At 32.7% G+C, this 113,810-nt stretch overlaps 5 protein-coding genes across 14 annotated transcripts; 4 read left to right on the top strand and 1 right to left on the bottom strand.

Moving 5' to 3' along the window:
* The first annotated feature begins 4,100 nt into the window (after positions 1-4,100).
* Positions 4,101-10,590, top strand: LOC148621908 (cilia- and flagella-associated protein 161-like). Its single transcript, XM_088576758.1, has 7 exons — positions 4,101-4,273; positions 5,153-5,242; positions 6,281-6,522; positions 6,843-6,924; positions 7,196-7,354; positions 7,809-7,882; positions 8,613-10,590. The coding sequence occupies exons 1-7, from the start codon at positions 4,205-4,207 to the stop codon at positions 8,776-8,778; spliced, it is 882 nt and encodes a 293-aa protein (XP_088432884.1). The 5' UTR covers positions 4,101-4,204; the 3' UTR covers positions 8,779-10,590.
* A 10,303-nt stretch (positions 10,591-20,893) lies between these two features.
* On the top strand, positions 20,894-72,395 carry LOC148621907 (C-myc promoter-binding protein-like). Of its 4 annotated transcripts, none has more exons than XM_088576751.1 (38): positions 20,894-20,982; positions 26,196-26,308; positions 34,360-34,657; positions 35,324-35,513; positions 35,876-35,932; positions 36,545-36,614; positions 36,890-37,059; positions 37,534-37,778; positions 37,982-38,048; positions 38,885-38,940; positions 40,393-40,537; positions 41,625-41,718; positions 42,512-42,593; positions 43,260-43,302; positions 43,647-43,787; positions 44,276-44,417; positions 45,294-45,439; positions 46,167-46,222; positions 49,199-49,261; positions 49,652-49,793; positions 50,349-50,389; positions 50,571-50,715; positions 51,264-51,392; positions 51,826-52,114; positions 52,401-52,577; positions 54,218-54,358; positions 54,753-55,943; positions 56,628-56,696; positions 58,204-58,435; positions 59,614-59,665; positions 60,383-60,578; positions 61,617-61,845; positions 62,217-62,367; positions 63,060-63,143; positions 64,212-64,320; positions 66,329-66,386; positions 66,796-66,965; positions 70,847-72,395. In XM_088576751.1, the coding sequence occupies exons 3-38, from the start codon at positions 34,362-34,364 to the stop codon at positions 70,981-70,983; spliced, it is 5,805 nt and encodes a 1,934-aa protein (XP_088432877.1). In that variant the 5' UTR covers positions 20,894-20,982; positions 26,196-26,308; positions 34,360-34,361; the 3' UTR covers positions 70,984-72,395. The 4 variants fall into 4 exon arrangements, with proteins under 4 accessions (XP_088432877.1, XP_088432874.1, XP_088432876.1 ...); XM_088576748.1 differs by having other exon boundaries at positions 60,383-60,710; XM_088576749.1 differs by having other exon boundaries at positions 20,970-21,162; positions 60,383-60,710.
* Positions 72,396-73,183: 788 nt separating this feature from the next.
* Positions 73,184-97,912, bottom strand: LOC148621906 (cytosolic carboxypeptidase 1-like). Of its 5 annotated transcripts, none has more exons than XM_088576753.1 (26): positions 97,824-97,912; positions 96,419-96,512; positions 94,994-95,127; positions 94,007-94,074; positions 93,205-93,271; positions 91,506-91,652; positions 90,955-91,086; positions 90,504-90,635; positions 89,951-90,097; positions 89,088-89,306; positions 88,414-88,631; positions 86,410-87,068; positions 86,074-86,094; positions 85,522-85,668; positions 84,864-84,951; positions 84,453-84,609; positions 83,723-83,955; positions 83,002-83,155; positions 82,399-82,470; positions 81,532-81,640; positions 81,053-81,182; positions 79,632-79,769; positions 79,331-79,510; positions 78,566-78,723; positions 78,259-78,282; positions 73,184-76,216 (listed from the first exon to the last, which is right to left on the bottom strand). In XM_088576753.1, the coding sequence occupies exons 2-26, from the start codon at positions 96,433-96,435 to the stop codon at positions 76,036-76,038; spliced, it is 3,732 nt and encodes a 1,243-aa protein (XP_088432879.1). In that variant the 5' UTR covers positions 96,436-96,512; positions 97,824-97,912; the 3' UTR covers positions 73,184-76,035. The 5 variants fall into 5 exon arrangements, with proteins under 5 accessions (XP_088432879.1, XP_088432878.1, XP_088432882.1 ...); XM_088576752.1 differs by lacking the exon at positions 97,824-97,912 and adding an exon at positions 97,791-97,811; XM_088576756.1 differs by lacking the exons at positions 78,259-78,282; positions 97,824-97,912 and adding an exon at positions 97,791-97,811.
* A 2,732-nt stretch (positions 97,913-100,644) lies between these two features.
* Positions 100,645-110,557, top strand: LOC148621904 (hillarin-like). Of its 3 annotated transcripts, none has more exons than XM_088576744.1 (9): positions 100,645-100,886; positions 105,071-105,190; positions 105,506-105,753; positions 106,080-106,243; positions 106,872-107,809; positions 108,145-108,310; positions 108,457-108,731; positions 109,521-109,706; positions 110,018-110,557. In XM_088576744.1, the coding sequence occupies exons 1-9, from the start codon at positions 100,812-100,814 to the stop codon at positions 110,093-110,095; spliced, it is 2,250 nt and encodes a 749-aa protein (XP_088432870.1). In that variant the 5' UTR covers positions 100,645-100,811; the 3' UTR covers positions 110,096-110,557. The 3 variants fall into 3 exon arrangements, with proteins under 3 accessions (XP_088432870.1, XP_088432872.1, XP_088432871.1); XM_088576745.1 differs by lacking the exon at positions 100,645-100,886 and adding an exon at positions 104,598-104,712; XM_088576746.1 differs by lacking the exon at positions 105,506-105,753 and having other exon boundaries at positions 100,857-100,886.
* LOC148621905 (uncharacterized) lies at positions 102,193-104,760 on the top strand. The gene is made up of 3 exons (XM_088576747.1): positions 102,193-102,423; positions 103,142-103,222; positions 103,999-104,760. Exons 1-3 carry the CDS (start codon positions 102,264-102,266, stop codon positions 104,547-104,549), a joined length of 792 nt encoding a protein of 263 aa, XP_088432873.1. The 5' UTR covers positions 102,193-102,263; the 3' UTR covers positions 104,550-104,760.
* Positions 110,558-113,810: the final 3,253 nt, after the last annotated feature.

Below are 113,810 nucleotides of genomic sequence, written 5' to 3'. Positions count from 1 at the left end.
ATCTATGGCAACACCGCCTGCACTGAGTCCAGCGCCCTAGACCACTCGGCCAGCTAGGCTATATAAAAATATAGCTTTCGCTGGCCGGGTGATTCCTCCTCGTAGGATTAATCTAGGGCTGTAACTTAGTACACGATATATGGTAGTACGGGACAGCTCATATAGGTGTTATTATGTAGGATAGAGGATCAAATTAATGATGCATGTCACAACAAATCAATATTTTACAACTTCTCAGAATGTGACGACTCTATTCACTACACTGCTCCATCGGATCAAATTGATACAAGGAAGATAACGTAAACTTATAGAAGGGTCTGAAAAATTCCCAACGATGTTAGAACTGTCTCTACCCTACATAATAACACCTAGATGAACTGTCCCGTACTACCATACACCGTGTACTAAGTTACAGCCCTAGATTAATCCTACAATGCGGAATCACCCGGCCAGCGAAAACTATATTTTTATATAGCCTAGCTGTCCGAGTGGTCTAGGGCGCTGGACTTAGTGCAGACGGTGTTGCCATAGATGTCACAGCGGTACGAGTTCGAGTCCCGCAGAGGGAACGACAACAATTTGCTTCGCAAATTTGACATTTCTAACATCTTAGGAATTTTTCAGACCCTTCTATAAGTTTACGTTATCTTCCCTGTATCAATTTGATCTGATGGAGCAGTATAGTAAATGGAGTCGTCACGGTCTGAGACGTTGTATATATATATATATATATATATATATATATATACACATAATACAAAGACATCATGTATTTCATATGAACCGACACTATAATTTCATGTAGAAAAAAATACTCTTCGAAATAAGATTTTTTAAAAGACGTTTCTGACATTTTCAGATTTTTTTCCATTGACTGGTGCCAGACACTGTTGGCGAACGTTTATAATATCCTGTACGAGATCTTGGAGTAAACAAGTTATCAACATTGTGTCTAATTCTTCTAGAACTAATGTTATGTACATATTTGAATGTTTTCATATATGTAGGTGTTAAAAAATTGCGAAGTTCTTAAAAAGAAACTAAAAAAAAAAATACAAAAAAAATTCTCTGAATACAAAATAGTCAGGTATCGGCATTCATCTAAGTACAGAAAATAAGTTTTGTGATGGAGTCATTATATTTCTAACATTAAATATAATGCGAGCAGCCGTCTTCTGTAAATTAAAAATTGCTTCGATATTACATTTATTTTTTGCACTACACCATACACTACAACAGTAGTTAAAATGTGGAAAAAATAATATTGTTATAAACTGTAAGTAAAACTTCATTTGATATGAATGGTCTAAGTCTTCTTAGTTCACACATTGTCTTATTTAGATGTGTCTTCAAAGTTAAACAATCATCTATGGTAACACCCAATAATTTGGCTGAGGTAACATTTTTCTAATACATCACTGATTCTAATACAAATATTATTACCTTTTGCTAATTTTTGGCTTGTTCCTTTAAGCATACAGTGAGTTTTGTTTCAATTTATTTCTACTCATCCAGTTTATAGAATTAAGTGAATCTTCTGTTAATTTATCTTTAACAATTTGTACAGATTTGTCACATACATCAGTAGAGGTGTCTTCTGTATACATAGTTGGATGACAATATTTAAGACGTGGTGGATAAGCATTTACAAAAAGTATTAAAAAAAAACAAAGGCCCAAGTATAGAACCTTGGGGTACACCAACAGACACTTTATTGGGGTTAGATAATTCCCCTTTCCAACCAACACACTGTCCTCCGTTACTTAAATAAGATTTAAACCAATCAGAAGTATTTTCACATATTCCAAAATGACATTAATAATCCCGGATTTGATCTTCACATTTCTCTTTTGAAAAGAGCTTGTAATACACGACACTGTTGTACATCTTACCTTTATTTCGATATAGTAGAAGGCTTGAAACTAAGATCTACCCTGGTCACAGCACAATGGAGGCAAATAGGGCAAATGCTTCGTTTTTAATATGACAAGTTTGCCGTAGGTGATAAAATAACTTCATGGCGGAATTATAAGACAAATTGAATATACATGCATAACAGAGCCGGATCCAGACACTTTGAAAAGGGGTGCAAGCCCAGGTTCCTCAGAAAAAGGGGGTGCTAGGGCATTATTTGCCATTTTTTGTCAACTTTACACATGAAAATGACAAATTTTCAAATAAGGGGGTGCCAACCCCCTGTACCCACTCTGGATCCGCCACTACATAAGCTTAACTTTCAATAGAACCCTCATATTTACTTATTACCAAAAAGCAGAATACTGCTTCCCACTACTTAAACTTCACTGTAATCTACAATGTATAATGAACATTTTCCCCGCTCTTTTAGAAAAAAAAACGAAAACCAGAAGAGTTTCGAGTGTACAGGTTGATACGACCCGGCAGATGTCTAACCCTAAAAAATAATTTGGACAACTCTGGTTTTTGATTGCGATTAAATGTTTACACAAGATAAGGATTTGACATGAATCGCAGTCCTTTTTGGTCAATACTTCCCAAAATAATTCTCCCCTGGGATATGACCCCTTATAGCATCAACGATATTCTTACATTTTTTTAACGTTATTGCCCGGACATCAAATGACTACGGAGGACAGTGATTTTTTCTTGCTGTCGTATAAATTTATCAGTAAATACACATTGCCGATTCAGTACCATATTGATATCAAGAACATTCTCAGACTTTTTAACAGAGGACCGAATACTAAGAGTACTTAGTAATAAAAAGAAGACGAAACTGACGAAACTGAATATGTTTTCCTACTTCGTTTTGGGAACATAAGATTTTGCAATTTGTCTGTAGTGATAAATGAAGTCCGCTTTGACTCATGTACTTTCGAATACCCGATCCATGTATCATTTAAATCACCCGTAAAATACGATGGGTCAGTATGTCAAAAATAAGTTGGTGGTCACCTTGAGACATTTTGCAATGTATTCCTAGGGCCAGAGAGGTCTGCCCGGCGCTTGTTTTATTCCATAAACTTAGTTTTTCTTTAAAAAAAAAATCAAGTCTTTGCGATCTTTTCCCTATTTTTTTACAATTTTTTTCAGCTATTTTTATGAGTATTTTTCATTTTCCAACGGCGCACAATTGAATTTCGCCGGGGCGAGGCGAAAATTTTTTTAGGCTAAATTTTTAAAATATTCTTCAAGAGTGGGTGCAATGTAGATATCTTTTTGTGATCAAATTAGCGAGAAATTAAAGTTTCAACCTAATACCACCTAAATCTACCCCGACAACCCATGCTTTCAAATTTTAGGGGGGGGCGCACGCCCGCCACGCCCCGCCTGAATCCGCCCCTACACAACTTTAAATGGTGACCGGATCCTCGCTTTTTGTACCTGGTTTGGTTTGATTTAGATCAGGCGATTCTGATAACACATATGGACACGGTTTAAACACTGTAATCTAGGCAGTTGTTATAGCGATTGTAAATATACTATCCTCGGAGTCCGTTGTTTACTATATTATCCCCTTCCCCAATAGAGTACTATAAGTAAAGATAATTAGAGACCAGAAATTTTCTTTAGGATTATTTGGCATGGTATCACAAGTTGTGTAGCGCTACAGGGCCATTTGACAGTTCTGGCGTGACAGTCACCTTTAGGAATTAGTCGTGTATTAAAAGTGTAACATTAGAAAACAACAACTGTATCTGTCTTAACACATATATTAAGGCAGTAAATACAACAATTAACATATTAACAATCAGCCCAGTTCCTCTGGATATCGCCTTAACCATTCTCATCTTTTACAAACACCAGCTTAATCATATTTTCCTATCCATGCCAAGTAATTCGAAGCATTCCTTAGTATCTCATATATAGGAAATGACACATCACCGACACCCTATAGGTTAATTGCAGTGTCAATGGAAATTCTGACTAGATTATGCAATCCAATCGCTAATATTGCTGGAGTTGGTAAGTTTTTAAAACGCGTCCTGCTCCTGTAGATGTGTGTGGAATTCGAGCAGTTTTAGAAATTCTCAGTACTCGTTATTCCGGAATTGGCGATTTCTCCACTGTTTGTTTCGGTATTTATGCATCTTTTCAAGCGTTATCAGAACCATGATTCGATTCTGTCCGCTAACTTCCGTAAGTGGAAATCGGTTGTCAAGGTAAACATTGGGGTTCACTGTATCCGTCTATTCTACAATATACAGTGCCGTCAGAACCAGCGATGAGTGTGAGAACATATAATCCATCAGTTCGCGTTGGAAACTGGAATGAAGACATACAATTAGAGGAGGTACGATGAATTAAACTAGAACTTGGCATAAAATGTATCAAGTTGGAATGAATATGAAAAATATAATGTGACATACTGTATGTCATATATGCAAGGCAACCATTGAACTATTGATGTATTGTATATATAATGTAAACAATTTTCATCAGCTGACTGAGTGGACAACAAAATATGTTGTGACACACACAGAAAAAAAACACATTTATTTTGTGCCTACATGTAATGCATTTTAAAGAGCATGCATGTTACAACAATCCTTTAATTCATGATTTTTGCGGGGAAAAATATTTGAACCAGGGGTAAAGATTAGGATATACCAGCTGGTAGTCCAGACCTTTAATATTTTCTAAAACTAAATTTTACCGAAAAGTTTGGTAGCCCGGCTCAAAATCTAGTAGCCATGGGCTACCGGGTGACAGCTTATTTTTATCCTTGTGAAAATCTAATTTACTGTCTGAAGATAATTTATTGTTGTCGGTTGTAGTTCTAGAACATAAAATATCACATTTCATGTAAATAGACATTTAATTCACATTTTCATTAGCTGCGAAACGTAGCTCTAACTATTTTTTTTTATTTTCTTAATGTTAGATTGCAAAATCAAAAAAAAAGATCAAGAGCTACGATTTTGCAGCTATGTTTTCATCAGATATTTTCGAAATTGTCAAAATCATTTAAAAGGTTCTGACAATTGAAAATCCAATGAAAAGATGACTTATAAACAAGAATGCCATATTTTGTTTCACTGGCTAGTATCAATCTTCATAAAAGTACTATGATGGAAACTATGCAGTGTCTGTTACAACCATAGGAATAACCTGTAACATTAATTATAGTCTGCCATTGACTGACCCTTTTCAAATATTCATTTATTGACAGGATACACTGAAAGATTTTTTGGAAAAGAGAGAAAAAGGTGAACTTCTTTACCAAAAGAGGAGCTCCTTACAACAGACCTTATTCAACAAAGTAGGTTAATTTAATTGATGTACTTTTTTCCAGAATAAGGTAATCAAATATATAAGATCTACGTACATTCATATTTGATGTTGAATGAAAGTTTTTAGGTTTAAAAAATCCAAAACACTTTGCAAAGCCCTTTTTCTGAATTATTTTATATGTTAGTCTATAAAACAGGAGGCTTAGAGTTTTAATACCTGTATGCCAGTGATTGAATTTTAGGGGAAATATTTACTAAATGCAAGTTCAATTTTGCTAATAGAAATTATCTCACCTTGCTAAAATTCCTTGTGGAATTCTGTATGTATGTTCGGTACAGAAATAAGCCAAGAAACTTAGATTTAGCAATTGTTAATTTTCAGTACTTGCTAAATTAAGCAAGTGTAAAAAATTCTTAAATTCAATCCTAGTATGCATAGACCTTTGTTTTAATTATATGGATACATTGGTTTTTTTTTTAAAGTAAAATAAAATAGGCAAACAAACAAATGAAAAAGTTTTATAACTGAAAAAAATATATTTTATCAGTGATCACACCGTGTCTGTACACAATTATCACACAAAAATGATATATTTCCATTTACTGGCATGTATTGTGAACTAACCCCAAAACTCTGTTTGTTACACTCCTGATTGTGCAAGTTTAACTTATAGTTAGTTTTGTATTACATGTATACCCCCACTCAATTATCATCCTTGTCTGTCTACCCATCATTTTGTCTGTCTGAATTTCGTCAAAACTCCCAATAGATTTCAAATTTGGTCATGTGCCTTCCGATGTCAAATTCCTGTTTTGTGGATTTTTCTATTTTTCACTGCATTGAATTAAAGAGAAAAATTTTTCACAAATATCTTGGCACCAACTTGACAGATTAATTTCAATTGTGATAATTTTTTTTTTTTTTTTTTGGGGGGGGGGGAGGAGGGGGTGTACATCCTTGCATTGAACACAAAGTTTTAAAATAGAAGCTTTATATAGTAAATGGTATGTCACTTATTATTTTTATTATTAAAACACTCTATTGTGTTTGAAATTACATTTTACAGCTTGAGCTCAGTATATCAAGGGATGGATTTGTGCATTTTGGTGACAAAGTCAATCTACGATGTCCTGGTGCTAAAGATAAAACCAAATATTTTGGACATTTAGAACCTAGAGTAGATTCACAGCTAGCTGTATCACCAGCAATACAAAAAATTCTTGAGGCTAAGAAATTAGAGGGAAATTGTAGTAGTGCAGGAACAAAGGAACTTGGTGCAAACCTTAGAAATACATTTGTTATCACAAGGTGATTTTTATGATAATTGGTTGCAAGCACACTTTTTACCACTGCTTTATCAAATTATTATAATACAATTGCTAATAGATACAAAGAAACTATTAAGTACAGGAATGATTCTATGAGATGCATCAATTCATTTAACATAACCATATTATTGAAAAAAAAAGAAAAAAGAGATAAATTTCCCTGATACATTCTCATTTAAATACACAAATTGTATTTGCATATGAATAATTGATATTTTTATTTTGGAGGAAAAAAATTTAGACCTTGTAATGCAGCTTTTTTTCAAATTATTAGCTACATGAGTAAATGCTTTCTTACAGTGTTGATGGTACACCAAGTGGACAGCCACTACGTTATGGTCAAAAGTTTTACCTTTGTACCCTAGATAATGAAGGAGGAAATGTAAGTTCTTCGACTCTATAAGCATATCAACTACATGTACTTTCTAATTTTCTTTTGTCTTTCAGTTCCATAGTTGGTATATAATGGTGTTGCTTTTAACTACTATAAGATAAAAAAAGACCAATTATGACAACTTAATCTTAACACAAAATAGAGCAAAATATTGATCATTTCTAATGTTTTTCTATTTTATTACTGAAATTTCATTTATCTGAACATGTGAATGTTTGATGCATTTTAAGAAGTCCATTTCTGTCTTTTATAAATTTAGCTGTACTTGTCAAGTGACAGGGCTACCATTAGCAAATGTGCACCTAGATCTCGACACCAGGAAGTTCAATTTGTTTCTAAACCATCATTCCTCACAGAATGGCAGATCTTACACTTTAACCCACAGCTCAGATTAGAATATGAAGGAATTGCAGTACCTGTAAGTTTACATCAGCTTTAAAAGAAAAAAAAAAATTTTTGTACCTTTTTGAAACCAAGTAGGAGAAAAAAATACCTTTTAAATCTGTCCAGTCTTAATGAAATGATTTTTTATAAAGCGTAATGAGATGTGCATGTTTCCAGTTAGTACTGAACAGATTTTGGCAGAGAATATTGGATATTGTGAGTGCATGGTCGTTTGTTTGTAGTTATACATATTTTTTCAACTGGTATAAAGGTTTGATTTTTATTTGCAAAATTACTGTAAAAGTATTAATTTTCATGGTGTACTAATTTTTTAAATTTTCGCGATGGACAGAAAAGTGCGAAAAAATAGAAGAAATTGATTTTTAACAACAATGTTATAACTATATTTGTCAAAGAAAAATAAAGCCAACTCATTATTACAATGATGCAGATTTAACAGTGTCATATTAATACAACTTTCTTTTCAGGCTAATTCTAAGATTATTTTTAACCATAAGTATACAAACCACAATTTGTCAGTGGAAGAAGAATTTTGCACCAGGTATGTGGACATATTTCATATCCTTACTTGTTCGTCTCTTCATCTAAGTTTTCAATGAATCCCTTTTCTTCCTCCAAATTTTTTTTCAAATTTAACCCAATTTTGTAATTCATCAAATGCAACCCAAGGCCCAATTTTTTTGTAATTTGATCCACTGGATAACTTGTATACTGGTAAATTGTGTAGGACTGACCCTATAGATGACATTTATCTAGTGGATCTTTCAAACAACCAGACCAAGCAGTTTAATTATTTTTTTCAGATAAACATATACAATTAGATATGAAGGGTAAAGATAAGCTATTCCTTCCTTTGCTCCAACTTTTTTTTCAAATTTATGCCAATTAAGTGATCCATCAAATGCAAGCCAAGGCCCAGTTATTAAAAATTTTACCCCCTGGGTAACTAGTATACTGGTATATTGTGTTAGACTAACCCAATAGATGACACATGTCTTTCAAAAAATCAGATCAAGCAGTTTAATTTTTCCAGGTACACATATTCAATTAGAAATGAAGGGTAATGATAAGCTATCCCTTCTTTAGTAGAATGCAATTTACATTTAAAAATAAGATGATACATGTAATAACATCAGGTTTCTAAAAAGTTACACTTCAAATTCATGTTCTTTATTTCCTATGTTCCCAAGTACGAGAACTATACATTGTTCTGCTTTTCATTAAACTTGCATTGAACATTTTTATTTATAGAGAAATTCAATCTTTTCCAGAACACCTTTTGGTACACGAGAGTATGAGATTTCCTGCAACACTTATCTTGATTCTCATCGTGCTGAAAAGGAAGTAAACCACTGGGTGATTTTAATGGGAGTTCCTGGTGATGAAGTCTATCCAGTGATCAATAGTGATGCAACACAATCCTCAACTTCATCATAGTCATATGCAGTTAGTAATGACTTACGGAAAGTATTCTCTGACTGCATATAACTGATTGATAAGTACTGTTAGAGAAAAAAATAATATTTGTCATCTTTGTGATGAAGAACAACATACCAATTATATATTTGTCCTTTACAATCCAGTTCATGTTGGACATTTTGAGTATGACATAATAATCTTATTTATACATTGTATTTACTTTCGTGATGCACAAGAAAATATTTAACTTTAAATTAATTCTACGCGTGGCCACCATTCAGATATTTTGCTTTTTAAACATAAAATCAAAGTGGTGACTTTTTATTACTTGATACTTTAATTGATTAGTGTGTTATCTAGCAAAATTACTAAGTGAAACAGGGTAGGATCCAGACACTTTGAAATGGAGGGATGCCAGCTGGGGTTCTTCAGAAAAAGGGGTGCTTTGACATTGTTTGCTATTTTTTGTCAATTTTACACATGAAAATGACAAATTTCCAATACATAGTGTGGTGACCCCACTGAATCCCCCACTGGAAAAAAATACCATAAATTATGGCACTTAGAATAAACTTAAGCTCTTATATGTATGGTAAGGACTGAATATCACAATGTTAAATTGAAAGTGCTGCTATTTACTTTATATAATTAGGAATGATATTTAATTACATTTCGTGTCAATTTCCAGGCACATTGTGTCTGATTCATTGTTGATGTAAAATTTTTGTGTAATTCTTTCTGTACAGTAAACATGTTATCTATATTTTTATGCCAAGATTTTTTTTTAAAATACTTTTTTTTTCTTTTTGACAATGTATATCTATTAATTTCATATTTAGAAATGTCATGCTTCATGAAACTGTCATAGCACTAGGAATTATGAAGTGACAGATATCATTTGAAATTTGCACTTGATTCCAAACATTACATGATACTTTTTTCCTGTTTAAGAAGTATTTATTTTCTTTGAAACTATAGGTTTTAAACAGTTAAGTTGTTCTAATTGAGGTTTTACAAACCATGAAATCCAGAATTTTAAATACAAGTACATGCTTGAACAGTGTTCTCCAGTATTTAAATTGTGATATGTCAATTATGCACATGTACCTATTGAGTATTAGAACATTTTAAGCATTTTAATTGAGCAGAATTGCAATTAAGCTTTATATAGTTAAATATTGCATATGGATATTAGAGCAGCATTAAATTTTGATACTTGTAGATTTTACTGGTAATCAAAACAGTCTTATGTAACCAAAGTATAATATATACATATATATAGTTTAAATATTAGAAGATTTGTACATTATTACTGGACAAGCCAACAGTGTATAAAGAGGTAGAGACTAATCAAAACTGTGCTGCTTAGTGCCTAAATTGTGTATAGAAATATTTTATTGATGTAGTTGTTCAAGCAGTTATTTTATACTGATGAAAGAATCCATAATGTTTTTATTCTAAAAATGTTACTTTTTTTTTTCGTTTCCTCTCCCACAGCACTGAAACAGTCTGCTGTTATTTTTCGAAAGTTTGCTGTTATGAATATTTCAACCAACCCAAAACATGTACTTGAAATTTGTTTAGTTGTATGATGCTACAAGTTGCATATTTCTGGACAGATCTATCTTTTACTTTTCTTTGGACTGACAAATCAGTTTCCTTATATTTTGAAGAGTTCGTGGTGACTATATAACTGTTTTTTTTTAGATGATGGTCATTATGTGTTTTCATTGAATTTGTTCATAACATTGAATAAATAAAACTCCTGCCTTTGTATTAGATGTATAAATTACTTGTTTTATATGAATTATTAAAGTGTTTTTAAGTGAAGGCTTTTCTTTGTTTACAATGTTTGACACCTGAAATTGAAAACAGATTTCTCTCTCAACATTTTTTTCTTAAAGACATGATTTCAGTGTCCATATAGGAACCATGCAGGATGAAATTAATGAGTTGAAAGATCATATTACTAAAGGGAGATCACTCTGATTTTTCTAACACATCCTATTATATCTTTTACTAGAAGGCTTCCTATAAGTGACTTACTTCAAACTTTACATGACTCTTACAAAGAATGATACTTTTAAATCACTTGGCTTCTTAGTTCAACAACAGCAGTCCTGAGTCGTCCACAAGTGTCCCTGAAAGTGGGATTACGCAAATCAGCGAGCCATTGGTGGGTTAAGTTCACTTTCTTATTCTAAAGACTGACATAGTGAAACATAATTCATTCCCTATAATACCGAAGAAATTATATCAAGACCTGACTGATACAAAATCCAGAACTTTCCAGTGCAAGGGCGTACAAAATTTATACCTCAGACCAAGTAATAATATTAAGTCCCTAATCTCAGGTCATTTACTCAAGTTTTTTTCTAATTATTCTCTATATGTGCAGGACCACAAGGATAGATGCGCCAGCCTCAAGTCCGCCTTTGAATGCATAAAAATGATACATTGAAGAATCAAGACTTTCTGTTTTTCCTAGATTTGTTTGACCTCTTGTCCATGAGTAGCAGTATTAGACTGCTTTATTATATATTTTTATTTAATTTTTAATCGCTGCAACACCAAGGTACGAATTCAGAAATTTATTAAAGGTTTGCGATCTATAAATCTATAAAAGGGTGGTCTTTAGGATACCGTTTCTGGCCCAATTTTAGCATTAGGTTACAAAATTTTCAAACAATACGGGATATAAATCATTGGACCCGCCACTGTTTTAAACCTGTGCAAGAAATCATGCATGTTAAGAGGGCCTGCTACTCTATTTAATCTCCCATGCATATGCATACCTTTACGCATACTTACAGTAAGAACGCAACAAAAGCACCAGGGTTTAACCTAAATTCAACATAAAAAATACTTTCAGAGGTCATCAAAACGTCTTCAACAAGTGTAAACACACATTTAAGTAAGCTCTGAAAGGCCCGATAACAAAGGTAATAAACAGTCAAAATCAGTGCAATGACACAAACGAAATAACAAATATGTAAACAATTATTTTATGATTATTCAAAGACCTTTGCTAAAACTGTAACTTACTATATCTCTTCGTTTCTTCCGCTGAATAAGAGCACCAAATGACTACGTACAAGATGATTACTAGCACCTCAAAGATAGACCATAACTAGGTAATGTGAATTACGTTACACTAAACCATTCCTTCCATTTCTATTTATACAACAAATGGACTGCTATATAAGGGGTGTAATTATTTATTCACAGGCCTACTATAAACCAATATCTATGGATAAGGTGCATAACCAACATCTGAAATTTCCCATGCATATGAAAACTCCCCTCACACAATTTCTGTTGAAAAAAATCTCAATTAATCTAAATAGGATTTGTTTAGTTACGATTTTGATGTAGTATTAAGACCATCAAACCTAGTTAATGGTTTGAAGTACCTATATAAAAATATAATTAATGAATAGTCGTTGTTTGTACCAACCAAACAAGAAAAGGCAGCATAATTTGTCCGAAACAATTAACGTCATTCACATGTACTATGAGGAGTCCTTGTTTCTCGAATACGAATTGTTGAATATATGAACCCAAGGACTTTCATAATACGAAATAGTAAGAAAACCACAATCTATGATAAATATAGTTATCTTATTTTCATACTGCCCGGAAAACACCAAGGTGAAAGTAAAGATAAATTCTGAATATTTCCGAATGATAAGCAATAGAAATGAATAATAAATACATTTATGAACAAAATACTATCTTTTGAATTCAAAATAATTAAAAAGTGTATATACTTGTATATTCATTTTACATTTGCTAAAACATGAGTTTAAATTATATTGGTTACGTCATCCACAATATCCAACTAATTTACGAAAAAGAAGTATATTCATTGTGTATATGCATTGTTTGCTTTCAAAAAGGGTTTTTATATACAGAAAAAAAGACACTAAAAATCAATACTGGTCCAATTTATGGATAATTTGCAAAATTTGACCGGATGATAATAATAACGTCGGTCACACCGCATAATATAGTTATTCACTAAAAATAATTTTGCGTAAATTAGAAAATTCGTAAAAATGGATATTTAATGAAAAGTATTATCCTTCTACTTTTCAAATAAATCCAAATTTCTCCATCCAAACTAACACCCACGTAGCAATGAATTTGACAATTCAAACATCGAGCGAAAATGTGGCATTTTACCTTAATTTTGCATAAAACAGGGAACATACAACGATTTTTCATGAATGGGGAACTGGAAATAACCATGCATGATTATAATGCACAATTGCTGTCATATATATGAATTAGACATGTGGTAACCAAGCGCGTAGCTGCCGTTAGGCAAAAAAGCTTTTGCCTGCACTTAATTTTGCCATTTTTTTTAATTTTTTTTTTGGAGATAAAATACACCCAAGAGAGGCATACATGATGCTCTAAAACGCTATCTACGCGGAGCTGCCGTAATTTTGCCTACACTACAATTTGACCTCAGCTACGCGCCTGATAACGTAGTTCACATGGCTTAATTTACTTTCAAGCTTTGATCGTCTATTTTATTCATACAGATTAACAATTTCTTCCTTGTGAAACCTTTCATCTTCTGTTTTTCTCAACCTGGGTCTTGAATAATGCGGTTTAACGTTCGAACTTGTCATTAGTTTGACGGCTAGTTTCAGTTCCGGCTGAATTAGTACAGGGTCACGCAATTCACATAGAATTGGTTTACAATGATAAAAATGCATATTTTTGTCATTTTCCTTTATTTATTAACTTAGCACTTTCTGACTCCCGAGGTCATTTCAATAAAAAGGAAAAACGTATCGACAATTGGATGATTTGGTCAATTTCCTCTCTAAATCATCATCCTTTTCTCGGCATTAGTCGTTTGGACATGGCTTTTTTTGCAATACCACTGTCATATGAAATACCATAATTTTAAAACCATTTTAGCGAATCCTTCAATTCTTTTTGCATTTAAAAATACGGCTAATAAATTATATGAAACAGAAAACAATGCTAGGCTAAAAAACCTATAGCTCAAAGAAAAGTAAAGTCTTTGGACTTTAATTTTGAAAACTGACTTTGGCTGTAAATTCCACGGTAACAGAACGATGACACTTCTACAAAATCAACTAAAAATGACCAACATTTGACTATGGACAGGCGCTTGTCGGCGGTGGGGTCATCCCATTCACTGTAAGGTCAAAAATGGAAGTAAAATAACAAACTAACACACCATAAAATTCACTCAATAATACATTCAATTACCTCAACTGTCGTTAATAGAATGGTAATTCCATAAAAACTTCCAGCATTAACAGGGGCGTAGCTGCCTATACGCAAATACGCTGTTTGTTTGTTTGTTGGGGTTTAACGTCCGAGCAGCAATATTTCAGCTATATTCAGACAATGAACATGAAATGGATGATAAAATGAACATGAAATGAAGAAAAAAAAAAGGATGGGTCACAAGGATAATAGGGTCGACAAATTTTGATTGCCACTAGAACAAGGGGGATGGGTAAGGTCGGGCAATTTAGCCTCCTGTGGCGGAGCGCAAAGGTTCCTACTCCTATCGAATACCACAGCAGGGTTCTTTAACGTGCGAGGAACGTGGCATCTTTCCCAACACGGTGCACCACTATGGTTTGTGGTCAGGTTTTCCGTATTATAGCCTGACAACCCCAGCATGTAACATGCCAGGGGTACCCCATTCCACCACCTGGGGCACACATCCCAGTTGCTCTGTGGGCAGAGCGCCTAGCCCCCGGCTAGGTTTCTGAGCACTATTTAGTCGCCTTTTACGACAAGCTTAGCGCTGCTGCAGGCCTATTCTTTTAACACCCGGACCTGCACGAGGCCGCAAATACGCAGTTGCGTACTTTCGGAAAAAGTAACAAAAATAAAGACACACATTTTAAAGATGAAATAAAGGTTTTATGCAATGACTCACTGGGGGCCTTGAACGACCCCCCATGACCCCTCGCCGTAATCTTGCGTACAAATAAAACGGGCCTAGCTACGCCCCTGATTAAAAATAATCGGTCACTACAATTCCAGTGGACTGGATTTGGAGTAGTATTACGTCAAGCATTAAATACTTCTTTGTCAAAGAATCGGCCAAAATGTGTATAAGGTGTGGAACACGAAAAACTCACGCAGAGATTTTATGGGATTATCCAAGTCTTTATACCGCATAACCTGCAGAAAACTAGTCCATCAAAGTGTTTATGAAGTGTACCTCCTTAAGATAAAGACAGGTCAAATTTACTTGGAATGCGCTATGGAAAAATAGCGGGAAATTTTCCAGCACTTTTTTCCCTATATGAGCAGTAAAAAATATCTATGTCATAGATAATTCAGGGTAAAATTTAAATAGCATTTTTGTTTATTTTCTACATGTAATGAATATATTGTAGGTAAAAAAAAACAAATTGAGAAAAATGTGCCTCCCATCGCCTGATTCTTACACAGAATGGTACTTAAATATGCAACATTTGATAGTCAGGGAGTGTATGCTACATAAAGTCCCTGATGTAGTGCAATACTAAATCAAAGACTGAAGTCTTCAAGTCTCTAATCGTCAAATATTCACTGTCACTGATTTTGGCTTACTTTCAAAATCCGGCCCCGTGCAGGTCCGGGTGTTAAAAGAATAGGTCTGCAGCAGCGCTAAGCTTGTCGTAAAAGGCAACTAAATAGTGCTCAGAACCCTAGCCGGGGGCTAGGGCGCTCTGCCCACAGAGCAACTGGGATGTGTGCCCCAGGTGGTGGAATGGGGTACCCCTGGCGTGTTACATGCTAGGGTTGTCAGGCTATAATACTGAAAACCTGACCGCAAACCATAGTGGTGCACCGTGTTGGGAAAGATGCCACGTTCCTCGCACGTTAAAGAACCCTACTGTGGTATTCTCCCGGAGTAGGAACCATAGGGCTCCGCCACAGGAGGCTAAATTGCCCGACCCTACCCACCTCTCCCTATTCCCAGTGGCAATCAAAATTTGTCGACCCCATTGTCCTTGTGTCCCATCCCTTTTTCATCTCATGTTCATTTTATCATCAATTTCATGTTCATCGTCTGAATATAGCTGAAATATTGCTGCTCGGACGTTAAACCCCAACAAACAAACAAACTTTCAACATCCGAAATGGTATGAATGCGATATGCTCTATAATCGGGTGACTTCCGCTAAAATCTTGGTTCCCTTAATATGACTATGCACTCTTTCGTATCCGTGATAACCCGAATGTTTTCAATCATCCGGAACAAGATTAAACAATTGACAATTGCTATATATATAATTATTATATATAAATTGTAACGAAGCCTGTGTTTGAGTCGGAAACAAACAAACAAACAAACAAAACACGCATAGACATGTGTATGATATTTTTTAAAAAAAAAGAGGTACGTTATAGCAATCTTTGGGTCGCTTATGATATGGACCAGGTAACTAGACCAAGAACCAGACTGAGCAACCAGCAATGAATATTCATAAATATCTTGGCGTGCTAATGCACAGGGGCGTAGCTGCCTATACGCAAATACGCAGTTGCGTACTTTCAAAAAAAGTAACAAAAATAAAAACACACATTTTAAAGATGAAATAAAGGTTTTATGCAATGACTCACTGGGGGCCTTGAGCGACCCCATGACCCCCCCCCCCAAAGACACCTCGCCGTAATTTTGCGTACAAATAAAACAGGCCTAGCTACGCCCCTGAATGTATATGACCTATATAGTCTTGTAACGAGCCCCAGTGCCTGAATCGGAAACTGGGAAATGTTCAAGGCAAACCGATCATTTCAAGTAAGCTTCCCGTCATCGTACAAGCAAGAAACACGCATAGAACACACGTGTATGATACTTAAGTGGTACATTTTTATCTTGTATGAAGCTAGAACTCTGGCACTTTGGCGGTGAACACGACAAGGATCTGCAGCATTATGTGGCGTATAACTACATATTTATGTAAATCATATGCGAATATAAAGTACTGAAATAACGAGTGCAAGAAGTCGCTAACAATATTAAAAAAGACTAGTTTTTACGTCGAAATGTCGTTAAATAAGTGTTAAAAACAAGGCTCAAAGAAAAGACAACAAATTGAAAATCGTCTCCTTTACGAATGAATCTAGTTGATCGCATTAATTGTATGAAGGAATATACTTTATAGACTATATTTTCATTAAAAAAAGAAAAAACAGACCCCCCCCCAAAAAAATGGGTGGGCAACACAAGTACTATCATATTTTTGTACCTAAGTTTAATTGCGGGGAAAGAACTTAGTGCTTTTTGCACTAAAAAGTTTTTGCAACAGAAATAAATTTATTGTCTTATCACTTGAAGCGATACTTATTTTATACTGACCTTTTCTAGGCTCATAAGAATTTTTTTATCGAGTATGTCGAAATTCTTTTATTTGTATGTAATCTCATGAGATATAATTTAGCTGGTATGCCTTCACTTTGTACGAGACTGAAGCACTCATATGCGAATTCATACGGGTCAATCAGAATTACTCGGCCATTTCCGCTACAGTTTTTCTTTTGTGTAACTAGAAAGACTGAGGAGCTCCGATTGATACAGGGTGGACCCCCACCAAAATTAGTGAAGTCTTTATTTTTTAACAACTGCTCCCACTTCAAAAATGCCTTGCCTTGCTAGGCTCACCCAAAATCTTGGAATTCATCCCATGCAGACAATGGCCTGACCCGTTAATTTCAATCTGATTAAAGCCCCTCCGATTTTTATTTGTTATGCTCTATGAAAAAAAAAACGCGTCTAATTTAGATTAGACTGGCGTTGATTTTAACTACATATACTACGTTTATGTTCCACTTAATTAAATAATTGAATGTAATATTTATAAAAAAGAAATGATCTGCAAGCCGATATCAGCCCTGGTTCGTCGACAGCCGTAACGTCATCGCTTCAGAAAATGTTTTGATATTGCAAGAAATAATTTGTGTACACATGAAAAATAACATTCAAATATGACATGAAATAATAACCTAATAAAAGTTAATATTATACTAATATAACATAATTGAGGGCCCTCCCCATAATACTCATATATATATATGAGTAAAAGTACATTTGCTAAGCGTTCATATGTCCTTTTCAAATCTGCAAATGGCTATACACACACACACACGCACACATGTATATATATATATATATATATATATATATATATATATATATATATGAACGCTTAGCAAATGTACTTTTACACACTTATAAGTAAATATCACATAATTAAGTAGCATATGAATATGCCACCGACATATCAATAAATAAGTACGATTCAGGCGTTAGTTAACATAATATAGCAAGAATAGATATGGCGTATATACCAAAGAGACGACAACCCCACTGGAATGAAAATTTCAGGTCAAGGCCACTCTTTGAACGTCGAGGGAACCCTCATACCACATGGCAGCTAGTTACAGCTGGCCTCAAAACATCATCATACACAGGTACAGAGAAATAGTTTGCCCTATATACTCAGGTAAAATAAAAAAAATAAAATAATGGTGAAAACGAAACAAGACATACAGAGGCCAGAAATTCCCGACTTGGGACAGGCGCAAAAATGCGGCGGGGTTAAAGTTTTGGTGTGATCACAACCATCCTCGTTTAAAATCTGGCCACTGTAGAAAATTTTTACACAATTAAACACAAAAAAGGTCTGAGTCCATTTTAGTATAAAGTTTACCATTATCGATAGGAATACTAACATCAAGAAACGGACATTCCTTATTATCATATTTGCTTTATCCCACAACAGTTCTACAGGATATCTTTATTATAAATATTGAAGTCGTTGTTTAGAGCCAAAATATCATCAAAATATTTGAAGCTGTTATTACATTTTTCTATCAAATGTTGTTTGGAAGAGTCTTTATTTATTTTATAGCCATAAATTGGGATTCTTAACAGTACAAAAAGAGGTTCGCAGTAAGTGGTTCACTATTGGTCCCCATGGGAATTCCGATAACTACGCCAAAGCGTACGAAAATGTTGTCGAACAGGAATTCGAGTGCTGTAAGGTTATCAAAAGAAGTCCAATGAACATAGGTTTATGTTTTCGTTACTGAAAATGATCTAAAAGAATTCGAACAAATATATTCAAATCCCGATTTATTGATAAGATATGTGATTTTTTTTGTTTTATGAGATTAGTTTGAAGTGTAGTGTATAAGTTTAAAAAATCAAAACTTTGAGTAGATTTGAAAGATCCCACTTGGGCGTGTAATTTATCAAGCACTTCAAGCGAGCTTTTAATGTTTTAACACTCCAAAAATAGTTAATTACACGATTTTCATAAGCTTTTTTACAAAAAAAATTATAAGATTTTTTTTTGTATTTAGCGCACTAGTAAGTAAAATAGAAAGTCTTGTTATAGAGCAATGGCTTGAAGAGGAAATAAATCTAAATTTATGAGGTGATTTGTGAAGTGTGGGAAGCCAGTGCATATTAGGAACTTCCATGCTACTAGGCTCAGCTTGTAAAGGGGTAGCGACGAGTTTGTGTTTTTTCCCAATTTCACTTCCTGAAAATTTAGTCAGTTGGAATGTTCATGAATTCGTAACTTCTATTTGCAGAATTTCAATGTGAAATTTACGACGAAAAACAATAATATCATTTTCAGCTTTATCAATAGGAACAAAAACAAATTCCTTGCTGAGTTCTTTCAATTTGTGTGTTTTATTTTTTTTTCTTTTCTTTTTTCTTTTTTTTTTTTTTTTTTAGGAAAATACGGTTTTGATGTTGTTTATTAGGAGTTAAGTGCTCCTCGAACCTCGAAATGTTTTATTCGAATGTTCAACTATTTTCATAACTGTTTTGAGTAAAGAATCTAATGCTATAAACATTTTTACAGTAGTTTCCGTAAACTGTGTTTAATGTTGTTTTAGATTCAGCTGAAACCTGCCTAGTGGTGTGAGGGTTTCCTCGCTTCATTGTAGCCCCATGGATCGCTTTGGGCTGACATTTTTCATGGCGGTGGGGATGTCTTTTTGGTGGGGTTATGTTGCTATAAATTATAACTACTGAAGTTTTATGGTCGTCATCATGATCTCGTGGATCGTTACGGTGTATCCATCTGAAAAATGATTTGTTCAACGCGTCATAGTTTTCCTTTCCTCTTCCGTCTACCCTGGACTTGACTTTTTATGAGCAACTCGGCAGGTGTCTTTAGAAAAGCAGATGACACTTACCCTACAAGGCTGTGTACCTGGTCCATGCTCCCAGTTTTTAAAGGAATCCGAGTTGCTCATTTACTTTTGGTACTTTGTTTGTATTAGTTAGGTTATTTTATGTTCTTTGTTGTGTTTGTCTGTTTTTCCATGTCTGGTCTTTGTCTTTGGATTACATTCTTTTGATTTCCACTATAATCTTTGTTCCCTTTTGACATATTCACCATATCCATTCTCTTTATAATTTGAAAAAAAAAGCGCTCGCCCTTTACTTCTACATCTACAATCTTCTGGCCAACTTCAACACACTTTTTTCTGCGCATGCTATTTAGAAGATTTCCATACTAAATTAACCTAGTAGCAATAAGAGTGAGTTTAAAACTATGTACATCTCCTTTTTAATGACTGTAATTAAATGTTAGTTGAAATAGCTATTTTAAATGACTCCAATGAATCACTTATAACAATATTTAGTGGTATATTGCTCCATAATTTGATGGTTCTTGGAAGGTTGTTGTCTGACTTGTAACCCACATTGAGGAATTTGGAAGGATAATGAGTGCATGGTTCGAGACTGTCTGAGAGGTGGAAATTACCGGTCTGTTTTATTTCTTATATTATATCTACAGTCTACGCATGGAAGATATTTTACTATTTTTGAACACTTTCTATGCAGAATGTTAAAATTATCATGTTTTTATATCCCACGTTCACGCGTGAAATTGTAACCTGAATTGAAGTGCGTACTGTAGAATTTGGTTTTCTTGTGTAATAAGGGAGACAATTCTTAATCCTGCTTGAATAATGTAGTGATGCGTTTCAAATAAAGTAGTGCTTAATTAATTAGCATTTGAGTTATGTACATTTGATAAAGTTATGATAAATCAAATCTTCCATGTGATGAGAAATAGATCTTTTTTTTTAAAGTTATAGTTTTACTTAATTATCTCAAACAAAGATTCAGTAGTATCGCGTAGGAATATTAAAATCAAAATGGTGGCTCTGTGTTGATTTTTGGCAGCCAGAAGTCTAGTGAGTCAACATCACCTGCTGCAAGTTCATGTGTCTCTTTTCATGCATTTGAATTTTTGCCATACAATGACAATATTCCGATTCTTTAAACTGCACATATTTCTAAATGGCCATAACACGTCGAATGAAAATACATTTAGCAAGTCATGGATGTTGAGGATGCTGAACCTCAAACATGTTGTAAGCGTAGGCAAATATTACCTTGCGTGTATAACATCAGGGTTTTATTTTAAGCATACTCCTCCTACTGAAATCTTAAGGAAGATTCAAATTGGTAACCCATAGTTTCCTTATAACCAAGGTGTCAGCAAAACCAATGTCTGACTTAAACGTGGGTAGGGAATAATATGTGTACCCATACCATACATGTGATATAGTCATGCCATCAAAACTGGAAATTTGTCATTTTTCAGCTGGAGATTTTTAATTGGTGTTTTTTCGCGGCGTAACAAGTCAAATATGTGTGAAACATAGTTATGGAAAAACCTGGCATTAAGTCTTTTTCCATATTATATTTGAACAGTTGGAATGACCCTTTTGATGGAGTAACACTTGAACATTTCAATGACTTTATTTATTAATGACAACATTTACGAAACAAGAACAGCATGAACATAAGTAACTTTCAATTTAAAAGTTTCATCATTACTATATTGCTACTATTAATTAAATAATTTTCATTTAAAAATTGTCACTATAATTCTTACTATTGCATAAATATGCATCAAAATGATTTCATTTCAAATTGTCACTACTAGCTGGGCAAGACTTTAACTTTGACTTCCATGCAGCATTGAATTTGGAATTAGTACTAACTACTTTGCTTTCTTGGCTGGAGGTGCAGAAGATGAAATATTACGTTTCAGCATTTTGACGGTTGATGGGAGTGCTCCTAATTGAAAAATTCACATAGTTCCTCCATTGACTTGGATAAAAAATAAGCCATACTTTGAATCAATTTCATTTTCAGTAGATGCATGGTCAATGTTTCCATGACCATCAAAAGATCAAATGTCCCGTATTAATGTTTACACAATGAGTCCCAATCGTCAGTAATAAAATCGTTTAACCATTTAAGGGTGTGCCACTAAAACTTGGGATAATTGTCAATTAACTCCTTTTGTTATATAATCATCACACCTTTTAAATTACGTCTTGTAGATAACCAATCTTAATTACTATTTATGACCCTAATTAACATGTTCACCTGTCTACCCGAGATCAACTGGAAATGTCGTTATTCGATCCTCTTAGGTTTTTTCCTTCAGCAAATAAAAAAATGGCGTCCAAAATTTGTTTACAGTATTATTTTCGGAAAGCAGTAGTTTTTTTTGTTTCAACGGTAGAACGATAGGAAGGTTCCAATTCCGGTAGAATTGAACTACCGCCGCTAGGTTCACATGTATGCCATAGCATCTTTTCCCATTACCTAAATAGTGTTTTGCTAAAATATTCATTAATATGGATTGGGAATTGCCTTGAAGAAAGATCCACAGTTACAGTTAATCTGAAATTGCCAGAGTTAAAAATAATAGCCTGCCAGCCCGAGACTGGCTAATTTTATCCGAAATCTATATAGCCATACAGTAAATGTATTCAAAAGTTGTATTCAGGACTGGCTAGAATTTGAGTGAGTTTCCTACCCTGAAATTGCACTAGTTCAGGTCCATTCCAAAGGCTTGGTAATGGAAAATTTCTGACCAAACTACAACTAATGTGATGTCTTTCATTTAGTATTGTCAACTCTCCTTTCAGCTTTGGCAACATCCCTTCAGCACCTGTGTATGCGAGTTCTTATCACAACTCATACATTATGCCAGAGCTTGCCGTATTGTAACTGCACCAACTTTTTGTATCGCCCTAGACTTCTTACAATTAGGCTTCTGGAACAGGGTTATGTAGCTACAAGATTGAAGTCATCAGAAGTTTTATGGTCATGATCATGAAGTCGTGAATCATTACAGTGTAACCATCTGCACCATGAAAACTGATTTGTTTTACATGTCATATTTTTCCTTTCCTCTTATCTACCCCTGGGGTAGGTAGTATAAAACATCCAGCTGATGCATGCATCATTTTCACAACCAACTAAATATGAGATGGTTTTTGAAGGCTTAGAACTGCCTATCTATTTTATGAAATTTTGCATACAAACTACACTTGAAATTAGGGCATTTAAATGCAAAGATACAAATGTATAAGAACATTAAATTTTAGGAAACTTGAATTGAAATTACATTGTTTTTACTCCTGAATATGTTCAGTTAGTATGCATGTGTAAGTGTTACTAAATTATTAAATCCTCTAAATACATCAACATCTGTATGTTCAAGTAATTTTTAGCTCACCTGGTGGAAGGCCATTTGAGCTATTGCCATCAATTTGCATCTGTCGTCGTTCACAATTTTTCAAAAGTCTTCTCCTCTGACACTACTTGACCAATTGGAACCAAACATCTATCTCCAAAACTGTTAGGTTTAGCTAAATTCTGACATAAGTTTAACTTAAAGTGTTCAGCATGATGAGATCTATTTATGGTCAAATTTTTGTTTTAATCTGTGAAGCCATATTGGAGTTATTGCCCTTTTTCCACACTTTTTTGCCATTTTAAATGCTATTTTCATTAAAAATCTTCCCTGATACAACCACACCAATTAGAAGCAACTTTGGTATGAATGTTTCTTGGGGTATCATGCATAGAACTGACGTGGGGATTTATGATCTGTGGAAAAAATATGGCTGCCGTTACTAAAAATAGAACATAGGGGTCAGACCAAGGGTCAGAAAATGGTAAAAAATGTCAGTCATTGACCGACAAATTTTGTAAATGACTGACGACCATTTTCCAATATCGGACATAAAAAATTGTCAACCCTTATAAATTACAGTCTGTGGTTTTTATTAGTGTATAAACATCCTATCTACCTGTCTCCTAATTGTTTATTGAAAATTAATTGACAGGTGTGTGTCAATTTTAGCCGATGTGCAACCACCTGTGATTTACCTGTAACTGATTATTTGACTGCATAATTAAATTAACGGTACATGTGTAGCCCCATTGCATACATGAATTAATTGAAGTAACTCAGAGAGTTTTCATACATTTATTAGTTGATTAATTACGGAAAAAGATTGGCAAGTCCATCATTTCCCCGCCAATCTTTCAGAGGTAACGAAAGCACGTGAAACTGAAACTACGGATCAGACGTAGTTTGTAATTTTTAATTCATGGATTGAATCGTTTTAACACAGAAGTCAACAGACCATTTAAATCAATATACAAAATGTGTTCGTGATTTTCTTTTATAAATTATAATCAACATTTTTTTTTCATCACTCAGAAGTTTTTGGCTGTTTGCCTGTGTGATGAAAAAGTCTGAGAGATATAATGTTTTGTTTACATGTTAGAACATCCACGCGTGGTAGATAACGAACTCGTTCATTCGCTCTGATATTTTGTAAAAGAGTATGTGATGAAATAACACAATGTCCAATATTTATCTTAAAATAACTACATAAAAAGTTTTTTATGTCTATTTTCGATCTGAACATGTAAAAAACTGACACGAATGTCTGCTGAAGTTTGATCAAATGTCCAGCATGGGCTGTCAAAATTTCGGGACCCCTGGGTCAGACAGTAGTTTTTCATATATTATATCCCCAAAACCATTAGGTTTAGCCAAATTCTTTCAGTTGCTGAAATGATCCTTATTATAAGGCCTACAAAAGTCTCCAGGGATTAAAGTTGTCAGATGACTCCTTGTGAGAGTTATTGCCCTTAATTGGTGAAAAAATGCCTTTTTTGCACAGTTTTCAGCCAATATCTTGAAAACTACAATAGATAGAATGAAACTTTCAATTGCTGAAATGATCCATATAAGTTCTACCAAAGGCGTCTTTGAATCATAATTGTTGGACAATTCCTTGTTAGAGTTATTGCCATTGAAAGGCAAACATTTTACCAATTGAGTGGATCAGGCTCCTGGGAGTCTCTGTTATTATGATATTGGGAACCATGTGTGAAATAAAAAGTACAAATGTAAATCCTTAGAGCTCAGACATACATGTACTATAGTATACCCAGAGAGGGAGGATTCTCTTACTTTTATTGCAGTGTCCAGTGGATCACAGAGTTTTACAGAGTCCACTCCTAAAATCGTCCAAGTGATTTCTCCCATGTGGGAGTTTTTTAGTGCCTTTTTGGGAGTATTTCTAAGTCACTCCAAGTGTTTTATTACCTTGTTTCGTGTAATCATGTTCACCTGACAGGTAAGACATGATGTGTGTGGTACTTCACAGGATAACCAGGGCAATAAAAAACTCCCAGCTGGGACTATTTTATTGCCTTTTGGAGGAAGTATGCCAAGATCATTCCAGGATTTTTATAACATTTTTTGGAATTTCCTGGAGTCACTCCAAAAAGTGAGTCCAAAATGGGAGTTGAGAATCTATGCACTTTGGGTGTACTATACTTTGCAGTGCTCACTATTATGGAATATTCAAGTCTGAAAATTGCTTGAGATGTGCCAAAGTCGGTTTCAATTCATTCTTAATCAAGAAAATGATATATATGTACATAATTATGGTACCAACTTCTCAGTGGTGTAATGTCTATTCGGTCTGATGTTACATTTATGTGACTATTTATATCCTTGGTATTTAAACAATTTATTGTTAGTTAATTAGCAATTTATTCATTTCAATACCTAATACATGTATATATCTTATTTATCACTTTAAGTTTTTAATATTAAGTCTGGAGACTTGTAAAATTGTGTCAATTATTAAGACTGATATGACTGGAGTTGAAACAGAACTATTTCCATGAAATTTAAATTGTGCATTGTAAGCATAAAACTGGAGATACTAATTTGAAACAAAGTTTACTTGTGTTTCTAACTTCTGTTGTGTTTGGTACCACTAAAGCTTTGTAACCTTTTAAAATAGTGTACTGTTGACAGCCAGTTACTGTCTGACCTCTGTTTGAATTAGCATCTTACACAGTACTCTTTAACAATTTTGTGCTTAGAAAAACTTTTCATTCTTTTAAGAAATCAAACTGCAATATTTACTTACTTTCGAACATTCTCATATTAGATTATTTTTAGGTGTCTCTGGGTTCCATATTTCTACCTCTATGTATTTTGTATTTACATGCATGTTTTGTTATACATTTGTGTACATGTAGTGTTTAATTGTTATTCTCTTTGTAGATTCTATCTGTGTCTCAATAAAGTATGTAAGGAAGATACTAGCTTAGTAGCTGGATATATAAGGATTCAACTTGAGATGTTCTTTGAGTATTACTAATGTATCATCAGCACTAGTAAGTATTTCTATTTATGTAATTTATCATTAATATTGGTTAAATACAATACTTATTTTTTTTAGTGAATAACATCAGGATAATATTACATGTACAGTGTACATGTATTTATCTTCCTGATATAGAAAATATAATTGAGAATTCTTTATTATCTCCAATTAATTATTATTTTTGCAAAAAGTAGAACCAGAATTCTTTTTTAGCTCATCTGGACCAAAGGTCCAAAATACCTCATGTCGTCACTTTGCTTTCATTGTCAATTGTCTGTCGTCTGTAAAAAAATTTCAGGAGTTGAAAATTCTCAAATGTGATAGCGGGGACTCAAAAATTTAAACTGCAAGCTTCCTGCTTTTTTTACTAAAAGCGTGTTGGGCAAGCAAGGTTCATTACTTACTTTTATACCCTACTAGTAATATATAAAATGCACTAGACCTGTGAAATTTAGCAAGCCCAGAAATGGAGGGTAGCCCAAACTTTTAAAAATGAAGGTGCAAAATCGAGAAGATCAATTTTAATGCAATAAAAATACCATGGAAAATAGATAACATTTTACCTTCTTTCTTTGGTATGATGCAAGATCTCTTCCAGAGCACTCTTAAGCTATTTGAATATTAGTTGAATACCAAATTTTTTAATTATTCCATGATCGTCTAAATATAGCTGAAATATTGCTGCTGGGACGTTAAACCCCAACAAACAAACAAACAAATTATTCCATGAAAGAAATAATATGAAAATAAGTGATTAAATCAACTTCGATTAAAGGGCTCAAGTAATTCTCTGAAGTAGCAGGAAGTGGAATCTTTCAAACTTATCTGTTTTGTCTTTAAAAGTGGTCGGTCCTGCTTGCTTGTCCTGATTCTTGACTTTAGGCCAACATTTTTTTATATTCTGTTTTACGGGACCGCCAACCCTATTTTAGCCAAAAATAAAATAAAAATAAAAGTATATGAATGTTGTTTTATTTTTGTAAATTCCGCCGACTTCTGGAATATTTGCGAGAAAATCCCATACTAAAAATAAAAGAAAATAGATCGCAAGTTTACATTTAACAAGTAAAAAAGAAGCAACCAATCAGCGATCGTTTTATTTTAGTAAGCTGCCGGAAGCTCTCGACATTTATCATTGAATAATGAAAACCACTGAAGGTCAATGGCCGACCATTACAACAATGCTTCACAGGGATTAATATCTTTAACTCCACGATGATGAAATAAGTGCTTATTAATCAAACAACATTCTCGTACACTGCCTAACAGACCAGCGGGCAATATTAGCTAAAATGTTATGTCTATAATAAATCTCAACATATTTCGTAACACAGTAAAAACGTTCTGAACATAAATTATTTACATTTTTCAAAGCAAGAGTTGTCCAACATTCCACCTCTGCAATTGATACTGATGTAACCAACTATTTCAATGCCAATTGCAAATTCAAAATAATTACCTTATCTAGAAAATGCTTCTATATAACCAGCAAGAGATAAGATTATCCTCTATGGATAAATTGAAGGAATCACATTTATAAATATACTGTACTGGGTAAACATCTTGCTCATAATTACCATTTTGTCTGGCTTGGACAGCTGATGATTACTGGTCATTATAATAGATGTACATGTCATTGTAAACTACACAGACCTTTTTAAATTTAACTATCAAATCACTTAAACCAAAGATTGATGGACAACACTGCACATCTTAGCTGCAGCTTTTTATCAAGATCATTTCACCTACCAATAAAACCATTATCAAAACACATTATATCAATAAGATGCCGACATCCAGTCATACCTAGGACACAATACAAATGTGATTCTCCAACTAATAACCATAACTGATCAGTGACAATTAAATCAAATGTGGCGTGGGTTCTGATGTATTTACCTAGACAAAAATATATTGTCAGAAGGGTCGAAATGTTTACAGATGACTTGAAAAACATATTCAAAACATTCCGGAAATGTAGCCAAAAACTTGGAAAGCGGTACAAATGTATCTACACATTGAAAATATTTTATACATCTTCTTTTCAAAAGTTAAAATTTGTGTGTATTCTCTGTTTAATTCTGAAAACAGTATCAATCAGTCTTAATAATTGAAGAAGTGAAATTTATATTATAATTTGGTATCAAAAGCTTTTACTTCACGCACATTTAGAATATAGCAAAAAACAATAAAAATGAAAAACATATACTTTTATTTTTAGCTCACCTGGCCAAAGGCCATGTGAGATATTGCCATCATTTGGTGTCCGTCGTCGTCGTTAACAATTATACAAAACTCTTCTCCTTTGAAACTGCTTGACTAATTAGAACCAAACTTGGTATGGATGTTCCTTGGGGTGTCCTGCATAGAACTGATGTGGGGATTTTTGATTTGTCAAAAAACATGGCCGCTGTTACTAAAAATAGAACATAGGGGTCAGACAGTAGTTTTTCGCATATATCTCCTAAACCATTAGGTTTAGCTGAATTCTGACTGGGTGAGGTAGTTTAATACAGTTAGGTCATTTCTGAAAATTTGGTCTCATTTTGTTGAAATAAAGTTGTTTTGAGGCAGACCACACAGAAATTTCTAGTGTTTTGTCATAAAAAAAGTGTATATTTTTTAAATCCTTGGTGTGTGGAGGTTCAAGTCATTTATAAGTAATTTAGTGATTGTTCTTATAAAATCCAGTAGCCATGGTAACATACTGAGAAAAAATATTACTGAGTTTTAGTACAAATCAGGGGTGCCTTTCCAAAACTAACAGCCAAATATTATACTTTATAAAATATCAGGCGCTTATATACTAACACAGGATGAAAGGATGCATGGAGTAGGTGGAAAAAAGGTAAAAATAATACGACCCTTTTCGATTCATTTTCTCACAATTTTAGTCCCAAAAGTTCGTGCCAAATAAGGTATTTTGAAAATCAGCCATCTGATGCTGAGGAGAGAACCTAATGCGGCAGGGGACTGAAACGTTCTGGATACCATTTTTCATTTAAATTACACCTGTTTACCATAACATATATTACATCTATGTATAAATGCTTATCTACATTTAAACAATATATCCACCAAATTTCAACTTTTAATTTTTAGTTTTACATAATTTGACCCGGGTTAACTTGGTGTGTGAAACAGTGCGCCTTAATGTAACTGTATAGTGCACGCTAAAAGTGTTCAGCATGATGAAATCTATCTCTGGTCAAATTTTGGTTTTAATACATTAAGCCTTGTTGGAGTTATTGCCCTTTTTCAACGATTTTTGCTATTTTTAATGTTATTTCTTTCCAAAATCTTCTCTCCTGAGGCTCTGACACTACTTCACTAATTGAAACCAAATTTGGTATGAATGGTCCTTGGGGTATACTGCATAGAACTGATGTGGGGATTTTTGATTTGTCGAAACACATTGCCACCATTACTGAAAATAGAACATAGAGGTCAGACAGTAGTTTTTCACATATATCTCCTAAACCGTTAGGTTTAACTGAATTCTGATTGGGTACAAGTGTTAAGCATGATGAGTTCCATCTCTGGTCAAATTTTGGATTTAATCCGTGAAGCCATGTTGGAGTTATTGCCCTTTTTCAACGATTTTTAGCTATTTTTAATGTTGTTTCTTTCCAAAATCTTCTCCTCTGACACTACTTGACCAATTGAAACCAAACTTGGTATGAATGTTCCTTGGGGTATACTGCATAGAACTGGTGTGGGGATTTTTGATTCGTCAAAAAAACATGGCTGCTGTTACTAAAAATAGAACATAGGGGTCAGACAGTAGTTTTTCACATATATCTCTTAAACTGTTAGGTTTATCCAAATTTTTATTTTTATTCGCTCCCCTCGACCCAATTTAAAAAAAAAAAATCCTGTAAAACAGATTATAAGGAAAAGTTGGCCTTATTTCTGGAAAAACGTGTCAAATTAAAATTAAGGAAGAATGTCAGGAAGGAGCTTTTGCTTTCTAGAAAAAGCTAGTCTCACAAGGCTTTTGTTCTCATAATTTCAAATAGCTCACCACAATTTTACTAGTCTCTGACTAACAAGCTAGTGTTTGTGCTAAACCCTTGCAAGCTCTTGAAAAAAGTTTTTAATTCCTTTACTTATTTTGTTTTTAATTTGCTTGTCTCAGTCTCAGAAAAGTTGCGATATGTGATAATTGTGGTAACATTGATCAAACCATTTTGATCAGAAAAAATGTCAGCATGTGGTTGCTTGAAGAACTATCAATTTTTTGCATAGATTCCCCGAAACTGCACAAGAAAAATCAGGACCATTTCTTATGAATGTGCAAAACATTGGTTTAGCTAGAGATATCCTGTTGCAGACAAATAGCCTTCAAAGGCTTCCTTTTTTAAATTAGTCCTTAAACAAAAATGGGTCTTGGCAATTCACTGGGCAGTCTTAATATGAAAACATTTGAAACACTTGGACTTTGATCTGATTATTATTTTTCTGTCAGACATCCTGGTACAGGTGCAAATGTAGATTATAATACAAATGGAATAATAGATAGTTTAATCTCCTTGTCAATTGTCCTGTTAACTACCGGTACTCACAGTGCATCATCATGTTATGGCTGTTCTATCAAAAGCCAACTCTATTCCCTGAAATTATATTATCTATTCAATTTGCTGGCTGTAAGATTTTTTTATATGCTGAAATTTACTGTGTACCTTTTTAAAGTTTCACAGGATTAAATATTGTTCTGAATAGCAACATCGCCAGTGTCTGTTGCAGACTTCTCCCTTCTTCTTTGAAGTTATACTTTAATTTTTGTTCATTTTTCAATTTGTATCTCTCTTACCCAAGTGCTGAAGTCTACAAGAATAAATATAAATTATCTGCAATGTGCATAGTGCTTGATAATCTACTGTGACTTTTAATGGCTGTAACATGTTCATGTTTATTGCGTGATACTCTATGTTTAAATAATATGATTTTAAGCTTTATCTATGAGGGAGGGAGCCATTTGTACTAATATAGAATTTGACTTGAATGATAATGTTGTTGTATTATTGATGTTTGGCTGTCTCGGCCAACATAGGGCTGTACACGTCTTCATAATACGTGTATATAATACATGCTGTGTATGTCCATCTGTCTTAATTTTTTGTTGTAATTTTCACTGCTTTTAAAGGAGGGACTGATTTAAATTTGGTATGTGGCTTTTTTATAGATAGGGCACACAAAAGTGATTTTAGTTGCTGTCCGATATGAACTTCCTATTTCTTTGGACTGCCATTTTTCAGTATGTGGTTTAAAAGAGGAAATTTTGATAACCAAAACCTTGGCTTTCAATATAGTACATTGTATGTAAGTCTCGTTTGGTTTCATTTCTTTACAGGAATTTCCGATGTAGAACATATTAAAAACTGAAGACCGATCTGTATTTTATTGTTTACTTCCGGGTACTCGAATGGCTGTATAACAATGTAAAATCTTTTATTTTAAGTTATACATATATGATTAACATATGTTTCAGTTAACATACATGTACATGTATGATCATCACATGGTAGTCATACCCTAGCAACTCAGTATTTATGTACAAAAATCATAGAATAATCATATGACTATCATAGTGGCATATTTGGCTGTGTAATCTACTAGATTTAATGTCCAGAATACTCCAGATGAGTAAATTTTTATATACAAGGGCCTCAAGTTTATGTGTAAGAAGTATGCACAACAAAAAAGGGTTGTAAAAGTTAAAAAAAAATTTGTACCGACATGTAGCATTATGTTCTTGCAATTGCATTTGCAGGATGTAAATTGTTAGGTGTTAGCCTTCTCTTCAAAAGGATATGCATCCCAAAAACATGTTCTAGTATCTGAAATCATACTGTTTGAATAATGAAACATTTGTTACATGTATAACTAGTTTTTTTGTAATTTCCCATCTAGATTATGTTCCCTTTTAACCCTATTTTGCAATAAATTTCTGCTAATGATACATTATTAGGAAAACAACTTTAGCTCAATCACCCTCATTTTTCTGTGAGATATTTCATTTGTTGTTGTTGTCTAGACTATTCATTTATATCCTGTAAACAGTATATTGATATTTCTGTACATGAAACTCATTGCAAAACTGTCTAGTTAAAGTTCATGGATTATGGTAATGAAGATTGATTACCATTTAATTAATGGCTTTGATTGATTTTAGGATCAGAACTGTTATACATTGTACTTGTTTCATCACCCAATATTGTAACATTCTGTGTTCTATTGCTGAGATGATGTATCTGACCTTTGTCGATCCTGTTGTTTATATCCCACAATATTGCTTTATTGAATTACTACTGAATAGTTCTTCTCTTCAGTCATTGTATGTCTACTTTATTTAAAAGATTTTATACAGCATGGCATTAGTATATCAATCAAATCAATATTAAAAATGATGTTCAGATATATTTCTGACATTAATTTCTGATTGTTCAAGAAATGAAAGGGGACTTGAAATGTTAAATTATTTTACTATTTTTATATATCTGACTGTAAAAAAATTATGGTCATATGATGGTATGGCAATATCCTTGTCATTGTGTGCATCATTGTCATTATTATCTGTAGACACTGTTTTTTTTTATATCCTGTTGTTTATAACCCACAATATTGCTTTATTGAATTACTGTTGAATAGTTCTTCTCTTCGGTCATTGTATGTCTACTTTATTTAAAAGATTTTATATGAGCATGCAATTAGTATTTCAATCTAATCAGTATTAAAAATGATGTTCAGATATATGTCTGGCTTCAATTTCTTATTGTTCTAGAAATGAAAAGGGACTTGAAAAGTTAAATTATTTGACTTTTTTTATACATTGTATAGGACTGCAAAAAAAAATTGTGGTCAAAAGATGGTATGGCAATATCCTTCTTGTTGTGTGTATCGTTGTCATTATCATCTGTAGACACTCATTTTTTCGTTCAGTAGCATGAGTAGTATTTGGTATTAATTTTGGGGATTTTCAATATGGTCAAACCATTTGGAGTTGGGGGAGGGGAAGGGGCCAAAAAAAACAAGCATTTCTTAGAATTTAACTACATGTATTTAACTCTAGTTGAAAATGCGGATAACTATGAAATTGCTTCACACTATTCTATACGACAATAGTCAGGCTGGGGTTGATTTTTGGGGTCATAACTTATAGCACTTAGAAATGAAGAGTCAGAAACAAGCATATTCCTGATGTCTGGACAGTAACTTGGTTTTAAGTAATTGGAATTGGATCTCTACATTATTTTACAAGGTGTCATAATACCTAAATAGGTTTGGATTAGTTACAGGTGCCATGACTTAAATCAGTTAGGAATTAGTGGCAAAAAAAGGCCCAGAAACAATGTTCAAACAATAACTTGAGAAAAAGTGAATGGATCTTTTTAAATTGTACTGAACTACAAGATGTCCATACCTCAAAAGGAGACTGAGATTGATTTTTGGGGTTATGATTTAAGCCTATGAAGGATAGGGCCACAAAGGGACCAGAAACAAGCATTTTCTGATTCCTGTGTAAGTACAAAGGAATGAATCTCTTTGAAATTCTTCCACAAAGTACCTTCCTCTGAAGAAAGATTGGGAATGATTTTAAAAGTTTTTAGGACCATTTCAGAATTAGGGTTTAGAAAATCAAACTCTGATCCTGTGTCAAATGTCTAATCACAATCAAAATCAAAGCTGTATTAAGACTTAAAGTTAGAAAGGTGCGTCTATACTTGTCCCATTGGCACAACTGTTAATTATTCACTTCTGCAGTAATATCAAGCTGTGCCCACATAGTATTTTATTTTACTTTCCAAGAACATAACATAAAACTTCTGAGCATTTTTCTTGTTTTCTATGGTACATACCATTAAGCAAATTCATGTAGATAACTTATTTCTGGGACCATTATTTGGAGAAATTGGAAATCTCATTAATTTTAGTTTCTGTCTCAGAAGAAATTTGATGCTGTGATATGGGGTATAGTTTCTATATGAAATCTGAGCTATTTCTCAGTTATGTACAGAATTACTACCTATATTCACATGTTGATGTGTATAATAATTACAGGTATGGATGAGAGACGGGTGGCAGATTACTTTGTAGTTGTTGGTCTACCTGATAATCCACTGCCTCTAGAGGAGATTGCTAATGAAGCTGCCATCAAATCTTCATACAAACAGGATCCAATCACTGATATTTGTATTATCAACAAATCATTAGGGGAAAAAGTACCAAAGAATTTCTTCTGTATAGCCAAAACAGTATCAGGATTTCCAGCCGATCTCAACCATGGCAGTTTACGATGCCATGAAATGTATATCTGCTATAGGAGGAGCAGAGAAAAGCCTCCACTTATTGATGTTGGGTAGGTTGGTTTTAGTAGGAGATTATATTACTTTCTAAGCGCAATACTTTTTATGCTTATTTTAAACATCTACTAAATTCTTACCAATGCTGTTAGTTTGCACTATTTAGCGGTATAGCTCTCTTTGGTTTTAAAGAACTGTGTAAGTCTTTTTTTTTTTTTTTTTTTTATCTCTTTTGACCATTTGTGTTTTCAACTGAAAAATACCAATGTATTTCTAAAAACACTTAATTCTTTTATATTTATTAAATTTTAATATGACTAATAATTAAGAGTCAGAAATTATTTTGGATTTTTGTATAAAATATGAAATTTTAATTTTAGTGATTTTTAGAAAATCTTTGTTTTAGTATTCTTATTATTCCATACTAAAAGTTTTTTTTTTTTAATTTAGAAAGTCAATTGCAGTTTTTGCACTATCCAGTATTTTTTTTAACTTACAATATATTGTTATGTTGGTTCAATATCAGTTCATTTGTAGGTTCCTGTATACAGACATGTTTTTTTTTCTGCTTTTCAGTAGAATTCCGCTATTTCATATCCTGATTTTACTGTTAGGATTCTTTTTTTACTGTATATTTACTTGTGATTTTGCCATTTTCCACTTTGTTGTCCTCATAAAATCATCCCTGTGTATACTGTGATGTGAAATCTTCTATTTAACAGAGTCCTATATGAAGGCAAGGAGAGACTGATGCCAGGATGTGAAGTAGTCCACACTACAGCCTGGGGTAGTCCCGCAAATGTGAACAATACTAATAATGGTAGAATTTACATCACATTCCGAAGAGCTAAAGAGGAAGCAGCTAGTGATACACTATCTGTTGTTGATATCTGTGTTATATTGTCAAATAAGGTTTGTACAAGATAGAAAAACAATCAAAATTACTAATGTATGTGGCTGATGTAAAAATCATCTACAAAATGATATATTTTATTGATACTTGATCTTTATTTTATTTAAAGATGTTATTCATAGACATTGATTTGAAGGAATAGAACTGTTCTGCTCTTTAAATAGTTGTCAATGATTGTTAATGTTGTAATCAGACACGATTTTTTTCTAATTTAAATTGGAAGTATAATTTTTCAAATCCAGATTTTACTGCTTTGTTTCTATTTTTACTGTATATTTTCTTTCATATTTGTCAATTTCTGATATTGTTGACTTAGTAAAATCATGTCTGTGTATTTAGTCCATTGTGTATTTAATTTCAGAATGAGAATCCTCCTCATGCCTACCACTGTATAGAGAAAAACTTGAACAAAGCTATGGTAGGTATTTATTACTAAACTGAATTTTGGTTGTAATGGGAAATAAAACCATTTAGGTATCCCTTTGCCAAGAAAGTTGCAAAGGACATACATTTATGATACCATCCTTAAATTTCACTTTTTTTATCACTCTGGCATCAACATCCTTCAATGAATTTGAATGAAACTTAGTACACTTTCAAAATTAGGAAAATTGAGTAACCAATTTATTGTCAATGTCAAAGGTCGTTAGTAATATTTTCATGTCTGTAGTGTAAAATGGTATTAAATTTTTTCTTCTAACACTTTCATAAAAAACAAAATGATCGTAGACTTTCATATAACATTGTTAGTTTAAGTATGACTGATTTTCTTTATAGCTATAATGTATTTTGATTACTTTGAAAGTACTATTATTTGTGGGGTACCAATTTTTGTGGTTTTCGTGGGTAAACCAAACCATGAAATTTGGTTTCCAACGAAAAGAAGATTCCTATTGATGTGTATCCTGAAAACCTCAAAACCACAAATTCAAGAATCCATGAACTTGTGTTACTTCAATAATCCACGAACGTTGGTATCCATGAATAAAAGTGCTTTCACAGTATTTGTTTTTTGTTTTTTTTTTTACAGATTGGTTCAGATGTCTTTATTTGCTACAAGAAAGCAGTTACTAAAGCTGATATTTTAGCTTACAAACCAGGTAGATAAAATACAAAATGATTTAGTAGTAAGACGTCGTACTTTAATTATACCACTACTAGAAAAATTGGAATGATAGTTAAATAGTGAACAGTGTGTGTTTTTACATGATGGTTAAATGGTTAAATCGATTTTCTTGTTTCCAGAGAAAACCATCAAGATAACAGAAAATTCGTAAAAGATGTAAAAAGGTCTGTTTAGTGAACTTGCTTTGACCTCAACCAATTTAGTTCCTCCCCTTTATTAGCATTGGAATCTTTTCTTATTATTTTATAGCTATACTAGACAGATACCCTGTAGAAGATTATGAAAGTTTCCCACTGCCAGAGTCTGTGCCTATGTTTTGTTTACCAATGGGAGCATCTATAGAGTGTTGGTCTGCCAAGGCACAACACCCTCTTCCTGTGTTTTCTACATTTGTTTTGACTGGAGCTGCTGGAGAAAAGGTAGGAATGCAGTGGCAAATCAGTTTTAAAAATGGCTGTTGAAGCTTGTTTTATTTTTCTGTCCCTTTGATTGGTGGACATTTAAACATAAGGTTTGATGTAAAAGTACCTTAACATTTTTACCCAAACATAATTATCCATAAGACATCTCTAGTCATCAGTGCAAAAAAAAACAACTTAAATTCATATTCTTGCCTTCAACATGGTTGCTATTTGCCTTTTGAAATAAGGTAAAAGCAAAAGCTTTATGAGGCAAATATTATCTTCCACATTTGTACAGGAAATCCTTATATTAAAACCAACATTGAACATATACGAAAATATATTAAATGTAAGCTATTGCAGGGAGATTCTAGGATATATTCAATATAATACGATGGAAGAAATCATGTTTTGAATAGAGTTAATAGTTTAAATAGTCTTTAGAAAGTCAAACTTGAAAGGGTTTGAATTACATGCATTTTATTTTTACAGGTTTATGGTGCTGCTGTGCAGTTTTATGAAGAATTTAAAGAAGAAAAGTTGTCAGATCTTCAGATGAGGCATTTAGGACTAAAAAACAAGCATATTAGAGAACAATATCGGATTCTAAAAACTGTCCATTCTAACAAGTGTATATGTTTGTTATCACACTGGCCATTCTTTGATGCTTTCAGATTGTTTCTGACATACCTGTATAGAAATTCTATAACAGGGCCTCATTCTGTTCCACTTGAAAGGTTAGTTACCAGCTGCATTAATTACTGTGTTAATATAAGAGATTAAGTCAGAGAGAAAAATCATTATAGTTTAAAAATTCATTTTTCAAAAGCTTATGTATTTGGAAGTTTTAATTTATTTAGCTTTGTCATCTAGCAACTTCTGCAAATAAATAGTATGAATATAATTTCCACATAATCATGATTTTTTTTTTTACTTTCAGACACATTTCCCATTTTATGTATGATGTACCATATCCTTCACCACAGAGACCTAATATTCTTGTTCAAGTATGTTTGTGTAAAGTGTTTATTTCAAAATTAAGTTACAAAAAATAGTCATGTATACTAGGAAAGAAACACTCTTTCAAACTATTTGAAAAAATATGAAAGTCAGCAGGCAGTAATGAGGAGTTGTGCATATTTTTATAACTTGATATTCTAAGGTAGCTTGGGGTTCTTCTGAAATGAAATATTAAATTGCTGTATCTTTGTTTTTCTTTTTAATTTGCTGTATTTCATTAATTATACCCCATACAACAAAGTTGCGAAGGGTATAATGCTTTTGACCCGTCAGTCAGTCCGTCTGTTAGGAAATTTTCAGTTTTCCGGACTTTTTTTCTGAACTCTCGCAGATATTGACATGATTTTTGGTATATAAGTTCACCATGATAAGTTACAGGTCAAGTATAATTTTCGTTACGCTCGGATGAATTTTACCGAAATTACGGCCTTGAACTTAGCAAAATTCACAGAAATAACAGTTTTCCAGACTTTTTTTTTTTTAAACACTTTATGGTATGATTTTTGGGATACAAGTTCACCATGATTAGTTACAGGTCAAGTGTACGTTTTGTTCTGCTACGATGATATTTACTTTGGATTGACTTAAACTCAAAGAAATCTCAGTCTGTTTGAAACTACCATTCCCATTCTGAGTAACAGAATTTAGTTAGAAGATGAATGTCTAAAGCCTAAAAAACACTCTTATTCCTTTTTTTATTGGGGTCCTTCTACATGTATGTCTCTTTACTTGAGTATCCAACATGGGGACGCGTGGGGTATGTGAGTGTGTTCAGTAAGGTTCTTTAATTATTTCATATGTTAATTTTTTTAACATCTTTCAGCTGAGCCATGAAGCCATTATATTATCCATGCCTGAAGATTCACCATTGCCTCAGAGGTAATGTTATTACACTCTTAGCAACCACATGTATTCAGTAAAGAACTGTCTTAAAATGATAATGATTGAAATATTCTTGTACAGTACATTCTATGTAAATTGTACCTGTGTATAGAGACCACCTGTCTTATATGACCATGATTTACTTTCACTTAGAAGATCACTTAAAGACGTGTCCTTTTCACAAAAAACTTTAGTCATAGGTCATGACGTCATAGTAGATCAAAGTATTGTGATGTCATAACTTACGACTAATTTTACATTTGAGATTTTTTTGTGAAATCTACCACAAGTTTGTGAAAAAGATTGACATATCAGTCTAAAAAATATACTGAAAGCTGGGTTTAGATTTCTTGAAAAATGTGGATATTTTATTTGTTGATTCGTTACTTCTTTTGGGGTTTTGTTTTGTGTACCTAGCTGTAATATTGTTCTCTAATCAAAATATACACTTATTTTGGAGCCTATGCTTTATAATACCTCACACAACGAAATTTTTTACCTGTCGGTCTGTCCATCATAAGTTTCCAGATTTTTTTCTAAAAGCTGGCAGATATTGATCTGATTTTTTGGTATGTAAGTCTACAATGAACCATGCTGAGTTACAGATCAAGTTTATGTTTTGTTGAGATATTCTATGTATCAAGGTCCTTTGAACTTTCTTTTTTTTTTGTCCCCTTTCGGCCAATGCCGAAGGGGACTTAGGTTTGCACTCAGTCAGTCTGTCAGTCAGTCCGTCAGTCACACTTGGTTTTCCAGACTTTTTTTTGGAATGCCTCATCCAATTGATTTCATATTTTGTATATAGTCTTATCATGACAAGTTATAAGTTACGTTCGAATGATGTTACGGTTGAATGATTTTTACAGAAGTTATGGCCCTTGGACATAGAAAATTAAATGAAATTTTATGTTTTCCGGACTTTTTTTTGTAATGCCTCATCCAATTGATTTCATAGTTTGTATATAGTCTTATCATGACAAGTTACAAATTAAATCATTTTGATGCAAATTGCTGCTGTCATTCTAGAGTTATTTGCCCTTTAATTCATAATAACAAAGTTTTTTTCAACTTTCCAGGTGATAGAAAGAGAATGTCTTTATGCAGCTTTCTGTAATGCAAAAATGTTATTATCTAATGTAAAATGTAGCTCAGGTTTGATTTTGATGAAATTTGCTTTTGCTGTTCAAGAGTTATGTTCTCTTGATTGTTAAAAAATAACACCATCCATTGTTAGTTCACATATATAAAAAAAATCTCATAAAGGCAATGAGTTCAAAGGCCGAAAGGGGACACTGTATTGCATCAGCAATACTGTCAGAATGCTTGTTTCAAATACTTTTATTTGAGAGTCCAATATGAAGATGCATGGGGTATGTGAGCGAGCTCACTGAGGTTGTTTAATTCTTTACTATAACTCCAATATTATTAATTAATTTTATATCATTTCAGTGGTGCATCCTTCATCACTATGTTAAAGAACTTAGGACCTGAGCACTGTATGAGTTTGTTGTTGTATATACTTCATGAACACAAAGTTTTAATTCATTCACTGAGACCAGCTGTATTAACTGGAGTTGCTGAAGCTGTTATCAATGTATGTTGGTTTATAGTGTTTCAAAACTAGTTCTTAATTTCTCCATACCGCTTGATGGATGTTTTTTTTAAACTTTCAGGAAATGATTATTTATTAATGCTATTTGTGTATTTGTTATTATGATTTTTAATCCAAATGCATTTAGAGCGTTAAGTAGGGAAACTAATGACTCATATACCGTATTTTGGTGTGTATTATGGGAATATTTTTACATAGAAATTATTTCCAGAACATAGGGGTGAATAATATACATCAATACACAAGAATTGGCCACAAAATTAAAGATTTTGGTACGTGAAAAGACATTGCGTAATGTAAACAAACAAACTGGAAGTAAAATGTTACTGAAAGAAATTTTCTCTTATCATCATATATATCTTTCAGTATTAAATTTTTGGTGACATTTTCTTCAAATAATGTTCAAATGACTTAATAATATGTTTCAAACAAAGGTTGTATAATATTTTTTCTTAAAAAGCATGGTTAGAAATTAATATGAAACAACTAAAAACCAAAAAGTAATTAATTCCTTTTTTGTCAAACCCTCCTTATAAAAATGCCTTTACAGCAGAAAGTGATTATTCTGATACTTATTTTGATTGTTTCTTACAATTTTCTTTCTTAAAAGTATGTTTTAAATGAAAAATTGTGAAATTTGAGTTACAACCACAACCGGAAATGTCCAATTTTCCCGACTTTAGATTTTGTTTTGTAAGCCATTTCATACATCCTGTGTCAATTTTATCATACTTCGAAATTGAAATTATTATGATGTTTTAGTCTGCATAGAAGTTTCTTTCCTTCACATTTTCATAGGAAATACTGCATCAAGGTAAATAAATTGACCAATTAAGTGCGAAATATCGATTTTTTTTTTGTCTCACAAAATTTTACTGCAACCTAAGTCTAAAAAAACTGTTAAGACCTTCAAAATTGCACTGCGCACAATACATAAATGCGCACTCAACACACCAAAATATGGTAAATGGAAGTGGTATTCATTTTGTATCAGCAACTCCTTTTTAATAGCTTAAAGTGTATTATAAATGACACAAAATATATTTTAATTTCCATTTGAATTTTTCAGATGATTTTTCCTCTACACTGGCAGTGTCCATACATTCCACTTTGTCCACTAGGATTATCTTACGTCCTAAGTGCTCCTGTTCCATTTGTTGTGGGTAAGTTCTTGTGTGCTGTGTCAAATGATATAGATGTAAATGATTGAAAGTGTATCTGATGTTTGAATGAATTTGCCCCGTGCTGCAGGTCTGGTTGTCAAAAGAATAGGCCTGCAGCAGCACTAAGCTTGTCGTAAAAGGCAACTAAATAGTGCTCAGAACCCTAGCCGGGGGCTAGGGTGCTCTGCCCACAGAGCAACTGGGTTGTGTGCCCCAGGTGGTGGAATGGGGTACCTCTGGCGTGTTACATGCTGGGGTTGTCAGACTAAAATACGGAAAACCTGACCGCAAACCACAGTGGTGCACCGTGTTGGGAAAGATGCCACATTCTTCGCATGTTAAAGAACCCTACTGTGGTATTCTCCCAGAGTAGGAACCATAGGGCTCTGCCACAGGAGGCTTAATTGCCCGACCCTACTCACCTTTCCCTATTTCCAGTGGCAATCAAAATTTGTCCACCCCATTATCCTTGTGTCCCATCCCATTTTTTTTTATTTCATCATCATTTCATGTTCATTGCCTGAAGATAGCTGAAATATTGCTGCTCGGGCGTTAAACCCCAACAATCAATCAATCATTGAATGAATTTTAATTTATGACTTCCTTAGATTTCTTTGATCCATCAAGTCATCAATGTGCTGTGATTTCAGTTTAAAAGATCCTCCTAAGAGATTTCAATATTTTAAAGAATATTCTGTAAAAAAAACTTACTTGGGTTGTAAAATTGGATTAAATGTGTTCTTATTTATATTGTTGAACTCAAAAACAGTGTAAGGTATTTCCTTTATTACAGGTATAGATTCCAGGTATTTTGACCTGTACGACCCTCCACCTGATGTGGTTTGTGTAGATTTAGATACAATAACCATCAGCCTGTAAGTTGATTTCAGTGTAGAATTCTTAGTGGTCATCATTATTCAACTTTCATCTATGTAAAACACAACTAGGTTTATTTATACAGGACAAAGTTCTCATAATGGTAATCAATACAAATTTCACTTTTGACCTTAGAAGCACCGTGAGTCTGATTTCAGTCTGACGGAGGTTAATCTGTAATTCTGAGTAAGGATCTTTTCTTAATTTGTAGTTTCATGTCTTTAACAAATTCATATTGTTTATCTATTTGTTGCTCACATCTTCCAATTTTTTTTTTAAAATGTGAAGACATATAAATTCTATTTTGATGTAAAGCAGTAAAAGGCACGATTTTAAAATACTAATATATTCATCTTTGTCTTCTTGCCAATTACAACTGCCTCATATTGAATACAATACATTACAAAGTTTGCATGAAATATTATGACACAGCATTCACTCCTACACCATGAATTTCTCCACAGTAGTTACTTCTTCAATTTCCATACAATTTGAGTGTTTCTATCTGTAATCTGATGTACATTCGAAATGTGAAAACACTGAATTTTTCATGGAGTCATTTTGTGTGATTTTTTTTTTTTTTTTTTTTATCAATTGAACAAATTAATGATGTTAGTTTGTATATCTATTTTGATACAACTATTAATACTTACCTCTATTTACAGGCCAGATGATAAGAAAAATATGAACTACAGGAATTTGCCAAAGGTATTATTAATTAATTTTTATACCCTGCCACATGAAGTGTGTTATTACGTAATGCCTTCCAAAAAGTTGCATGGTCGTCTGTACATCCCATGAGGGTTCCAGATGATCACATAGAATGGAACAATTAATTTTTAAAAAAAAAACTTTGTTCAGTTGTTTAGTACCATAAATTTAATTTTCAGCAAAATCAGACCCAGACATTTTGCACAGGAGCTGCTAGATTTTCTTTAACTGGATTTGTTTCATGCATTTTTAATAGCATGTAACAAATAATTTAATTTCTCATGTTGTCAAGATCATTATTATGGTTTTTTTTTATTATGTGACTTAAATTTTAATTTTAGAAGCCATCCCGAGTTCTTCAGGATACACTACACAAATTGTTTGATGAGCTATGTGCTACCCGTGTTGGTACACATGTTGTGGATGAAATTACACTAGAACTTGCTCCAATGGAACATGACCTGAGAATGAAAAGAAAAGAGGTATTATACAGTGATTAATATACTGAATGTAGGGAATACTCTTGGTCTTCTCTTGTTTGAATGACATTTAACTGCTTTAAGCATTTAATTGAAAAAGAAGACTTTAAACTTTTTATGATTTCATAGGAAATCAAATATAAATTTATGTCTGTTAGAAAGTTTCAAAATCCCTATCCATTGTTTAGATAACTACCTAAGAAAGTTCATCATGTGACTGATAAGTTAAGGGAATAGAATTATAGAGAACTATACCTGAAGTTAACTGCTTTTCTTTTACTATTCTTTCTAGGTATTTCGTTTTGGTCTCTTTTATCTTGATCAGTTATTCTATAGTAAATTTGCTACTGTTCAACATTTCTCATGCTGGCTGATTTATATTTCAAATTAAATTTGTTTTTTTTATCAAGATATTACTATAGCTGATTGATGTTGTACATTTTATACATTGAACTTGTCTCTAACTGTAGATTATTCTGTTATCCTTACAGACATCAATGGAGTTGAGAATCCAGGAAGCATTTCTAAGATTTATGGCTAGTATATTGAAGGGATATAGGAATTACCTAAAACCTATTACCAGAGCACCAACCCTGGCTACCACAGATGTCACCTCATTATTTGACATGCAAAGTAAGGCCCATTACAATATACATTAAAACCTTTAAATCAGGAGATTTAACTTGTTATTACATTATAAACTACCATGAAACATTTATAAACTAAATCAAGATACCTTTGTAAACAATCATGGGATAAAATTCCTTTTTTTCCACACTAAAGAGACCAGAAAATTCCTATTTTTAGCTGTGTGAGATTCCTTATCTTGCCCATGAGTTGAGACAGAACATGTGTGCTTTCCCACAAAAAATGGCGCAATTAGATAAAAGAGTTAGTGAATGGTAATATCTTACCAATATGTTTTTGAAAATTCTTTTTAAATAATTGTTTCATCCAGAAAAAACAAGTAATTGATTTTTCTTGCTGTTGGTTTATATCCTGTGACTGTTTTAAAGTAACTTATATTTTACACCTGGTCTTGACATATCATTGGCCACATTGATATGTCATGATTAACTGTTAAAGTGTGTTGTTCCAATTCATACATTTAATCTGAAAACAAACTCGTAGTGAGAAAAAAATTTTAACACCAGTTTTTCTCATGCAAGATTACGAAATCTCAGACACCCTTGGGTAAGATATAATAGTTCTCTAACTTGGTAGAGCTTCGTTAGAAAAAGATTAAGTCTTACCATCAGGTGTCTGAGATTTCCCCATTTTGCACTCACACAGGTGTTAGATTCTTAATATCCAGTTTTTGAGATATGTAAAGCAGACAGAAGCTTGCCTCAACTTCACCTCTAAAGCAATAAAGATTAAACAGGTATCAATGTACAAGTTGTCATTTTATATGGAAATGTGTGGATAATTTAAATTTACAATGCATTATTGCCTACTTAAAGAAGTATTCATGGTTTTAAATTTTAAAGTTTTAATCTTTCATTTAAGGTTTTTTGAAAAGCAGAGAAAAAGCTAATGCCAAGTTTTTCCAGAATTTGACCAAAACACAGACTTTTATCAGATTTATTGAAGAGCGATCCTTTGTTTCTGTAAATGATGCAAGTCTAGCTTTCTTTGATGAATGTGCTGAAAAGGTAAGTGTTACCACCTATACAGTAGTGTACATAGATTATTGTCCCGGAAAGTTTGCTCAGTGGTATTAATGTTACATTTAATACTGACTTGCATGGTCTATGTCACTAACAAAAGTATAACTGATTATTTTTGAAGTTTAGAATCTCACTACGCAAGCATTTAATAGTCATATGTCTGCAGTATGAACAGCTCAGGTATTTAGAGTTCAGAAAGAAAATAATTATTGTTTTTCTCAGAACCATTTTGAATTTTAATATGTTAAAGCAATATAGTGACCACAAAAAAAAAATACAGCCCTAACTAGTATGACACTGTTGTCGATCTCGTCCAGTTGTTGTTTTTGTGCAATAAATTGGGTATAGTGAATGAATTTCTATAAAACTGTAACACAAAAGTTGGGATTGATTTTGGTGATATTGGGTCAGACATATTTAGGAAAAAATTTAAAAGGGACAAAAAACCAAGCATTTGTAAAAAACTTGGTATAAATTGCTGATAATGGGTATTGTGAGAAGTCTAATTCTTTGAGATCTTTGATATACTGAATCTGTATAATAAGGACCTGGATTTTGGACCCTGTTTTCAGATTTGGTCTACATGGAGGTCCAAATTAGGGTCCAAACTTTGTTTTATTTCAGCAAAGTTAAATTATATGGAGCATTGCTATGCAACTTTGAGTAAGCTTATGTTACAGTGAATGACATAACTGTATTTATTATATTTAAGGTTGTTGAAGCTCAGGATGAACCAAAACTGATAGAGATTGATCCATCACAGAGCAGGTGAGAATTAAAATCTAGTTTAGGTGGAATAATTAAAGTAATAAGAAACAAGTTGGGTGGAATTAAAAAAAATTCTTTAAATATACATGAAAACTATACTTACCATGTTCACTTACAGAAGTAAAAATGTTTCACTGCAGCATGCATGCTTAAAAAGTGTACTTTGGGATTATTTGAATCACGAAGTGTAGACCAATCAATGTTAACACCATCATAGTACCAAGCCAGGTTATACAAAATAACTTGGTTTGCTCAAAGAGAACCAACCAACCAGAAATTTTGTTACAAATCAAATTAAATCATGATGAATTGAAAACAAAAAAAGGTATTTTTGTTCACTGAAAACTATATTTTGATGTTTCTTCTTACTTTAATATTGACATAAGTATTAAAAGTCCTGTCTCAATACTATGAAATTAACTGTTAAAACATTATTCTGATTGAATTTGATTTTTTTACCATTTTTTTCTTTGTTGATATTTACTTTCTGCTTATTTCACCCAATGGCAGCAAAAAAGGTAAACCACATCTGCCTGTCCTCGACCCTCATCTTTAAACTTCTCCGTGAGTGGTTAAGTTAGCTCATTTCAGACTCAGTGGTACATCGCCACAGAATTATGGGTCTACCTCAACATCTTTTGTAATTTAGATACAATTTAAATAGAAAATTGCCCAAAAAATGACCACTGTACTCTCTATACTTTGAGAAGCATTTCTATGCGGTGTTATTTTTATGCCCCTATGACAAACTGTGGGGGGAGGGGGGCATATTAATTTACCCGTGTACATCTGTCTGTTCATCCGTCCGTCTGGCTATCTCCTTGTACAGTTTTTGAACTTCATCTAAAATATTTTACAGGATATTTATACACATGATGAAGGTGTGCAAAGCCAAAGGATATTGATTTTTCGTGAAATATTACGGAAATTGTTGATAGGTACACTTACTCATTTTACTCAGAAATAGAGCTATATGGCTTGTCTGGCAATCTCCTTGTACAGTTTTTGAACTACATCTAAAATATTTTACAGGACATTTCTACACATGATGAAGGTGTGCAGGGCCAAAGGATTTTGATTTTCGTGAAATATTACGGAAATTGGTGATAGTTACACATTGTCATTTTACTCAGAAATATATGGATCATGGCTTGTCCGGCTATCTCCTCATACAGTTTTTGAACTATATCTAAAATATTTTACAGGATATTTCTACACATGATGATAGTGTGCAGAGTCAAAGGATTTTGATTTTCATGAAATATTACAGAAATTGGTGAAAGTTTAAAACTTAGTCATTTTCATCAAAAATAGGGCTATATGGCTATCTCTTCATCTTAAATATTTTTTGCAGGATGTTTCTACACATAATGATGGTGTGCAAGGTCATAGGATCTTGATTTTCATGAAATATTATGGAACTGGGTGATAGACTTTGTTATTTTTTTTTCAGAAATATATCCTAAGCAACGAAGTTAGGGATTTGTTATGGGGGGTATTAACATATTTTGTGTGTCCATTAATACGTCCATTGGTCCTCTTTTTCTCATCACAACTAGTCTGACATTACCAAACAGAATTTCATGACACAATGTGGCCAGGATACAATATGTAGATATGCATATATTTAGGAATTTTTGATCCCCAAATTGATCTCCAGACCATGAGTATCACATGTCTTGTAAGGATTTCTGAATCTGCAAACCATGTCTTCATACAAAAATAAACATGTTCCTAATTTGGCAAATCTAGTGAGCGGGGGCATCATTAGTGTCTTACAGACACATTTGATTTAGGCCAACTTTTTTTTATAATCTGTTTTACAGGATTTTTTTCAATAAAAAGTGGGTCGAGGGGAGCTAATAAAAATAAAAATGAAAGTCAAAATCTAGGCGAGTCGATGGAAAAAATAAAAATAAAATTGATTTTTTTTTTTTTTTTTTTTTTATGCTATATTCTAATTGTGCGAAAAGTAAAAGCTTTTGATACTTTGATACCCAATTTAAATACACTTTTCACTTCTACAATTATTAAAAGACTGATTGATACTGTTTTCACAATGAAATAGAGAATACACACAAATTTTAACTTTTGAAAAGAAGATGTATAAAATATGTTTGATGTGTAGATACATTTGTACCCCTTTCCAAGTTTTTGGCTACATTACCAAAGTGTTTTGAATGTGTATTTTAAGTCATTTGTGAACATTTCGACCCTTCAACATATTTTTGTCTAGGTAAATACTTCAGAACCCACGCCACATTTAATCTAATTGTAACTGATCAGTTATGGTTATTAGTTGGAGAATCACATTTGTATTGTGTCCTAGGTATGACTGGATGTCAGCATCTTACTGATATAATATGTTTCGATGATGGTTTTATTGGTAGGTGAAATTATCGTAATAAAAAGCTGCAGCTAAGATGTGTAGTGTTGTCCATCAATCTTTGGTTTATGTAATTTGATAGTTAAATTTAATAAGGTCTGTGTTGTTTACAATGATGATATGTACATTTATTATTATGACCAGTAATCATCAGCTGTCCAAGCCAGATAAAGTGGTAATTATAGGCAAGATGTTTACCCAGTACAGTATATAAATGTGATTCCTTTAATTTTTCCGTACAGGATAATCTTACCTCTTAGTGGTTCGATAGGAGTGTTTTCTAGATAAGATGATTAGTCGCTTCTTTTTTACTTGTCCAATGAAAACTTGCTATCTATTTTCTTTTATTTTAAGCATGGGATTTTCTCGCAAATATTCCAGGAGTTGGCGGAATTTACAAAAATAAAACGACATTCACGTACTTTTATTTTTATTTTAGTTTTGGCTTAATACAAGGTTGGTGGTCCCTAAAACAGATTATAAAAAAATGTTGGCCTTACTAAAAAAAAAAAAATCTCTACTAACAAATGAGGTGGGGGCTCATGTGAAGTGTGTTCTATTTTCTTGACTTGACATTTGTTACATTTCAGTGAGAGAACAGTATACATAATGCCTCCAGAGCCAATAGGGTTACCTGAAGGTGCCACATACAGGTATGCCATTGTCACTTTTTTCCCTAAGATAATCATAATTACTGAATCACAGTTCTTAACTTTATAAAGACATTTTATGACAGAGATGGTTGCTGTACCGCTCGCTTTATCAAGATTTATACAAGATTCCAAAATCATGAAAATTACATTTATTTTATTCTTCTTTTCAGGCATTTTACCAAAGGCTCTATTACTACCTTAATGATCATCATTCGTCTTAACTTTCTTTAAAATTCTTCACTGAAACCATTGAAAGGGTCGTAAACAAGGAAGTCACAGTCATCCTTGAAGTATCTACTTCAAAAATTGTGTCAGTTAGGCTGATTGATGATAAAAAAAATTGTAGGTACAGTAAACAGTCATTTGAAATCTTTAAAATTTATTTTACAGTTACAATGGTTTCCCAACACTTAAACCTGAACTATTTCTGAAAAAGGCAGGTTCTGAGTTAACAGTTCCTACAAAGGGTCCTAACTGTCCTAACAGTCCTATATCTAGACGATCAAAACAGGAGATACGATCCTCACAAAAGGTAGGACTTTCTCAGCAAAAGAAAAAAAAACTAAACTCAATGATTATGTCCTGTAAATTCAGAAATTATTGAATGTATGAATTATTGTAGTTTTGTCACTTTAGTAGAAAATAGGTTTTAGTAATTTTTTTTTTTTTTTTTTTTTTTTTTTTAGAAAATTTCCACATCAAAATGATAAAAGTTCCATAATGCAGTTTTTTTTTATAGCTGTATTGCAATTTCAAGTCGGTCACATTTTTCACAATAATGAAAAGATAGTAATAATTTCTTAATTTATAGTACATGTATGTTGATGAAATCTTTATCCATTCATTTAGATTAGTAACAGTTTTTTCTTTTGCTCTGTAACTTTTAATGAAAGTAAATCTATACTTATTCTGTTTATCCAACTGAAAGATACAAGTACTTACCAATGATCATTTGTGGAAAAGTTATTAGATAGTATCTTTTTGTTCTTTCATTATGCATATGAAATGGAAATTTCTTTTTTTGCAAACCTTTCCTTAGCATATTAGTATTATCATTGATATTTATATAAATCTTGTTTTATTTTAGATGGCACAACAGTATGCAACAAATGCTATGCTGTGGGCAAAGTGAGTTTTTATTGTAATTGTTTAGTACACAGACAAATCTGTCATGATAACAAGTAAAACTGAAATGAAGAAGTTTTATGTCTATTTCTTTCCAGTATTACTTGTACCAAAATGTAATTTTAAAAGTTTACCAAAACTTATATGTTAACGACTCAATACATAACATTTTTGTTATTTTCAGGTGTTTGTTAAGTCACTGTTACAGTTTATGGTTTATACACCTACCAGCTTTTCTTGACATGAGTGACACTACAGAGAATGCAATGAAAGTTGCCTATGATGTCTTGCAAAAGATGCAGTTAGCCAAACTACAGCCTCCTGATGAAGTAAGGGTTTCTGCAATTTTGTTGAATTAAAATTGCTTTCATGTCGATGAACTTTGAATTAGAACCAATAAAATAATCAGATTGGATGAATCTGGTTACCCACTGCCCCAACAACATACTTCACTATGTGAACAGACAAAGAAAATTAATGGCCTGATTTGATGTATCATTTAGTACTACTGAATAATATTTTCAGTGGATTATTTTGTCAGTGTTAGAACAATTCAATGAATGTAAACTTGTCAAAAACACAATTATCCATCTTCTTTTAATAAAAGCATATATTTCCATTTTTGAAGAGGATTGAAATTCTGATAAGTTTTACTTGATACCTTTCATTGAAATGCTTAATTGTCAAGAACCTGCTTTATTATTGGGGGATTATTGTAAAGCTAAAACTTAATTTTTCAGTATTAATCTTTATGTATTTGGCAAAACTTTTATGTAACCGTTAACCTAATTAAATGGGTTTAATGCTTTCATATAAGTTTAGTGGAATGACGTACAAGTAAATTACATATTTTATATGAGTTTTTTCTATATTGTAGGTTTGTTATCGGGTAATGTTACAGTTGTGTGGTCAACACAACATGCCTGTGATGGCTGTTAAAGTTCTATACCAGATGAAAAGAGCTGGTGTACAACCTAATGCAATAACATATGGATATTATAATAAAGTAAGATAATGGCATTTTATTATTTAGTCAAATAATGTCTACTATGACATATTAATCTAATTCAGTATTTATTTCAAAACCAATTTGTAAGTCCTGATTGGACATGTTTTTTTCAGTCCATGCTTTATAGCAGTTGGTGATTATAAGTTTTACGACTGCCTCTATGTACATTTGTGTCAGCCAATTTATCCATGTCCTTTTACCCTACATCTGTTGAAATATAGTATGATTTATAAATTTCTTTTACCTGAAACTTCATTGGAATGTTTTCATCATGGATTGCAGCATCAAAACTAATGTTAATACAGTTGAGGACGGGGATTAGATTATTCTTTGTTCTATGTTAGCTTTAACAAATGAATTGATCAGTTACGTTTAAGGTAATTTAAACACCCTTTCATGATGGTAATTGCATTTACTTGTTAATTTTCAGGCTGTGTTTGAGGGTACATGGCCAACTACAAAAAGTAAAGCATCAGTGATGTGGAGGAAAATGAGAAATGTTATTATTGGTGTAGCTCAATTCCGACGAGGACTCAGGAGAAGGAGTGCCTCCATCTGCTCTTACTCTGAGAGTGAATATGATGGAACCAGTCTAGATAGTTTCCTAGGAGATCACGGGGATGAGAAAATGACAGTATCTATTCTAAAGAAAGAATCAACAAATAGTGATCATGATCCTGTCAAGGTTCAGAGTAATAAAGAAGAAAGCACAAGCACAGGTATGTTGGTTGTTAGTTATAATGATACTGAAAGACACAATATTTATGTTTACATGGATTAGATAGAAGATGAAGTGATAGAGCAAAAGAATACTTATGAAATTTTTTGTTCCTCATAGAATAATAATAGACTATGTTTTCGGGTCTTTAAGTTACATCACTGGTGTACAATTTGTTTTGCTACTTGCTTAGCCGTGCATATTTTATGAGTTCTAATCACTGACAAAAACCTCAAATGTAGCTATTTTTTACATGCTATATGTTAATCATCATTGTATACTGGTAGGTGGAATATCTGATAGAGGGTACAGCTCTATGACCCATGATGAGTTGAAAACCATAACTGAAGTCAGTGTTCAAGAGGAGGCTCTTCAAAATGCAGAAAAATTAAAAAAGGAATTAAAAGGCTCACTAAGGTTCAATGTACCAAAGAGACAGAAAAGTGAAACTAAACTTGACAATGGTTTGTAATCTTAATATAGAACCATTGGTTATAAGGAGGGTATTTGGTCCTAAAACTGTCATAAATCTAAATTTGTATCAGTTTTGTTCATGACAAGGTACATTTATTTGTAATTGCATGATAAGATTTTCTCTGATGTAAATTCTGGTTGCTAGGAACCTGTATCCACTACCATGATATCAGTAGTTCTTTACTTATAAGATTTTCTCTGATGTAAATTCTGGTTGCTAGGAACCTGTATCCACTACCATGATATCAGTAGTTCTTTACTTATAAGATTTTCTCTGATGTAAATTCTGGTCGCTAGGAACCTGTATCCACTACCATGATATCAGTAGTTCTTTACTTATACTAACAATGATTTTTGAATTGAAAAAGAGTGGTTATATTTGCTTTCTGTTTTACTAAAAAAAATTTTGAAAGAATGCAAGAATTGAAGATATAACTTTTCTTAATGGCATATTCATTCTTTCACATTTCTAATAGCATAATGTTTATTGCTATGGATTTCAACATTCTTTTTTTCTCAGGTATCCAAGAATTAATTCCTTAGTAAAAAATTATAGGTTTTCTTATCGTGCATAGTCAGTAAAGTTATTTGATTTTTTATTCTTGTCTACTAATGTGCTAAGATGTACTTTTTATTGAATTAAAAATGTGGTTGCTATAGATATTTGCTAGGGATTGAATTACACATCACAAAAGTAGTTGTCATAATTCACTATTTGTTTTTGTTTATAAAGATAAGTGTATTTTGCCTTTTTAAGAGTAATAAAAATTAAGTTCTTTTATTTTTTTGATTACTTGTTTATCCAATATATTAGTTGCTAGGCAACAGCTGGGGTGTTTTAATGTACAAAAAAAAATTAAAATTTTTAACTACAAGCAATGTACTACCACTTAACATTATGTAAGTAGCACTCCAGCTAAGAATCATGTGATACATGGTTTGGAAGCCTCATATTTTTATTTTTGATACTTAGAATTAAAAATTTAAAATGTTACAGTAAACAGAAATTTACATGTGTCTTTTCATATATCCCTTGGTCATAAGAGATATAAATAATATAGAATGTATTGTAGAATTCAAAATTAAGGGAAATAACTCTGCAAATAACACTAAAATACACTAAACACTGTTGGATTTTTTACGTGAATTGTCTTCTTAGACAAGATAGATTGGAATGACTAATACATTTCATCATTTGGTCAAATAAAGCAACTTAATAACAAAAATGAAAGTATGTAGCCTTTTTTGGGGGGGTTGTATCACATATCGTATATTTTGCATGATTCTTACAAAGACTGTTACATTAAAGGTAATATGCATTTGGGCCACAACAGGTCTTAAAGTCTTTTCTCCTTTAATAGTTGCTTTTTTGGTACACATACAGTGATGGTGATGTATACCATAGGGAAGTAATAGAAAATGAGGTGATATGGAAAACTGTCATATCCTGAAATAATTATACCTTAAGTAGGAAAATTCAAATTGGTATTTGTGTCTTACATTTACTTACAAAAATTGCTCTACAATGCTTGAAAAGAATCTCTAGAAAAGATTGTCAATTAAAAGACTTGTTATTTATACATGTAAATAACTAGGTGTTTACTTTATTTATCTTATTTGAATATTACAGAAGAAGATACCTTGATTAAGTTTGATGAGGCAGACCACAATCCCTCAGAGAGTTTTAGACAGAGAATGGGCAGCATTGTGAGGAAATCTCTGGGTAGTGTTAGTAGCTCTGGAAGTAAAGAAACATTAATTGGAAGTACAGGTAAGATAAGAAAATCTGTCCTATTGGTCTATGTCGGGTACATTAATTGCTACCATTCAGTGATATGAAAACAATCTGACAAGTAAATACAGGCATGTGTTTTCAATGTTCAGTTTGCAACCCCTACATTTTGATAGGCAGTGGTTGTATAGATTGACTTTTCAAAAATGCACCTGATACTTAAAAATCCAAGATATATCTACAACAGCTACGTATCTACATAAATCATGTATAAGACTATAACATGTTGTCCTAATTTTTATTTTGTGCTATTTATGTGTCTAAAATGTGTTGTTTTTTTATTTATTTTCTTGTCTTTCATTTCTGGTAACTACTTAGCATAGAATATGAATACAGAAAATACTGTTTAACTGATGTCTGATTTGAATTGTAGTTTCTACATCTTCTGCTGGACTATTAATGGTGAGTAATCAACATATAGAAGATGGAGATTCTCTGATGAACTTGAATAGCAGCCTGAATTTAGGAAGAAATGTCAATTCCCGAAAACGACATAAAAGTGCAGGGGACTACCATTCAAAACCAAGAGCAAATAGTGTATTTTCAAATTGGCGTCCTCGTCATGTTAGTGGTGATGACCGGCTACACAGATATACTGACATTGCACCTGAAGAGGATAACTTGTTTCTTGAAGAGAGAGATAAGTTAGAAAAGGCAGAGGAAAATAATAAAACTGATGATGATACAAAGGATAGTGGTGTGGTGCTTGATTCAGACAGTACTCAAGATCGGCTAAATAGGCCATCTTCCATTCCAATAGATGCCCCACAGGGCACAACAATGTCAGCAAATCTAGAGAGTCCAGGACTAGGTGTTTCTATAGGTACACCTGTGACAGAAAATGACCCTCTTGGTTTCTTTGACAATACTAATACAAGTGATGATAGTGCTACAAAAACTAATTCTAATGTCAATGGAAAATATTTGCGGTCAGAGTCTGAGGTCAATGCGCCAAGTGGTGTGTCCATCACAACTGTAAATGACCAATCACAACCTATGTTTACTATAGGTCAAGATAAACAAGAGTGCAATAATACAACAGACAAAAGAGATGAAAGAACGTTTAGTTTAGGTTCTATACATAGTCTAGATAGTACAATGGATAACCAACCATTGTCACCACTGGAGAGAGTTGGTAAACGTCTTAAAGATGTTGGAAGGACAAATTCTTCTCCAGGGTCATTAGATAAAGAGGACAAAACTGGAAAATCCACTTTTTGGCCTGTTAAAGGGTATTTATCTTCATTACAGTCACCATCTAAGAAATCGCAAGATTCTTTAGATGGGACACCAGAATTAGATGGTAGTTCTGAGTCTGGCTTCAAAAGATTCGGAAGTTTCCGTAAACACAAGGAAAGACTGAGTGGAGCCTTTAAAATTGGTGCAGGTGCCCTTGCTAACAAATTCAGTGAATTAAAACACACAATTACAACTCCAACTAAATTTGGCTCAAATTCTTCAATTGATGTTCATGAGGACATTAGAGGAGTTGATGTTCCTAAGAGACATAGTAGCTTAAAGGATACACATGATGGAGGAGTGAAGTCTGTTCCAAGCAGAAATGGTAAGTTTTGTTTCTCTGAATCAATTCATGCACATAGATAAACCCTAAGATTGTTACAAAAGCTTCCACAGCTAAGGTGCCTTAATGTGATGATTTCTTCTATGACCTTGAAAATGGTTGTTCTTTTTATTTGTGGCAATCACAGTAGTGTGCAGTGACCAAAGAATGGAAATTTTAGGCCATAAATACCCTGATAACTGTAATTTAGAATGTGGTACCATTAAAATAATCATTTATTATGATTGTGATTCTATAAATTGGGTGATTCATAAAACAATGACTCTTTCATGAATATACTTGTAATACAAATACAGGTTTAAACTTAGGTTAATGTCACAACTGAGATAAACATTGAAATTAATTGTCTACTTCCTGCTACATATGATTCACTTTGAGCAAGAATAGATTTAAAAAACGATATGGTTTTGTCATTTTGCCAAAAGTAATATAACATGTTTTAAAATCATGTGGGTACATTTACCTTAGATGATCTATCAAAAGTTAGTACATATATTTTTGTCAGTTCGTTTGAAATTACATGAGACATGTATCCATAAAAACTATCCTTGATTCAATTAAAGCATAAGTCTTAAAACCCTTCTGTTTGATTGTATAAAATATTTTTAAGTTTTAGAATTCAGTTTTTTACAAACTGATGTTAAAGAAAATTGGCATATTTAATAGTTGCAGAACTAGGTGGTAGTTTACCAACAGCTTCGTTCTTAGAGCACTATACAGCAATGACAGATTTTGGTGAGATTGGTTCTGGTTTGGATTCTAAAACTTTATGTTTATAGTTGTGTTTTAATGAGTGAATTTTATATGACAACCTCCTCATATATCATACACATGTGTCATAGAAGTTTCACAGTTTTCATATTTGTTTGCAGTTGATCTGTGTATTGTAACAGTGACCCCCTCTAGCTTGTTAGTTATTTGTAATTACCTCACATTTGTAGTTTTCATTTATGATAAAATGGTATCAAAATGTTAAGTACATGTGTAATCCAGAATGTCAAATCAGTGGTACCAAAGTGATGGTTATAGAATTCAGTGAAAATTTGATATGCGTACGTGTATTAGTAAAATAGACTAAAATTAGGATAAGAAATTATGATTGAGTTTGAAATGCTGTGGCTAATTGTAGAAGTAGGCAAATTCCTAGCCAGAAAATTGCAGCTATTGTTTGGTAGTGCAGTTATATTGGTAGCATATATAATAGAAGCATAGTTCAAGTTTAAATCATTTTCTTGTTTTTGTGGACGTATGTAACATTTCTGTAGGTCTTTAGCCTCCAAATGCTAACATTTTGCAATTTTAATTGCAAATACTAAACTCGCATTGGCATTCGCCATAGTGTTCTTACTGTGATAATGGGTCTCCACACCGTAAAGCAATTTAAATACAATAAAATGCAAATCAGTGTTGGAAAACGCAGAAATTCCGGATTTTTTTTGCCGACGCCATAAAAAAGTTAGGGTCAGGGAGCCCAAACTAGGGTCAGTCGGGTTACCAGAAACATATTTTTTTTTAGGCCTCAAGTACAATGTAGTTATACAAATAATTCTCGTAAGTAATTGTAATAAACAGAAAACATAATTATCAGTAGTTATTCTGACATGACAAAAATTGACCTTTTATAATACTGTAAAACTAGGTTAATTTGTTTCTAATTTATTAATTCACTAATAGTATGATGTTGACTAAATAGATTATTATAAATCGACAGATAAACTTGAGGGGTTCAAATTAACATCTTTCTCTCCAAGATCTCAGACAGCTGAAGATAAGAGTGATCCTTCTGTCAAGGAGATGGGAATTTAAAAACATTTCTTGCAATCATGTCTTTGTTTTTACTCTCATTGTAAAATGTTTATCTACACATGCCCCTCATTTTTATTTCCTGTTAACTCTTGAGGAAAGTATCCATGGTGCATTGTACAACTATTGAACTTGGAAGTAGATAACTATTTGTGCTGGATGCAGGACTGTAGTCAAGGATGTTAAAAGTATCCATTCTAGATCAATAAGTTAATAACAGTTAACACCAGATTAATTTTCAAGATAACATAATGTTATCTGAAATTTGAAAATATAAGTTTTTCAGATAAAGCTAAGTCCAGCAGTAAATGTAATAAAACCCATAGCACCTCAAATTTGAGCCCCCTATTTTTTTTTTACTATGTGTAAAAGCCTTAAATAAACAACTGGCTTGAATTTTTTTTTTCAATAAGCAATATTTATATGTCTTTAATTGCAGCACAACTTGGTAGCTTGATTCCTTCATCATCATTTATAGAACAATACATTCCATTAAAAGAGTTTGGTGATAGACAAAAGACAAAGTTTGCCAGCTTACAGTGTAAACTAAGTGACATAGCTATGGAAGTTGAGATTAGCAGTACTTGTAGATGTGGAAAATGTCGCCTGTTGTTGTATGATGAAGAGATAATGGCTGGCTGGTCAGCTGACCATTCTAACCTTAATACTTCGTATGTACACAGTGTATTTACCAACAACTTACTTATTGCATTAAGATTAAAAATGAACATAGGCATACATTTGATAAATTTACCATATTTTCCGGATTATAAGTCAGTATTTTTGTTCAGCAAAGTGCCAGCCTCGACTTATCGTCCACTTTGACTTATATGAGGATTTTTCAAGAAAAAATGTTCATCTACAATGCATCATACAATTTCATTAGATTTGTTTAGTTCACTTTTGATTGCTTTAATTCAAAATTTTGGGTAAACAGCAATAAACGAAAGCCGTCACTCAAACAGTCAAACCAGCAATTGAATTAGAATATTATTGATCATTGCCGCTATCCTTTATGAATACGACGATGTTAATAAAACTTTGAAACCATTAAAATATACAAACAAACTCTAGAAGATAAGTGAACAAAACTTTTTTTAACTAGAAAGACAATATCGAATGTTCTGGGGTTATTGGCTCTTTAATATGCAAATTTATACCTATTTAGGGTATGTCGTAACACATTCCCATGTGGCTCAAATTATAATTATAGTTCAGGTGTTATCTAAATGGCCAATTGCAACCAAATTTGCAGGTAACAATTCTTTTTTACCGTATTTCGTAATACCAGGTAATATTGTTTATTAACTACCGCTCGTAATTATGACCAATTCATCATACGAATTTCCTGCGTATTTCATGCATGGATGCCCAGGCTTGAATTGTTTACAATTTTGTACACCTTATGATCTAAGGCTTCAGAGCCATTGACACGACATTCAATAAAAATAATTGAACTCATGGACAAAGTACACTAATTTATTTCAGAAATATTATACTTAACAGCATGGCTACAATAATATACTGTTGAAAACAGATCTCAGCTGACACCTACTAAATCAGTGCACACGTTTGAACCTCGACTTATCTGCTGAATTCGACTTACCTATGTTTTTGTCATCGAATTTGGTCAAAATTAGGCAATTTCGACTTATACTCCACATCGACTTATAGTCCGGAAAATACAGTAAACATGGCTATAATTAAGGCAACAGGTGCCATTATTGAATTTTTTTGTTAATTTATAGTTACAAGAAGTATTCCTTATCAGATTACATTTGGTTAAACAGTATTGAACTATACTTTACTCATAATTAAACTTGTACAGATATATGCTTGTCTTTTTTAGATGTATATTCTGCAGCAATAAACTAGTCCCCAACCTACATATATACGTGAAGGTATGTGTCATATGCTATAAGTTTCATTTCAATAACTGATTAGTATCTCAAAATCTGTATATTTTTAAGCTCAGATCTTCAAGACTTCATTAGTTTTCAAGGTCTAGGGTTCATGATCATAGGGGCAATCCTTATTCTTTTACTCTAAAATCATCATTTTTTAGTAGATTTGTAAGCATACTTAGCCCGTCAATTGACCTATGCCAGCCACTGATTAAATGTTACTGAAACATTCCATAAAAATGAGATACCAAAACTTTGTGTAGCATGACTACGCAGAAAATGTTAATTAGTTAATTAGCGATACAGTACCATGATTTGTCTTGTATCATTGACAATGGGTTTTGACAACATTGATTAAACAGATCAGCATTATAATAGTATTCAACCTTGTAAATTCACAAATTTGAATGGACTGGCCTTATGCAGACCACCAAATCTCTTAATAATTTCATTATTGTTTTGGGTTTTTAAAATATTGAACCTTATTAATTTTCAAAGTTAAAAATAAATGTTTTCAGTAACCAGGTCATCTTATTTACGTGGTGAGGGGATGCTGTGTTTTGAATATTGTACCTCACTAGCTTTGTTGCCTAGTGCATTTTTTGTAGCGGATGAATAAAGTATGGGATTTCAGAGTTTCTGTTTTGGTCAAACTGTATTCTCTATAGTAAAACATAGACTATATTATAATGATTTTTTTAACTTTCTTTGTAGGATTGGAGAGGCAACAAACAATCAGGATTATTGGATATAGAGGATGATAAAGACAGTGATGTCAGATCTAGTCATAGCGGACATGACCCATGGGTTCTTCAGGATCCAAAAGATAACGATCGCCGGTCATCCATTTCTAGTCTAGATAATCCAAATGCTTTCTTCTTTGGAGAAGAACATTTGGAAGAAGATGACAGTATGTCACCAAGTCCTGCACATTCTCCTTCCAAATCCAAAAAATCCAGTCCTTCACACCTACAGGCTAAGAAAGATAGTCATTTGGCTGAGGCAGCAGCTAGAAGTCCTGATAGTCCCCAGTCTTCCAATAGTATGTTATCACCATGCCTTGCTTAGCTTGCTTTCAACTGTTCCATTTCAACTTAAAATTTCTATCAAAGATTGTCATAACCATAATATAGCTTTAGCTGAAAACATTTTTCAATGTTTTTAGTCAAAAATTAATAAAGAGAAGCTTTCACAAAAATAACAAAGAAAATGAATTTGTTTGAATGGAACAGATCTTCACAATATACACAGAGCTTTCCACTGTATCCTTCAGAAAGATTTTGGTCAAGGTTTTTTTCAGTCAGCTTGGAACCATTACAAGCCTTGAACTCACAATATGGAATCTTGGTAGTAAAAGTGAAGGACTATACCTGTCTTGTTTCTTTCATAGTATTTCACTTGCAAATAACACTAACTGAAAACATAAAATGAAAAGACTCAAAAGTGAGTAAAACTTGTTCATGGAAATATTTTGCATGGAACTTTTAAGTTATACATCCCATAAGATTATCAGAGTGCGTTTGGTGATGATGTTTTTAGTTCTTAATTTTGATTTTATTTTTGTATTGGAATTACCTTGTTCATCCATTGATCTATCAAACTTGGCTTCCACTGGATAGATTGATTTCGAATTTGGTATGTAGCTTTATCTAGATGGGGGATATGTCTTTTAAGATATTTCAATAACTGTCTGATATCAATGTTCTGTTTGTTGGAATTGTTCACTGTATAGAATGATAAAGAAATTTTGCCACAAATCTCAATTTTCACTTGACAGATTGATGTCATATTTGGTCTGTGGCTTTATATAGATGAGGCATAGGCATTGATATCAACTTCCTGTATATGTGGGGGGTAAAACTAGCACAAAAATGTGTTCAACTTCATGTTATCATTCAGTACATTTGTATAATTATTCTAAAATCTATAATGATGTTTGCTTCTGAAGGCTCTTTGAACTTAGAGGACATGGCAGTAAAAGGTCTGCGAAGAAGGTGTGCAAGTGAATGTTTTACCAATGCTACAGATAACATGCTTTATGGATCATCGTACGATTCAAATGATGATTACCAAGCTAGAATGATGAGATCACCATTACGGATATCTATTGGAGAGGATGAGGTTCTTCCTTCAGGGCCTGATCCAGCTCCAGAGATGAAAAAAGACTTCATGGAAAGGTAGGTATATTTATTAAGGATATGTTACTTTTGTATAATACCAGAGGATTGGTTAACTTCCTGTTGTTGTTACATTGCCATAAACAAAGTTTGATAGATGTGTCTTTCTATCTGTATGCTATAACATTAATTGCAACTCCTATGTTACTCACAAGATTCATGTGAAGCTATCCCATGTATTACTTATTTATTAGCAATAAAAAGGTACATGTAATAAGAAATGCCTCTTGCACATTGATTTTCATGAAAGTTGGCCTGAGAACCAAGAAATTTGCTGTATTTGACTCATATTTAGTCCACCTCGATTCAGGAGTAATTTAGATTGTGGTAACTAATAAAAAAACTTTTTAATTTGATAACATGTTTTATAGATGTACTTCTAATGTTGATCCAATTACTGTGCCCTACCTGAGTCCTCTGGTTCTGAGGAAGGAATTAGAAAATATTCTGTCGAATGAAGGTGACCTCTCATTGATATCTGACAACTTCCTGGATGAACATCCAATAATTTTCTGGAACTTGGTAAGAAAGGTTTAAATTCTTTCAATCTACAAAAGCTGTTAGCTCATTGCTGATATTTGCTTTTATGATTCCTTTTTTACTGAATATTTACTTTCAATCTTTGTAAACTCAGATCCATTTATATGTTATTTTCACAACCAATTGGGATTGTGTGGAAAAAAAACAAGCAATTTATGAATAAAGATTTAGACTTAACTTTAGTATTAGGATATGTATTTCTATGAAATTGTTTCACAAGGTTCCTTACCACAAAAGCCTGGTCCCGGAGCCACAAAAGTAAAAAATACTTAAGTCTGAAATATTCTTAACTTCCATGGGAAGTAATTCCAATCATAGTCTTTGAAATTGATCAAGTCACAAGTAGTTAAGATTTTTTACCCTAAGTCAGAAACTAACATTATCATTGTTTCTTGACAATAACTGGAGTAAAAGCATATTTGACCACAAAGTTTCTTAATAGAAAGGTTTTGATTGATCAAAGGGGTTTTGGTAAGGGTAAAGTATTTTCTTTACTGTTCATTATTTGCTAATTCCTTATGTCTAATTGTAAATTTTAACTTTCATTACACAGACTGTTTTGGGTTTGCCCTCTGCTGTTGTTTTAAGCTGCACAATGCAAAGCATTTTATTCATTTTTCTGCTACAAGAAATTTCTCAGAAACATATTGATGAGTTTCTGTTTGCTTTTACAGGTCTGGTATTTCAAAAGGATAGAGGTACCAAGCCATCTACCTGGATTTCTACTAACAGCCAAAACATTAAATAAAACTCAACAGGTTAGTGTTATATATGATCAGAAAGATAATTAAAACTTTTTTGGAAAATCATCTTTCTCCCATTTTTGAGGAATTTCCATACCGTTAGACCAGGTGATTAAAAATAATTTAATTCCCTAGGGGATTTAAAAGTTTTATGGCTCAATAGATTAATACCATTTCTACTCTAGAGATATTTGAAATCAAGATTTTTTCTCAAGTGTAGAAATATTTTAATCCACTCTAAACTGAAGAAGAATCTATATTTCCATCTTTCTACATTTAGAGATCGATTGTAAAGGAAAACTATTGACCAAACTATATGACAAATCTGATGACTTTTCATTCAGTATTGTCAACTTCCCTTTCATCTATGGCAACATCCCTTCGGCACCTGCATATGGAGTTTTCATATCCGACTCATACCTTATGTCAGAGCTTGACATAACTACGCAGACTTTTTGTATCGTGCTAGACTTCTTACAATTAGGCTTCTGAAACAGGGTTATGTTGGTGCAAGACTGAAGTCGTCACTTCAGAAGTTTTATGGTTGTCATCATGAACTCCTGGATCGATATGGTGTGTCCATCTGCACCATGAAAATTGATTTGTTCAACCTGTCATAGTTTCCCTTTCCTCTTTCTTCTACCCTGGACTTAACTTTTTATGGGCTATTTGGCGGGTGTTTCTAGAAAAGCAGAGGATGCTTACCCTACCGGTGCACCAGGTCCATGCTCCCAGTTTTTAGTGGAGTCCGAGTTGCTCATTTACTTTTGTTACTTCATATGTATTATTTTAGTTATTTTATGTTCTTTGTTGTGTATGTCTGTTTTCCATGTCTGGTCTTTGTCCCTGGTTTACATTCTTTTGATTTCTGCTAGAATCTTGCTTCACCTTGATTACTCTTCTACATAAGTGAAGTTTTTTTGTACATTTTGTTCTTATCCTGTTTTATTGAAGAAAGTGAAAACTATTAGTTGTTTTAAGATAAAAAAAAAACAAAACTTATGTTAAGTAAAAGGAGCTGGAGAAAATTGGTTCTGATATCATTATCATTAAAAATGTCATCATATTTTATATAAATTGTAGTATTCAGATGGTGTGTATAACAGTAAACACGTGTTACTGAGACCACAGTGGGATAACTTCAGAATTCATGAGGAGGTGGGTTTACCCATGTACAAGGCATGGAATGAAGGTAAGGTTAATATCTAGAACACAACTATTAAAGTCAGACTTAAATACCTAGGACAAGTGGCAAAATTTACTTTGAGTACCTTTTTCACAGTTGAGTGTAGTTCAAAATAAAGCTCAATTTATTAGCTCACTCTGGCCAAAGGCCATGTGAACTATAGCCATCACTTGATATCTGTCCATGTTGTTCGTCATTGTTAACAATTTTTCAAAACTCTTCTCCACTGACACTACTTAACCAATTAGAAGCAAACTTATGAATGTTCCTTGGGGTATCCTGCTTGATTGGGGAATTTTTGATTCCTCGAAAAACATGGCCGTCGATACTAAAAAAAATTAGGATAGGGGTCAGGCAGTAATTTTTGTAGATATCTCCAAAACTACTGTGAAAGAATTATCGTTTGTGGGGTACCATTTTTCAAGGTTTTTGTTGGTAGGTCAAACCACGAAATTTGGTTCCCAACAAAAAGGAGATTTCCATTGATGTGTGTATTGAAAAGCTCAAAACCATGACTTCAAGAATCCTCGAATTTCGTGTTTCTTCCCAAATCCAGGTATTAAAGTACTTTCACAGTATAAGGTTTAGCCAACTTCTGAGGATGTGAAAGTGTTCAGCATGATGAGATCTATGTGTAGTAAAAATTTCGTTTTAATCTGATAAGCCATGTCAGAGTTATTGCTCTTTTTAAATTTTTTGTTTGCTGTTTTAATGTTATTTCTTTCAAAACTGTTCTTTGACATTGCTTGACCAATTGGAACCTAACTTAGCATGTATGTCTCTTGGGGATCGTGCATGGAACTGATGTGGAGATTTTTGATCTGTTGAAAAACATGGCTGCTGTTACTAAAAATAGAACATAGGGTCAGGCAGTAGTTATTTGCATATATCCCCAAAACCAGAAGGTTTAGCTAAATTCTTCCAATTGCTGAAATGATTCTTATTATATGACCTACAAAAGACTTGATGGAATTAAAGTAGTCAGACGACTCCATGCGAGTTATTGCCCTTGAAAGGTGAAAATGGATGTTTTTTTTGTTTTTGTTTTTTTTGTTATTTACAGTTTTCAGCCAGTATCTTGCAAACTATGATAGATAGAATGAAACTCTCAGTTGCTGATATACTTCTGATAAGGCCTACAAAAGTTTGAAGATGTCAAAGTATGGATTGACATCTGGTTAATACATATTAGGGACAAAACAGTTCTTAATATTAAATATGAAAAATGCAAATGTATGATCACAATTTTATTTTACATCATGTAATCTTTGAAATTTGGTTCATGCTACAATATTCACAAGAATCAAAAACCTCCAGTGCTGATAGCACTTTGATTTTCCAATTTTCAAAGTTATTTCTTTCTAAGGTCTTCTCTGACACTACCAGACCAATTGGAACCAAATTTGGTATGAATGTTCCTTAGGGTATTTTTCATAGAACTAATGTAGGGATTTTTGATCCATTGAAAAATATATCTGATGTTACTAAAGATAGAACAAAGGGGTCAGTCAGAAGTTTTTTCTCATATATCTCCAAAACCATTAGGTTTAGCCAAATTCTTTCAGTTGCTGAAATGATCCTTATTATAAGACCTACTAAAGTCTTGGCGGGATCAAAGTTGTCAGACGACTCCATGTAAGAGTTATTGCCCTTGAAAGGTAAATCTAGACTTTTTTTTACAGTTTTCAGCCATTATCTTGAAAACTATTACATATAGAATTAAACTTTCACTTGCTGAAATACTTTTTATGATAAGGCCTACAAAAGTTTGAAGGTATCAAAATTTTTGGACGACTTCATGTTAGAGTTATTGCCCTTGAAATGCAAAAATTTTTTGTTTTTAGCAGTTGATTAGTTTGATCATATTTAATCTATGGTAGAGTACAAGTGAAAGAATTGTATTGCAACAACACAATTCAGACTAATGCTGTTCAAAGTACACCAGAAAGGGAATATAAATTACAATTCTAAGCTTTTTTTTTTTTTTTTTTTTTTTTTTTTTTTTCATTTGCAGGTCATAGTTCACATACAGTTGATGCATTAGTCACTGAGGCTAGACCATTCAATAGAGCGTAAGTATTGAAGAAAAACCTAGTAGCATAATTGATTATGCCAATGCCCAGTCCAACATCTCAAATTTACTTTTCCTTCAATTATCTTTATTTAAATATAATATTGACCTAACACGTTACTAACACGTAGATAGATATTTTAAAATCAATAGTCACTACTCCTTCACTAAGCACATACATATAGATAGATTGATTAGAATGACTTGTTCAAGTCATGTCAGTTACTGCAATATGTTCTGTATTTTAGAATGATAACGATCTGGTTTAGAGTACTAAGTAGGATCAACTCAGTTGTTCAGATGTTGTTCTAAAAAGAATGTGAATGGACATTAGTTAGCACCAATGAATTAATCATAGCTTTTAATAAAGTTTGTTTGGTTTTATACTAACTAAACTCATTTTTCAACAGAATTCTACATCAGATTATAAGCAGTATTCAGTGTAATGATTTGCTGAGTCCTATAAAGATGGTAATGAATTGTCGTAGACGTTTGCGAGTGAGGAACAGACACAGGAGCATGTACAGAGATATCTTATACCTTGCTCTTGTGGCATGTGGGAGAGAAAATATTGATTGTGGTAAGAATGCTTACAATCATAATTTAGTAATTAATTTAGTGTTATAGCTTTTTTTTTTCACTGGTATGAAGGACATTTTTCTCTCATAACATATTGTTTTTATTCTTTTATTAACTTTTATAATTCTTTCCCATATACTTCGGTCCACATATCTAACCTGACAGCAGATCAGACACTCTGTTGTCTTGTAAGTATGTGGTGTCCCCAGATGGGAATCTTAGCACACTCACATCTGGTATATAAAGTGCCCCGACCAATTCAAGTAAAAATACCCAATCACATGTTCAGTCTGCAGACCATCTATTCCAGTATAAAAATTCTGACTATTTTAAAATTATCAAACCATGTACCATCACTTTAAACAATATATTTGACTACAACGACGACGAACCATATTGTACCATATCAAAATGTGGTATTAAAAATTGCAAAACATGCAACATTCTTATAACTGACCTTTACTTCTCCAGTTCCCTTACAAACAAAACCTTCCATATATGTCAGAGAAACGCAAAAACGATTAAATAAAAGAATGTGCTGTCATCATTCGGGAATTAACACCATCAAATTCCCGACAGTTTATCAACACTTTAATCAACAAGATCATTCAATCCTCTCCGTGAAAGTTCGTATTTTAGAAAAAATTTACCATCCTACAAACAATCTCATTCTAAGTAAAAACTATCGTAGGGAAAGAGAGGAGTACTGGATACGCAGACTAGGTACTGCAATACCTTACGGATGCAATGACAACATCAAAAGTATAGGAAACCTTTCAAGCCAATATAACAATAGCATAAATGTGATGAATTTATTTGACAAAAATCCAAGACAGGACGGGAAAGGAGTCATGGCCATTGCCATTATACATCACCTAAGTTACATGATGTCTCCATAGATGGTCTCCTTCCTTTCATACAAAAACCTCTTGGACTTCATCACATTAGAACCAATTTTTATTCTATACCTCTCACTCTACTACACTCCCTTTACAAAACAAGTCTTGACACTCCTGTTTCTGACCCCACCTCATCATTATACAGACTTGTTGCCATCATTTTGGATATTGGTTTCCACAGACTCTTTAAACCAGTTTGTGTGAAAAGTCAAGATGAAGAAAAACGATCATTTCTTCCACTACCTTTTGTCAACAAAGGTATAGATGCAATTAATTTGGCTAACATCCTCCATCACAAAAACGTTACCAACAAAATTCCCCCATATTTCAGAGACAAATCCATACCAATTATTTCATATTCCTATACTTCACCCATTGCATCCAAAATTTCCAATTATAAAAGGCTATTGCAGAACCTCGAGATTGAGGACTTCAAGGTTAAACCACATGACTGTTCTTGCAAAACCTCTCCATTCAAATATGGTCCTTCTGGTCACGTCGTTACGGGAGATTTAACCATTATCGAAAACAAATCTCTGCATAATATCCTTTCTAAAGGTCCCAAGTACAGTGAACCACGCTCCATAAATTGGAATTATAACCTTAAAGTTCTTATGGATGATGTCGAGGACTCTGCAAGAAAATGGATAAAACTAGAACAAGAAGACATTGATTCTCTGTCAGAGTGGTTAAAGGCCGTGAGGTCTTTAGTTTTGAAACGAATGAAAGTTTTAAGTAGGTCAATGAGTGCCAAGGCTACATCAGTTTTCAAAGACCCCGATGTAGCAAAACATTGTCTACTATACATGACAAGTATGTTGTCGTACCAGCAGACAAAGCCCAAAACAACATTGTTTTGTCTGCAAAACATTTTATTTCCAATGTTTATTATCAGAGGTAGATGTAGAAAATAATAGCAGCGATAAGACCTATACTGCTACCACTCTCTCCAAAGAAGAGATTGTGGAAAACCATAAATCTGTGCTATCCTCTTTTGGTCTCTCTACTAAGGACGATGATTGTGATTTACCGTCTATGTACTGGATTCCTAAACTTCACAAGAATCCATACAAACGTTTCATAGCTGGATCTGCAAAATGTACCACCAAACCTCTTTCAAAACTTTTAACTTCTATACTCACAACTGTCAAAGAGGGTCTGCAGTCCTACCACAATACTTGTTACTCCCGTAGTGGTATTAATTCAATGTGGATTCTGAAAAATTCGAAAGATCTTTTGGAGACAATCAGTTCAAGACTATTATCTGAATATAATAGCATTAAAACCTGTGATTTTTCAACACTGTATATTTCTATTCACCATAATCAATTAAAATCCCGACTTAAAAACATTATACATCATTGTTTTTACAAAAAAGATGGTACACCTAGATACAAATATATAGTTCTTGGTAGAGATTCTTCATACTTTGTAAGAAATAATTCCAAATAATCTTCCAAATATACAGAGGAAGATGCTGGAATTTTTAATTGACAACATATTTGTCCAGTGTGGTGGACATGTTTTTCAACAAATGGTCGGCATTCCAATGGGAACAAATTGTGCTCCTTTACTTGCTGACCTATTCCTTCACTCTTATGGGGCTGACTTTATAGCTGATCTGATCAGAAAGAAAGAATATTGTTTGGCTAGATCCTTCAATCTCAGTTTCCGCTGTATAGATGACGTATTATCTTTAAACAATCCTAATTTCGGGGATTCGATACATCGCATCTACCCAAAAGAACTTGAGATAAAAGATACTACAGACACTGTGAAGTCAGCGTCATATCTTGACCTACACTTAGAAATCGATGGTAAAGGTAAACTATTGACCAAACTTTACGACAGACGTGATGACTTTTCATTCAGAACTTTCCTTTCATCTGTGGCAACATCCCTTCGGCTCCTGCATATGGAGTGTTCATATCACAACTCGTACGTTATGCCAGAGCTTGCCGAAATTACACAGACTTTTTGTATCGCACTAGGACTCTAACAAATAGCTTCTGGAACAGGGTTACGTTGCTACAAGATTGAAGTCATCACTACAGAAGTTTTATGGTCGTCATCATGAACTCGTGGATCGTTATGGTGTATCCATCAGCACCATGGAAACTGATTTATTCAACGGGTCATAGTTTTCCTTTCCTCGTTTGCCTACCCCGGACTTGACTTTTTATGAGCAACTCGGCAGGTGTTTCTAGAAAAGCAGAGGATGCTTACCCTACCGGTGCACCTGGTCCATACTCCCAGTTTTTAGTGGAGTCCAAGTTGCTCATTACTTTTGTTACTTTGTATGTATGATTTTAGTTACTTTACGTTCTTTGTTGTGTATGTCTGTTTTCCATGTCTGGTCTTTGTCCCAGGATTACATTCTTTTGATTACCGCTATAACCTTGGTTCCCTTGATTACTCTTTCCAAAAAATGGCGGAATGGAGTGAAACTAAAAATAGGACACCATATGCCGATGTGCAATCACTATTTGAATTTTCAAACATTACCACCATTTCAAAATGGCTGCTGTTTAAAGACTGAAAAAATCATTTAAATAGGGAAAAAAATTTGTTTAGACTTGATACTTTGTTAAAATATAGGTTACCACAAGGGCTGCTGGTGGGCCATATTGAAAAATGAAAAATGTCCTCTATTCAAAGATGGTTGCTGGTAAAAACTTAAAAATTCTAAAAAGTTAAGAAATCATAGAGCTGTAGACACTGATTTTGGGAACTCCAGTGACAATGGGAAGGTTTGGGGAACATTTATGTCCAACACAAGTGATACTAGTTGATGTTTTGCAATATATACATGAAGATAGAACTTTTATCTTTTAACAGAATTATAAGTGTCTTTATTGTTAAACCTGATGTCATGGAACCTTGACCTCATGATATTTTACTAAGACCCGGAAATTTAAGAATGGTTAAGAAAATTGATTGTTTTAAATTGTATGAAATAATGTCATTCTTTTGAAAATTTTAGATGCATTTGACAGAGAATTTCGTCAAGCCTTTCTGAAGCTCTCTCAGATGGAAATGAAACGAACACAGAGAGATGATAGACCCAGAAAAACTAAAGTTATCTGGTGTAGGAAGGTCTTTGGTGAATTGGAAGTGTGATTTTCCCATTAATAAATGAAGACATTAAAATTCAGTAAAGTAATGGTGATGTTAATGTAATTAGAGCCAAGCCCAAAGATCATTGGGCTAATGTGCATGTTAATATTGATAGGATTATGTTCAATCTGAAATTTAATCCTGTGATTGATTGATGGTTAATTAATTGAAGGTTGGCTAGTAGTACTGCAAGTTATTTAGCTTAGACATAAAAGTTTGTAGAGAGTTGGAAATAGTAATGTGCTTGTCTGACCAAATAGTGCTGGATAGTTAATATAAAGGAGTAATAGCACTTAATGACATGGTAGCAATATAGGTTATCTGTGATAAGATTTTTGCTCTGCTGTGTGACTTGCCGTGGTTTTTATGTTGTGATGATTAACTGGGTGCTTATTTCATAAATAAAATTCACAAATATTGGTTTTTTTTAAGATGATAGTTTTCTTTATTTTTTTTTACATAACCAGTGTTTGCCAAGACCGTATATATTTAAGTGCTTGATACAAACAATATGCTTGGTGTTCAATTAATATTTAATTTTTAAATGAAGTGTTGCATTAAAGTGTCCAATGAACAAACTTCTCAGTATTTAATTATGTTGCAGTTACAAATGTGACAAGCTGCTTAAATGTTTTACATAACCAAAGTTGCAAGATGTGTGTTGCTGTACATATGTGTATCAATAATTGTACAAACATGTTGGGTACATATAAGGTTGTATATATGTAATTTATTGGTATCTATAGAGAACATATAATGTTGTCTGACAATGTTTTGTTGTCTGTTATTGTTTTGTTGGTCATTTGTTTTCTTGAACACTTAACATTGTGAAACTTTTTGTTAACTATTATTATTCGATGAAATGCTTTATTGGGGTTATACCTAAAAAAACAATTTTAAGTTATAACTCTACTTTGTTCATACTTTAATAGAGGTTTGTTTGTTTTGTCTTTTACATTCTATAAGGAATTTAAGTACTAAAACCTTTGAAACAAATAGAGTTGTGGCAAAATTTATTTGTTCAATTTAAAACCTTATCTTTTCATTTTGCTGTTTTAGATTCTGATCTATTTATAGTAATTTTGCTTTAGGAACTCATTTTTCTACTTCTTACATTTTGTTGGGTTTGAGGGATAACTGTGCATAGAATAAAATTATTTTGTCAAGTTAGGAGCAGTTTTTCCAGTTTAGCATTTTAAAGTATATGTAGCATTTACATTTTCCCCTTCTATTGAAAGTAAAGTTGTGTTTTTAAAGGTGGGAATTGAAAAATAAAATGTAACATTTTATGTTATCACTCAATGTATATTGTTGATCTGTGAATGTTTTAAATGCAATATTGGGGTATTCTTCCATTAATGTAATCATGACTAAATTCATTCTGCTCATTTGAAAATAAATACTCCTGAAACTTGTCTTACGAAATTATTGAACAGTTGTAGATAAATGGAAATAAAACTAGAAGAATTGTGAGCTGTGCTCTCTAAATTTGATACCATGCACCTTTTGACTTCTAAAGTGAGTTGGATTTAATTCCTAAATAGGAAAAAAAAATCAGTGAAAGTTTTATTAAATTCCATTCAGTGGTGTAGGAGGAATAAGAGATGAGTACCCCTGAATCCCCATGTTCATAAATGACATATGACATATTCCCCTTTTCGCTGTGTGAAACCTCCAAACTGATTTGAATCAAAATCTTAATAGGAGTTGTGTATTGGAAATATGTAACAAAGATTGTATGAAAGTTCCATTGGTGTAGGAAGAGTAAAAGAAAAGAGACGGGTACCAACAAAGATTGTATGAAAGTTCCATTGGTGTAGGAAGAGTAAAAGAAAAGAGACGGGTACCAACAAAGATTGTATGAAAGTTCCATTGGTGTAGGAAGAGTAAAAGAAAAGAGACGGGTACCAATCTGTGTAACAGAAGGAAGGACACACACCTCTATCACTACTGCCCCCCCACTTTGCAAGTGCAATATAAATGTATGATGTAGTCGTCCTCATCAATAGCCACTTGTTGGAAGCTATAAATGAATACTTTGGGTCCTTCGATACACTAAATCAAAATGTATGTTTAGATTTTCTTTTTTATAATTTAAGTACCTTAATGTCCTATTTTAAATGTTCAACATCTTAGTTATTTTTTGTAAACATACAATTACAGAAATGTTATCTCTGGGGTTCGTTTAATAATAATGAACAGGTTTATAGCAATAATTTTATTCTAATTCTTTTTCAAATAAAATATAAACAAAGCAGATTTTGACAACTCTAAAGTGATAATACTGAAATTTGTCTTTTGCATTAACAGCTGATGTGAAAAACTTATAAAGTAAGAATTGCTTCACTACTTTGTTAATCAACCGAAGAGCAATTCCTAATATTAAGGGATCACTTTGGGACAAATAAATGCAACTGGAAGCTGAAGACCACTGTTATTTTAGCAATACATTAGAAACAGTCAAAATAGGAAAAAAACTTATACATCTAAGTGAACATTTAAAGGAATACTTCTTCGATGGAATAATGTTGGTATATTTAATAGAAAATAATTTTGATGTATTGCCATAACTTTGGTATAAAGTACATGTAATTGCTTAAAAACAAATGATATGCATAATGTCTACAAATTCATTTCCATGAAAATGGAGAAAAAAAATCAAGTTAATGGCTTATTTTGACCATCTTTCAAAGGTTGTACAGCTGTTAAAATAGGACAAATGGCAAACTTCATTGAAAGGCTGAAATGTAGCTTTCACTTACTGGTACATAAAAAATACTACAGCACTTAGAAATGCAAGATTTCAAAATAAAAAAACGTTAGGACTAAAACAAATAATAAAAGACCTGACAATACCAAGATGTTAAATCGCACAATATCCTCAGAATAAAAGTGGAAGTAAATACCTCTGAAGGCAACTAAATGAATATTCTTTTAATAAAGAATTGGATGTCAAAAATTATTGAAAGACTACACTACAATCCTAATAAAAGAACTATAATCGGTGTTTAGAAAATATGCATGCTCTACTAGCTTACAAGTATTAATACTGGCCTGAGACTTCACTATATAGGAAATAAGGCAAATAATGTTTCTATTGGGACTAGATGAACAGCAATAAAACAGTGAACTTGGATTCAGTTTTACAGTTAGCAATTTTATACTTCAATTAAGACCAAAAAAATTAACTACTGATACATTCAAACATAAAAAATCAGCAGTCCTTCTCACAAAAAATCATAAGTGCAAAATTGGTCTTAAGTTATGATGTCATAATAGAGTTAAGACTAATTTTACTCTTGCGATTTTTTTGCGAACACTTAAGTGCAAACTGATATATTTAATATAATACCCTCATGTGGAATGATAACAAATTAAACAATGACACGGTGTAAATCAGACATCACTATCAGCATCATATATGTACTGTATGTACAGTAAAATCTGTCTAAACCAAACCCTGAACAATCCAAAAACATGTCAAACCCAGACAATTTGAAAAGTCTCTTTACATCAATTTAAATGTATTTAGAACCTTGGTAAACCAAACCAATGTTAAAGTATAATAGGAGTTTGGTTTAGACAGGTTACACTTTAGTGACTACCTGTAGTCATTAATTACTATAAATTAAATACATGTAGTAAAACTATGATTTAAATGTAGCAAATTCAGAAACATGAACCCATATCATGAGCCATGTATATAATGATGAAGAAATTCATTAATCATGATACAGAATAAAGGTTACCAATGCCCTGATTCTCAATGACAAAACGAATGAAGATTATAATTCTTTAAAATTTGCACCATTTTACAACCGTGTAATTATAGGTATTACATTACATGGCAGTAAGACCAGATGAAATTTTGATTTCAATTTAAGCCCTTTATGTTATAAGAAAATGAAAGAGACATCAGTTACAGACTTAAGATGTGAAGAAAAAGACATAGATAATAAAATCTATTACTACTCTTCTCAAGACCAACTAACTGAGGTGTTTTTAATCAAAATATTGCAAATTATAATGTATGACTTTAAAAGGTTCATCATTTAAAATGCATGCTGAGTCATAACATAAAAGGATATTTTTAAAACAAAATACAAAAAGTTATCGGTTATTGCATAATACAATTTATGGAAAAATTATAAAATAAAAAACAAGTATAAAAGCAATGTAAAACAAAATATCAAAATCCTGTTCACATCCAAACCATCATATAACATTGTTTAATATAAATCAAATTAAATACTTCAGCTTTGTTTTCCACAAAATAAAATTGTATTGTTGCTTCAAAGAAAAAAAAAAAACGTCCATAATTTTTCATCAAATTTATAAGGTTAGTAATTTCCACCTTATCTAGCAAATACTGATGGGATTAACATGGTTAATTCAACAGAATCTATTAGCCTTTTCATTCATAGCTGGATTTTAGTATTTTATCAATACTAATGATTCCCTTGTTATTAACAACATTTCTAGCCCTTACAGATGACAACATGTTAATTCAACTTTACACACAACCAACTACACTAAACCAACCAATACTACCTTTATATCACTCAAATTTCATCCTCATTTACAAATAAAATTTATCAATTATCAACATATCCTAACAACTACATTTAAGATAGTAATATAATTCCCCCAAAATAATAAGGCAATAATACTAAAAGGCATATTGTCCCATAAAGAGGTTAAAAATACTTCAAAATCACAGCAGCCAAATTATGAACAATTATTGACATCATTGTCCTATTCCTGGTCCTTTTCACGAAAAGTCATAAGTGTAAAATTTGTTGTAAGTTCTGACCTCATAATAGAAGCATTGTGGCATCATAACTTATAACTAATTTTACACTTACAATTTTTTTGTAAAATCGACCACAGGTGTATTAATGTCCATGTCCAATTCCCCTGGTGTATTGATATCAATGTCCATTTCCCTGGGTGTACTTAACTCTTTGTCCCATTTCCCTGGTGTAGATACATATTTTAAAGTATGAACATTATTGGTGATCCAATACTGACATTAAATCTCTGACATTTTCATACTTATGGTGCATCATCACCATAATTTTCCTCATCATCATCTGGGTACATATCCTCTTCTGATGATTCCTCATTCATGTCATCAATATCCTCACCACCACTGTATAAATTTTCATCCTCCTCAGTCCTACGGAGAGGTTGTCTGCGACATATAGCGTCAGGGAGATCGTCATCATCATCAAGCCTGAGAAAAAGGTAGATATGAAAGCAACTGAGGAAAAGCAAATATTAAATATATTTAGTAGAACTCTACACATTTAACAAATAAATCAAGGCTGTCCAAGTACTAACCAGATTTGTTTTTTAAAGCACATGAGATGAAAGCTGAACTTGCAGTGCATAAAATAAACACATTATTATATAGATAGCAGTGATATACCAAATGTTCCCAATGTAAAGATTTTTGAGAATTCAAACTGTGAAATAAATTCGGTAATTTCATGCACACAATTTCTCCAGCCAAAACATCACAACATGAATACCAATCTGCCATTCACAAAATTTAAAATTTCAGTTCAAAGTAGCAATGAATAATGAAGAAAATCTATACAATAAATAGGATGATCAATTGGTTATTGTGAATAACCAAAATATGATCACTCATGCCAAGAACGCATTAAGATTTAACTCCTTAAATCTAGGCGTTCTTCGGCACTCGTGATCATAATTTGGTTATTCTCTCTTTCCAATTGCATATCCTACTATCATTATATATGTAGCAATGTAAGCCTTTACATTCATAGTAGTTCTGAACAGACAGGTCAAGTATATCCAAAATCTATGTTAGTAATGATCTGGAGATACTTGTAGTAGAGAGGAAATTGAAATTAGAAAGATATTGTGTAGTAGAAACCCATTTTTCATTTCAGTAGAATATATGGAAGTATTAGATAAGTTATTCTTACAGTTGAAAAAATAAACCAGGTCACACTGAATTGTTTAGGTTATATATATCTACTGTATAACAACTGTGGTATTTTTCCCTCATTTTGCAAATGTATCAAGGTATCCTAAAAACCAGAACAGTAAATTGAAAATATCTACTAAAACACAAGTTGAAAATGCTGAAACTACAAAAAACTGGTGTTAAAATAATAAAGTTTTCTACATATTAATTAATGTGCACTAGAATAATAAAATGTATAGTTAAAGTCTAATAAAAGATACATAGAAAGCAGTCAATCAGAATTTTATCATAGAAAATAACTGTATCATCACCAAAACATCTTATCCCAGTACAAGTACTTATTAAGACTTTTACAAATGTTATAAAACAAAGATCTGATATGGTTTAAAAATCACATTATATAATACAACTATCTTTAATATGCTGATTAAGAAAAATATATAATTGGCTATACTGTAGATAAAAATTCACTCATTGGCTGATATATTAACAAATGATACTGTGAAATAAAAGCTGTTTTTTATCTTTCAAAATGAAACCTATTTTTCATACCAAAATGAAGCTATTTTTGCAAAAACACTTGAGTTTTCAATTACAATGAACTTGTCATTACTCAACCAGTACTAACTAAAAAATTCTAATATGCTAAATGATGTTGTTCTACATGTATATCAAGTCCTTAAAATAGATGCAGATAGGGTAACTTTCTATCGCCATGTTTAGAAATTCAACTGGGTAGGGACCAAAAACACTAAGAAATATATCTAGTCTTTTTAAAATATCAATTGTAATATAGGACAAAGTTCTCATAAATCACAATTATTCAAGTTCAACCTATGACCTCTGAATCACTCAGTGCCAGATTTTAGTCTGATGAGAAAATAATAACATTTCTCTTGTGAAAAGTTGTGAACCTGAATACATGTATGACCAGAGTGGACACTTCATGGAAATAGCTAGCAGCTAAAGTAGTCAATTATTAAGTTCCAGGAACAAAGATATCATGTGATTCAGCCAGTACTGGGAGACAGGAATGAAATTCATGACTTGCTTTGGATTTTGATAATTTAGAAATGGAACAAAACAATTCTAGACATTAAAAAAATTCAACTTATTTGATCAGTTCAAAAGAGTCCTAGCTTCAATGGGGTTGACCTGGTCTCAGGATTTACCCTCTACCAGGTAACACCTGTCTCATATAGACATCCCAAAGAAAAAATATCAGTAGATCTGACTGGTGATGATAACATCCCAAAGAAAAAATATCAGTAGATCTGACTGGTGATGATACAGTCTGAAGCATTTCACATCTATTTTACCTCTTTTTACTATCATCTTTTTTCCTGTAAACAAGTTTTCAATTAATCTCATTTGTCACGATACAGTTGTTACACATAGAGTATTTATGCCATTAAGAACAGCATCTTAAATTAATCTTAGAAAGGTGTGATGTTTACACAAATGTGATGCAATGTTTATATCATTGTATATACTAGGGTGTGTAGAAGGTACTGAAAAAACTTCTGAAACTAAAAATGACTATTATAAAAGCACACCAAGTACTATTCAATTACATCTTTCTATATCTGTAATAACAATAAAAAGTAAGAAGTATAATATACATACAGTAAATCCTGTGAAGTGGCACCAAGGTTTTGCTGTGAATCAGACAATGGAGGAAAAGACATCATGTTATCAGCTGTATATTTAGTTCTTGTTCTGATCAGAGCCTCACTAAACTTCTGTCCCATTTCTTCTAACATAGTCGTAGATATGTGCTGATCCTTAAAACGGTAATCGTAGGAATAAGATCGTTTTGCTACTATTTTTAATTAAATCTCAATATCAAGGGTTATACACACAAAAACACTAATAAAAAGAAAAGGTGAGTAATGGTACATGTACATGTACCATACTTTAAAGCAGGGTTCCAAAATGTCTTATAATTTGTCAAGACACTATTAAAACTAGTTTTAAGTCTACAGGGAAGAAACAGCAGGTTTCCACAATATTATGTTAAAACACAATTATAAAATACTAATTGCAATTTCTGTACAACACCAAAGGAGTTACTGATAAAGTGATATTATTCGTAGGGTATCAATTTTCATTGTTTTCGAGGGTTTGGTAAAGCAATAAAAAGAAAATTTTCCATTCATTTGTATGATAGAGTTGTTAAATCCAAGAATTCAACAATCAACAAACCGATAATTCTTCCCTAAACCAAACGAATTGGTACCCACAAATAAAAGTACTTTCACAGTATACATACTTTATAATTGAGGTCAATTTAACCAAGTCTTATCTTTATTTCAACTAAATGAAGTATGGTATAAAGTTACAATAAAACGGCATTTAATATGTGTACAAACTACTTGAATTAAAAGCTACCTTGAATTTTCCGTCCCTGTCAATACCACAGTATGTACTCTCCATAGTGTAGCTCCGTAATACTCCTATTTGTCTCCAGACTACCACCCTGGCTGTTGTTTCCTTAGCTTTCTCTACCATAAAGCTACAGTTCTGCCAAGAAAATACTGGAGATGTCATGTGTAACAGTCTTGGTAAAGTCTGAAATAAAAAAACATTCAATTTGAATATAGTTTACAATGCAAGCATAACAAAAAGCCTCATAGTGCAATGACAAAATGACACAGTATAACTAACAGTTTAACTGACACAGTTGATTTACCTTATAAGCATTGTCTTCTAGTCTGTTTCCAGTACAAGCAGGGTTCTCTGTGTCATTAGGTATCCATGACAACGTGGGGCTACATCCATACAAGAAAATATTCTTCCTACGAGAATGTCCATGGTAATCACAATAAACCTGTTAATGAATTAAGAAAAATGAAAATTCACATAACTAATGATAAAACCCTAGAAACTGAGGGTTTTACATGTTTATTACAAGGAAGTGCTCTTCAAAATTTAAGCTTCAAAAGTAAAAGGGGCAAGCTATGATAACATTCATTTTTTTACAAATAACAATTTCCTCTTAAGAATCTGTAAAATTACTAATAACACAATTCCTAATTAATATGATTTTTAATCTATTCTACAAATATGTATAATTACAGAAGGGTAGCATTGTTAAGGCCAGTTTCAGGCCAAATGTTATGAAATATTTCAAGAAATAATGATTCCAATTTTATTTCACACTGAAGTATTTCCAGAAAGAATGTTAAAATGAAACAAAGCACATTTTGTATTTTGATGATGCCATTCTACTTGTGCTGACAAAGTAGATCATAAGTGAATTACTAGTAATCTGCAAAACTTAGTCCATAAATTGATTATTTCAATCACCTCCACTTTGAAATTACATTTTCAAATTTTTCTCAGTAAGAGATACAGTCATCAGCAATTCATGGTTCAAATATCTTTTATTGAAATCTGCATTTAGGGACTTCCATTCCATGTAAAGTATGGTTTGAAAAGGACACGTTCAAGACTTTTCAAACATTTCACAGAAAAAAATTGCCATTTTCGAACATTTATATTGACTAGAACATTCAAGATATCGGCAAAAGCATTTTAGGATAATCATATTTTCCTATTTCCTAACACTTACACACCCACACACACACACGTCTATAGTTAATAAAATGCAAATAAATGATTTCGTCCTAGTGTGAATTGTATTTGACATGTATTGCAAAGCTACATTATTGTCACTAGATTATTATCAGATGATACTCACTTGCAATATGAGAAGAATATGCTTACCCTTCCAGAGCACCTGTTGTTTTGTGGGAGTTCATACTGCTAGTGGTTTAGTGCTTTTTGTGTGAAGTCTTGCTTCCCTTATCTTTTTTTTTATCTTTATGTGCAATTTTTTTTTATTTTGTTTGCCACATTGTGCATGTAGATTGTCTCAGTTTTATGTGTTCATGTTTAAGCCACGTTTTGGGATTTTGACATATATGAATAATCTCACTGCTGACGCTTTGGTATTTTTTTATATATTTTCATTATATGTATTTTGTATTTTGGCCGTCTTGACCTTTTTATTGACTACTTTATTGGTGAAAAAAGGTCATTTCTAAGTGGTTGGTAGACATTAATTCTACAATGCAACAAAAAATAAAAAAAGTTACATTACAAACTTACCATTGGAACTTTATTTATCATTTGTAAATACTGTAAGAGTCCTTTGGTATGGTATATGGTTGGGTGTAATTTTGGACAGGGGTTGTCCCATCTTCTGTTCAAATCTTCAGCTGTAAGTGAACACCTGTGACTGGAAGAAAATAGAAGCAAAATACAATTCTTAGTTAAGATCCTGAAGATCAAACCAAATAATCTTCTAGTTTGTAATGGCAAAAGTAGATCTGAAGAAGGCTAGCCTTGTAAAATTAAACTGCTTTAATGATAAGAGTAGATTTGAAGAAGGCTTATCATGAAAAATTCAGCTGAGTCAACTTGTGTGTTTTTTTTTTCATCTTAAGAGCAATAATATTGAAGTAATAGCAAACAATCTTCAAGTTAGAGGATTTAACTGCAGTTAAATCCTTTGTCCGATTTTCTCAGTTTATTTTATTTGAATATTTATATACAAGGCATGAAAATATTTAAATGTTACAACATACTTTCCATTGATGACCCCATCAGGATTCAGCATGGGCACTACTTTAATGATAAAATTTTCTCTCAGTTGTTGAGCTGCTGGTTTTTTGCTCAGTAAAAAGTCAATAGTTCCTACAATTGAGCATAAGATTTACACCAGGACTAACCAGAACTAATCAAATATCTATCATTAACATGGGTATAGGTAAAATAAAAAATATTTTAGTTGTTACTTATTACTGTGTATAGGGCTATTTTTGTGTGTAAAATTTCATATTTTCATGGGAAATGTCATGAGAAAACACTTTGCAGGTTTTGATTTGAGTATTTTGATTTCATAATAAAAATAACTTCCAAAAGAGGACATGAAAGGATTTAATAAAAAACTTCATCAATGTTTCATTACTCTTTTCAATATAATCTGCTTCATCCATTCACTGATTTGAACTTAATCAGTAGTTACATAGCAATATTTGATATCTTTAACCACTTTCAAAGAGCATTTTCTTTGATTGATACAGAATGCCAGATGAAGTGTGTGACAAAGCATAAAACTACAGCTGCTTTCAGGTTTGACATAAATCAATTTATCAAAACATTATTTGTGTATTTATCAATACTAATATGAAGACAACCGGTCTTTCAGAGGTTTTAATGTTCAATAATAATTCAATTTGATTTGTAACAAGCTTTCTGATTGGTAAGTTCTCTATGATCAAACCGGTAGTTTAGTACTGTGATGTCATTATCATCGATTAGTGATCACTCCATGATTTACATACTGATAATCCCAAATAAAAAAAAAATGTTTTGATTACAATAAATTCTTAATACTTGGATTTAAATCCATCAAAAATCAAGTCAACATGAATGTTTCTAAAGTCTGTTACCTTTCATCACCCAACTTGAATTACTCTCTCCAGGATGTACTCTACCAGAAAGAAATATATAAGGTCTACTCCCTACAAGATAAAAAATAATCAAGCTGTACATTTTTATATCTCCCTTATCCAGTGCTTTGGCAATTACTTTGTGCACTTTTTTAATTAAAAGAAGTATCATGCATAAGCTTTTCCCAGCTTCATCCATTCAAATTATGGAAACCACGGAAAATGTTTCCAATAATAAATTTACTGCTGACTTAAAAAAATCTAATAAATAAATTCATTAAATACGATATCTAATTTTAAGTATAAGAGTTTTAATTTTGAGTAATAAAAAAATCAGAAATTATGTCATCTATCATTCAAATTTTGTTATTTTAGAGATAAATTATATTTTTGAAATAATGGTAAAAGTTCAACTTTAATATAATGATTACAATTAAGACTTGTTGAACAAATCAATCCAGAAGCGTAGATAATTGTGAAGTAATTTGGACAGATGGACTGAATGACAGACAGACAAGGGAATTTAAAATAAATCACAGAAATGATTTCTGTATTTCACATTCAATTAAAAACTAATTCTAGGAGGACTTATAGTGGTCATACTTAATTCCTCAACGTGGTCTTTGCTATAGGACTTTGGTTGAGCAGTAATGGTTAATACTGGTACATTGTTACCACTGATAGTTTGACAAAGAGTCTGGTTGCGGAAAAATATCTGTGAATTATCCACACTCCTGTCCCATAGATGGATATGTGTCTGAATATAGAATAAAATGACTTTTACACATAATAAACTATAATAGATGAATTAGTTAAAATATATCATAAATGTATAAGCAGAGTTCATGGCAGTTTTAAAATAATGCTTACCAACATGTGTGACCAATAAAGAAATAAAATGTACCATTCATTTTGAGTGTAGCATAAGCATTATATATCAATTGAAAATGGAAAATTTCTACCAATCTTGGTAAGCTACTGATTAATTTAAAAAGTTCTCTAGATATAAATCAGCCCTACAATATACCAATGTGTCCAACTTCATTACCACAGAACACCTGTGTGATCTTTTAGACACTATCTATTTTTTTTTCATTCCATTTCATTGTATTATATTAGGAGATGTATTTTTTACTCATTTATAACAATCATTTACAAAATAAACCTATCTTAAGTTCATACTTCACTTAAATACAGACATTTAAAAAGACTAGTTTATTCAACTATAATGTAATTTCAGCAGTAACAAGTTTTTTAACTGAATAAAAAAAATGACGATCATCTCATGAACAAGATGTGATAGGCCATGTAGCAGATATCATACCTGTAATGTTGTATATGAGTATGGAAAATGATAAGCCATGTAGCAGATATCTTTACTGTGTTTAAACTTGACAGTAAATGTAGCAGTAAAGTAGGTTTTGCCCTTGACACCACCAGTGGCTTGGGCACTCCGTGTGAAATGGTTTTTGTAGTAACAGATATCAGTACCAACTCTGAACCAGTATGGGCGACCCTCTATCGACTCAGTGACAGAAAACATTACTGGTTTCATACCTAATAGCATTCAATAAAACTTATTATTACATGTAATGATTGTTAATTAAAAATACAAGAGAGGGGGTCTATTGGAAAATAATAAATTTGCATTAATATTTTGTACTAAAGTGGTTGCAGCATGTCTTAAAATTATTATTATTCTGTGGTTTTTATGGCTTGTTAATAAGAATAACTAAAACTTACAAAATGCAAAGTCTCACTTTACTCCAGAATATAAAATACAACAATGCAACTAAAATGGTGCATGAAAATTGTCACCAATGAATGAAAAATGTTGGCTGAATGACAACATTGCATTACTGAAAAAATGTAAAAAGTCTATAGTGTTTAAAGGTTTAATTTGAGCTCAATGCTAACCAGTGGGTTATTAACAATATGGGAAAAGATACTTAAAGTTAAACTGACTGTTAAGTTTCTCACAGGTGACTTCAAATCTTCTTACCAAAGTTAAACTATCTAAAGTATTCTGACAGTTGACAACTAAAAAAACTCACCAAAGTTAAATTGACTGTTAAGTTTCTCACAGTTGACAATATTAAATCTGTAAGGAACATCGGCCATCATATTACTGACTTCAAAGTAAAACCATTGGTGATGATGGTTGGTATTGATATCTGGGTTAAGTATTAGGTCATACTCAAATTCTCTTACCTGAAATATCAACATTACTTTGTCAAACAAAAAAGTCATATTTAACTTACTAGTTGACAATAAAATTAAAGACTTTGCATCAAACAGAACCAGTTTATGCACATTTATATGTACATACTTGAATACTCATGTATGAAGTTTGATGTAAATGTATAAGGAATAAATTGATACAGCTTACCAGGATGATTCATCCGATCTCATAGATTTAATTTTCATGTTTTATTTTAATTTATACTGTAAAGTAAAGGTCATACCCATATTGATTTTCTTAGATTTCCACACTCAAACTGTGAATTAAATCTTAATGAGTTTGCTCCTACAGCATCCATTTGACTACCAACCCTAGAAATAGTTAAATATATTCCAATATAAAACAAAATACATGTACTGAATAGTACCTGTTTACATATTAAAAAAAAAACAACAGACATATGCTAATGATGAATAAAATAAAAATACACTTTTGATTGTAATAATTTACATTTTACAACTCCAGACTTACTAAAAATAGTGTGCTAGTAACTGTTAAAAAGTCAATTCACAGATCTGCCTAAATATTTGATGACCGATCTTTGACTAGTTAAGGACACTGACATGAAACCAAGAACAGATAGATCAAGCCTCTCATTTGAAAAATTTACTATACACTTTCAGAGTTTCAAATTAGTGGCGGTCCAAAGTTTGGGACCCTGAATTGATGAACTAGAACTATTCAAAACTCATTCACCTAAGTCCTGAACCTCCAAGTATATTCATTGACACTTTATTCAGGACTTTAGTTTTCCTCATGCGGACAATTGGATTGAAACTTGGAAAAGTCCTGGACCTTCCAATCTTGTAAGTGAATTTGAACCCCTGAATCTATATTCCTAGATCAACTATATCATGAGATAAACATATTAACAACACTACCTAACTTCATCCCTGTTGTTGAGGTTAGAATTCCTATTACAGTAGGCAGAACCACATCTCCTGATAGTAGAATCTATATCATAAACATCTCTGTCTATCACATGTTCTGGGTGTATCATTCTGTCAATATCCTCAAATACTTTGGCTCTGGAAATGTATAATGATACATGACTTTACTATTGTCCTCATCAATACAAATTACATTAATATACAACAAGAAAAAAATAATAAACTATTATCAAATAAATAAATGAAACACTCTTCAAACAGTTTCATAAAAAATCAGCAATGTAAGAGATAAATTAAATAGAATTGTGATTATAGCAATTCACCATAGACTTAAAACTAACATGAAACTTGATGATTAAGATAATGAGAGTGTTCTATACAATAACCATAACACACAATAAATATAATCACCATACAAGACAAATAGTTTCAGCATAACAATAAAAAAATATTGAGAAGAAAGTTTTACACCCACATTGGATAAACAAGTTCCAAACCATCTAAACAAAATAGTATGTCAGCATACCTTGTGCAGTTACTTACATTACTTCATGTGTCAGTATTCTGTTGATGAAAGAATATATCAAACAAATAAATACTGGACTCCAGATCTGACCATATATCTGTCTAGCATGGTGGTCTTTGGTTTGAGCCTGGTCTTGACATGGATTTTATTTTTATATGGTAACCCTTTGTCTAACATGCCGTCGCCAGGTGAACTTTTGATTTACATAATTCAATTATGCCTTCAGAAATTGAACTTCAGGAATATGGCAAAGTATCAAAATGTGCTCAACTTTTACAAGAAAATAAGACATTGACTGTTCTTTCTTTTATGGTGTAATTCACACCAATTCATTTTTCAATCAAATAACTCACCTTTGAACACCAAACTTTCTTCTAAATAAAGGTTCAAGATAAGGACAGCCTCTTGCACCCACTAAATCAGGATAGGCTAACTTCTCAAACCTATAGACCCCCTTAGTACTGCCAGCCTTGTCTTGGAAGACCAAAACATCATGAGATAAAGAGTCAGTGTCCTCATCTTCACTACTTGACCCTGTCTCATCAATGTCTCTTTGATCTGAGGATAAATGCAAGCTCTCAAACTCAGATTCAAACTCGACCATATCACAGTTAGATGCACTACTACTAGAAGTTTTCTTTCCTTTTTTGTCTTTGCTAGATTTCTTTACTCCTTTTGATTTTTTACTTGACTTAGGTTGTGAGTATATAGATTTTTTAACAGCACCTTTATTCTGAGGTAAATCCAATGAGAATAAACTAGATCCTGTTTTAACATTGATTGCTATTGCAGTGTCACATCTGACCGGTCTATATGAATCAGAAGAATATTCAGGCTCATATGCACCATATCCACTTGTCCTTGAAGTGTAAGAAAAAGTTCCTTCCCTTTGTAACATAGATTGTTTGACTTGTTGTGCTTCTGTAGACATATAGGAATCAAACCCTCCGGTGGGGATATAAATAGAAGTCGGGGGAATAACTGGGTTATCAGCATCATCATCATCCTTCACCTGAAATTTACAATATATGCTGCTAACACGAACAGTATTGAATACATTACTTTTTTAGACTGTCTCTTTGAATTCATCTATAAACACTAAAGCATGCTGAATTCCAAAAACATTAACACTAGTCAGAGGCTCAAAGTTTCATATTTAAATGCAGAAAGGCATTCATCAATTGCTTAATAAAGAATAGCATTCCAATGACCAACCAAGGGCCATAACTACTGTAAAAATCATTCAACCGTAAGCAAAGTCGATCTTAATCTGTTACTTATCATAATAAGGCTACATACCAAAAATAAACTTATTTGGTAAAAGCATTACAAAAAAAAGTGCGGAAAAAGGGGACAGACGGCACTGTCGTGCACTCATACAGGAAGTTGATATTGGAAAGCAACCAAAATTGTTAGCATATGCCCCATCTTTACAATGCCATACATCCATCCTGTGGGAGCCGAGATTTTCGTGATAAAACTTTCTACTTCATTCCATAAAGTGCAAAATAGGGCATATAATGGGACATTAAATGATACCCCAAAACTGTTATAGCTAGACTCCATAAATCCCCCCAAAAAGCACCAACTTTCATAATTCTTTAATATTCAAAGAAATTCATCAAAAAAATTCTGAGGTAAAAAAAACTTAAAATGAGACTCAATATCTATACAAAGTTTGAAAAAAGAGGGACAGACACAACTTTTTGGAGGGTATCACATAATACTTTGCCACTCAGTGTGGTGGGTTATATTAAAATGGCTCAAAATCACGTGCTACATATTCCCTATCTATATAAAGCAACTCAAACAATAAGAAATCGATCCATGTACTATATACATATTAATTTCATGGTTGGTGATTTTCTCTGATTCTCTCAAGTGAATATATTCATGTGTATCAATTTTCAAGGTTCAAAAAATGTTAAGCTTTATACAGTGTTAAAAAACAATAAGCCTTATACAGTGTTAGGAAACAATTTCACTGGTACTATTTTTCATCTTTTATGTTCACTGCAAATATAACTAAAATTAGAACAGCACAAAAACTAATACTTTTATAGTACTGGGAGACGAGATATTAACAATGGAAGTCAGACAGACAGGATTAGTGATGGATGGACAAAGTGATTCCAATATACAACTTACTCATTGAGTGTGGGTATAATATCTCACATTGACTATTCTGATTATAGAAGAATGACATTAAATAATCCAAAGTATCAAAGCATAACTTTATCTGTATAACATCCTTACTAAATTTATATCATGGTGACATTTCCAAGGAAAAAAGATAATTCATAAAAGGTGAATTTCTTTACCATATTAATTTTGTGAGAAAGGTATATATCACTTACATCTATTTCAAATATTTCTGGAAAGAATGTGTCATACATTCTGAGGTCTTCAGGACTTCTCTTGAATTGTTGGGGAGCTTCACCTTGGTCATCTTCGGTCTCTTCAGAGTTATCTGTTTTGAACCGTTCATCATCACTATCAATGTCATCATCATCTTCTAAAGAACTGTTATCACTTTCTGGGGTTTCATTGCTATTGCTGTAACTTAGACTGCCTTCTTAAATGTCAAGAAATATATATATATATATATCACAAAGATAAAGTAAATATACAAAAATAAATAATTCTATTGGTTAATGAAACCAAATCAAACTAGAAGCAATCTTCAATTAAAAATGGAAGGTGCAAATTCATTTAATTAAGAAAACAACCCAGACCTGTTTACGCTATTTTATGACAAATCATATTTGTGGTCATAATTTATGAAAATAATCCATTAAAACTTTAATTTTGTGATTGATAAACATAGATATCAATTTGTAGTCAAATTTCATAGAAGATATGGACAACCCTTTAAAAAGTATAACAGCTCTAACAATCCCATCACTAATGTTATTTTTCAGATCACCTATTGAGTTGTTCTCACTGTGATACTACAAGATATCAGCTGTACAAATGAACATACAACTGTAAACAGAGCATCAATGACAATACGCAGAAAAATGTCTTTTACCTTGCCCTGATGTCTCAGGATACAGTTCTGATTCTGGAAGTTCATACTTAACAGGGCTCCTAATATCACAGGGTAGTTTATTTCGTGGGCAACATTTTCTCATGATTACACTGGCCAGAAGTATTAGACTCTCCATTTCTCTACAGTCTATCACATCCTGGGCAGTGTCATATAATATGGTTATACCATTAGCATCAGCCAGGGCTTTTCGGCCAGATCCTGCAAATAACAGATTAAAGATAAATATGAAATCACAACAAACAAAACTGATACATGTACATTGTATTTAGCCTCCAACATGGCAGCCCGATTGACACTTTATGAGAACCCATATTTTTGGCCGTATTTTGTGAAAGTGAGCCTTAAATCTTGAATTTTGTTATTGTTAACAAAGCTACTATGTAAAGATTTACCATCCACAGAGTCTAATTTGAAGTCAAACTAAACAGAAATTTCTCAGAATCTTTAAAGGTTAACACTTCCTGTATGCTGTTATCTCATAAAGGAAATTCAAAAGTTAAAAAAAAACACAACACTCATTTCAGACTTTCTGTTACATTAATAAAGCAAACAGAGTCTTGGGGTTAAAAATCACTGAAATGTCTATTCAAAAAACAAGACAAAACAAAAAACCAAAAAAAACACTTTCATTTTTTCATAGAAATAGGAGGTTAATGCAAGAAAACTAACATAAAATTTTGTAAATACAAAAATTTTACTAAAACACTCTCAAAAGTTTATATTTAACAACAACAAAAAAAGAATTTAAAAGACACATTTTTAATCCACCATCCAAAAATTTTCAAAGGAACTTTAATTGCCTTTATAAGGTAGTTATACACCTATGTACAAGGACAACTTACTAAGATTAGTGATATTCTTCAGTATATTTAATATAGCTTTCCTGATGTTGACATGCCTGTGTTTAGTATCTAACTGGTGCCAGTCTTGGTAAAGACCTAGTAAATGGGGAACATGTTCTCCTCCAATCGTCCTCGCAGCATTGTTTCCTGTATCAAATCATAATACTTCTAGGCTACATTCTCAATGACATTAAAACATAATTTTATTACAATACCAATGAATTTCATTTATGATTGATTAATAAGGTTATAAAAAAATAACACATATTAAATTGTCTCTTACTTCACATGCATTAAAGTTCTATTATAGCTTCATTCATTCCTACGAAACTTTTATTCCATAATTATATTAACTTCATTATCTATGTTTTCAGCATTGATTCAAAAATATTTTTAATATCTACTGCTATGTTACAAACTTGAGACCAAATGATTGAGTAAGAATACAATAGAAGCTGAAAAATCAGTTACAAAAAAAATGTGTAACAAATCAACGGACCAATAAGGTGATTGCAAAGTGGTATAATAAGACTAAGCTTAGCCCAGTACTTACTTGATTTGGTAAGATTGTATAATATTTCTAATGCTAACTTCAGGACAGTTGTATGTTTTCTGCCACACTGCTGTATAACCCTGAACATTGGTGGAATAGAATTATGTTTCCCAAGGTAAGAAGAATTCACACCTATAAAATACATGATCTAAATGTATAAATATACTTGACACAGCAAATACTAGTATATATGTAAATTGCAACACTTATTTATATACCAAATGAAAAATGGGCAGTTAAACTTTAAAACATAAATAAGAACTTTATATTTTTCAAAAAAAATATTATTTAATCTATACTTTTTGGTGTACAATTATTAGTAATTAATATTTACAATTAATTTAAACCATACAAAAATGACATTCAATAAATTGTATGATAGTTTTCAGCATAACTTTCTGTATGATATCTTAAAAACTAAACAAAAGAATTTAAATACCGTATAACTTACTATTGTTTGTATATGATTTAAACACTTGGAGTAAACATTGTAAGTTTTTAAACTGACATATGTTGCTTTTAATCAATGTAAGTGTAATGAGTAGTGTTCTGTGGAGACGTGCTTTAGTGGCAAACTTCCTATCTGAAAAATAAACAATACACCCTTATATCAGAATATTCTAAGAAGGAATTATTTTCAACTTTTATGGTAAATGACAGAGTATTTCATACTGTTACAAAAATAAAACTAGATCAACATTTGCAGGTTAGTGTATGGGCATGCTTTGTACACACTTCTACGGGGAAAATCTTTTGTTTTACCCAAGAGCCTTACTTTGAGAAAATATATGCCACACATGCTAAATGAATACCTCAAGGTAAAATAGAAAGAGTCTTCTCATATTAATGTTAATCCACTGTTACTCTTTAATCTCTGTCTAGTGTGGTATAAACAGAAAGAGAAGTACTTCAGATTTTTCCACAAATTAATATACTGTACAACTTCATAAAACCTTTAACAACACACAATACAACCCACTGAACAGAATATATAAAAATTACCTTTGTTGGAGAGTTTTGCCAGGACTTGATGAGCCATTATAAGAATATCATCATTTGATACATTATCTTCTGTTTCTCTAACCATACATTGTAACACTATGTTTGTAGTATTGGCACTCACAAGGGCACTTGATCTCTTCCCAACCTCTGAAAAATATTTAGAACAGGAGAATACCATATTAGTTGGTGAGGTATATTTTAACAACTGGTGGCTGTGTATCACTCATCAGTCAAAGGTCTCCTGCTCTGTACTAGACACTCACTAAGCCTTATTTTTCATGCATCAGCAAATGGTTAAGAGGGATACTTGTCAAACCAGCACTGCAACAGGCTACACATTCTGACAATGAACCTACCAGCCATCATGCTTCCACCAATATACATGTACCATGTGCTTGGAAGAGCAGTAGTAACTTCCATTTTTTATATTTGTTTAAGCCAATAATAAAACCAATGATCATCATAACAACTACTGTAAAAGTATTAATTTTTGTGGTGAACACAAACGTGCAAAAAACAGTACCCACAAAATTGATTTTTAACAATATATAAGGCTCATCATTTTGGAATTTGCAAAAATTGATACTTGTGAATATGTTCACTTTGCAAAATCTGTGAAAATTAATATGTTTTCAGTAAATTCACTACAACATGATACATATATATTTTATGTTTAATTATACCATTGTTTCTAATGTGTAATTATACCATTTTACAAAAACTAAAAAACTATGGAAATTTTATTGTACTTTATGATGGTGACTGACAAAAACCTATCTTTGGAAGCAACAGTTCACCAGAAGTTTAATTCCTCTATTGGTCTGTAATGTTGTGACATACAAACATTACTATCTGCAACCTTAATTATTTGTCATCTTTACCAGAAATCAATTCATATTTCTATATTTATTTCTACATTTCTTACCAATTAGAAAAAAGTTCATGATATCTTAATTGCGGATAGATGGTAATCAACCAGAAATCTAAAGACCTTGCCTAACTTTATGGGTAGAATACAAATCGAATGCATGCTAAATTAAGATCAGTTATGTTCCCATAATAAATTTAAGTCAAGCTGACAACAGAAAATCTGGACAAATGTGCAGCTACGAACAATCATTACAAGGTAGTGTGCTCTTAAAACACTCACTTTAATCTTATTTTCTGTCAGAGGAAAAAGTATAGGAGGTGAAAGTCCTTCATTGCAACTAATCAATTTCAAAGCTATATCAAGAAATGCTTTGCATTTGGTGAAATTGGTAAAATGCTTCTTTAGTATAACAAAATTGATGAGTAACTGACTGCTCAGTGTGAAGATATTCAGTCTATAACTTATGCATGGTCACTTAATAATCACAACAGGTTTAACTACAAAATCAAATCTGGATGTGTGAAGTCCTACCTGAGGGCAACACTACAAATGAATGAACCTGCTATAGTACTAGCTGATCGCTCTAAATACAGAAATTTAAAGCATGTACAACAGTACATATAAAATAATAACATGCAAATATCCGAAACAAAAAATTAAAGTAACCAATAAGTACATTCAATAATTAAAAAAAAAATTTTTTACTCATTATTCAAAACTAAACACAAGTTTATCAACAGATATTGTCCATATTACTTCCAAAACAAACAGACCACTAATTTTTGTTTAAGTTTATTTTTTGCCTCACAAACTCAAAGTTAAACTTACGTGTCTTTCCTAAGAGCTCCAGAAGAATCTGTATAATGTTGACCACTACAGCTCTATCAGAACAATTCTACAGTCAGATGATAAACCAAAGCAAAAAGTGAATAACAATTTTAAAATGTATGCATTTCGTATAGTGCCTTATATACGCGTGATGGGGGTGATGATAACAGAAAAAAATATCAATACATGTATGGACATGGGTCATCATCATATATTTGTCAACACATAAGTATCTTCAATAAGTATATTAACACCAAGCAAGTAAAAAAACAACAGTGTGGGTTACAAATTTTCAAAAGTAATGAACTAATGATAGCATATACCACTGAATAATAGCTAAGTTCAACATACTAAATATTAAAGAAAAAAACTATAAAACTTCTCTCTCCACAATACAAGCTTTACACCTTCAATATGTATAATCACTGTGCTAAGTTTGAGTTAACTTGGTTTACCCTCTAGCTATCCCTAAGCATGACAGACAATTGGGTGCACAAAAGAGTGGCTACTAGATGTGTTTTTACCATTGGTGACGCAGGTAAAAACTAAATAATGCTAACAGTACTTTGATCACTACAATACACAACTGGTTTATGATTACTACATATGTGCTATTATAAAATTTATGGAAATTCAAAAATAAATTTGATATAGTGCAAGAAAGTAATCAAAATGGGTACCCAGGAACACAAAATAAATCCTGGCATTCTTCAGCACTTATGGTCAAATGTTGGTTATTCACTCTTTCCAATTAATTACAAATCCTACGCAATCAATCAGTACAATTTATTGCTAGGTTTACCTTCAGTGTAGATAATATTAGATCCAGTTGAGCTGAATTCTTCAGGACAGAATCACGGTGTATTTTCTCTGTGATAATATAAATAAATTAGTCATTTGCACACACCTTATTAATCATCTTTTTCTAATTATCTATGCTATCAAAGCATACAATGGTAGGAACATTATTTGAGTCCTTTCTTCATGGTCAATAAAAGAAGTACATAACACAATCAAAAATAGGACTTATACCTTGTGTGGACCTGCCATCCATGGCCTAATCTAGAGGTAGAAATGAGCAAAAATTTTTCCTTGTTTGTACTCACTTCTCTCATTTGTCTTTGACAGGGAGAAGTTTTGTAATAGGTAAGAAAGACACAAATGTCAATATTGTTGTTCAAACATAATTTACTAAAAAATTTTCCTGGTCATAGATGTCTAGATTAGACCCTACCCGCCATCATATATTTGTAAGCACATAAATATGTTCAATACATGCATGAACACAATGCAAGTTATATACTATACTGTGGTTTACAAATTATCTAAAGTATGAAAAATATTGGTTCAACACTCTTTGAGTTACAGGTTACACTATGTACTGTCCACAACATAAAGTTCCAAAAGTTCAACCATGACAGAATGTTGGAACAAAATTATCATATTTCTCCCTTATATGAGGTCAAGTGGTCAATGTGTATATAGTATATAAACATTGTGCAAAGTTTGAATAACAATTGTTCAATATTTTTAGAGTTATGGAATACACCAAGTAAGTTAACCCTTAAGATGACGGATGGATGGAGTTCAGCAGCTACTAGACCTGCCTTCACCATTAAAGATGCAGGTAAATATTTAAATATTTACACTATATCCCCATAAAAAGTCATGAGTAATCCACACTTTTTTGCAAACAAATGAGTTTTGATATACAGACTAGAGGTGCAGATCACACACCTATAAATAGGTGATTCTATACAGGACCTTTCACTGTATGTGTTATAATTACCTTGTGTGCTAAGAATCTGATAGATTTTAGAGGTAACATATCTGATTTGTTGTAAATCATCAGTACAGGACGGGTTCTTTGCAGCTTTACCTCCTACCTTCTCCAGTTGTTGGAACAGTCCAATCAATCTGGACCTAGAATAGAGATAATTGTTAATATATTATTGCAAACCCTTAGGTAATCTCCTAAAGAACTGTGAGGGAGCAAGTAAAAAATATATCGTTTTTCATCATCTTTTAATTTGTATAATTGAACAATTAAAGATGCCAATTCAAAAACTACAATAAAATTTGGTGATCAGTAGCCCTTCGGATATTTAATCAGACATTTAAAATGCTGGAAAAGAGGGTAACTTTCATTGAATCTTGTAGAGAAGATGAAGAATTTGTTCTGTAAAATTGAAAATAATCAATAGATTTCACCAGTTGTGGTAAAAATGTGACTTTGAAAAGAATAATTACATTTCAATAAAAAAAATATGGTCACCAGTCTTAAAAGGGACTTTAAACATGTAAAATCCTAATATTTGACAATATTTCTTTGTTATCATCAGAAAATTAAATCTCCCTTTATGCATACTATTCCTTACCTTCCTAAAAAAATTAATCAAAATAGATTGCACAGTTGCACAGAAGAATTGCTATTACTCAGATTTTACACGTGAAACATTTGAGTTATTTCCCATAGTGAGCATTTGACAATACTGTAATTGTCTTCTTTCAAATACATGTATTATCTATTTATAAAACTACATCAAATTCAGTCTAACAATTTGGAAGGTGATTGATATATTAAGTTTCAATATGCAAAACACTGAAGTTGTATTATCTTCCTTTGCAAGCATTAGCCAATAACCTCCATACAAATCTTCATATAGTGTAAAATATTCCAATAAAGTTACAACAAAACCTACAAAGCAGTTTAGAAGTAATTGCAATAAGCAGGTATTTGAAATGTAAAACCCTTGTTTGATTATCTCCCTCATCACACATCAGACAATAATTATCTTCTTTTATGCTCATCACTATAAGATGCCTAACCTTCTTATACTTTATAAAAATAAAGTATGAATGGAACATTAAATGATACCCTGCCATGTAATGAAAAAAAAAGGGGGAAAAATGTTCAAAATGGACTTATTCAATTTGCTGTAAATTGAACTAAACCTGTATTTCATGGTACTAAACAACCGTGTAAACTTTGGGGGACAGACACACGACTTTTCATAGGATATCAGATAATAGCTTGCCACTTCATGTGGCGGGGTATGATTAAAGTAGTTGAGCAGGTTGGATTGAATTGCCCTTAAAAGCAATGTGGACAAACACCCAGACTGATTCACAGTGATTCCTATCTAATCCTAACTTTGTTACTGGGGTATCATTGATAAATAGTAATCAAAGGGTAGTAATTCTGCATGCATACCCAACACTTCTTTCCATTATGGTCTTTTATTTGTTTTTGTTGGTCCAGCTACATTCTGTCAACCTTCCCTTCTCAGTGAAAATAAAACAGTATCCTACAATTAAAAGAAGATATGTTATACAATGGTGAATGGTAACTGGATTACATTGTATTCATACAAAGAAAAACACTGACGGACCACCAAATGAATAAATGATGTCTGAACAGTGAGTTCATGCTTTTTAAATATAGCAATACTAAAAACACTTAAAATACATTTTTTTTTTTGAGTGGCAGTTTCATTATTGTACTTAAGCATCTAGAAAAATTGCAAATTCTAAGAATACTCAAAATATGTATATATATATTTTTGGGTGGCAGCTAAATTATTGTACTTAAGCATCTGCTATTGGTGAAGACTTAATTAGGTCTCAGAACTTAAAATGCTAATAGAAGTAAACTTTTTTTTCAGGATTTTGAAAGCTTTAGTCACTTTTAAGTGAGAAAACGAGGACCACTTTAATGGTATATTTCATAGTATAGTATTTGAATGTTGAAAAATAAATGATTTGATTGTCCTCCAGGGTAAGTATAATTTAACTTTTACTTGTCCATGTGATAGTTTCACTTATCCGAGGCAATAGGACGACCAAAATTCAAAATTTTATTAATTCGCCTGGTCTCACCTCATATGTATTACAAGTTAAAATGTCAACAAAACAGGGTCTCTCATGGAAAATTATCAAAACTTCAATAAAAACATAATTTTTCTACCAAATATGGTATCAGCATACAAGAAAATGATCCTGGAATCAAACTAGGTAGGTGTGACATGCACAATTTCAACTTGAAAGTCGTTACAAGCGGTTGAAGGGTGGTACTCCACGCCACGGTACCGCTGAATCTCCAACTTTTTGAATGGCACATCATTCTAACCCCAACCTGACATATCAATGACCAAATGAAAAAAGAGTAGGGTTGAAGGGTCAGAGGAAATTCGTGACTAACATTGGTCATGCACAATAGCTACGTGAATTTTGGACACGGGTGGGGAGTAAGACTGTGACACATAATTAGCACAGGCCTGGTTGGTTTATTCCTTACTTGCTCAGTAGAGCTAATGTGCTTTAATAATAATAGGTGCTACACATTGTAATGGAATAACAAAATCATTTACAGTGAACATAAACAGAACACAACCGGTGAATCTAGGTTACTAGTTGAACATGAGTTTTTGAGATAATTACAAAAATTGTCTGAACGAAAACGACTATTTAGATATACGGAGTATGCAGAGTTCACTAACTCGTGTTAGTTAACTTCAAAATTAGATTTTGTTACAAATTAAACAGCGTTTAAGAGCTGTCAAATGAAATCAGACATATTGTTTTACCTGTCACCAAGTGTGGCGCTGCTATCGACTTACCTCCCTTGGATTAAAGATTGCAAATCAAACACATTTAACAGCACCTCAAATGATAAACATGAAATTTTCATGAGACAAAACCAGAGTTAACAATAACTGCGTTGAATTTTTGATATAGTGCCAAACGTGATGGTGATATTTATCTTAACTGGCAACGATTGTGATAATTAAGAATGTCATGATTAAATGCGCATAATTATTGTAGAAACTATCTTGGCACTAAAGACATTCATAAATATCTTTCAATTATTTTCTTACTTGTTGGTGATTTTTTTTACATTGCTGGCCCAATGTAGTTAAGTAAAGTAAAGTAAATTTAATTTGAAGTCGGCATGGAATATATGGCAGATCAAGTTTGTTTTTTTTTTATAGAAGACTAGTATAAAAAAAAACACAAACATCAGCTTTTTGTGGCTCATAAACCGACTACATAGATATTTTTATCAAAAAAAAAAAATAATAAAAACAAAAACAAAAACACACAACTTAAAGCATAAAAGCGGAAGACAGCATGCATAACACAAACATACAGAGCACACACACACATAAAGTACTTTCGTGCAGAAAAAAAAGTCACAGGGACGGCTTTAAAGAAGACAGCACATGGACATAAAAGATATATACAATGTCTAAACAATTGAAATATTAGATTTCATTCATTCATTCCTTTCTTTATTTCCTCTTATAAGAGATTAATACAATGAATATTTAAACATTACGATATAAAGAGTATATAAGTATAAACAAGTATCGAGATTACACAATTGCAATATTTAAGTCATATAAAATAGTGTCAGTATGTAAAATATTTCGAGATGACGGCAAGAAAATGCATAATTAAATGAGAAGGTGTTGTATTAAAAAAGGTTGGGGGTCGGTGACAAAATAAATAAATAAAATGAGAATGAATAAGTAGAGTTTGTCAAAGAATACGACAACACATGCGATTGTATTCAGCGGCGGATTGGGTTAAGTGCGTGTAACATAGTCCTTGTAATTTATCAAGGTCCTCTGCGTCTAGCAAACAAGATACTGGTTTCCCTAGGAAAAAGTTATATAGACTGTCCGTATCATATTCACTAATTTCTACATATACTTCCAGATTAAAGTTTTCAATGACCAGATCCATAAATATTTCACGCAGGTAGTTGGTTTCCATGCAGTCACATGAGGCGTGTGCAATAATGTCTGTAAATGTTTTATTACAAATAATACATGTGTGTTCATCAGAGCTGGGAACTGTGCTAATCAATTTGGCTATAAAAAATGTAGTTTTGAGTTCACGTGAAGATGATGGGTACTTCCAAATGTTAGAGCAGATAGAGTGTTGTTGAAGTAGTCTGAATCGAGAGAAATCACTATCTGTATTCACACGCATTGTCCAAAGTTCATCCTGTAGCGAGTTCAAAGAATTGCATACTATTTTTTTCCATTCTAATTTTGATGGAAAATGTCCGTTTGTTAAGAAATCGGTCAGAAAGTTCATAATATTATATTTTTCCAATATTTTGATAATGTCTGGGATGAAGCCAAAGCGATTCAAAAAATTTTCTGTGCAGGCGAAAAGACGACAAAGAAAGGTTTTTTTCGGTAAAGTTTCTATATCCATATTACACAATTTTCCAAGGAACAACAGCTTTCTTTTTTCAATCTCGCATTCGATTGGACGGAGGCCTACCATGGTTTCACATATATCAGATCTTGTCATTTTTGGAAGTTTCTGTGCATGTTTTACGATAAGGTGTTGAAAACAGTTCAAAGTATTTAGGTCCTGCTTTTTTAAATTCCACCACATTTCGCTACCATATAAACACGACGGTAGCACTACTGATCTGTATAACCTTATTATAGATAAAGGATTAATGTCACCATTGTGAATGTTTGAAAGAGAAAAATAAGCTTGTCTCCCTTTTTTGCACGCATTCTTGCTTCTTGGCAATGATTTTAAGTTTGCTAGTCCGAGATGTTTATAAGCTTTTTGTGCTCATAAACCGACTATATAGATATTTTTATCAAAAAAATAATAAAAACAAAAACAAAAACACACAACTTAAAGCATAAAAGCGGAAGACAGCATGCATAACACAAACATACAGAGCACACACACACACATAAATAAAGTACTTTCGTGCAGAAAAAAAAGTCACAGGGACGGCTTTAAAGAAGACAGCACATGGACATAAAAGATATATACAATGTCTAAACAATTGAAATATTAGATAAATAATTGAGTATCTGCTAATTGTTAGGTAAGGTAAAATTAGCACATGGGTTTGAATAGAATTAAAACTAGGCAATAAACTAGAAATGAAACACATAAGACAAATAAAACTGAACAAAAATGAATCTTCAAGCACAGATACTTAAAAGACATGGACGATTCCTATCAATCAATCTTTTCTTTTGATTGGCAATATTCCTTTCTTATTTGATTTTGTCAGTATCTTGGAAACGGTTTGGCTAATCCTTGTTCTACAATGATTCTTAATAAACGATTCAGCATTGTAATTGAAGGGTGATAAAATAAATAGACGGTGGATATTTGAGAGTTAAAGCATCACATAAAAACAACAGTCTTCAGTTCATTCATACCCCTTTTAGAATTATGTTGATTAAATCATTGTTCGTCGTAGCTTTTCTTTAAGTACCACGGAAAAGTCATAATCAAACCACGAGACACTTTCAACATTTAATAGCAAGCAATATAATTTAAATTTACAGTTCACAAATTTGCTATTGTCTTAAAACAAAAGAAATGTTCAGACTAGAGCAATTCTTAAACAGTCTAATGATCCGTTTCAAAAGTAGGAATCTGTTTATAGGTTCTGTTTGTATTCTAAATAATAACACTATATGTTGAGTAAATATTTTTTTCTATTATATCTGGATGCTTAAATATTCTCAATTCTGAAATCGTAGTTCGATTCAGAAACACAGAATTAATTTTATTTGACCGTTCACTTTCTACACAGAATATTCACTGCTCACATGGGAACGGGGGCATCGGTTGAAGGAAAGAACAAGAAGCGCGGGACTAATTTACGGGAACCAGAGGAGGAAGAGGTGAGTACATGTTGCCGAAAATGGATGTTTCAATGCTCTGACCTGCCGTACGCTCATGGGATTTTTTTGCATGAAACCTTGGTGAAATTTCCGGCATTTACACATCCCCGTCTCCCGCCCATCTTACAATCACACTAGATTAAAAATCCTTATCTGCCACTTACTGACATCTTTCTCTCACAAACTACACTCAAAATTAGGAACATCATCTGCATGCAATTTTAAACCTTCTGTATCCGTTGGGTGACCTACTCATGTACCCCTTAATCGGTTCTTCACTAGTTCCTACTTTGTAACTTCCATGTTCATTCACATTCATTACAACACCCCAATATTTCCCTGAACAGTTTGGGTTACTTATACTTGATATTAATTTGTTTGTGACATCAGGTACACTGTCCCAGAGAGCTCGTCTTTGACCACTATAATGTGTAATGAAGATGAAAAACTTCATTGTTTTCGTTATTGTTGTGTTCATGAATATCAGCCACTACCTCTTAAAAATGTTGTCTTATCAAACATCCTGGCTTCATTTTCATTTGAGCCTCCCTTTCGTTGTGACCAGTGTTTGTTTCTGAAGCATGCACACCGGTATCTATGTCTATCCCAGTTTCAAATTCAGATTCGGTTTTAGAGTCGGTTTCGTATCGGTTTCAGCTAGCTTGATCAGCGTACTTCAGTCTGAACATTTTTTTTAGGATTTGATTTATTAATCATTCGTTAAGATATTCCTACACATCTTTCAAAATTATTAGTGTTAATGTTTAGAATTAATTTTGGAGGTAAAACTTGTAAATTAAAAGGGTTTGTACAAGTCGCAACAATTTTCTTGATAAAGGTTGGGAAGTTGTAATATGTACAGAAATATTTGTTCAGGTTGCAACTTGTATTTAGTGTGATACAAGTTGCAACATGTACACTAATTTTGTATATGTTGCAACTTGTACACAACATATACATCAGAGGACAATACCTCTTCAACAGAACGACAATCACCAAAACCAAAAACCATTAAACAAAACTAAAATAAAAATAAGCAAATGAAAAAAAGAAGAGAAGATTCGTGACAGTATTCGGCCACCAAATACCTGAGAAGAAAAATATTATGGTTACATCTTTTATATAATGAATTCTCAGATGATGACTATTTCAATGGATATATAGTACTTACTGTAATATTACACACAAACAAACTGTTAAAGTGGTTTTTGAATGGATACAATACATGACAAGTTTCAACAGTTTTTCGCGTCTTGTATGTTAAAGTACCATGTAACATGCACGACCGACTTCCACGTACGCGCTGAGAGGATATTGAATTAAACAGGGAGATGACGTAGCATAAAAGGCTAGAGCAGAGAACTTTTTCGCCCAACAATGAAGCTGTTTTTCTTGGCATTTTCTGTGTTTTGGGTCCAGTGTTTCGGTCAAGAATGTCAAACAGATGACATAGAGAAAGAACTTGCAAGTCTGAAGCGAGAATTAATGGATTTAAGTTGGAATTTAGAAGATGCAAAAATGAAAGAGGACGAATCAGGTATACAAACAATTTTATTTTATAGTAACATTTTTGTTGCAGATGTATTTTTATGAGTTATTCTCCCAACAAAATTGTTGAATTTCACTAATTTATTCTTCTCCTTACTACAATGACAAAGAATATCTCTTGGACCACTATCAGTAGGAAGCCACCCATTTTCAGGGTACATATGCCAGGTGACTGCATATTAATAATGCTAGCCAGTACTTGCGTTCGGATGTTTCTTCTATCTCTTTGGCACTCACTGTACTTTGCCGGTCTGAAACGAAGGAAACATTAGTGAATATGGCGATCTCATTACAGTTTAGAAACAACAGAAAGTAAAATAAAAATGAAAGGCATTATTGAAAGTAAGCAGAAAGTCAAGATGCAGTTAAATTCAACCAAAACAGAAACCATCTAGTTTGCTTGCACTTCAGTTACTATTTTTTTTTCTTGAAAATCAAAATCTTCACGTCTCAAATACTAATTCAGGTTGAATAATTGTCTTGTTTACTCTCTCATGATTTACTGATCAAATTCTATAGTCATTGGTGTAACATTTACACTACAAAGGAAGAAGTTAAGATGTTCGATATGGTCAATTAAAGACGCCTTGTAACACACACCCTGCAACTGTAATTTGATAACACTTGATAATTAGATAATTTCAAGTATTCAATACATATGAATAAGGAACTTGAGACTTAACGACTATTTGTTTTTTTTTTTCCAGAGCACAGTAGGTCCAAAAGAGAAGCAATTTTATTGGGTAGTGCCGGTTATCAGGGAATGAGAGGTCCTCCCGGCTTACCTGGTAGGTGATAACCTTTCATCTTATGACCGCAAACTTGGTTTTAGCTTTTTGCATTGTTTTAAGGTAGATCATACCTTATATTTCTAATAAATAAAATTTCCTTTTTTTTTTCTGGAAGATGACCTTGTATGAACAAACTTCAGGATTTTAATATAAAAATCATAAGTCACGGACTTCAAGTTCGAGATAATTCTAAATTTACATTAAATGACATTCTTTCGTATTTTAAAAAGAAAATTGGGGATCACCGAACTCTCATTCTTGTAATATTAAAAAAACTAAAATTCTCATTACATTTCTATGGGACATTTTCCCGCCAATAACGCCAATTATCTCCGCTTAAAAGAGATTTTATACAGTTAATGTTTATAATTTTACCATATAATTTTTCAGGTGAAAAAATATTTTAAATTAAGTAAAACATAGTGTTTTTACATCACTATAAACATTATCAGTTCATTAAAAATATAAATGTCTGTTTAATTTTGTAAGATGACAGAAAAGAATGCTCGGTGTAAATAGGTATGATCTACCTTAAGTTAACGTATTTCTAGGCTGTAGAGCTAAGGCTAAGTATATTACGTGATTAAATTAATTTTAAAACCATAATTGTTCTGAACAAGTTTTTCATGATTTCATATGAGAATGCTATCATGTACTATGAAGTTGAAAATTAAGATAAAACAATTGTATGTGATTCATCACTTTTTTAAATAACAAAAGACAATTTTTGAAAAAAAAAAAATATGTAAATTTGTAAATACTCAATGTTTCAGGGCGTGTCGGAGTTCGGGGTAAAACAGGAGAACCAGGTGAACCTGGTCCCCGTGGGTTCAATGGGACTCAGGGTGAAAAAGGCAAGCAAGGAGTTCGTGGAGAAATAGGCATGAAAGGTCCAAAGGGAGAGGATGGTCCAAAAGGTCTAAAAGGTCCACCTGGATACCGAGGCTATGTAGGACGAGATGGTCGCGAAGGTCAAACTGGACCCAAAGGATTCCAAGGCTATACAGGTTATTCTGGACAGAAAGGAAAATCAGGAAAAACAGGAGTCAAAGGTCAAAAGGGAGAACAAGGCCTCAGAGGAAATGTTGGTCCTTTCGGACCTCAAGGCGAGGTTGGGCGTAAGGGAGAAAAGGGCATGCCTGGTCCAAACGGAAAACAAGGAGATAAAGGGGAAATAGGACTTCCCGGATTTTGGGGGATGATAGGAAATAAAGGTGAACCTGGTCTGCCGGGTATGATGGGACCAAGAGGACAGAAAGGGGAACAAGGAGACAGCGGAGAACAGGGAGCGCCTGGTGCAAGGGGTGGAATCCTTTTTGGATAGAAACTAATGGTTTTGCTAAATTCATAGCATTAATGCTAAATTTATGAAGAACTTGCTGTTTTTGTGATATAATAAGTGAAGCTTATTAGAGTTATGACATTAATAGTTAGCTAATACAGGAATCACTAATTGTTTTGTGATAGGTGCTTATTCTATTTAATTTGTAAGTTATTTTAAAACATTTGTTAAATAAAATATCTTGAACGATTGACTTAAGCTTACTGTATTTTATCTATATGTAATTATAATAAGCTTAGTATCTTCTTCAAAATATGCCTCCATTAACTATTGGAAAAAAGGAAACAGAATAAAAGCGGGTGTCAACGATATACAAATTGACTCATATGTATGTTTATGTGGTAATGTTATAATTTGGGGTTATTTCAAGAAATCAAGGCGTACTCAAAAGCTCGCAGATCCACATTGTTTATTCCGTATTTTCGATAATCAAATTCCCTAATTTGATATCATCATATATATTGTTTAGACAGTATAGTACCACGGTTCTCAATAAATTGTAGGTCAACGTTCCTGACATTCCCCGGGATGAAATATACCCGTCACCACATCCAAACCTCATAAAGAGGAATGAAATATATCAGCCATGGAAATACAAAGAAGTTGTAAACCATGTTGTCAAGGTAACGGTAACATACAAGAAAAATCAAAGTAGTAGCAACTTGAAGGCGACGTACTTCGTTTTCAGTATTCTCGACCGAACAACTGTTTCATATTAAGAAACTATACAAAAATACGAAGAAAACGTAATAAATATATAACGAAATTTCATCTGCTTTGTTGTAGGATTGATACTTTAACAAGATTTCATTTCCTTAATCATTGGTTCATTTAATATAACTTAGATATAACAAGATAAAGCAAACCTATCAAAACACATAACAAATAAATGTGATGATGTAGATTGCTGTAAAGAAGAGGGACAAAAATAATTGTAGGCACCGCCGCGACTACAGAGGTCTTATGATGACCTTATAGCATACCTAGTACAACCATTCAGACATGAAATGCAGAAACTTCGAGCCATCTTTGTTTGGATGTGTACTCAGCAGATAGACAGTATGTCATACAAAGGTTACACAGAAAAGATGTCCACACAGGATGTTGCTGCTACACCAATGGGATATTTTAAACTAATTAAACATAAAAGGGCTTCGTATGCAACTTTCTTTGCCCTTCTTTGCAGGTAAAATCAACTTCGTTTTTTGCACTTAAAGTTGTTTTTCTTGTTATATATACATACGCTTCCCCAATCATACATTGAATATTTGTCTTACTATTGTGGGATATTTATTGTTTGAACTGTATGCTACTTCACTATAACTATCTTAAGAATAAAAAAAATTCAAATACAAAAATAAAGAATAACAAATTTTTACTCATTTCATTCTTAAATGAATTCATGGGAAACCACGACTAGCGTAATAATTCGGACTCAAATATCACAGACAAAGACCGACTTTGAAACAGCATATAGAAAGAGTTTTATATGGTTCCGTATCATATTTCTAGGAAGGCAGGGATAAAATGTGTTGTGATTAAAGGTATATCAAAAAGCATGGGCTACAATGTGGGGGATAGAGAATTATCCAATCTTAGAACTAAATGGAATGCTGTATATATCAAGGACAGTTGGAGATTAATCCATCCACTTTGGGCCTGTAAATCTGTCATTGGTGAGTAAGATGCTTTTTTTTAAATTTTTTTAAGTTCTGTAAAATGATCGATCAGTTACAAAAAAAATTATGTAAGAGGAGAATGAATATAATGGTTTTTATTTTCAAAATAATCAACGTATTTCAGAAGATATCTGAAAACATGCGACAATGATGTTATACATGTTACAAGAGATTGATCAATTGTATTATCAATCACACAACGGTCACATTTTAAAAGTGAATTATATAATCTTTTAATTGAACGAATGTAATCAGTTTTTATTGAAAACTGATCGTGATTATTCTTAGCAATCACTTAATATACTTAATAACGCAAAGTTTAATACGTGCTATTCGTTTTTTCTTGTCATATCACCTTATGTTCAATTATCGCCAGGAATTCATTATTTGACTATTGAACTAATTCTGATCAATTTGTAATAGATTTGATTTGTATGTTGTATTGCATTACATTACATTGGAACCATTAATTTTGCTCGAATTCATCTGCCACAAATTAAGCAATATAATAGCTTACTAACAATAATTTTAAAAAGAAATCAGTTTTTGATAGATTGGTATGGATAAAGCAACTGAATGATTCTTTTTTAACTTTAAGTACATTTTAACTACTTAAAATAAACAGGTAAAGCCGATTATACATCATGGACAGCGTTCTCTGAACAACCAGAAGAAACAGTCGAAGGATGGACAGTTCAGAAGATCAACGACTTCTTTTTCTTGACAGATCCACTGGATTTCATTCACTTCTGTTTCCCTGATGACCCAGGTTGGCAGCTTCTAGCAAATCAGTACCCAATACAACGATATATCCATCTACCATTTGTCCAAGAAGCATATTTTAGAATGGGTTTCCGTCTGCTCTCACAACATTCTTGTATCATGAAGTCCATGAACGGACAAGTAGAGATCGTTTTCCGAGTACCACAGAATCAAAAAGTACAAATGAACTCCGAATTACTATATAGCAAGAAAAATAGTACGAACATAGAAGGTGACAGATACAAGCTGGATAGGTTTGTCATTATGAGCAAGGATTCCACAACGTACACATTCCTTATTCGCTTTCCACACGAAGGTACCTATAAATTATCTGTTTTCGGAGGTGGTCTCAGGCATACTGTTGTCCCATGGCTGGCAGATTTTCAGCTGAAATGTGATAAGCCAAGACTTAATGTCCAACCATTACCCGTGGCACCATGGATAGGGTTTGGAGTAACTTATGCCTTTGAGGATTCTGGATTGGCAAATCCAACAGAACGGAATGGGGTTCTCTATATGAAGGTTTTTCATGACACAGTGTTGTCTTTCGACATAACCCGTCCGGTTCAAATTGAAATTAAGCTAAAGCATAATACTCTTAAACAGAGAGAACTAGAACATAGAATAACCTGGAAGAAATCACCGTCTCGCTTTGATATATTTGTGAAAATTCCACAATCTGGCGACTATGTGGTCAGGATCTTTATCCGAGACAAAGGGTCGAGGAAAAAGTATAGAAACTGCATTAATTACCTTATTACCACAGATGACCCTATTCACAAAACCAGGAAAGGATACGAGGTGAGTTTATCATCAATTTAATGCAACATCTCCTAAATATTTTGAATTATTAATGAACTTGAACACAAACCAATTTTAAAATCAAGAATTGCACTGGAATTTAGTATAATAGCTTTACATTCGAATAAATTATTAACCATAGTAAACAAACAGAAACATAGACAATCGAAAGACTAAACAAATTCAAAAGGTAATATAAACGGGATGTGCACAAGAAAACCAAAAGTCAAACGAAAAGAAATCCAAAATATTGAACCTGAAGGACTTTATGGAGTATATAGCATCAACTGGTAATGTTAAGCCAAAACACGCTTGCTTTTGTTTCATGTATCTAGGACGCAGCTGAAAGGAATCTCAGAAATTGTGTTAAAGATGTTACAAGCCAAAGAGATATTGACAAGATAAAAAATACCATACAGAAGTTCAAGCAGGCTGGTCTGGATGACAAAGGGGAGTATACGAAGGCAAGCGTCAAGCTGGAACACCTTGAGGTCAAACGAGGTAACCAATTTATGCTAAAAAAAATTAAAAACCAAAGTACTGAAACATTTTAAAGGAAATGTATCACGACAGAGCTTTTTGTAGTATGATTTTGTCACCATATTTTTTTTTAAATATAAGATTCCTTTTTATGGTACTTTATTCAGCTTTATTGGATGGAATAAACGCCAGGAACCGATCATTACTTGTCAAGGCTATCAAGAATGCCAGGGATGGTGGATACAGCCAGAAACTGGAAAAGTTAATCAAACAAGCAGAAGAGACGCTTGAGGAAATACAGAAACTAGGACTTCATCCGATTCCAAACCTAAATAAAAAGATCGTGTCTGAACTGGTCTCGTACAAAATTCCTCACCAGATTGTTTTTGATATGTGTTATGCGACTTTCATTTTGCTTGGCGAAAATGAAAATGATATAAGGGTAAGATTTTGGCAACTTAGCAAGTAAGTGTTCATACATCTTAGGATCAATACATAATAACAAACCCACTCATTGTTTACGTGAGTGTGTTAAGACTTGGATTCTCATGATTTTTTGGTTAAACAAAATATACTGAGAATGTAATGTAAACAGGTGCGGATTCAAAAGGGGGGCAAGCGTACACAACTATGAACATTTTTGTTTTGCATGAAATCTGGATTATTCAATAAGTCATCGCCTTATTTTGTTTATTCGCTTCACTCGACCACCTTTTATTAATACCCACTTACCTGAAATCCTGTTTCCGCCCCTGGTAAGATCTATTTATGTATTTCACTCAATGAAAATGAAAATGAAAATACGTACATGTATGTATATAGGGTATAAGAAAATAATTTAATTTCAGAAGTATCTAGCCAGTTTCTGATTGCATAAAAAAATGTCCATAATTTCATAGACAAAATTTTGTGACTGACTTCATCAACATGTTTTAATGATTTCCTTGTTAAATTTTGATACTAAAATTAAAATATTTCACGGTTTATATGAAATAACCTCAATGCTCGCGGTGTACGCTTAAAAATATGCTGCTATGCAAGTTATTGAGTGTGACCACGTGACTGAGATTATTTCTTCATAAACCGAAAAAATAAAACATTCATTCTTAAAATAATCATACCTCTTGTTACTGTATATATGTATTTATGAATAACAACATACTTATCACTAAATACCGACTGTCTTTCAAGAAGGTACAGCAATCATCAACGGTGTTTTTTTTTTCTGTAGAACTGGGATTATATGAAAGGGTTAATGAAGAAGACAGGAAAAAAGAACATAATGGATAGATTCCGGAGGTTTCGGGTAGACGATGTTCCAACCAGGGAGATTGGAATCGCCCAGAAACTTGTTGTGGATTATGATGAAGATACAATAAGAAAGATAAGCATTGGAGCCACATCATTATTTAATTGGGTAACTCCTGACATGTTCACTCAATTATATCTAATTCTGCACTAAATCAGAATTTATTTCATGTTTATTTTTGATAATGCTAAAATTACCTTTCTTCGACTTAAGAGTTATCAGATTCATAAGTTGGAAACAAACATACATTTTTTTGCTATGTACCGGAACCTGGTTCTTTAAGTATGGTTTGACGTCATGACCAAAATTTAAAAAAAAAACAAAACAAAAGAAACACTATATTTACCGAAGTATAAAGACAACTCCATTGCACTAATACCGAAGCCACAAGTCAAATGAAATTAATCGCTTTGTTTCAGCTCATCGACATTCTCCAGGTGGACCACAAATCTGTTATGTCGACCCAGAGAAGCTATGAAAGTCATCGTCGATTTTGAGATGTAGAAATGTATTAAACTGGTGCTCTGTGCGACTAGAATTGCTTATGCCATTACGGGAGATAAACAGACACTTACCCATTTAAGTGCGACTTACAAGACAACAAATGATATTTAGGTAGACAATCATTCGATGAACTGTCTTGGATATAGTCTATCAGCAAATTACCGGCTTAAGTGTTTTAGTCACCCCTGTCACAATCATTTGAATGTAAGCATCATTTCGAAAATTTTAATGCATATTCAGTCTACAATCATGATGCATTTAATAATATGGATTGCAGTTTATTAGAATTTGGAGTATCAAATCTTTCCAATATAAAACAATTGGATAACAGTTAGGACATTATATGGTAGAATGCAACTAATGGTGAACGAAGAGTGGGAGGAATCGTGAACTACTAATTAGGTGTGTTTCTGTTCATTATTGTTACTTTTTTAGCAATAAATGCAAAGCTGCAAGTTATCTGTCAAATATACAAAGAATATGGGGTAGTGCTTCATTGATTATGTTAAACAGTACTTCTGAAAATAAAAAAAGGACAAAACTTCACCCTATGCATTTTAACATGTTAGTGGACACATTTGATAAGATTTCTATCAATTTTCTCATAATTTCAGGTATCTAAAGATTTGCAATGTAAATTTAATTGAACGATATCATTTATGCTGTATTTTACACTATTTTTGTTATAAATTTTGTAAAAATGCCTAAAAACAATTGATTATCAGTGGCAGATCCTGGATTCACCACTGATTATTACATACAATGATCATGAAAGAGGCGGTTAAGATTTATTTTATTCGTGAACCATTAACTAAGCATGTTACAACCAAAAAAAAAAAATAATTTGCTTCTATTCAATTTGATTTTAACATAAAAGTAACTAACATAAAAGTAATTAACATAAAAGTCAGAACAATATCGACAATGGGCTTAGGCACAAGTTGTACAACGTACACTGCCTCTACTACATATCATAAAGTACATTGCAAAACTAATACATCTAACAGGCCATACATTTTGGCACTAAGATAAAAATGTAGTGAGAAAACAGAGAAAAAAAAAAACAACAAAAGAAGACCGACCGAACAAAAGTCAAAAGTAATGAAATCAAGCGCATTTCGCCAATTTGGCAAAATGTACATATTGTGGGGCTATTTTGTACTGAGGTTTCCGTGTTGTATGTAGATTAACTGTAAAAAAAATATTGGCAAAGGTGGTACACATTTTACTAAACATTATTTAAAGATCTAATGTTTATTTTTAGGGCGGCATTTTATATAAGTTGAACAAACCCATTTCTACAAAATAAGCGATGCAAATTTTCAATGATATGTATATAAACACTATGCAAAGTTTGAATGAAATTCGTTAAATACTTTTTGAGTTACACAAAGTAGGCACCCCAAGCGTGACGGACAGTCAAAGTCAAGCTGCTGCAAGATCTGCTTCAACCGTTGGTGGGGCAAATAAAAGTGGGGAATTTCGATACCAGACGAGGACATCGATAGATCTTATTTCATATAAAGCTAATAATGAAGGGAGATCAGTTGATGGCTTGTGGTCAAAACATGTTGTTCCATCATCAGGTGGTCACTTCTCCTTGGCTGTTTCACTACAATGTCCAAGGTGTGCACCGAGTAGATCTAGCCCGGCCAGGAACCAGCTAGCTCTTCAACTGCCCCTCGCTTTTTCCACATCCACTAGAATACTGCTAACAAACTCCTGATACTTGGTCAGCTTTCTCTCACGCGCTTCTGCCAGTTCTTGTTTCTAATGGAACTATCAGCTCTACAAGAGTAACCAACCTACTAGTTCTGGTCCAAAACACCATATCTGGTCGGAGGCTGTATGCTTCATGCATGCCCAGTCTAAATGCTTTGCAAGGTCTTGTAACATCTACTTGCCTTCAAAAACTAATTTGGCCCCGTGCAGGTAAGAGGCGACTAAATAGTGCTCATAAACCTAGCCGGGGGTTAGGCGCTCTGCCTACAGAGCAACTGGGATGATGTGTGTCCCAGGTGGTGGAATGGCGTACCCTTGGGATGTTACATGCTGGGGTTGTTAGGCTATAATACGGAAAACCTGACCGCAAACCATAGTGGTGCACCGTGTTGGGGAAGATGCCACTTCCTCGCACGTTAAAGAACCCTACTGTGGTATTCGATAGAAGGAACCTTTGCGCTCCACCACAGGAGGCTAAATTGCCCGACCCTACCCATCCCTCCCTTTTTCTAGTGGCAATCTAAATTTGTCGACCTTGTTGCCCTTGTGTCCCATCCCTTTTTTATTTCATCACCATTTCATGTTCATTTTATCATCCGTTTCATGTTCATCGTCTGAATATAGCTGAAATATTGCTGCTCGGACGTTAAACCCCAACAATCAAACAATCAATCAATCAAAAACTAATTTGGCTGCTATCGTCGTGTGTTTGACTTTTTATATTTTGTGATAATGGCTTCATTCTATTTGATATAAATATGAAAGCTATTTTGTATACAGCACATGATAATAGATCACCAATTTTTTAATGACATGTTTTGTTTTTTTTCCTCCCTTTCGTAGGCTAGTAATGATACCCAGTCATTAAATTATTAAATTAAAATACTTATCTTTTTCCAGTAGGGATGGCAAAATACATGCAATTAAATATTCGAGTACTCGGTCATGATACTCGCGAGTGTTCGAGTACCCGGGTAAAACTTGAGCGCTTCAGTGTTTTGGTCCTAAAATCTTTATGATATGGTGACATTTACATATTTCATTTTCAAAATATAACCTTTCATTTTTGTAATTAAATGCACCAAATCAGAAGCTCACACAAAACCATTGACTGGGATTGTATATTATATGGCCCCTGTCACATAAATCAATAAAGTCCTTGGCATCTAAGTGTGTAGTTCTGACTTGGTTTTGACTTGTCCTGTGATTTGTCATAATGTTGGGAATCAAATAACATGAATTTAACAATATTTTACTATGAACTGGAGAAAGTTTAGAAAAGTTTCATTTCATATACACCAAGTTCAGCTTGAATTCGAAAGCTTACGAGCTAATCCATGAATATGTTAATCGGTGTACATTTCTAATCAGTTGGGTAAATTGTATATACGTTGTTAATTGCTGTAAATTAGTACTGTGAAGGGGACATTACAAAGGCAACTTAGTTGTGGTGAAATGTTTCAAACGCAAAAAGAGTATCCGAATACTTAAATTGTACTCAGACTTTCGAACGAGTACTCAAGTGCTCGACTACTCGTTGACATCACTAGTTACCGGACCTTTATCAAGAAATTCTTCAGAGTAAGCATTTAATATTTGTCCATAAATAACATAAAATAGAGTTTTACTGTAAAATCATCAATACTAGGTCACTTAAAATTTTTCATATTTTTTAATTAAGTCAAACATTCCTGCAGAGAGCTTCGTTTCACAAAATTAAATTCTTCTGGGATAGGTTTTGTGTGTATTGTTCTATTCAGTGATAAAACTGCTGTACTATTGTAGAACTTTTGTTCATTTAAAATTTGTCATTTTGGTCATTATCACTGACTAGTATTGAGATAAGACATCAGGAAAATAAAAAAAAATGCTTAGGCATCTATTTTGACAACTTTGCTGTTGACAAAACGGAAAGTAATTATACCGATTATCTGAAGAAACGTAAAGTCGTCTAAGAAGGCTGGACACTGATTGGAATGACAGCTG

The sequence above is a fragment of the Perna viridis genome, chromosome 3 (assembly GCF_037379345.1).
Source record: "Perna viridis isolate PV_CMFRI_1.1 ecotype Kerala chromosome 3, ASM3737934v1, whole genome shotgun sequence".
In the NCBI taxonomy this organism is placed as follows: Eukaryota; Metazoa; Mollusca; class Bivalvia; order Mytilida; family Mytilidae; genus Perna; species Perna viridis.
The sequence above is the reverse complement of the archived record's forward strand: the minus strand, read 5'-3'. Positions and strand labels throughout refer to the sequence as shown.

What these genes read in the sequence shown, in the direction of transcription:
- LOC148621908 (XM_088576758.1), top strand. Translation starts at nt 4,205, where the DNA reads ATGAGTGTGAGAACATATAATCCATCAGTTCGCGTTGGAAACTGGAAT. An exon ending in AAGACATACAATTAGAGGAG is followed by an intron (nt 4,274 to 5,152) that starts GTACGATGAATT and finishes ATTTATTGACAG; the next exon opens with GATACACTGAAAGATTTTTT. An exon ending in AACAGACCTTATTCAACAAA is followed by an intron (nt 5,243 to 6,280) that starts GTAGGTTAATTT and finishes TACATTTTACAG; the next exon opens with CTTGAGCTCAGTATATCAAG.
- LOC148621907 (XM_088576748.1), top strand. Translation starts at nt 34,362, where the DNA reads ATGGATGAGAGACGGGTGGCAGATTACTTTGTAGTTGTTGGTCTACCT. An exon ending in CATTAAATAAAACTCAACAG is followed by an intron (nt 63,144 to 64,211) that starts GTTAGTGTTATA and finishes TATAAATTGTAG; the next exon opens with TATTCAGATGGTGTGTATAA. An exon ending in GAGAGAAAATATTGATTGTG is followed by an intron (nt 66,966 to 70,846) that starts GTAAGAATGCTT and finishes TGAAAATTTTAG; the next exon opens with ATGCATTTGACAGAGAATTT.
- LOC148621906 (XM_088576753.1), bottom strand. An exon ending in GAAGAATATCACTAATCTTA is followed by an intron (nt 89,307 to 89,950) that starts GTAAGTTGTCCT and finishes TGTTATTTGCAG; the next exon opens with GATCTGGCCGAAAAGCCCTG. An exon ending in AAAGATGATAGTAAAAAGAG is followed by an intron (nt 76,217 to 78,258) that starts GTAAAATAGATG and finishes CCTTTTTCTCAG; the next exon opens with GCTTGATGATGATGACGATC.
- LOC148621904 (XM_088576744.1), top strand. Translation starts at nt 100,812, where the DNA reads ATGGGAACGGGGGCATCGGTTGAAGGAAAGAACAAGAAGCGCGGGACT. An exon ending in GGCCTGTAAATCTGTCATTG is followed by an intron (nt 106,244 to 106,871) that starts GTGAGTAAGATG and finishes TAAAATAAACAG; the next exon opens with GTAAAGCCGATTATACATCA. An exon ending in CCACATCATTATTTAATTGG is followed by an intron (nt 109,707 to 110,017) that starts GTAACTCCTGAC and finishes GCTTTGTTTCAG; the next exon opens with CTCATCGACATTCTCCAGGT.
- LOC148621905 (XM_088576747.1), top strand. Translation starts at nt 102,264, where the DNA reads ATGAAGCTGTTTTTCTTGGCATTTTCTGTGTTTTGGGTCCAGTGTTTC. An exon ending in AATGAAAGAGGACGAATCAG is followed by an intron (nt 102,424 to 103,141) that starts GTATACAAACAA and finishes TTTTTTTTCCAG; the next exon opens with AGCACAGTAGGTCCAAAAGA. An exon ending in AGGTCCTCCCGGCTTACCTG is followed by an intron (nt 103,223 to 103,998) that starts GTAGGTGATAAC and finishes TCAATGTTTCAG; the next exon opens with GGCGTGTCGGAGTTCGGGGT.